The following is a 144,179-nucleotide window of genomic DNA, read 5'->3' as shown; positions in this document are numbered from 1 at the left end:
TTGTACCTACAACATTTATTGTTATACCAGGGGCGGAGAATAGGACGCTTCTCGGACAAGATTTTATTACGAAATCTGGTATTTTGCTTGACCTTCAACGTAGTTGTTGGTACTTTTCAGATTCCACAAAGGTGAAGGTACCCTTTGTGCGCTCTTACAGTCTTATGTCCACCAGTGACGCAGAGCTGATGCAGGTTAACACCACCGGCCTGGCACTGAGAGAAAACGAAGGATCTAAGCTGTCACCTGCTCAGAGGACGCAGCTCAACCAGCTGATAATATCTAAGGCTGCGCGCTTCGCCACCGAGGGACCAGCTACATCTTACGCTACTCACCACATTCGAGTAGGCGAGAGGCAGAAGCCTACCGCCTCACCACCCTACCGGATGTCGGCAGGTAAGAAGCAGCTGCTGGACGGTGAGCTCGAGAAGCTGCTGCGAGCAGACGTTATAGAGGAGTGTGAGTCGCCGTGGGCCGCGAACGTAGTGTTGGTGAAGAAGAAAGACGGTGGCGTCCGGTTATGTGTGGATTACCGCAAGCTCAATGCTGTGACGGAGCCTGACCGGTATCCACTGCCGCGCATAGAAGACGTTCTTCATGCCGCGAAGACCACCACCTACATGTCAACGCTCGACCTTCATTCTGGCTATTTCCAGGTAAGTGTCGCGGAAGAGGACCGTGACAAGACCGCGTTTGTTACGCCTTCTGGTACCTACAGGTTTAAGAGAATGCCCATGGGATTGCGCAACTCCGGTGCCACGTTCCAGAGACTGATCGACCGGTTCCGGTCGAACCTGGTTGTACCAGCGCGGACACTCGAGACCAGTGACGGCGCTGTGACATCCTCAGACCCCCGGGGTGGTGGTAGATCGGTAAGTATCCTAGGATACCTAGATGACCTGATTGTTCTGTCACCCACCTTCGAACAACACCTCGAGGATCTGGAGGCAGTCTTCGATAGGATGGATAAATTTAATCTGCGTGTTAACCGCAAGAAAAGTTGTTTTGCCTGTGATTCGGTGCGGTTCCTGGGGCACATTATTGTACCCGGTGGTTTGCAGGTAGACCCGGAGAAGACCTCAGCCATAGCTGACATGCCTGCCCCGAAGAACGAGAGGCAGCTTAAAGGTTTCTTAGCTACGTCAAGCTGGTTCCGGCGATTTGTGCCGAATTACGCCGCTGTCGCGAAGCCTTTAACTGACCTTCTCAAGAAGAATAGCTCGTGGAGGTGGCATGAGGAGCAGCAGGCTGCGTTCGAGCATATCAAGAGACTCCTGGTCACCGCGCCCATACTCCGTCAAGCCGACGAAAGTAAGCCCTTCTCACTTAATACCGACAGTAGTGGTTACTGTCTCGGAGCAGTTCTGATGCAGGGGAGGGCCCTGACGAGAGGCCTGTGGAGTACGCCAGTCGGTTGCTGGTACCAGCTGAGCGCAACTATACCACCACGGAAAGGGAGGCACTAGCTGTGGTCTGGGCGGTGACTAAATTCAGGGGCTACATCGAAGGGTCAGAGGTCATCGTTAAGTCCGATCATCAACCCTTGCGTTGGTTGATGAGTTTGAAGTCCCCCAGTGGCCGTTTGGCAAGGTGGGCATTGACCCTTCAGGCTTATAACTTACAAATCCAGTATACCCCCGGTAAGGTGAACGTGATTGCAGACGCGCTAAGCCGCCCCGCCTGCTGTGAAAAGGACCCAGGTGGATGCGAGGTATGCTTAGTGACTGTAGATATACCGCACAGGGCACCTACTGACGTTCGTGACAACCAACTCAAGGACCCCGAGCTGAAGACGATCGTAGAGGATCTGGAGGACTCCGATCCGTCTAGGGGGAGGGGCTGGTCAGAACGAGGTTATCTGATGTCTGATGGAGTATTGTATCGGTGTGCACCCGAGGATGACGACGTTGACTCCGCCTGTCTCGTGGTACCGAGTCATGAAAGAGAGGGCATCCTTGCTGACTTCTATGACGCTCCCACCGCAGGTCATTTCGGTGTTGAGAGAACCCTGCAGCGCATCAGAGCTCGCTACTTTTGGGTAGGTATGAGAACCTTCGTTGTTGACTATGTTAGACGTTGTGCTGCTTGTCAGCGTTATAAAGCAGACAACAAGAAGCCTGCAGGACTACTGCAGACGCCTGCTGCGACTCGCCGGTTCGAGGTCGTGTCAGTAGATTTGTTTGGACCTTTGCCGAAGACGGCTAAAGGTAACCGTTGGATTCTTATTATAGAGGACGTGTGTACTCACTGGGTTGAGTTATTTGCGTTGGAGACCGCCACCAGCGTAGAGTGCGCTGAGATTTTAATCGGCGAAGTCTTCTTGAGGTTTGGAGTCCCGCGTAGGATGGTCAGCGACAACGGAGTTCAGTTCGTAGCTGAGGTGATGCAACAGGCGTGTCACGTGATGGGTATCAAACAGTCTTTGACGCCGTTGTACCACCCGGAAAGCAACCCCATTGAACGCAAGAACCGGGACCTCAAACCCCAGTTAGCAATTCTGGTGGGGAAGGACCACGCCTCTTGGGACCGTCATATCGCAGCTATAAGGTTTGCGATGAATTCAGCCGTGACAGCGAGTACGGGGTTTTCACCGGCTTTTCTTACCTTCGGAAGGGAGCTGCGCGCACCATCTGACGTCGTGGCTGATATGAAAACCATCGTGGATAACGATAATTTTGTACCGAGTATTACGCCTTACCTTCGTAGGTTGTCGACAGCGCTTCTAGATGCCAGGGATGTCCATGAGCAGGCTCAGTCCATCAGGAAGAAGTATGCTGATGAAGGTAGACGTACGCCTCCAGATTATAAGGTAGGTGACCTTGTCCTCCTAAAGACGCAGAGCATGAACGACGCAGGCCGTGGACAAACCGCGAAGTTCATCCCTAGGAGAGACGGCCCGTATCGTATTCGGGAAGTGGTAAGTCCCACCACTTATGTTATCGAGGGACTTACGCGAGCTGAACACATTGGACGGTACCATGTGTCACACTTAACGCCATTCGTCGGCGACATCGTGTCTCCGGTTCGTGAGAAGCGCAAGCGTGGTCGACCCCGTAAATTCGATGCTAGTCCGAACGCGAGGGCGCTATGTCCGAACTAGAGGGGGAGTGTGTAGCGAGAATATCATCCGCCGCGTCGTTTACGTGCTATGTTATAACGAGAATATCATCCGACGCGTCGGTTACGCGCTTCGCGCGCTAACGCAAGCCGCCGCGTTCCCACCGCTCCTCACGTCGCCAGTCGGCCCTACACGCCCGTAGTGAAAGCACATACGCGCGCGACTGCGTCGCGCGGCGTCCTGCCTTGTACCTAGATTATTGTTTGAACTATATTACTGCTGTCTGTGTGTTACCTAATTGTGATTGTCACTAACTGTGTAATTATAATATAATAAACTTTTGTACATCCGTTACACAAATGATTTTTTTCTCACCAAAACATTATCAAACATATGAAAAAAGTAATGAATTAGTTAGCCAAGGTTATTAGCTACCGTTTGTCGTTTTTTTTTTGTTTCTACGACGCATACAACCTTTGATATCAAAAAAAGTAAAAAAAATATTAAAATTGCCATAATTTTTAGGGGGAGGGGATTCGACCCCTTCGACCCCCGACTTTTGTCGATAAAATTAGATGTAGAACTCAGCCTTAACGGGTTAGAAGTCTCACCCCTATCACATTGTATATTTAATTATGGTTTTATATCAATGGTTTTCGGGGTAGCCAAGATAAAAAAAAACAATTATGGTAACGAACGTGACAAGACCTGGGTGGAACAAACAAAGAAAATACATAAAATAAATTAAACATCAATTCTTTATTTTCACGATATTTGTTTGAATATGCGAGGAATGAGCCCGTAAATTCATATTTCTTGCCTGTCTTGGGTCAATTAATTCCGGAAGAAGACAATTTTTATAAAATCGAATGATTCACTCCGTATTCGATATTAGCGACCCCAAAAACCACAACAATGACACTCATGTCGAAAAATGACAATGCCAGAATCTCTATAGAGCTTTGTCCCACCAAAAAAATATAGTGTACAGACATGCCAAATGTAGCACTCTATTGCTGCTCTATTAGTGATAACTAAAAACATGATTAAAAGCCTTTAGATCTTGCGGTTTCTATATGAATCTAAGTACAAAATATTACATTTAGGTTAGGTTAATTGCAGTTATAATGGTAGAAATAATTAAATTACAATGCTATCATAGGGTGTTTAGCTATGAAAGGAAGGAATGTCATCACTCATCACCAATATCACCTTTAGTAATCCTACTTTAATTCATAATCATAACGAAACAACAATGTAAACAGAACAGACAGAGCGAATGTCAAATAATGACTTTTTGGACATAATGACACACGCACGCCAATGAGGTTTCGTTACATCTAATCACTAACGTTCAAACACGAAATCATAATTATAATATGAATTCATTATAATATATATTATAAAAAAAAATTACTAGCAGTATGTATTAAAACCAAATTCATATTAAAATTCGTACACATTACATTAATAAATCTTTTTTTTTATTGAATTACTCGTTTTGTTCCTTGTGCAAGCGTACTAAGAAACGCAGAGGGTCGCGATAAATACAGGAAATAGGCCTTGGGTTTTTAAAATTCTTTTTATTTCCTAATTTTTATCCGCAATTTATCAGAATAATAATTAACAATAAGCTCTGGAGGAAAGCTATTGTGGATAAATGACGCAGCCGAGTCTGCGAGCGCTCTCGACAGTCGTTCGAGCAGTTTGGATGCTACGATTTTACCTAAAGAGTTGAAGGAAGAAAAAACACAACAAGACTGGATAAGAGATAGAACAACAGCTCTATAAAATACAATAAAATCTCACAATTACAACAAAATATTATTTGATAAGAATAGAGAATACCATGAATTTAATGTTGGTGATATGGTGTATGTGGAAAATGGCAATAAGCTGAACAGAAAAAAATTAGATCATTTGAGAATTGGTCCTTTTCAGATTATAGAAAAAATATCCAAATCAATATATAGAATTGATACTGGGCACAAGAAAACTGAGTCAAATTTATTTCATGTCACGAAGCTTGTTCCAGTATCCGTATATTTATAGATTTTCTTTTCCACTTTTATAGATTTTCTTTTCCAAGGGGGGGAGATGTAAAGTAAAATACTATACTATTTTCTTTAATTTTTAGTTTGAATGAAACCTATTTTATTTTATTTTATGAAACTATTTTGTTTGTGGTAAATGTGACATTGGGTGTCAAGATTATTTTTCTATTAAAGAAAAGATGGATGTTATTTTAGTTAAATATTTCTTTATTTAAAATGTAACTCACAATTGTGAAGAAAGAGATATCTAAGAATAAACTTTAATTGTCGTTTCTTCATTTACAGGTTGATTTTGATTTTGTTATGCACTTGTAAATGAATCAATGTAAGTTTTAAGATGTTATTTTTGTTATAAAATGTGTAAAAATAAAATTCTTCATTTACAGAGCAACGCAAGTTTATTCTTCAAACCTATAATTAGAGAATAATCTTATAAAAGTAGATGTAAATATTTCTTTGTAGACCTTGATCCTCCAAAACCTCCAATTGTGTCTATAGAGACTATTTCAAATGGCTTCGTGGCCGGACCTAAGTGTGACATAAATCCAATTTTCCCTTGTCCTCTTGATTTATTTTTTATACAAATCTCACAATTCTTACTTATTTTTTTGATATTTTCCGTCAAATTTCTAGCTAGAATAGAGAATACCATGAATTTAATGTTGGTGATATGGTGTATGTGGAAAATGGCAATAAGCTGAACAGAAAAAAATTAGATCATTTGAGAATTGGTCCTTTTCAGATTATAGAAAAAATATCCAAATCAATATATAGAATTGATACTGGGCACAAGAAAACTGAGTCAAATTTATTTCATGTCACGAAGCTTGTTCCAGTATCCGTATATTTATAGATTTTCTTTTCCACTTTTATAGATTTTCTTTTCCAAGGGGGGGAGATGTAAAGTAAAATACTATACTATTTTCTTTAATTTTTAGTTTGAATGAAACCTATTTTATTTTATTTTATGAAACTATTTTGTTTGTGGTAAATGTGACATTGGGTGTCAAGATTATTTTTCTATTAAAGAAAAGATGGATGTTATTTTAGTTAAATATTTCTTTATTTAAAATGTAACTCACAATTGTGAAGAAAGAGATATCTAAGAATAAACTTTAATCGTCGTTTCTTCATTTACAGGTTGATTTTGATTTTGTTATGCACTTGTAAATGAATCAATGTAAGTTTTAAGATGTTATTTTTGTTATAAAATGTGTAAAAATAAAATTCTTCATTTACAGAGCAACGCAAGTTTATTCTTCAAACCTATAATTAGAGAATAATCTTATAAAACGAATTTCTCTGATAGCATTATTTTTTCCTTGTTCCTGACTTTTTTATAGTATATATTTTGTTTTTTTATCATTCTGTCTTTATTCTTTTGTATTTCTTCATTTTTATTTTGATCTATTAAAATATCCTGCAGGTTAATTACATTTACAATCCTCAGTTGTTCATCTTTGTTCTCATCTGATCCCAATACAGGGTTTCTACTAAGACAGTCTGCTTCTAAATTGTCTTTTCCCGGAGCATATTTAATATTAAAATCATATTGTGACAGGTAATACATCAAATCACCTAATTCTTCGTCGGTCCTTGATTTCAAATTCATGTTTTCCAGTGGCTTGTGGTCTGAATAAACTGTAAATGACTTACCTATCAGCCAGTATTGCCAGTATCGTACTGCTTCTTTAATTGCCAAACACTCTAAGTAAATGGCTTTTTTCTTTTTTGGGTTCCATTTAACTTCTTTGAAAAGTATGCCACTGGTTTTTCTCTTCCATCAGGTTGTATCTGTTTCAATATAGCTCCAACTCCTTCTATTGATGCATCAGTGTAAATATTTATTGGCAAGTTTGGATCGTATATTTCTAAAACTGGTTGTGAACAAAGTAAAGCCTTTATCGTATTAAATGCTTTTTCACATTCATGGGACCAAATGAATTGTTGATTTTTCCTTAACAAATTATGTAGTGGATCTAGTATAGTTGCACTATTTGGTATATATTTGTGGTAGAAGTTTATTTTTCCCAAAAATTGTCTAACATTTTTCTGAGTCTTCGGAGTTGGAAAATCCTTTATTGATATTAGATTATCCTTAATCGGTTTTACAGTATTATTTTGTATTATATGACCCAAGTATTTTACGGTGTCTGATGCGAAATTGCATTTGGTAAATTTCAATCTAAATCCTTCTAATTGTATTGCTTCTAACAGTTGTTCTAAATGGTTTACATGTTCTTCAAAATTCCGAGAAAAAACTAATATGTCATCAATATAGTTTACTGTAAAGCTTGTAAGATTGTATTTTCTTAGTATACTACTGAGTATTCTTTGAAAAATTGCTGGTGAGGTCTTCAATCCAAATGGCAAACAAGTCCATTGGAAATGTCCTTCTTGTGTTATAAATCCTGTCTTTCTTCTATCTTCAATTCGTAAAGGAATAGCCCAAAATGCAGAATTTATGTCTAAAGCTGTAAAATACATACAATTTCTAGTTTTTTCCATTAGATCTTCAATTAAAGGGAATGGTTGGGCTTGAGGTACCACTATTTTATTTAGTTCTCTGAAGTCAATACACAATCTTGACTTCTTATTTTCTTCTCTTTTAAAGGCTAATGTCACCGGTGCCGCAAATGGACTGTATGATTCTTCTATAAGTTTATTGTCTAGTAGGTTAGCTATTTGTTTTTCTATTTCTTTTTTGTCTTCTATAGTGCATTTGTAAGGCCTCTTACAGCAGTATTTATCTACTAATAAGTCTATTCTGGCTTCATACCCATTCACAGTTCCTATATCGTATTTATCCTTGGCAAAAACCGATTTATATTTTTGTATTAATTTATAAATTTTTTCCCTTTTATCTTCTTCTAAATGATTTACTTTTATTTCAAATTCCTTTTCTTTAATATGTTCATTAAAATTAATCTTATATTCCTTTACATATTCTTTACTTTCATTTTTTTTCTTGTATATCTCTTCCTCTTGTTTTATGTTTTCTTGACGTAAGTATTGTTTTTGAGTTATTTTTAACTCCTCATTTTGTATCAACTCGTATGCCTTTATCATGTCTAATCCTATTAAAAAATCATATTTGAAATTTGGTTCATCAATGACGTAAACATTTACATTTTCTTCTTTTTCGAAAATTTTTATTTTTAGATTTGTCAAACCACTGGTCTTCTTCACACCATTAATTGTAACTAAATTTTCTTCATTTGCATTATTTTTCTTGGTTTTTAATTTTAATAATTTGGAATTAATGAGAGAAACATTCGAACCTGAATCATATACTCCATATATTTCCAATTTATCATTTATTAGTAGTTTGACTCTTATTAATGGTGTTACTATTAGTTTTTTTGTTCGTTTTCATTTAACTCTGCTTCAATCACTGAATTATTCACATGCCTTATAGATTTTCTATCAAATGTATTGTCATCTTTAACCTTAAACCAGCATGCAGCTTCGGGGTGGTAACGAGTACCTTTATTAAGCTTTTCGCATGTTTTGCATGGAGTACGTTCCTCAATTTTGTTATTTATCTTTTGATTTTCGAATTTTCTATAGACCCCATTCCTATTTTTATTTACCAAATGTTCATACTTTCTCACTTCATTGAATAGGTCTACTGTATCCTTCATTGCTTCTCTATTTATCTTCTCCCGCACAAATCCAGGTAAACCTGCAGCAATTAAATCCACCAGCGTACCTGTATCTATTGATCTTCTCATGTCCAGAATAAGTTTTTCCTTTTTAATAGCATAGTCCACCAATGAACCATCCTTGTATTTAAAAAAAAGGGCATAAGTCACTTGGTTCCAGCCTTGATTCGCAAATGATTCACAGAACTTATTTTTCCATATCTGCCAGTCAGAGTTTAGTGTTAACTTTATAATCATAGAACTGTACCAATCAACACAACTTTTGTCCATGAATAGTCTTAGTATTTCAATTTTTTTCTCATCTTCCAAAATGTCAAAACGTAAACATTCTTTTTCAAAAATATCAATCCATTGGTTTGGGTTTGTATTTTTACTTGTAAATTTTTCAATCACAAACTTCTCTGCAATATATTTTAGATTCTGTTTTTTTTGATCTTGCGTGTTCTCAATCAATTTTGCAAATAATTTTTCCAATGAATCTGTATTTTTTTCTAATCCTCCAGATGTTTGCTTTTGTTCAATTTCTTCTAGATATTGCTCTCCAAATTGTAAATTACCATCTTCATCTATGTATACTTTTCTTAGTTCATCTGACATTGTCATCCAAACTTTTCTCGTTTGATGTCTTTTCTTTAAACTATTTTTCACTTTATTATACGCAGCTGTCTTTATTAACTCTTTATGAAGACTAACAGACTGTAGTTCTTCCGGTATAACAAACACTTTTTCATCTTTTGTTGTTATTGAGGTTACACAACAGACATTTGATTTCCCATCACTCGCTGGCATTAAAGCAAATTCGAAACGTAGCTGATCCATATTTTGCTTTATTTATTTAGGTATTTCAATAAACAAGATTGTCGTTTTATAAGATTATTCTCTAATTATAGGTTTGAAGAATAAACTTGCGTTGCTCTGTAAATGAAGAATTTTATTTTTACACATTTTATAACAAAAATAACATCTTAAAACTTACATTGATTCATTTACAAGTGCATAACAAAATCAAAATCAACCTGTAAATGAAGAAACGACAATTAAAGTTTATTCTTAGATATCTCTTTCTTCACAATTGTGAGTTACATTTTAAATAAAGAAATATTTAACTAAAATAACATCCATCTTTTCTTTAATAGAAAAATAATCTTGACACCCAATGTCACATTTACCACAAACAAAATAGTTTCATAAAATAAAATAAAATAGGTTTCATTCAAACTAAAAATTAAAGAAAATAGTATAGTATTTTACTTTACATCTCCCCCCCTTGGAAAAGAAAATCTATAAAAGTGGAAAAGAAAATCTATAAATATACGGATACTGGAACAAGCTTCGTGACATGAAATAAATTTGACTCAGTTTTCTTGTGCCCAGTATCAATTCTATATATTGATTTGGATATTTTTTCTATAATCTGAAAAGGACCAATTCTCAAATGATCTAATTTTTTTCTGTTCAGCTTATTGCCATTTTCCACATACACCATATCACCAACATTAAATTCATGGTATTCTCTATTCTTATCAAATAATATTTTGTTGTAATTGTGAGATTTTATTGTATTTTCTAGAGCTGTTGTTCTATCTCTTATCCAGTCTTGTTGTGTTTTTTCTTCCTTCAACTCTTTAGGTAAAATCGTAGCATCTGTACCATATAAAAGATAACTTGGTGAAAAACCAGTAACTGAGTGAATAGTTTTATTATATTTTTCTACACATTCATGAGCTATTTTTGTCCAAGCTCGTGTATTTTCCTCTTCATTAATTTTACATCGAATTTTGTTTACCAATGTTTGGTTTAACCTCTCATTAAGACCATTGGAGAATGGCGCATTTACTGCTGTGAATATCATTGGAATCTGTTTTTCCGCTAAGAATCTCTTAAATTCTTTTGAATTTATTCCAGGGTACTGATCGGTGAGAATCATTCCGATATTATCTGTTTCTGATATGTTTGTAACCAGTTTTATAAAATCATTTGCTCCTTGGGTTTTTGAAGTCAGGACAAATGCGTATCTTGTAAAATGATCTACCAGTAGATGTAAATATTTCTTTGTAGACCTTGATCCTCCAAAACCTCCAATTGTGTCTATAGAGACTATTTCAAATGGCTTCGTGGCCGGACCTAAGTGTGACATAAATCCAATTTTCCCTTGTCCTCTTGATTTATTTTTTATACAAATCTCACAATTCTTACTTATTTTTTTGATATTTTCCGTCAAATTTCTAGCTATGTATAGTGGACTAAGTGTTTTCTGCATCTGTTTGATTCCAATATGACAAAGGTTCTTATGTACTTTATTTATAAGTTCTATGCTGAATTTCTCTGATAGCATTATTTTTTCCTTGTTCCTGACTTTTTTATAGTATATATTTTGTTTTTTTATCATTCTGTCTTTATTCTTTTGTATTTCTTCATTTTTATTTTGATCTATTAAAATATCCTGCAGGTTAATTACATTTACAATCCTCAGTTGTTCATCTTTGTTCTCATCTGATCCCAATACAGGGGTTCTACTAAGACAGTCTGCTTCTAAATTGTCTTTTCCCGGAGCATATTTAATATTAAAATCATATTGTGACAGGTAATACATCAAATCACCTAATTCTTCGTCGGTCCTTGATTTCAAATTCATGTTTTCCAGTGGCTTGTGGTCTGAATAAACTGTAAATGACTTACCTATCAGCCAGTATTGCCAGTATCGTACTGCTTCTTTAATTGCCAAACACTCTAAGTAAATGGCTTTTTTCTTTTTTGGGTTCCATTTAACTTCTTTGAAAAGTATGCCACTGGTTTTTCTCTTCCATCAGGTTGTATCTGTTTCAATATAGCTCCAACTCCTTCTATTGATGCATCAGTGTAAATATTTATTGGCAAGTTTGGATCGTATATTTCTAAAACTGGTTGTGAACAAAGTAAAGCCTTTATCGTATTAAATGCTTTTTCACATTCATGGGACCAAATGAATTGTTGATTTTTCCTTAACAAATTATGTAGTGGATCTAGTATAGTTGCACTATTTGGTATATATTTGTGGTAGAAGTTTATTTTTCCCAAAAATTGTCTAACATTTTTCTGAGTCTTCGGAGTTGGAAAATCCTTTATTGATATTAGATTATCCTTAATCGGTTTTACAGTATTATTTTGTATTATATGACCCAAGTATTTTACGGTGTCTGATGCGAAATTGCATTTGGTAAATTTCAATCTAAATCCTTCTAATTGTATTGCTTCTAACAGTTGTTCTAAATGGTTTACATGTTCTTCAAAATTCCGAGAAAAAACTAATATGTCATCAATATAGTTTACTGTAAAGCTTGTAAGATTGTATTTTCTTAGTATACTACTGAGTATTCTTTGAAAAATTGCTGGTGAGGTCTTCAATCCAAATGGCAAACAAGTCCATTGGAAATGTCCTTCTTGTGTTATAAATCCTGTCTTTCTTCTATCTTCAATTCGTAAAGGAATAGCCCAAAATGCAGAATTTATGTCTAAAGCTGTAAAATACATACAATTTCTAGTTTTTTCCATTAGATCTTCAATTAAAGGGAATGGTTGGGCTTGAGGTACCACTATTTTATTTAGTTCTCTGAAGTCAATACACAATCTTGACTTCTTATTTTCTTCTCTTTTAAAGGCTAATGTCACCGGTGCCGCAAATGGACTGTATGATTCTTCTATAAGTTTATTGTCTAGTAGGTTAGCTATTTGTTTTTCTATTTCTTTTTTGTCTTCTATAGTGCATTTGTAAGGCCTCTTACAGCAGTATTTATCTACTAATAAGTCTATTCTGGCTTCATACCCATTCACAGTTCCTATATCGTATTTATCCTTGGCAAAAACCGATTTATATTTTTGTATTAATTTATAAATTTTTTCCCTTTTATCTTCTTCTAAATGATTTACTTTTATTTCAAATTCCTTTTCTTTAATATGTTCATTAAAATTAATCTTATATTCCTTTACATATTCTTTACTTTCATTTTTTTCTTGTATATCTCTTCCTCTTGTTTTATGTTTTCTTGACGTAAGTATTGTTTTTGAGTTATTTTTAACTCCTCATTTTGTATCAACTCGTATGCCTTTATCATGTCTAATCCTATTAAAAAATCATATTTGAAATTTGGTTCATCAATGACGTAAACATTTACATTTTCTTCTTTTTCGAAAATTTTTATTTTTAGATTTGTCAAACCACTGGTCTTCTTCACACCATTAATTGTAACTAAATTTTCTTCATTTGCATTATTTTTCTTGGTTTTTAATTTTAATAATTTGGAATTAATGAGAGAAACATTCGAACCTGAATCATATACTCCATATATTTCCAATTTATCATTTATTAGTAGTTTGACTCTTATTAATGGTGTTACTATTAGTTTTTTTGTTCGTTTTCATTTAACTCTGCTTCAATCACTGAATTATTCACATGCCTTATAGATTTTCTATCAAATGTATTGTCATCTTTAACCTTAAACCAGCATGCAGCTTCGGGGTGGTAACGAGTACCTTTATTAAGCTTTTCGCATGTTTTGCATGGAGTACGTTCCTCAATTTTGTTATTTATCTTTTGATTTTCGAATTTTCTATAGACCCCATTCCTATTTTTATTTACCAAATGTTCATACTTTCTCACTTCATTGAATAGGTCTACTGTATCCTTCATTGCTTCTCTATTTATCTTCTCCCGCACAAATCCAGGTAAACCTGCAGCAATTAAATCCACCAGCGTACCTGTATCTATTGATCTTCTCATGTCCAGAATAAGTTTTTCCTTTTTAATAGCATAGTCCACCAATGAACCATCCTTGTATTTAAAAAAAGGCATAAGTCACTTGGTTCCAGCCTTGATTCGCAAATGATTCACAGAACTTATTTTTCCATATCTGCCAGTCAGAGTTTAGTGTTAACTTTATAATCATAGAACTGTACCAATCAACACAACTTTTGTCCATGAATAGTCTTAGTATTTCAATTTTTTTCTCATCTTCCAAAATGTCAAAACGTAAACATTCTTTTTCAAAAATATCAATCCATTGGTTTGGGTTTGTATTTTTACTTGTAAATTTTTCAATCACAAACTTCTCTGCAATATATTTTAGATTCTGTTTTTTTTGATCTTGCGTGTTCTCAATCAATTTTGCAAATAATTTTTCCAATGAATCTGTATTTTTTTCTAATCCTCCAGATGTTTGCTTTTGTTCAATTTCTTCTAGATATTGCTCTCCAAATTGTAAATTACCATCTTCATCTATGTATACTTTTCTTAGTTCATCTGACATTGTCATCCAAACTTTTCTCGTTTGATGTCTTTTCTTTAAACTATTTTTCACTTTATTATACGCAGCTGTCTTTATTAACTCTTTATGAAGACTAACAGACTGTAGTTCTTCCGGTATAACAAACACTTTTTCATCTTTTGTTGTTATTGAGGTTACACAACAGACATTTGATTTCCCATCACTCGCTGGCATTAAAGCAAATTCGAAACGTAGCTGATCCATATTTTGCTTTATTTATTTAGGTATTTCAATAAACAAGATTGTCGTTTTATAAGATTATTCTCTAATTATAGGTTTGAAGAATAAACTTGCGTTGCTCTGTAAATGAAGAATTTTATTTTTACACATTTTATAACAAAAATAACATCTTAAAACTTACATTGATTCATTTACAAGTGCATAACAAAATCAAAATCAACCTGTAAATGAAGAAACGACAATTAAAGTTTATTCTTAGATATCTCTTTCTTCACAATTGTGAGTTACATTTTAAATAAAGAAATATTTAACTAAAATAACATCCATCTTTTCTTTAATAGAAAAATAATCTTGACACCCAATGTCACATTTACCACAAACAAAATAGTTTCATAAAATAAAATAAAATAGGTTTCATTCAAACTAAAAATTAAAGAAAATAGTAAATTGATTTTGATTTTGTTATGCACTTGTAAATGAATCAATGTAAGTTTTAAGATGTTATTTTTGTTATAAAATGTGTAAAAATAAAATTCTTCATTTACAGAGCAACGCAAGTTTATTCTTCAAACCTATAATTAGAGAATAATCTTATAAAACGACAATTAAAGTTTATTCTTAGATATCTCTTTCTTCACAATTGTGAGTTACATTTTAAATAAAGAAATATTTAACTAAAATAACATCCATCTTTTCTTTAATAGAAAAATAATCTTGACACCCAATGTCACATTTACCACAAACAAAATAGTTTCATAAAATAAAATAAAATAGGTTTCATTCAAACTAAAAATTAAAGAAAATAGTATAGTATTTTACTTTACATATATTTATGTCGGCGCCATCTTGAACTTAGATTTTCACTTTATATTCGTTATAAGCGACCCCAAAAACCATGAAAATGACACCCATGATGGAAAGTTGGCAAATCTAGTCGGCGCCATCTTGGATTTTGATTTTGACTCCATATTCGCTATAAGCGACCCCAAAAACCACGAAAATGACACCCATGATGGAAAGTTGGCAAATCTAGTCGGCGCCATCTTGGATTTTGATTTTGACTCCATATTCGCTATAAGCGACCCCAAAAACCATGAAAATGACACCCATGTTGGAAAGTTGGCAAAACTTGTCGGCGCCATCTTGGATTTTGATTTTGACTCCATATTCGCTATAAGCGACCCCAAAAACCATGAAAATGACACCCATGGTGGAAAGTTGGCAAATCTTGTCGGCGCCATCTTGGATTTTGATTTTGACTCCATATTCGCTATAAGCGACCCCAAAAACCATGAAAATGACACCCATGATGGAAAGTTGGCAAATCTTGTCGGCGCCATCTTGGATTTTGATTTTGACTCCATATTCGCTATAAGCGACCCCAAAAACCATGAAAATGACACCCATGATGGAAAGTTGGCAAATCTTGTCGGCGCCATCTTGGATTTTGATTTTGACTCCATATTCGCTATAAGCGACCCCAAAAACCATGAAAATGACACCCATGATGGAAAGTTGGCAAATCTTGTCGGCGCCATCTTGGATTTTGATTTTGACTCCATATTCGCTATAAGCGACCCCAAAAACCATGAAAATGACACCCATGATGGAAAGTTGGCAAATCTTGTCGGCGCCATCTTGGATTTTGATTTAACCTCATGTTCAAAATAATATAACGAAACATTCTATATTCAGTAAAGTGTTGCTCGTACAGAATGTGTAAAAAAAAACATACAAACAGCCGAACATAGTACCTCCTCCTTTTTGTGAAGTCGGTAAAAATATCAAGATTGGTTTGTGAAGTATAATATCAAATATTTTGTACTCGTACAGCGATCTTTTTCAAGGCCATTTTTTGTAACAGGCGACGCAGCGTCCACCCACGACAGCGCTCGAGCGCAGACTGAAATTTCATTTGACATTTTCTATCCAATAAATCTAAATAGTAAACAAATAAAATAACCCTTATTGCTACGCTTTAAAGTTGATGTCTGACAGCAAAATAGGAGAAAAAATTAAACGGGAACTTTTATTTATTTCCGAGACAATTTGAAATATTTTCGTAATTTTTTACCATAGTATAATTTTTGATTATGTCTGCTTCCCCGGGATATTTTTTTGAGATTCAGAATTATGCGTGTAGTAGCAGTAAAATGTTCCTAAACTCAACCCTTTTTTGTCAATTTTGTGTGAAGAGGTAAAGAAAAATCGTGTTTGCAATAATAAAATATAACTTTTTTTTACATTACAAATCAATATTTTGGAGATAAAGAAGTGATCTATCTATTGTAATTGTTAGTTATGTTCAGTTAAGTTTCTTTTGGTCGTAATATGTACTGAAAAATAGCTTATTTACGTCAGATTTGAGAACGCGTCCTTAACAACTGTTCAACTTCGTGATAATTTAAATTATCCAAATACTTGTTGGTTTTCGACTTTACTTCGCGTACGGTTTCATTTTTGAATTTACAGACCTTACAGATTTTGTTGAACAAATGTGGAAACAGGTAAACAGAAAATCTTTGTGCAAATGAGGTTTTAACTGCAGGTACATGGACTGTAAAGGTTCTTCTCTCCAGTGCATTTTGGTATGCATTGGAGGTTAACATCTGCTTGTATGTTGCACTTACAGAAGCGTTTATGTAAAGACGGTGAATGCTTAGCAATTTAGACTCTTTGTAAAGTTTCTCCGTGGGGTACCTGATAGGCCTACTCAACATAACCTTTATTACAGATCTCTGTGCCCTCTCCAATGAAATTAAGTGTGTCGTGGCAATACCTCCCCAAGCCTGTATGCAGTATGTTAACACATAATGTGGATTATAAGTACTGGAGTAATGTCATTTTCACAATAGTTCCTAGTCCTATTTGCGTGATTCATTTTTTGTTCGTTAGGGTATACTTTTTAGTTGGTACTGTTGCCACCTGGTGAGCATCTAATAATGAGATCCCAGGGAAATCCAAGGTACCCATCAAATTGTAAGCTCTTTATGTTTATTCTGACAATTTCATAAAACTATTCAACCATTTACGTCTGATGATCATCATTTCATGTCAAAGAGTTGATGATGGAAGGCTCCTCAATGGTTAAGACTTGAAAGAAATTTCTTTCAAAAATATGCTGACATATGGATCCAGAATAGTATTATTTGAGGCTATTATGTAGACTGCTTATAGAAGGTAAGTCTCATTAAGTTTAGATCGATGTTTAAATATGTAGATGTGGCTAATTTTCATTTCTTTGACTATTTACATAGGTATACTCAGTTAACTAAAAAGCAAAATATACAAGTTTTTCAAGCATTTCTTTAAGTTTTAATGCATGTGTATGTGATGCATGAATCTTGCAACCAAATTGTGAAGCAGATATTTTTAACTGGTTGAGTTTAGTTTGCATGCATCTACCAAGCTAGATGTAAAATTCGTTGTTCAATAGTTATTAATATTTTATTTTGTGAACCGATTTAAGTAAGTACCTATTTCAAGTCATTACAGTGGCTGGTACTTCAGTGATGTAATGTTGATGGTATGCTACGGATATAACTTAGGTATCCTATAGGTAAATTAGTGAAGAAATCAGCACATGACCATGCCCCGGCCACCAATAGCACCGGTCAGCAGCGCGTGTAGCGCCCGCCCCTTGAGATTAGCGCGTGACGTCACTCGCTCAGTATCTCCGAAGTAGATTGGCATACAGATACGAAGAAGGAGGTATTTTGTAGGTAGGTAATCAAAATCAGGCGAAGAATGGCTATCAGTAGATCCGCCATAAGAGAATATGGAGAAATAGACACAATAAGGTCTCAATTCTCCAAGAGTTCGGGTAATCACAGACCCGCCGAGGTATGCAGGGGAAGGTTGGAGGTACAGGAGCGTGTGGCAGGCGACCGATGCGATAGACGGATCAAATGAAAACTGCACTCAGTGGTCCTTACCAAAGCAGGAGGAAGGCTGCAGCGCGCGAGCTGTGGCCACGACACGTACAGCTTGCCACCACACCTCCACACCTACATAATGACGACCACGACCACTCCGCCAAGAGAAAAGAATTAAAATTTACGCATGATCAGTAGTCCAGAAACCGGAGTCAGGGAATTTGATGATTTTTGACAGATAATAAATACAATTACAATGTCGATCGAGCCCATATCTCGTGAGATTAGTTTTCCCTATTTCTAAGCCACGTGTTGTGGGTCACACGAACATTTTTGACTTCACGCCAACTAACTATTTCGTATTTTACCTTGTAACTGCTGCTATATGAGATACAATAGAAAACACATACCTAGTCTAGATCTAACTCGTACTAGTTACAATTCCTAAAAAATGTAGCAACGGGTCTAACTTTACATACAATCCTATGCTTTAATAGAGTTCCTCCTTAAAGTACAAGCAGCAGGTAGAGCAGCACGGACATAATCTTCGCCACTGGTATTCCCAAGTAATCGCGGCCAATCGCGAACTTTGAATTATCTAAGAACTTTGTATTGTTGACATTGTGGTTATAATTAAACCGCTTTTTATAAAATCACTGATAACTATCAGTGTTGATAATAAAATATCACGCCACCATATCGGGAATCCTTTTAGGCATCGCCTCGTTACACAGTTAGATATGTTAGCGGTCGCCAATGTATGCCGCCCTCAATAGGCGAACAAAAACATCCCCTTTGTCGTTCGCTCGGCTCGGGATCACACGTAATCACAGGTAATTCACTTAAACATTAGACTGCTGCTGACCCTTCCTAAACGGCTGCTTGCAGTTTCATATATCCGGATATATGAAACTGCCAACTGAATATTAATATTAACTGCCCACCCGGATTACCCGGATTCATCAATAACAGAGGTGACATAATGTATTTTGTAACAGGAAAACTATATGATCCGTGTCAGTCCGTCGCTATCGATGCGATAATATCTTTGTAATTACCAAATCTGACAACAATTATAGCTCCGTGATTTCACCGTCATATCGCCCCGTCATCGCATCGAACAACGACTTGTTTCGATACGTTGTGTTTGTTTACTTGCGCACTTGCACGCCATTGCCTGTCACACCGGGACTTGTGTACCAATTACAATATTAATATCATTTATTTGCACAGAAAGTTGGTACAATGATTTAGGTGATAACTGAAATTCAGCCCTTGTACAATCTGCCTTAAATCTTAATGTATAATAATAATGTTAAAGCAAAAATAATTATCTGTCCCTATGTCCCTATGTATTCTTAAATCTTTAAAACTACGCAACGGATTTTAATACGGTTTTTCTTCTAGATATTTCCGTGTACTGTTTCCGTTCAGAAATATATGTAGTCCAGTCAAATAAGGTTAAATTAGGTAAGAATCTCGGAATGCGAGATACCCAGCTGTAATTTTGTATATACTTGTATATTGACCCCCTAAAACTTGTCTCAAAACCTACATATGGTAGGGTGTAAGCAACCCTTAAAATTCAGGGTCAAAGGGCCCAAAAATTGTTTTTTTGCGGTTTTTTCAAAATATCTCATTTCCTATGGGTTTTTGGTAATTGTATTCAATAGCAATATTGTAGCATACAAAATTCTCTACAACTTTTGCATAAACTTTTTTTTTATACGGTAAACCGTTTCCGAGATAGAGGGCGGAGAGCGCGCGGTCACTACATCTCTTCAAAAAATTTTTTTTTCGTCTCACCTATCCGTGATGGTTGTCTATGGATAGGACATTAAAAAATACGTCATGGTTACTAAAACCATTTTTCGTCAAAATCAATCGTTTGAAAGATAGACGCTTCCAAAGTGGAAAAATGAGGTCTATAGAATGTGTCCTGCCCTCTAACTTTTAAAATAAGTGAGTAAGAAAACTAAAAAAAATATATGCTGTAGATTTTAATGGAAACTTTCAATGAAAATTGGTTTGAACGAGATATCATAATTAGTTTTTAAGAATTGATTAAAAGAATTGAGAAAGTGGAAAATTAAGTGTGTTTTTATTAAAAATGTATCAATTCTTAAAAACTAATTATGATATCTCGTTCAAACCAAATTGGTTTGAACGAGAAAGTTTTCATTAAAATCTACAGCATATATTTTTTTTAGTTTTCTTACTAACTTATTTCAAAAGTTAGGGGCAGGACACATTCGATAGACCTCATTTTTCCACTTTGGAAGCGTCTATCTTTCAAACGATTGATTTTGACGAAAAATGGTTTTAGGAACCATGACGTATTTTTTTATGTCCTATCCATAGACAACCATCACGGATAGGTTAGACGAAAAAAATTTTTTTTGAAGAGATGCAGTGACCGCGCGCTCTCCGCCCTCTATCTCGAAAACGGTTCACCGTATAAAAAAAAAGTTTATACAAAAGTTGTAGAGAATTTTGTATGCTACAATATTGCTATTGAATACAATTACCAAAAACCCATAGGAAATGAGGTATTTCGAAAAACCGCAAAACAACGATTTTTGGGCCCTTTGACCCTGAATTTTAAGGGTTGCTTACACCCTACCATATGTAGGTTTTGAGACAAGTTTTAGGGGTCAATATACAAGTATATACAAAATTACAGCTGGGTATCTCGCATTCCGAGGTGAATTCCTAAATTGACTGGACTAATGCTGGAATTTGTTTTGTTAAGATTTATTTAAAGCATCTTGTGGCACCATTGGGTCATATATATTAAGTGAGAGAGAATTCTAGCTGACCCCCAAATTTCGTCCTTGCTCAAACATTTCTGACCATTTAAACCTTCCCTGGACTTCCACAAATAATTCAAGACCAAAATTTGCCAAATCCGTCCAGCCATTATCGAGTTTTGGCGAGACTAACGGACAGTAATTAATTTTTATATAGATAAATTTTATGGTATTTGCATTGCTTCGATTAATCATTAAATTACTCATATTGAGTAATTAAATATTTCCTGTCATAAGTATTACCGATACGATATTATCGCTGGCGCTGGTGATCTATCTATAATCTATACATAATAATATACCTAATAAAACTGTAGAAGTGTTATTTCTGTACGTTGAAAATATTTAACAAAATAAATAGTGTTACTAGATTGACACAGAAATTAGTTTTCCAGACCCAGAGCAACAATTTATTGATCAAATAAAGAATTGTTGTATTATAACTGTCATGATACATATTAACTAGTTCAACCATACACATAAGAACATACATATTAACTAATTTAAGTTAAACCGGCATTTTCAGCATTGGTCCCAGACAAATACTGGTATTCCAATATTTTCGATAATTCCGAGAATTGACTCAAGTTAGCAAGTTTAATAAAGTAAGTTTCCGAAAGAAATAGTAAGTGCAGTAGATTATGGTGTGGACTAATACATAGAACACTTTTTAGTTTTTAATCCTAAAAAGTGTTCTTGCTGGCGAAGTCGCTGGCGGAAGCTAGTAATATGATCGTTATAGTACCTTGCGAACTTGCAAGCCAACTTGATCTACTTTGGTATTTTTGACTTTATTACAAAGTTAAAAGGTTCAAAATCTAAGTACTTGTTGGGTAAAGAAAGCACCTAATTAATCAATTGCCAAAACATGCTACAACAGAACTACTATCTTCTTAACAATTCATTGGAAAACTCCATTGGGTGAGATCCTGGAGCGTCGGCGTGGCGTGACGAGCCTGGCAGCGCTCGTGTAATCGCTTCGTCACGATGTTTATAACAAATTAAGTGTGTGATAGCGCATTATCGACTAATTAGATATTTATCAATGAGCCAGCTATCAGTAGGTATATCTGCAGGTATTAATGTAAGACACTACTGGAACAGTGGGCCGGGCCCACGTGCGCGTGTAATCACTACTTATCTCAGCTCCGCTTCATACAAGGATGTCGTTACAATCGTAGATCCCGGCTGTGGTCGATACCCCTACATATATGTCACGTATGTACGCAAACTTTAATTACTCTTTGTCGACTAGTCCTCAGTGAAAAGATCGTACCTAATAAAGTCAAGCTATTCAAGTAAGTTTCAATTTTTATTTATTTAAAATCACCTTAAACTATCATTACAGGGTTTACCCTAATACGACAGCTAAGACCTTAAACTAAACTTATTACAATAATTGCACCTATATACTAACAATATGAAAAAAAAAAACACATTAGTTGCCATCTAGTCGGGTATTGGCCAGGAGAGAAAAAACAATTGTTGAAGTAAATAGTTTATTAAGAAAAATCTGATATGGCTGAGTTGTCTCTCTATGTAACGTGTTGTTCCTAGTTCACCAGGAGCCGGCGTTGTCGGGGAGGGCAGGCACTCAGTACTCAGTACTCAGTACCGGTTTGACGAAGGTGCCCGCCACCAATAAGCAGCTCGAGTCGCCGAATCTCCTATCACTTAGATCGCTCGGCATTATGTTTAGAGTTCAATCCAGCATTTGACATCAAATATTCTCGCTGTGAAGCTCTCAAGGGGATCCTTGACATTTAAAATACTAAATCATTTCTACGATTGTAATCTACCGCTGACTGCTCTACATTTAGCTGGAGACGATGAACAGTCCCTGCGCTCCCAAGGCGCCGGACGTTGTAAAAGAAACATGGATCTACTTTCTAGAATTTATTGTAAAACGACAAAGTTTTGGTAGCGTGATCACAGTAATTGCTATTTACATGAGCGCACGGGCGCCGCTGCGTAACGGTTCATTAACTTTAGAAATATTATGTATGTAACGTAACATAGCGCACTTAACATTAAGATGAAACATCCGACACGTGTGCTGGTGCCCGGGGCTCAGACGCCGGCCGGCGGGTCCTCGGTGAACTCGTCGCAGCGGTCCTCCAGCTCGTACTGCAACAACGGCGCACGGTACAACAACTACTTCACATATTACTTGTAGCCAATTCCAAATTCATTAAGTCAAGCAGAAATCGCCTTCTAAAATGGAGTCATATTCTGTGCTTAGGGACTTTGCTAAATCTAAATCACTAAATCTACGGGAGAAACTCGATGAAGGAGACGGTTATTTTTTTGAGGGGGGAAAATCATCCAATGACTTCTCACGCCTTGGGCGAGAGGGAGTGTCAGACTCTTACTGACTAAAAACCACCCCGTTCCTACTCCTGCTTTTGGAGCCGGAGCCCCGGTAACCCGCTAGGTAGTCCGCAGCTCCGGATTAGGCATCAGCCCTACTGGGCCCCATCTGTGGTGGTCTGATGGCTCTTTGAGGCGCGCGCGGAACGCAACGCGCCGCACGCACGGGTCTGGTTCTGTTCGGGCGGCGAGCTACCCTTGCTCGCCGTCCGCAGGCCCGCACTTACGGTGGCCGGAGAAAGGAGAGGGTTATAGAGAGACGATTTTATAAAAAAATATTAGCACGGAACCCTCCGAATATGACTCCGGCTTTTGTAAAAGACAGCCAGTTGATGTATGACATGTAATGAAGAAGTGCGGGAATACCTCGTCCAGCTGCAGGCACTTGCCCCACTCGGCGAGCGTGATGCGGTGGTCGTCGTCCTCGTCGCAGCGGTCCAGGAAGGGCGCGATGCAGTGCTCCAGGGCCATCAGCGGCGCGCGGATCGGGAACAACTCGTGCCGGGATACGAACCTGACGAGCCACATCGTCTATTTCAAAAGCTATGCCACACAACGATTCGTTGCCGCTCTGTAGATTCGTATGCAGAAGAATGAAAAACAATAATTCTAAATTAATTATTATGTTATCGGCTTACTCACGTAGTGTTTTGACGAGGAACTCGACTAGTTTCAAGCCATGCTAGAGGCTCATATTCATGAGCAGCATTACGCGACACACGACGCGGCGATTGTCGCACTGCTACTGTAGCAGTGCGACAATCGCCGCGTACATAATAATTAATTTAGTATGTCTCACGAAAGTTACAATAAAATAACAATAATTCTACTTATTTTCAATTACTTTTCCGGTTATAGGGTAGGTGACATTAATGAACAAACTGATGGTGGCGGTGGTGTAGGACTGGAGCTATGACTGGAGACTGAGTGGTACCTGTCGTTGTCGTGCGCGTCGAGGTCGCACCACTTCCAGATGGCGGCGTTGGTCCAGCGGCGCGTGAGGTTGGACTCGGCCTCGCGCTCCATCTTCAGGTAATGAGGAGTCAGCTCGCGTCTCTCCGCCATATCGCGCATTATGTTGAACAGCCAGTCACGCATGCGCCGAGGGAAGTCCAACATCTCGTTCTCGCTACATTCCTGAGGTAATTATAGTAAAAATATAAAATAAACCATAACTTAGTTGTTCCACATTAATGAGTGTCGGTAAATAAGAGCAGGCATAATGCACTGACCGGCATCTCGCGGCACGTGCCGTAGTACTCGATCTGCACGTGGTGGTACTGCGGGCCGCGGCACAGCTCGGACCCGTCCAGGCACAGGCAGCGCTGCTGGTACACCTCGCAGTCGGACGTCCAGGTCTCGTTGTGGTTCGTGCACACCTACACAACATCGACACAACTTCACTATACAGCGCATGGGCGTACTGCGTTCAAACAGAACTAGACCTTCATTACATTACAACTGTAACTATGGTTACGACAACGACAAGTATATACCTTGCGGCGGGAGTCTGTCTCGTATGGGCACTCCTTGATGCAGTTGCAGACAGCGTCTCCGTGTTCGTCGATCTCACACACGCGGCCAGCGCTGCAGTGCACCCTCAGGCAGGGATCTGTTACCGCAACAGGTGAGAAAGTAATTACTCAGTCTCGTACAAGTACCGTAGTGGTGTACCAGTGGCTCGCGGACTGCGGACGCCGCCACCTACCGTCCAGCACGTTGACTTCATTGTCGCTGCCGACGCCCTCGCGCGAGGACGCTTCGTTCATGATCTCGTTGACACGTGACCTCTCCGCGTCCTGTAACGTGACAACTTGTGTTATTCGTTTTGCAAATGGCATTTTACTGCTAGCTCTGAATGTTGGGTTTCAACAACATTTGTCATGAATAGAAACTGAGCCAATCAGTCAGTAGCAGTAGCTTGTAACATTGGTGCGCGTGTGTTCCGCACCTGGAAGCGCCTCTCGTCCAGTCTCTCCGCCATGCCGAGCTCGAGGTGCTCCGCCTCCGAGTCCTCGCGCACCGGCACCGCTACCTCCGCGGGAGCCGGTCGCTCCGTGGTGGTGGTCCGGATCCGTCGGTGTCGTCGGCGGTGACGCTGCAACCACAACACACCTCGTTAAAATCATGCGATAGATAGTATTTGTGTAATTCGTTTCCTCTCATCACCATCTACTTCCGATAACTGGACTAAATACTCCACCACTCCATTAATGGACACATCACAAGCACACATAGGACCATATTAGAAGTTATTCACCTCCGCATCAACTGTGCACAGCACTGCGACCACGAGGGCCAGCACCAGGAGACCCCTCATTGTGCAACTTGTTCAGCTACCTGCAACAATACGAAACAAACTTTACACTCCCACTATAGAAACTAAGCGGGCAGCACCAGGACTGGCTGGACTGGCGCGGCCGTCGGGCTGGATGGGTAATGATTATTGTTACAACAAATGATCAAGTAACATACTTCACATATCTATTATGGTGGTGGTACATACATCATTTTTTACTTTATATATTAAGTATACATATATCCAGCTAGCAAACGAGTGAAATATCCATGAATTCCTTGAATGACCCAGTTTTGAGTCGTACCGTTTTATGAGACGCTGTAAAAATACAAGCTTGAACATAGTTCCAGTGAGCAGTAACATTGTGTGGCCCGGGCCGCGGCGCGTGGGCGCTGGTCGAAGCTCGCCACTCGCCATACTGCAGTCACGCTGCAGTTCGCCACAGCTCGCATGTTACACGCGTGCTATTTACGCGCATATCGAGTTTATGTCGATGTCCGGTGCACCGAACTTTTCCGTTAAACTAACGACTTTCAAGAAGCTGTCTGCTATACTATATTTTGAATAGCAGGCAGCTTCTTGAATTAACAAGATAGTTAGACTTACCGCTCATAGCTTGGCATTAATAATAATTGTTAGTGATATACATAATTATTGTATAGAGTTTAAAGCTCGTTTACGTAATAAATATAAATCACTACTTGTTGAGTCGTTACTCAGTGTGTTACTTTTGCCTATAACAGCTGGTAAAGCTTCGTTCCTCAGAAATATTCATAAAACTTTTTGTACTTGATTGAAAGATACATGTTTCAGAGCAATGTTTTGCTTTGTAATGTAAGTACAGTGAGAGCCAGGTAGGTACTTGTAGGGTTCACGGTGTCAATGGCACGCGGTATCGAGGGGCGAGCGAGGGCAACGCACCCCAGCGCAGCCTACATCGCGCTGGGAGAAGCTGTATGGACCCGGCGCGTGCGCGCGTCGCCTCGCGGTCAGCTGTGGTGTGGCGCAGTCTATGTGCCACTACTGTAGGGCTGTTATCACGTAGCAGAGGATACATGACATCATACAGCATGGCGACAACTTGTATTTCCGAGAATTTAAAGCATATTAAAATTAAATGAGCGGTAGGTAACTAATATAATATGCAACTTTTAAACAATATTCAGAGTGGATAAAGTAATAATGTATGCGTAGATTGTTTAAATGCGATAACCTCGCAATCCTTGGTCTCTAAGGTCTGGTTGTTTAAAAATATGATTCGAGCAGATAATTGTTATCTATATAGCACGATGATTTAACGGCCGCCAGGACGGCGGTGGCCAGTGGTCTGATGACCTCATCCACACATCTGCACAACTCGTACGGTTTTTATGAAGCTTCCGAGAACGCAGCGCACAGCACACACACAGCGCACTGTATACCTAGTTTTCGTTTTTACGAGGTCGAGGATTGCTCTCAGCCTCAGCTGGTCTTCCCATTAAACAGGGATATGAATACAAAGAAATGTTTTAGCGGGACTTAGCATGTTGGTAACTTGCTACTGGTAGATTATCGTTAGATGAAGAAGCCTGACTCGACTAGTTTCCAAAGTTATTACTTAGCTCTCTTATTCTAAATCAGTCTTAGAAAGAACTCATCTCTATCGATGCCTCTTTTCGTAAATTCATTTAAAAACCTTGGCTTACTTAGCTCTCGATTTACAAAAACGAAGAACGTTTTTGCTTGGCAGTCACATTTGCGGTCACTCAACTAACGTTACTCTTAAATGTATTAATTTAAGTTCATCTGCTTAGTGGGTAAGGCTAAGTGGGAGTGGTGGGAGCCCTAATGAACCTACTTGTAGGTAAGTTCCTCTTGGTCGGTAATATACATTGATAAGCATTTTCATTACGTATAAATAATATTACATCATGTGCATGTATGCATTGTTTCGCCATGTCAGCGCACGTGCACGGCTGCAGGCGATGAGGCGACGCGGAGTAACTTGATCGCGGGCTACATTTGCAGCGCAAGCACACCGCGCGGCATCATGCGTTAATGATTTCATTTGACAAATATTCCAAGACGGGCCTGACGATAAATAATAACACACCGCAATTGATATATACAATATACATAATACTCGAATAATGATTGTTCTTATGTAGGTACGAATTGATTGGAACCAATTGTTGGCACTAGCTGCCGCGGCCAAAGCTGCAGGTCGCCGCGCGTTACAATTGGCTCAATTGAGCTGCGGCTGCTGCACCCCCACGGCCGCGTCGCCATTGGTCACATCACACATGGGTAGAAATGAATAAATAGATTCAGCGGACTTGTGGCAAAAAGTTATATTAACCTGTTGTCTGCCGGTAAATGAGACACAATAGAAAACATACTGTGTCTCGCGCAGATCTGCGCTCCGATACCAGGGGATAAGACGCGGCCCACGATGGCACACCTGCCTCTCAATCGTGTATCCTGAATTCCTGACACTTCCTACAGACTGGCTAAGAGTTGTACTCCATAGCTGTTCGCGTGACAGTATGATATAATACGATACAAGTATATAAAGTACACGTAGCTTAGTAACTGGCTACTGCAGGGTGTCGCCAGGAAGCGCATCATGTGACTCATATTCATGTGATTGACTACTTGGAGATTATTTATTGCATTCCTATTTCCTACTTCATTGTTACACAACTCATATTATTGCAAAAATTATGGATATTAAAAGCCAGAGGGCTGTGAACTGTTGTGAGTGACAACTAGGTCCCTATCCGTTGATGGTAGTCAGTGGTAAAGACAGATTGTTAATTGTATGTAACAGTGGCAGCGTACAATGTTCTAGCCCGGTTAGGTTGCAGCGGCCACTCGTTGCTGGAGAGAATCTGAACGTGTAGGTGTTTCATGTCGTTTGTGTTTGACCTAAATACGCGAGCGGAGCACGTCACCGCGCCACACCGCGCCGCGCGCCGCCTTCCATGCGCCACGCATCTAGGCCGACACACAAACCATAATATTGCAAGTATGTACAGGATGTACACCTACCACCTAACACATGTGGCTATGTTTATTTAGACTTCTTATTTTTATTTATTTGTTTATTTTTTAGAAATACAACGCACGCCGCACGTTTATGGATTTGCTATGAAGCATACTTCTTAATTGTTCATACCCTATTTATTTACTCGATATTTTTAATGTTTTAACTAATGTGCAAGTAGTTGTACATAGGGTAAGCCCGTCATCTTCCTTCACAGAAGTAATAACGATGCTAGGGAGATATAGTCGAAGCCTCAGTCGAAGCCGAAGGAAGCTTCACACGCCCCAGCTACACACGCGGCGCGGCCCACTAATGGTTATTGCAGACGTAGGTCCGCAATACGTGCGCTGCTATGCCAGTGTCCTCCCTCGCCAGTAGATAGTAGATAATAATGAATAGGTAGTAGGTACGTCACGTGTCCACGCGAATGTTATCCTTGGCTATATCTTTTCCTTAATATATTTATAAATATAGCTAATATTATCTCATTTCTTCAATCTGTGTTTTCCAGTTAGTTATTAAATATCTAAGTATGTATAATTCTGAGCATTCGATAAAAAGTCCAATAATAAATGTATTTCTGTTATTGCCACTGATATGAATTCCTTAATCAATTCATAATTTTATTTTAATAATAAATAAAACATTAAAGTGGGCCATTTAAATAAAACATTACTTTAATCTACTTAAACCCAATTCTTATGTTTTGGTAAACATTTTTAATTAAAACGGGTCTGTCATCATTATTTTTGAACCCGCATTATCTGTAGCGATAGCCTTCCAACCTCGTGGCGCGGCGGACGTGTCGCATGGGGCTGCCACGCTGGCCGCGCTGGCCTGGACCAGGCGGTGTCCGTACTTCGGTAATAGTTCCAGCACCATCGCACCCAAACCGACTCAACTTGCGGCTGGACTCCACCATATACTCACTACTTCACTAGTATATAGTGAGCCGCATTACTTGCCTATATTGTGTGTCTATGTGTTCAGTTCCTACATTTGTTAGTACGGCTACTAACTCTTCTGCCGTCGAACTAATACATCGTCAGTACCCGGGAGTTGTCTACTACTCGTATGTTATAAAGTGTATCCGAGCGCATCCTCCTGTACCTAAACACGGCGGTGCGGAATTCTAGGAATCAGTTACATTTATTAGATGGCGGCTGGAAATCATGATTTATGTGCAAAGTTAATAATACCCTGCGATGACGCGTCCTCTCTGCCTGAAACTTACAGGATCCGACTGCACTAGTGCACCGTGCAGTGGTTGCATTATGCGCCGCAAATACGAATAATATTTGTAAGGAATATTGTATTTATAAGGAATATGAACTGGTATTGTATTTAAAATTGCGTATCTAGTGGTGTCATGGTGTGCCTTTCTATTCAGGGTAGCAACATCATGGCGCGAGATGGTTCGTTATTGTAAAGAGTAGTTGGACATCATGAAATAGTTATTGCTACATGTCCACGCGTGTATGTTTGTATGTAGGTCACCGCGCCTCTCGCACGGAGCCGGTATTTCGCGAGCCGCGGACGGAAGCTCAGCGCCCGCCCCGTGTCCGCTGATAGCGCGACCCTCGCTGCGATAACACTATAAAAACATCACTTTTTGTGCCAAAGCCCGGGTCATTCATTATTTTTTATATAAATTAAACTGGCTCTCTGTAAATTATTATCATCAGTACCTACTACTTAGTAAGTTATCTGACCGCGGGAATTAAGTAGGTACCTTCCGCCTGCGTCTACGCACAGAACTGGGCAATATTCATTTATGTGACCCCTAGCTTTTGCCCGCGACTTCGCCCGCATGTCCAGTCCTGTTCAGAGATTCCCGTTATAAAAACTATCCTATGTCTCACTGTATCGTAGTACCTATCTCATTTCATCCTCTCTTAACAGATTTGAGTCCCAAGGTTACGATCATATAGTTCCCGTTCTCAGTAATAAATAAAAAAAGGTAATTTAAAAAACTAAAAAACCCGACTGCGTTTCTTTATAATATTAAAATGAAAAAAACCCTAAAACAAGAAAGTCATCGTAAAATTTAAGCAGTCGCTTAACCCTCCTTCTGGCGCAGTCGGGTAAGAATACGACCCAGAAGAGTTCCCGTTGTCGTGGTGCTTCCGGGATAAAAACTGTGCTATATCCTTTATCGGGTCTCTCCAAGCCATTCTCAAATGTCTTGAAATGTACAAGGACACAGGCTACTTTTCACGTGGGAAAAGCTGCGTGTAAAAGCTAGTACCTTTGCGAGATAAACGAAAAGCTAACTACTGACTACGTATTGATTTTTTAAAACGTGACTCCGCACTGCTATGATTTTCTACTGTATCGGTGTTGATTTACAAACATTCTACTTTCACATACATATCACGCGCAGACCAGAAAAACAATGTATAAATAACACAAATAATAGTTCCGCGCATGCGGTAATCGATCGCATGACACGTTGCGCAGCGGCCGGTCGCCCAGCCACTGCGCCAACCGCGCATCAATAAGATTCCCTACTTCTTAAGAAACCTTGAAGTTTGTCTTTTCATTGCTTTTTGAGATAAACAAGCAGCTCCATCGAGACTTGGCTAGTTTTTTACAGACTGTTTTTGATGGAATTTCATTTCTTCTTTTAGAAACGTTGGGCTTATCGGCAAGCTTCCTGCATATGGACTTCCCGCTGATCTGTGCAGATGGATTGCAGACTTCCTGAGGGATCGGTCAATTCGAGTAGTCATCGATGGCTGCTCGTCTGACCAATTTGGTATCAACGCCGGAGTCCCTCAGGGGTCAGTACTTTCAGCAACGCTCTTTTTGCTGCACATCAACGACCTGCTTAAGCCCGGTATCTTTGGGTATGCAGATGACAGCACAGTTGTTGAAAGGTATGTGTCCGATGCGCGGACTAGCGGAACACAGATCCAGTCTCTAAGAGAATCCATGGTCGAACGGTTGAACTCGTCCTTGAAGGCGGTCTCCGATTGGGGTGACGCCAACTTGGTCAAGTTCAACGCTACCAAAACCCAGGCGTGTCTATTCTCTGCCAAACGGAGTCAATTTCCGCTGGCTCCTACTTTCCGAAATGTATCCGTTCCAATATCGGATCATCTAGAGCTTCTTGGCGTAACTCTATCGCCAACGCTAAACTTCGGCTCTTATATAGAGTCGAAGGCACATCTGGCTGGTAGGAAGTTGGGTATCCTCTCGAAGGTGAGACGGTACTTCACACCGAAACAACTGCTGAGCCTGTACCAAGCGCAGGTTCGGTCATGTGTGGAGTACTGTTCTCACCTTTGGGACGGCTCGGCTAAATGCCAGCTAGATGCGCTCGAACACATTGAAAGGCGTGCCAAGAAGCTCATCAACGATGATGCGCTTGTGGAGGCCCGGCTTCAAAGCCTTGAACACAGGCGCAAGGTCGCAAGCCTTTCCGTTTTTTACCGGATACATTTCGGAGAGTGTGCGGGGGAATTGCACAACTTGATTCCCCCTAGTCCTTTTCATCATCGAACCACAAGACAATCGGCGAGGCGTCACCGCTTCATGGTAGATATCCCACCAACTCGCACGAAGCGCTTCGCTTCAAGCTTCCTTGTGCGAACTGCTAGGGAGTGGAACTCCTTGCCGGAGTCTGTGTTTCCTGATGGGTATAACCTGGGTGTCTTCAAGGCCCGAGTGAATAGGTTGCTTATGGGCAGACGTGCTCCACCGTAGGCCGCATCATCACTTACCATCAGGTGAGATAGCGGTCAAACGTCGACCCATTGAATGTAAAAAAAAAAAAAAAAAATATACATTTTGAAATTTCCTTATTTATGACAGTTTTTTTTAATTTTACAGTAGTTTTTTTTTATTATTTCAGATCTTCAAATGAAGTTGAAATTTTTTATAAGGGTTGTATGCCGTTTTTTGTAATAGTTGATTGGGCTGTTGTGTTTTATAATCAGGATCACCAGATAGGTACTCCAGATCTTCGATTATCCTAGTTTTTAGAGGTCTCTGTTTGTGCGGTCATTAAACTCTACTCTGTATCAAATTTCAGCCCACTGACTTCATGGAAAGTACTTACTTGTTAAATTTTGATTGTCGTGAGTGAGTGAGCGAGTGTCATAGCTGCGAAACTTTGCTTTTGCGTAACTTCGGAACTAAATGACCTACGGACTTGAAATTGTGGATTTTATGTTTACGATAATAGCTTACTGGGTGACGAATTTCTGCGTTCTGGTCTTATCCAGAGGTTTTCAAATAGCCTGAAATTGCGGCGAAATGGTTCCTGTAAAGGATGTTACGGCAGTGTTTGCTTTGCGCTCGGCTTGGCAGCAGCACTGCCGTACCCCCAGACGCTTCGGGAGTGTAGTTACACTTACCCCCACCTACTCAGCATGCTTCACACTAGGATTTTCTTCTGTGCTGTGCGTGCGTTTACAAACATAAATGTCACCCAGATCAACAATTTGTATAGCGCACAAATAGCATGCTTGTTACATATGGGAAGTAAACCCGCGCAGCCGGTCACCCAGCCAGCCCAGCCTACGTGTATACATGTTACTTTAGCGTACCGAACCTAGGCCCTGGAGCACACCCTGGCTACCACACACAGGTTTAGTCCGTATTATGCATCGTGCATCCTGTGGCCAGTGTCCACTCGGACATTAGTCGCGTAATATTGATACGCTCATGAAATAGTTTCGTAACGAGCCGTAACGTTGTTTGTCAACAAGTATCCGTTTAATATTGTGTTATAGTGAATGAATGTGTAACACTTGTTTTATTGTGTACAGCTACGGACAACAAACAGTCGGCTGTATGTCGGTACTGTACTGACTGCAGCGTGTTTGCAACGTCCAGCTATATATCCGGCCTCGAGCTATGCTGAGGGATGGCTGAGGGCTATATCGAGGATTTCGATGAAAGATCAACACTGACAATAGAACTCCAACATAGTTCAACTTTTGTTGACATGCATAAAATGGTAGTGGGCCGGCCACGCGGTGGTGAAACCACTTGCCATTGGATTAGTCGTGTTTTGGAGGAGACACCCATCTAGGCAAACGTAGCGTAGCTGCGTGGACCACGCTACTGCCGGGTGGAGAGACAGTGGTTGGAACAAGTAGGTTAATGGCAGGGGTGTTGGAAACAGGACGCTGACGACGAAAGGGAGAAAATGTGGACCGTAATACTGTGTGCGAATAGTAAGAGATTTCAAATTCCACATTAATTGTTATTAGCTTGTAGACAATAGACAGAATGAACAACTCGAACAGCCGAAACACAATGATTTTTTTTTATTTATTGTCAAAACAATGAGTGTCTCGTATTTATTCAATTTGGTAACCGGAAATCCATGCAGCCTAGTGATACAGAAAGTTACATGTGACCACCAAATTGTTGGAAGTAAAGCTGCAGATTTAGTTTCATCGATGTAATAGTATGCCAATTATTTGTTGGTTCAAAACATAACACAAGTATTAAAACAAATAAGTACAAACCTACATCATATTTGTGTTTATCGAATGAGGCTCACGTTATACCTCGTAGGTAGCTACGTAAGCCATATACCTGTATGACAGAATGCTTACTACACACGTAGGATAATACAATTGCGTAATATAAACAATCATAATAACATGCCTAGACTCCGTTAAAGCCGGGAAGTGTTGTTTGTAGTTTGTTTAACCAGTTCTAAAACAAGAGTTTTATAAATTCTTCTTCCTAATCTGTAGTCATTTTTTGCAAATGTCCAAATTTCAGCGAAGAATCATTATCATTCGCAGCTCTTAATTATTTGCGGCAGTTACCTAACGACCCACTTACCTACTCTAATTTTGAACGAAAATAATGTAATTATCGGAATCTTAACCGTAATCTAATTTAAACTGGAAACTACGTTTTATCCTTAGGGCCAAAATTATCAACAGATCATAATTCAAAATTTCCGGATTGACTTGTTTTTGGTAGAGGATCCTAAGCAACTAATGTTAAAATCGAATCTTTACTTCACACATTACTCAACAGTTTGTGGAATGATCGGTTATTTAAATTTCGGGCGTTATGTTACTCGTGTCAGCCGATTGATTTCGATTTCTTTAGGTTATTCACAATAGAACGAGACAGAAGTAAAAAAAGCTTATTTTTGGGGTACAATTTGTAATAAAAGTGACATACACATACATATGTGAACCATGAAGCGGTAGGTAAGCCTGGATGGACATTTTTGGACATCGCATCTGTATTAGAAAATTACTTCCAACTGTAGAATGGTTTGTGTAGCTATTATATTCACGCAATTCTTGACGGCTGGGTCTTAGTAGTAACTATGTTTGTTTTTTTAATAATCCACTAAAATGAAAGCATCTAAAAACTGGGTTATATTTGATAATTAAAGCCTGCTAAACAAGAAACGGGTCAGACAACCATGAGAGAGATAAAATATATAGGTTGGTAACAAGAAGGTATTCGTCAATTGTTTGTCTAATGTTCATGGCATGTATATTGTACTTTGGCAGTTCCTATTTTTTGATTGTTTCTTATTCTTCAATGGCATTCGAGTCTCCAATATATTATGGTGTTGTCGACTATACTGCCAGTGCCACAGAAATTCTTACTTATAGACATTACAAGTGGTCATGACAAAAGCCTACAAGAAGCAGGGCCAGTCAGTACGTTCATTAGGTATACTACATAAAGCAGTTATTTATATTTGTGTGTTAAAAATATTTTTCCGGTTGCATTGTATTTATTAGGCACTAGGCATGTCTGCGTTCTTTCTAACTTCAACAGTATTGTAAATAATGTATACGATCTGTAAGAAGGAATCCTGTAGATACAACAGTTTCAGTAAAAATATGGTTTACACAGTGTCTATCTACTGTGGTTAGTTTAGCCAATTTGACTGTCCTAATTAATTAGTACGGCATTTTATTAGAAAAATACGTTGGAAACTTTTTACTCGCTTGTCAGATCTTAACTAAGCCATTGTTGGCCAAAATTATAAAAGTTCACAAAAGAGACGAAAGACAGAGCATAAAATTCTCAAAAATTTTCTTGGCTTAATTTTCTGAGATTTCCTGTACAAATCGACTAAAATAGGATAAGGCCCCATATAATGGATAATTTAGGAATTGTTGTAAGTGAGAAATGTAGGTTATTGACAAAATACCTAATAAAATTATCAAAGTTAGGTACGTATGTTATGTACATAATGTCCAAACTACTGCAGCATTCGGATACTTGTAAGTTACTTCGCTATGTAAGTTTTTGTTGTGTGCAAATTTGCGAGGAAAGTTGGGCGGGCTATAGCAACCATATTATGATACCAAAGCATAAGATGCTCCAAGAGGCATTAGACCACCATAGATGGGGCGCAGTAGGGCTCATGGCCCATACGAAGTCGTGGAAAACCTGACGGGTTGCCGAGGCTCCTGTTTGAAAAGCAGGAAAAGGAATGGGGTGGTTTTTAGTCAGTAGCAGTCTGACACTCCCTCTCACTTTACCCAAGGCGGGAGAAGTCATCGGATGTATTCCAGCCTCAAAAAAAAAAGGATACCAAAGAGTCAATATTTTACTTATTATCAAATCTGATTTGAGAAAATTTTAAGAGCAGCGTTCGATAAACCAGTTTGTGTTTTTGTAAAAAGTTAGGATTTAGGCTCGGATGTCTGGAGCGCTGTGCTCTAGACCACGGGCTGTAACTGGTTTGTGACAGCGATTTGCCAGTAAAATTGATTTATTTGTTTTAATGAGATTTTTTAAGTCCTAAGTATTTATCTTTTATAACAAGTAAAGGCAAAATTCAGAACATTTGTAGATACCTACTTAAAGGTAAATGCAGTACCTAACTACCTTAAGGGTTAGTAAAGAAATGAACATTCATGTTATTTTTTAGTAAATAGAATGTAAGTACCAAAAAAAATACATTACATGAAACCAATTAAATATTAAATTTACTCACCGGTCCTAATTGGAGTGTGAAGTCAGCGAGCGTCCTCCGCGGGGTGAGCGCGCAGCCGACTGACGCGGGCGCAGCGTGCGCCGGCGTGTGCGCATCCCGGGCCCCGCCATACTACAGGCTACACTGCAGAAGATCCACTCACTGTAACACGACACTACGAGATCGCATTACAGAAGATACAGGTAATACAATTTATAAAAATAAAATAAAAATGTATGGACAGCTGCGTGGCCGCACCATTTCCTTGCGCAAGCGTCAGGTAGCGTCACAACGGCGTGTAGCAGGACTTGTTGGCCCAGTAGCGAGTAGTCGGCTGTACGTGAGTCTACCGCGTAGGTGTGGCAGCAACCAAGTTGTTCAGTATTCCTATTGCTAATAGAATTTGGGTCATAAAGCCCGATCTTACCGAGAGGTATAAGCTGCCTCTCACCAATGCTTAAAATTTTTATTTTATCTTTCAGGTCTGTGCAACAAGGGTAATAACACAACAGACGAAAATGTGTATTTTGTATGCACTTGTCTCTGGCTAATTTGTTTAACTTTTAGGGACTTAAACGTATAAGATTATGTTATTATGTGCTAGCTTCTGGCAGCGGCTTTGTCCGTGTCCACGTGATACAGAATACATTATCTCACCCTGTGGTCTAAATATTGCTCAGATCGCAAGCCGCAGCCAAAGGTCGCAGCACAGATTTGTAATTGTTTGCATCTCCATACTCCTTGTCTGATCAAAGTAGACATCATGGTGGCGACATGGTGTACGTGTCATGTTCGTGAACGGGCGCTGTCAACTGGGACTGGTCAGCTCCAGACTGCATTAATTTTGTTGTCCTCAAGGTTATTTTCTTTTTCTATCGCTTTGACTGAATATTAGTTTTACATTGTTCTCACATTGTAACAAGAATTGTGTACCCATTGACCAAAAGCTGAAAATTTCGAGCAACCGCCATCTTAGATTTACATTTTGACAATACCACCTTGAAAACTTCCAAAATGGCTTCCAATATGAAAGCTTAAATAAAGTGTGGTATAGCCATGCTTCGGCACGAAAGGGCCGGCTCGACCGGAGTGATACCACGGCCTCACAGAAACGTGAAAACACGCTTGCGTTGTGCTTCGTTGAGTGAGTCTTCCCAATCCCCGATTCCCCAACAACCCGTAAATTCCTAAGCCCTAAAAGGCCGGGGCGGCGGCGATTGCTTACCAGGCGATACGTCTGCTCGTTTACGTGTTCAACAACCAACCCCGGCGCTGAGTCCCACACTACGTTACGTACAGATACAGACTGCGAGCGGTACAAGCTAATTTCGACCATCGACCCTACATCGTAAAGTCTACTGCGGGTAACCTAACATTCGACTAACTTTTACTTGCGTTTTGTAAGTAATCGTATCTAGGGATGAGCCACACAATTAAATAGTACCCAGCGATGTGCCCAGGATATTATAGTACCTATAATTATATGCAAAGTCTCATCATAATTGGACCGGTAGTTTTGTGTGATGCGTGAACATATAGGCAAAATGTTTTTAAGTCACACTTTTAGCTTTAATGTCTTTCTAGTAACCCAGGTTACTTTTTATTTTCAATGTACAGAATGAACACTTATACACTTTATTTCCTTCTGAGTTAGTGGCCTTCAGTAGCATAATTTCGCGATTAACTTCACTTTGTGACATAGGCATAATATACATTGAATTTGCTATAGGAGTCTGAGTTTTATGAATTTGATTCAGTGGCGTAGCGTGAGTGTCGGCCGCCCGGGGCGGAAGACAATTTTGCCGCCCCCTTATTTAGGTATTTTAATTTAATGTATACTACACATTACATACATTTATAATAGAGAACTTTTCGGCGAGAACAGTCATGAATCAGAGCACTCCCCGTGGTATAGGCGATATAATGTACAACGAAGCTACATCTCTACGCATTGCCAAAGTGTCAAGTCGGTTTTAAATTTCCTGCCACTCAACAATCCGATTCGCACGCCGCTGAACGCGGTCCAGAGGTTGAACCTGGTACTGGGGTGCCTCCGCCCACAGATGAGAATAGTATTCCATATGGGGCCGAACCTGCGCCTTATATAGAAGCAGGCGATGGGCTGGAGTTAAATACTGCCTTGATATGTTGAGCACACCAAGCTTTTTCGAGGATAATTTAGCCTTATCCTCTAGATGGCCACGGATATGGACGTCGCTCGAAATGTTGATGCCAAGTATCCCAATTCTAATACCGGGCTAAACACGCCGACCTGTGTCTTAGTAGGGTTAAACTGGAACAAATTAAGTTCACCCCAATCTGAGATTCTCCGCAAAGAAGTCTCGATTTCAGACACAAGTCTGTTTCGGTTCTCGATGACGTTTTCCCGAGAAATGTTAGCGCGGCCGGTATAATAGGCATCACCTGTACTGTCATCCGCATAACAACGAATGCTGCTGATTTGCAACATATCATTGATATGGAGGAGAAACAAGGTAGGTGATAGCACGCAGCCTTGAGGGACACCTGCGTTTACAGACAGAGAGTCGGAGCATTCCCCGTCGACAACGACCTTAATGCTTCTGTCTGCAAGGAAGCAGTAGACCCATTCACACAATTTCTCGGGAAGACCATAGGAAGAAAGCTTCGAAAGAAGCGCTTTATGCCAAACCCGGTCGAAGGCTTTCGCCACGTCCACGCTAACTACCAACGCTTCCCCCTTAGATTCGATCGCCTGTGCCCAACGGTGTGTCAGGTAAACCAGAAGATCCCCAGCCCATCGACCTTTACGAAAACCGTATTGCTGGTCACTGAGTAGCTGGTGATCCTCTAGGTACCGCAAGAGCGGGCAGTTAATAATGGATTCCATTATTTTCGAGAAGAGGGAAGTTATGGCTATCGGTCTGTAGTTGGACGGATTTATTCTATCGCCTTTTTAGGGTTTCGTAGCCAAATGGCAAAAAACGGAACCCTTATAGATTCGTCATGTCTGTCTGTCCGTCCGTCCGTCCGTCCGTCCGTATGTCACAGCCATTTATTTCCGAAACTGTTGGGCCTACATAGTTGAAACTTTGAAGGTTGATGTATTTCGGTAACCGCTATTCGAATTTTGAATAAAAATTAATCAATTTAAAAATTAAAAGGGGGCACTCCATACATGGAACTGATTCAAAAAAAATTTTTTTCAGCTAACATATCCATAATGGGTGTCTATGGATAGGTCTTTAAAAAAGACATTAAGGTTCTTAAAACCATTTTTCGTCAAAATTAACCGTTTGAAAGTTAGACGCTTCTAAAGTGGAAAAATGAGTGTGTCCCCCCCACCCCTCTAACTTTTAAAATAAGAGAAGGAGAAAACAAAAATAAATATATGCTCTAGATTTCAATAGAAACTAACAACGAAAATTGGTTTGAACCAGATATCATTATTAGTTTTTAAGAAATAAAACATTTTCAAAAACCGCAAATATAACTTTGTCGTTCTTACAAACACTATGTAAAACCAAGTTATTTTAGAACTTTTATATTATGTCATCTACTTGCTGTTACGGAATCCTTCATGGGCGAGTCCGACTCGCACTTGGCCGGTTTTTGTTTAGGGATCGGATGGACCAAGGCCGTCTTCCATGATTTCGGGACTACGCCTAAATAGTAAGCTCATTTTATTCGGTCCAAATTTGTACAGTCGACTCTATCTAAAGGTTCCCTCTCGGGGCAGGACCACTCGTTAAAGGTTCCATCCTCACTATCACTACTTTCTCCGATCTCTAGTTGCGAAAAAAATATAAAATGGTTGAAATATTTACAAAATATTTTTATTATTTATTGTTTAAAATTTGCCGCCCCCTAAAAAGTGCCGCCCGGGGCGGACCGCCCCTGCCGCCCTCACTACGCTACGCCACTGATTTGATTAAGCGATGGTGTTAGTTGATGGGCAGGTGTTATGAAATAGTTATTGAATGCAGTAGCTATATCTAGAGGATTTGTGAGTATAGTATCATTAACTTTGATACCATCAATATTATCTTTAGGCTTTGCATTTGAGATTTCTTCTTTGACTATTTATATTTTCAGTTTAATTATTTGTACATGTATAGATGGTAAACCCCCAGGCATCCATGCTTAACTATATTTGTATTACCTCGACTTCCAAGCATAGTAATGATGTAGGTTTCATTTAAAAATAAAAGATTTTCTTAGTTTGGTAAGTTGTAATGAAAAGTTGTTTATTCACTATACCAAAATGATTACCGCAAATTACCGTGTTATGATTACAAGACAGTTTTATCAGTAGGTAAGGTTTTGTAGTCGTAAATATTAATATGACTGTATTCCTCTATTGAATTTACATTTTAGTCAACTGAACATTTTTTGACGTTGCACTAGTACTACTACTTACTTACCCACTGATACGCTCCAGGTGCTTCTATGCTGCAGACTACCTCGTGAGTTACCGGCCCAGTCAGGCTCCGGTTCGGAGCAGTCTGTAGTAGTAGGGTGGTATTTAGCCAGCACGAGTCATACTCTTGCCTCACTGATTTTCTGACTTCAAACAAGGCGCTAATTAGCTGTTATGAAACTGGTGTTGTCAACACCACATAGTCTTATTGTATTTTGACCCAACGCTGTGGTCTACCAATGAATTATTTAGCTTTTAATTAATTTTCAAAAATAGCTTTTATTTCACAAGTTGCTGGCGCTAAGTGAGTGATATAACATGTACCTATATTATGCACCTCTGGCTGCTCCTTCGAGGAATCAAAGCCAGTATAATTGTATGCTTAAGCTCAAATTTGTAGGTGCATAGAAGGAAATAAAATTAATGATCCCTCATTGTAAGTTAGGGCAGGAATAGGAATCAGGAAATGATGGCAAAGGAATATTGATGAAGAAATAAAACTCGCGGCGTGTTACAAAAAGTACATCTCTATTAGAGAGGGGCAACGCTTGGTGCCGCGGGCACGCTGCGGGTACGCCGCGGCCACGCTGCCTGACCGCCGCGGCCACGCCGCCAGTACGCCGCGTGCCCGCGCCGCCAGCTGGTCGCTGCGCATGATACATTAGTTTACAACTGTACTTCACAAACTTTAGATCCCACACTGCTACTGCTGGGGAACCATTACAACCACCTACGTTGTTATGTCGGCGATGGCTACCAGACGACACCGAAGTCGATACAAGAGCCGACAGTTCCCGGCCATACACGGGAGGTAGCGGTTGTTTAGTAGTGTTGGCTCTAAATTTTGTTTACAGAATCGCTTATTTTACTTGCAAACGCTGTTATAACGACAATGAAAGTTTCCTCTGATAACAATTACGGGACGCGTAATTAAGAGACACGAGCAACGTTTCCAAGTAAACGTGTGTAGTGTAAGATAGAGCGGGCCTGCCCACTCGGGACAGACATCGCTGACGTCACGCCCGCACTGAGGGCTGAGTATTGGAGACGTTGGCGCCGGCTGCGACATGGACGCGATGTCCGTCCTACTACAGCGTAACGAGACTCTCGAATATTATATTTACAATAAATAAGTACACGAAATTTTGCACAGCACGTAGTACTACTACATGCTTCACAACTCAATACAAAAACAATGTACTTACACATATTAGTAGTACAGTTAAAAAATCGATGAAAAACTAAATAAAAAAATACAGTCACTGCCATTTTTTAGTTTTTTTAACTAATAATAATATTAGAATATAATACAGTTTGAAATCGTTATCGATACTGGCACGCAGTAGTGTGTGCTGTCAGTGCAAGCAGTAGCCGCTACCAGGGACCAGTAGCCGCTACCAGGGACCAGTAGCCGCTACCAGGGACCAGTAGCCGCTACCAGGGACCAGTAGTCGCTACCAGGGACCAGTAGCCGCTACCAGGGACCAGTAGTCGCTACCAGGGACCAGTAGTCGCTACCAGGGACCAGTAGTCGCTACCAGGGACCAGTAGTCGCTACCAGGGACCAGTAGCCGCTACCAGGGACCAGTAACCGCTACCAGGGATCAGTAGCCGCTACCAGGGACCAGTAGTCGCTACCAGGGACCAGTAGCCGCTACCAGGGACCAGTAGTCGCTACCAGGGACCAGTAGTCGCTACCAGGGACCAGTAGCCGCTACCAGGGACCAGTAGTCGCTACCAGGGACCAGTAGCCGCTACCAGGGATCAGTAGTCGCTACCAGGGACCAGTAGTCGCCACAAGGCGGCGACAGCGCGCTACTGCGACCGGCATCCGTTACATAATTGTTATTTCATAGATATCTAAGTAAATGCATAAGAACATCTGCATCAATATCGTTTTAGCGAATCGATACAATAACATACGTTTTATTTTAATACAAAATACGTTATTTATATAATCTGGAAAGGGTTTCGGAGCTAATCTAGAATTTATTATTTCGTGAAGTCAGCGACGCGGCGGCGTCTCATATTCCTAACACTATGTACAGTCGTACGGCCGCGCCCCCGTCCGCCGCGCGCTCGACTCACTACGTACGTACCTCCACGCTGCATTCATTAACTTAAATTCACATTTCAATATTGAATTAAAACGAAACACATCATAGAAGCTTAGCATATCTTACATAGGTGAAAACGAAGGATGACAGACGAGCGACCGACCGGACGTCGCACGCCGTCGGGCGACCACTGGCCACACAACGAAGCAACTTCCTACCGACTAGCTACCGCGGCCTGCCCGCTCTAGCGGCGGTAGGGCTGGCGCGGGGCGAAGGCCGCGCGGTGCGACGACAGCGGGCGCCGCCGGGCCGGCTCGCGGGCGCGCGTCTTCTTCTCCTCCACGTTCAGCTTCACGCCGCCCTCCGCGCCCTCGCCCGGGAAGTACAGCGGCTGCAACCGAACCACACGCTCTTACACCGCTCCACCTTACGGGCCCGACGTGCAGCCTCACAGTAAAAGTATAAATAGATAAGCGACAGGAGCGTACGTACCGCGGCGTTGAGGCAGTCGTGCGCGGCCTGCGAGGTCTCGTAGGTGATGAAGCCGTAGTTGGGGTGCTTGGGCGCGCCGGGCGCGGCGGGCTTGGAGTGCACGCGCAGCTCGGCGACGGGCCCGAAGCGGGCGAAGAGCGCGCGCAGCTCGTCCTCGGTGGCGCAGTGCGGCAGGTTGCCCAGGAACAGCTGCTGCGCGTCCGAGTAGCGCCGCGGCTCGCGCGCCTCGCGCACCTCGCGCGCCTCCGCCACCACCCCGCGGGGGCGCGCGCCGCAGGGGGAGCGGCCGGGGGCGCGGCGGGGGGCGCGCCGGGCGGGGAGGCGCGCGCTCCCGCTCCGCACTTCACGAGGTTAGCGTACGTCTTAGGCTCCGGGGCTGCCGCTGGGTCAAAATAAAGAAACCATTTTTTATTACACTGTATTATTGTATGTAAATGTATCATATTTATTTCGAATTTAATTTAATAACATTAATACAAATAACTGCAAATTAACAAAGAACGCATAAATACGAAGCGTGCATTATCCACACGAAAATGTTTAATCACTTACTATTTGGAAGGCAACAGTAGTAATCAGAAAAAATATTTTTGGTATGTTTCGTATCATTTTCAGATAACAATTTTTAAAATGATTATAATAGAAAAAAATAAGTTGAATTAAAGCCCTCAACACAGGTCGTACGCAGCAAATACCCCGAAATTGCTACACACGTTACAACGGTCGGTCTAACCTAACCCCAACGTCAGTCGCCTTTACGTAATGTTGCAGCAATTGCTGTATTCTACTGTAACTGGACCATATTTTTGTATAATCTACTGCATGGAGGTTGAATTATTATTTGCCTACTACTATGTACGCCACGCCTATCCCTAGGTTAAAAATCTAGTTTGAATGGAATGTGCTTAGGGAGCAGGACGTAGAGATCCTTAAGACAGTGGCGTAGCGTAGTGGGGGCGGCAGGGGCGGTCCGCCCCGGGCGGCACTTTTTAGGGGGCGGCAAATTTTAAACAATAAATAATAAAAATATTTTGTAAATATTTCAACCATTTTATATTTTTTTCGCAACTAGAGATCGGAGAAAGTAGTGATAGTGAGGATGGAACCTTTAACGAGTGGTCCTGCCCCGAGAGGGAACCTTTAGATAGAGTCGACTGTACAAATTTGGACCGAATAAAATGAGCTTACTATTTAGGCGTAGTCCCGAAATCATGGAAGACGGCCTTGGTCCATCCGATCCCTAAACAAAAACCGGCCAAGTGCGAGTCGGACTCGCCCATGAAGGATTCCGTAACAGCAAGTAGATGACATAATATAAAAGTTCTAAAATAACTTGGTTTTACATAGTGTTTGTAAGAACGACAAAGTTATATTTGCGGTTTTTGAAAATGTTTTATTTCTTAAAAACTAATAATGATATCTGGTTCAAACCAATTTTCGTTGTTAGTTTCTATTGAAATCTAGAGCATATATTTATTTTTGTTTTCTCCTTCTCTTATTTTAAAAGTTAGAGGGGAGGACACACTCATTTTTCCACTTTAGAAGCGTCTAACTTTCAAACGGTTAATTTTGACGAAAAATGGTTTTAAGAACCTTAATGTCTTTTTTAAAGACCTATCCATAGACACCCATTATGGATATGTTAACTGAAAAAAATTTTTTTTTGAATCAGTTCCATGTATCGGGTGCCCCCTTTTAATTTTTAAATTGATTAATTTTTATTCAAAATTCGAATAGCGGTTACCGAAATACATCAACCTTCAAAGTTTCAACTATGTAGGCCCAACAGTTTCGGAAATAAATGGCTGTGACATACGGACGGACGGACGGACGGACGGACAGACAGACATGACGAATCTATAAGGGTTCCGTTTTTTGCCATTTGGCTACGAAACCCTAAAAAGGCGATAGAACAAATCCGTCCAACTATAGACCGATAGCCATCTCTTCTCGAAAATAATGGAATCCATTATTAACTGCCCGCTCTTGCGGTACCTAGAGGATCACCAGCTACTCAGTGACCAGCAATACGGTTTTCGTAAAGGTCGATGGGCTGGGGATCTTCTGGTTTACCTGACACACCGTTGGGCACAGGCGATCGAATCTAAGGGGGAAGCGTTGGTAGTTAGCGTGGACGTGGCGAAAGCCTTCGACCGGGTTTGGCATAAAGCGCTTCTTTCGAAGCTTTCTTCCTATGGTCTTCCCGAGAAATTGTGTGAATGGGTCTACTGCTTCCTTGCAGACAGAAGCATTAAGGTCGTTGTCGACGGGGAATGCTCCGACTCTCTGTCTGTAAACGCAGGTGTCCCTCAAGGCTGCGTGCTATCACCTACCTTGTTTCTCCTCCATATCAATGATATGTTGCAAATCAGCAGCATTCGTTGTTATGCGGATGACAGTACAGGTGATGCCTATTATACCGGCCGCGCTAACATTTCTCGGGAAAACGTCATCGAGAACCGAAACAGACTTGTGTCTGAAATCGAGACTTCTTTGCGGAGAATCTCAGATTGGGGTGAACTTAATTTGTTCCAGTTTAACCCTACTAAGACACAGGTCGGCGTGTTTAGCCCGGTATCAGAATTGGGATACTTGGCATCAACATTTCGAGCGACGTCCATATCCGTGGCCATCTAGAGGATAAGGCTAAATTATCCTCGAAAAAGCTTGGTGTGCTCAACAGATCAAGGCAGTATTTAACTCCAGCCCATCGCCTGCTTCTATATAAGGCGCAGGTTCGGCCCCATATGGAATACTATTCTCATCTGTGGGCGGAGGCACCCCAGTACCAGGTTCAACCTCTGGACCGCGTTCAGCGGCGTGCGAATCGGATTGTTGAGTGGCAGGAAATTTAAAACCGACTTGACACTTTGGCAATGCGTAGAGATGTAGCTTCGTTGTACATTATATCGCCTATACCACGGGGAGTGCTCTGATTCATGACTGTTCTCGCCGAAAAGTTCTCTATTATAAATGTATGTAATGTGTAGTATACATTAAATTAAAATACCTAAATAAGGGGGCGGCAAAATTGTCTTCCGCCCCGGGCGGCCGACACTCACGCTACGCCACTGCCTTAAGATCGGAATGAATATAATATAACATATTATGCTGTATTGATTTTGAATTTCTATTCAAATCAGATTTACAGCAAAAAAAGCTAGTATAGGTACACAGGCGACTCGAGTACAACTTTCAAATGTAAGTAACTAGGAATAAAAATGAGTTCTTATTTAGGAAAACGCTTCATATTCATTTTTCTTAAGAGTATTATGTATTGTATTATATTTTAGACCTCTGACTGTTCATACTTTTTTACAAAGATGAGATAAAATGGAGAGAAAGTAAAAATCTATACAAACTTCACTTCTGGTCAGTTAAAAACATTCTATGTTGTTAAGTTGAAATGAACAAATAAATAGGCAGCTGTCCTTACGTGGGTGCGGCGGCGGGGTGGGCTCGCGCTCCGGCTCGGGCTCCGGGGCCGGCTCCGGCACGGCCGGCGCGGGCGGCGAGCTGGGGCCCGTGGGGGCGCGGCCGCAGGCGCCGCTGTCGCCGGCGGCGCGGCCGGCCCGGGAGCGGGGGCCGGCGCCGGCGGGGGCGCAGCGGTCGCGGCGGGAGCTGCGGCTGCGCTGCTGGCCACGGGGGGCGACGACGGTGGCTCCGGTTCCGCCTCGCTCGAAATGCTTGTCCCTGCAGAGAGCAATTAACGATTATATCAAACTCCTTATTTTCTGTTTTCATGTCATCATCAAGTCTGATATAGTCTAAGTATGTGTAGACAAAGATAAATAGGAGTACCGTGCAATGCCTGCACGAGATCGCGGTGGTGGTGCAAGGCTAGCGGATGGCCGTTGAGATGCGGCGGCGCCGGGGGCGCGGGGGGCGCGGGGAAGGCGCCCGGGAAGGCGGCAGCGGCCGGCGGCGGCGGGAAGTACGCGCCGCCAGTGCCCGTACCCGGGGACTCCTCCTCCTCCCCCTCAGATCGACCGGAGCCGGAGCCCTCTTCGTCCGAGAAAACGATATCCTACAAAAATACATTATATAATTAGCACGATTATCCTAAAAACACAACACTGCTTAAGACAACTAGATAGATATAGTCTCACACCTGATAACGGAAGATGTCGTTGTGGACGTAGTACTTTTTGGGCGATTGCGCGGCTAGTACGAAGGTCTGGGTGAAACGGCGCATGGGGGCGCCACCGTTGGACAGCTCGCCCGTTACTTGCACCACCACTCCGTTGCCCAGAGTGGCCTGCGCGTCCACCTGTTGGCATAAGGAGACGTCAGTGCTGCACTAGCGCAAACACGAGCGTGTCGAAGCCACACAGACGATACGCACCTGACTGATCTTGGCATGGCAGTCGCGGAAGTTAAGCTGTTGGATGCGGTTGTGAATCTGTTTCTGCCCAACCACCGGCAGCGTCTCACGGTTGGGCGCATCCAGCCCTCCGTGGACGAACGATGAGTAATTGTTGTAAAATCTGCAACAATAATGTTAAGGGTGTCACTCCTCTCTCTATGAAGTGTCAATCTTCATATTTACCAATAACGTGTGAAAATGGATAGTCCACCAAAAATATTTTAAATCCTACTAATTCATTCCTTTTTTTTTTTGAGGGTTGAAAATCATTCAATGACTTCTCCCGCCTTGGGTGAGGCGGGTGAGATTATTGTTATTAATGTTAACACTCGTTAAAAATACTAAACTCAAATGGTTCAAATCAACAAAGTTAACTTTAACACTGCTAAAATGAATAAAATTTTAGCTTTGCAGCTGAAAGTCGTAATTTCATTATTTTTGCTCATAATCTATTAATTCTTCTATACATATACTTGCTACTTATATACTTAATACTAATACTAGCTGGCTCGGCAATTAGTCCGGTCAAATTAGACATTCGGTGCTACATAAATTCGCAACAAGCTGAATTTCGGTACAATTGTTCAAAACACGATTATAAACAATAGCTGAAAGTTCCCCATTATTCCCGTGTGTGGAAAAAAGTTATTCAAGGTCATATGTCAAAAAAATGAGTTTTTCGCGATTTTCAGCAAAACGGTAAGTTTTATCAGAAAAATACCTCAGACTAAAAAAAAAATTATCATTAAATTATCTATAAAAAATATATCAATACTTTTTTTCTCAAGAGACACCGTTTCGGAGATATCGCAGTGTAAAAAGTTGTAACAGTTGCAATTGTCATAAAATGCACACGTTTCCACGCCACCTATGAGGTAGTGTACTTAGCGCGGTTTTTAGGGTTCCGTAGCCAAATGGCAAAAAACGGAACCCTTATAGATTCATCATATCTGTCTGTCCGTCCGTCCGTCCGTATGTCACAGCCATTTATTTCCGAAACTGTTGGGTCTACATAGTTGAAACTCTGTAGGTTGATGTATTTCGATAACCGCTATTCGAATTTTGAATAAAAATTCATAAATTTAAAAATTAAAGGAGGCACTCCATACATGGAACTGATTCAAAAAAATTTTTTTTTCAGCTAACATATCCGTGATGGGTGTCTATGGATAGGTCTTTAAAAAAGACATTAAGGCTCCTAAAACCATTTTTCGTCGAAATCAACCGTTTGAAAGTTAGACGCTTCCAAAGTGGAAAAATGAGTGTCGGGGGGACACTCATTTTTCCACTTTGAAACAATGAAGAAAAAAGTATTGATATATTTTTTATAGATAATTTAATGATCTACAATTTTAGTCTGAGGTATCTTTCTGATAAAACTCACCGTTTTGCTGGAAATCGCGAAATACTCATTTTTTTGACATTTGACCTTGAATAACTTTTTTTCCACACACGGGAATGATGGGGAACTTTCAGCTATTGTTTATAATCGTGTTTTGAACAATTGTACCGAAATTCAGCTTGTTGCGAATTTATGTAATTTCACCCTAATTTTTTGGTCTAATTTGACCGGACTAAATCTTCGTACCGACTCAAACATTTTTTCTTTTTAAACATTCCCTGGACTTCCACAAATAATTCAAGACCATTTGTCAAATCGGTCTAGCGGTTCTCGAGTTTTACCAAGACTAACGAACAGCAATCGATTTTTATATACATATAAAGAATTTAAAGCTGAAGAGTTTGTTTGTTTGAAAGCTCTAATTTCTGAAACTACTGGTTCGAATTGATAGTAGCGATCGATAGATGATAGTCGAATTAATAGTAAGTAGGTATATTTTTGTGTTGATAGTCCATTTATGTAGAAAGGCTTATATGGTATATAACATCACGCTACGATCAATAGGAGACGGATGGTAATACTTATAAATATGTATGAAAGATTTTTTTTATTAATTTATTTTGTATGTGCAGTTAATTATAATCAACTCACAACCCTAATAGACGAACTTGATTAAAAAATTAAGATAAAACCAACAACGAACACAGTGCTGTTGCAAGTATGGAACTCACGCTAGTAGAAAACAAATATTGTTACATAGTTAGTAACAATAAGGTAGAAAAAACACCACGTGGCGCTCTCGAAGCGTTTGTTGTGCGAACAGAGAGATGAGGTTTGTGTCCGCCTGGTATACGGCAACACGTTCATCTGTCTACACAGACTAGATCACGTGATATACCTGGTAAACACCAGGTGACTCACTTGTAACTTGCTTTAAAATAATATACACGACACAACACTGCGGTGTGCTTTCTGGTGTCTCGTGGTATTTTCAATTGCTACGCGAAATGCAAGGTTCTCGTTATTAAAAAAATTACTCGACTACAATACAACTTTTGTTGGTACGATAGGCATGTATTTGGAAGTCAATAAATATTAGGTTATTTGTGTTTCAGCTTCAAGTGAATGTCGATGATTAGTATAGATGCCTTGTGAATGTGTTTGAAATAGATTCCATTTCAGTAAGCCTTATAGTAGCACAGTCGCGTGCAATAATTACAATTGAATCTATTCTGGAAATGACATAGTCATGTACCAATGAGGTAGTCCGTCCAACGAAGAACAGTTAAGGCAACGTGACGTGTACTCTAACTACCCCACAGAGAGCTATATAATTCAAAGCATTAAAAAAAGGTAAGGGTAATTTTTTGTGGGAGCAAGGCGGTACAATGGTTCCAACACAAAGTACACAATTACCATCCTATCTCCAACAACTGTTACCTGCTATTAGCTTATGGGCTAAACAATTAGTAAGTATTGCAGGGTCCTTAATGATACCACAGCAAATGTATTGTAAATAGATTTTGAAATAAGAAACAAAGCAAGATAGTGATTGTGGACTGGAGATAATATCTGGTCTGGTAATTGTTGGTGATTAGACAATACTAGACACATTACTTTGTCGTTTGCTAATAGCCAAATACTAATTTACTGAATACATTGTTAAAATGAAATAACTTCATGAACAAAAAAAAATATATTTCCTAATCTTCAACTGGGAAAAAGGTCTGCTGTTATGTGCAGCACTAGTAAAGGAATTGTAAAAAATATTGTAGAACAAATGGGACTAAGTGTCCCATTTGTACATTATCTAAGAGTATTAGGATTACCTAAGAAGATGAATGGAACAGACACATAAACTATTGTATTCTTAATAATGAAATATAATAATTGTTGTTTCACAAATAGAGTTACTGTTTTAATACCCTTGTTCACAAGTACCCTTAAATAGTAATACCTCGTATACCCTTAAATAGTAATACCCTTGTTCACGATGGTATTAAAAGAGTAACTCTATTTGTTAAAAGATGAGTTAGTTGAATGGAAGGTTACCTGTGCAGATGGGCGGGCGCCTTATTTAATAGCGTGTAGTATTGTCGCACGAACTCGCGACCGACGCTCTGCGGTGACGGAGACGCCTCCATTACCATTGCTGTGTGCAACGCCAATATAGCCCTCTGCTATACCCTGCCCTGCAACACAAATATCAACAGCTCTAGTATCTGTTTCTAAACACAACTATATTCTACATCATACTCCAAATATTGTACTGCCTCATACCATTATTCAAAGCAGTATGGAGGCATCTACAACTTCAAACCACACCCAATTGCTTGTGGGATTGAACTGGATTTCACCAAATCTCGAGGAATCTCACCAGGGGTTAAGTCAAAGGCACATGGAAGATGAGATGACCTACACATCTTATTAAACCAGTTCCAGAATAATTATAGCAAAATTGACTGACAAATCACATTACTTCTGAAAAACATGCTTGTGTGACTTATATTTGATTATTAATAATATTAGATTATTAAATAACATGTGTTCATTTAAAAATACAGCAGAATTGAGAACCTTGTAAACTTGGTTGAACATTATAATGTACTTACAATTTGATGAAGATAAAGATAAGCTTATACAAGTGTGAGTACAACAAAGTGGCCTCAGGTTCATGTAAATATATTTTTTATATACTGGGTTACAGGCACATTAACCTACATCCTTAAAGGGATGATAGTTTACAATATTTTTGACCAATTTGACTTGGGAACCCCATATCCCAAACTTAACCATTCTCAAGTTTTCGGATTTTGTCTCCTTAATCGTCCGCTTTCAATTGTTCCCTTTTTTCTTTTGTGTCAGAAGTGGACCTGTACTGTGACCTGCTAGGAGTCAAGACTAATTTGTAGAAGTTTGGGATATGCTATTCTCTAGTCAAATTGGTCAGCATTGATAGAATATTGATTATTAATAATAAATAACCATTTATTTGAGGATTGATGGTTTTATTTTCTTTGGTATCTAAAAATGACACCTCCTATCAATAAGATTAAATGAACAAGACAAGACTAGTGCTGAAACTGAACCAATAATTATCATTTATACAAACTACTATTATAATTCAATAAGTGTAGTTGTTCTGTGATCTTCTGAATTTGACATGACATTTGGCATTTGAATTGCAGTTTCACTACAGACACAGTGAAGATTAGCACATAATTTAGTAAGTCATGAATCAATTTTTATGATAATATTGTGTCAGTCTCTAATCAAGGTTGGACCCAAACCATGCATCAATCTCTGTCTATATTTTAATAGTTATAGTATGCTTTTTGTGGTGAAATATAAAGCAAAATTATATTTTGAAAATTAAATCTATAAAATATTTATACTTATTTTTCAATTTGAGTTAATAATTTCTAATTATTATTTACACTTTCTACAAAATAAAACCAGTGCAAAATGGATCACAGTGGCACTGTCTGTCACATATCAAGAGACCACAAATTGACTATAATTATAACCTGGATTACTGCAAATAATATAAAATGTTTTCTAATAATGATTACTAAGTGTCTTTACTACATACATTAGAAATTGTCAAGGCACAATAACGCACCACTGAGACCTAACTGCCAAATACTCATACAAAGGACATTCTCCATTGTTTTGAATTAAAGTTATAAGCATACTAGCTTTTGTCTGCAACTTCGTCTATATGGAATAATGACTTCTGGCAGAAGTTTAAAAAATAAAGTTCACACCTCCTCCCACATAGATGATAGCAAGATAATTTGTAACCTATACACATGTTGATCTGTCCTGTTAGTCATATTTAAGCAAAATTTGAAGTTAATCCAGCAATACTTTGTTGAGTTTAGGCCGGACATACATACAGACAATCAGACAAATATTTAAAAAACTTAGATTTTTGGCTTTGATATTCAATGTAGTCGAAGTATTCTTAAAAAAATTCAATGTAGTTTTGGTTTTTATATGATTTTATTTTATTATACATATAGTAAATAGCTTAAGATAGATAATTATTTTATGTTAGTACCGACAATACTGGCAGTATTTGATGTGGTTTTCAAAGCTGTACATTGTAAACAAATACAAAATACTTTATTTGAGAACTAAAATGAACCTTACAGTTTTGCTATGTATAAGTTGTGTTAATAGACCAAACTAAAGAAATACTTGGAAGTGTTTACCAGTACCTGTTTGTATTACTACTTTCAAAGATTAATGTCTTAATCCAAAACACTATGAATAAATTAGTAACAATATTGTTTTTGGTAAATTTGGTTGTTGTTAATATATGATAAGAACTGCAGTGACTTGTCTGTAAATCAAGCAAAATACTTGCAGCATGCAACATCTAGATGAAGTTAACAAGTAACATAATATTACGCCGCGGTTATCCTAGGGAGTGCCTATGAAACGGATAAATAATGACAAAATATCAATTTTCCACTCCGAGCACGAATACGATATAAAAGTGAATCGTATTGTCAAAGCACGCATGGCGACTCGGGCTTAGCTATCAGCTTCTTTTGTTACTGTACTAGACGATAAAAACAAATTTCAGATTTTTTTAACTGAATAAATCTCAAAAATAATAACATTGACAACTACAGCTTATTTTACAACAAGTATTACGTTAGTACAATGCAAAAATCTAGGGATTTAACCTTTAAAAAGAGATACGTCCGCCGACAAACGTACCACAAAGATGCCATAGTTTTGAAATCAATAGTTAAGCAATTGTACTTACCTTAGTAATATTTAGGCATTAAAATAGCGTAGTCGGCAACAAACTATCAAGAAAACCGTGTAATTTTCACGATAAATAAGGACTGAAAACAGAAAAAGAGCCTACCTCACCGTTCGGGTGTCAATTTTGTCGAAAGTCGAAGTGTTGCTATAGCTAAAATTATTATTTTGCAACAAAATTACAAAGTTACTAACTAAACTTAGTAAGGTTTTCTTGATTTCTACTAAACAAACTTACTAATAAAATATTTATGCTTAAAAATTCTTTCCCCTTTACTGTTTTAATATACATAATTTTTCGAGTTAAAATGTGAACGAATTTAATAATAAAATTGTGATATATGTGGAAAATAAAACAAAATTCAAAAGGTATTCGAATTTAGTAAACAATTAGTTTAATCTAGATGTTTAACGTAGATTCAGCAATCATTGTGCCGATAGTCGTATCTACCAATGGCCTCATAGCCAAAAGCCTCGACCAACACCTGACTAACCTAACGTTAAATGGTTGAATCAAAAGCTTGATGCAGAAAGCGGTACTTCTGGACACGGCGTGTATTGTCCGGAAATTCTTCTTTCTTGAGCTCTGACCGCTGGTAGCTTAGATTTCTCCCGTTACTGGTGGGTTACTGCTTTTTATATTTATGTACTAAACAAGTAAAATAATTAAATAAATGATAACAGTTTAATCTAAAATACACTCTCATCAAAAATATAAAATAAATATAATATATAAGCCCTTAATACACGTCCCATTTTGGTTGTACCCGACCAAATTAAGTCAGGACAACCGCTCTATACCCGTTCCAATTTGGTCGGGCCCGACCGCCTAACTACGAGCAAAGTGCGTAGAGCGGTTGTCCTGACATGATTATTATTGATACTGGTCGGCCGTGAGTACCTTAGCAATATTTAAACGCCACGTTTTATTAACCAAATAATGTATTCAGTACTATGGTGAACGTGATTGCAATTGCAGCAGGTGATTGTAATCATAATACCTTCACTGTTGATGCTATTCATTTATTCTTTTTATTTGTCAACTGAATTATCGTAAGACAAATTACCGTAGATTTTTCTACCACAATAAATTTTGCCGTACGTAGACAGTAGATTATTAAAAAATATGGTCCAATTACCGTAGAACACGGCAATAGCCGTAAAGGGTACATTGTGTAAAGGCAACTGACGGTTGGTTGCCCGACTATCGTAACGAATATATTTAGTAATATCGAGGTACTTGCTGTGTACGATTTAGTCTGATTCAACCAAATTGGGACGTATATTAAAGGTTTTATTATCTAACGAGTATGTTAAGTGAAACTAAATGCAGAGACCAAATCTTCAGAATCTTCTTTTCAACATTATAATCTTAATTTATTTACAAGTCCGTAAACATTTTAAAATTAATGTGCTTGGTTAATTATGCAGGCAATTCGTAAAAAAATTGAGAAGTTATAGATTTAAATTCTATTGTAAACAATTTATTAGAGGTTAAGTCAATCTTACATAAATGACCCTTTTCCAGCTTACATTGATTTTTTTCAAGTATAGTACAATTATTTAAATAATCATTTATCGATTGATTGTTCTTGACGTTAGTTTGTTTGTACATTTTGATCACAAAGGATAATCTATAAATACATAAATTATTGATGGAGTTAAACTGTATGACTATAAAAACGCGGTAAAGCTAAAAGCCATGTATCCAACTTTGTAGCTTGAGGTTGGCAGTAGAAATATCGATTATTTCATAGGTTGAGGGGAAAATGTTTTGTCCTTTTCGCTCTTATGCTTATTTTCCATTGTACTTGTCACTAACGGGATGGACGCCATTGTCCTCGTTGAATTACTCCCTTCTGATTGGTCGTTCATTTTGGAGGGGATGATTTTTTGCAAAAAAAGCCGCGTCTATTCACGTGCTGCCAACCTAACGACTATTTCGCGCCGACTCATCACGCATTTCCTTTCTTTCTTCTGCATTTAGCATTCGAAGATAAAGGTCGCGTGTGGACCTTAGGTTTAAGTTTATTATTAAATAATTTAGCCTAAACATAAGTCATGGCCAATAACGACAACTTTGCACAAGATGTTACTGATAATCAACTAAATGGAAATGCCGAAAATGGTGGTGGCGATACGCAAGAACATAATAGTGCCGAAGCCCCTGGGCGTGATGATGACAGGTAAAGTTGGCTTTTTTTATACTTTAGTTACATGCCCAACAGTATTTGTATATTTGTGCATTATGTAAAATCATGTGTCAATCATTCAGACATTACGAATATCCATTTTATATTAAATTGCAATTTCGATGTGCGCTAGTCACAATGGCGGCGGTCTGCCATTATCCTTATCGGCAAAGCGCTTCCAATCTTTATCAATCGTTACGATCTCTTCAAAATTACTCATTTTCATCTTTACAGTGCGTTCTCTAGGATTTAATCTCAGACCCTGAAGTCATAGTTTTTATTTCAGAATATTTCCAGGCTATTTAAAAAATATAGATTATCTCCGAGCCGCATGAAGTAAAATGGCGTCTTATTTGCGCGTCTCTTTTGCACCCGACACCGGCTCGGTTCAGTTATTGATTTTTTGTTTGGTTCGTTGTTAGCATTATTTGTGGTTCGTGAATGCCGGTGTTGAGCGGTTTCTAAGCTAGCGGTAAAGCGTACGTAGGTAGTTGCAAGATTTTAAATCGGTAGCGCTGAATGCGTCAGTGAGGGGTCGTCGCCCTCTCGGCGCGGCGCGTTGGTCAGTTTGGGGCGCTACTAACGCTGTGTCTCTCTGCAGGTGTGAGCCTGCGCCGCCGCCGCAGCTGCCGCCGAAGGACGTCATGGTATATATCAGCTGGGCTCACACTAAAGTAAAACTGACCAAACTGACTAGTTGTATCGGCCACTTAACTTTGGGCCTGGATCACCTTTGCCAATTTCAAATCTTGCGATATTATTGTAACATCTTGTTTTTCACATTTCGTTGTCCTGATTGATAATGTAAATTTCCAGACTTTTACTTTTGTAACTTACAGGTTGTCAATTTGATTTGCTGCAGTGCTTGGAGTTTGTTTTGAAAAAATAGTAGCTGTAAAGTACTGTAAACAAGTACTGCATAGTGTTAATTGATAAATTTTAAGTCAGTTTCTAAATCGAGACCGCCTCAATTGTACATTTCTTCATGTATTAATCAAGTTACTATGTGTGTCCACAGAAAACTTTTTGTCGGAGGCCTGAGCTGGGAAACCACAGACAGTAAGTGTTTTTTTATCAATACCAGTACATGTTTTAATTAGAAACTCATTCATGATGACTTAATTCAGTTCTGCTTCTGATTAATCATTGAAGAAGCTTTTACCCACACTCCTGAGTATTTAATATTATTAAATGAATTAGTATGTTCTTGGAAATGTGATAAGTTGATAAGTTTATGTTGTTTACAGAGGAGTTACGTGACCACTTCAGTGCATATGGTGAGATTGAGAGCATCAATGTCAAGACTGATCCAAACACTGGCAGATCAAGAGGATTTGCCTTTATTGTGTTCAAGGCACCAGATTCAATAGACAAAGTGATGGCTGCTGGAGAGCACACTATTAACAACAAAAAAGTTGATCCGAAAAAAGCAAAGGCTAGACATGGAAAGATCTTTGTTGGTGGTCTTAGCAGTGAAATATCAGATGATGAGATCAAAAACTTCTTCAGTAATTTTGGAACAGTAAGTTTAATTTTTTTATGTGATAAAGATGAATTGTTACTGAAAACCTAGTGATGACAAATCCGGTTTCGGTGAGATAATTATTTCTAGACATTTATTGAAGAAAAATCCGGGCCACTGATATATCATCACAAATTTTTCAAAATTTTGTGTTTTACAATGTAATATTAATAATTGACTTTGTTTCCAGATAATTGAAGTCGAGATGCCCTTTGACAAAACCAAGAATCAGAGGAAGGGATTCTGCTTTATAACATTCGAGTCTGAACAGGTGGTCAATGAGCTGCTGAAGACTCCTAAGCAGACCATTGGTGGCAAGGAGGTTGGTACAAATTAAAGGTCAATTGATTTATTGCTGCAATGAATGTTGAATGGTTGTACAAACAAACTGTATGATTGCAGGTCGACGTCAAGCGTGCGACACCTAAGCCAGATGGTCCGGGAGGAATGGGAGGACGTGGAGGTCGTGGCGGTCGTGGATTGCGGGGCGGTCGCGGTCGTGGCGGATATGGAGGCCAGGGCGCCTGGGGCAACGGAGGTTACGGCGGCTATGGCTACGGACAAGGAGGCTATGGCGGCGGCTACGACGGATACGGCTACGGCGGCTACGGTTACGACGGCTACGGGGGCTACGGCGGTTACGATTACTCTGGATATCCCAATTACGGTAAACGCGGCAAGCAGTACTAGTATAGTGGCGAGCCCCCGCTAGCCCGCTCACCGACACATTACCTCGACTGATGTTACCTGATCCTAGGATACGATGTGAAACGTAGTAGAGTAAGGCGCTAGGTTAGCGTTGCGAGCGAGGCGCGACTCCGTCCTCGAGATATGCCTATTTACATTATAGTGAACGTTTATTTTACGAGGAGATCGACATCACGCGAAGCTTAGGTATTTAATTTAGTGTGTAGGAAAATATTTATTTTTCTATATATTTAATGTTCTATCGAGATAATGTGTAGTGAATGTTGTCGAGGCGACAGTGTATAATCTGAATATAATCGCAGCTCTGTCAAAATTTGGAAAACTAGGATTAATCATCTCATATAACTTTGCTAAAAATCATATTAAGTTGCATATTTTGTTTATATCTACGAGACGACGCTTTGCCGACTCTTGTATGTAGATCGTAGTGCAGTTGCCCATTCGGCTATCGCTCTTTATCATTGTTTCCACGGGTATAAACTATATTCTGTACATATGTATGTTACCTGCCTTATGTTTATAAGCGTTCGTTTGTAATACCACTTTTGACATATGTAGCAATGTTGCTCGAGTTTCTATACTTTTTTTTTGGTAACTTTACCTTTTCGACGCTCTCGCCACATGCTACATTTGGGAAATGGGGTAAATATGGAGAGACATTGTGAAAGTGATAAAGATATGATGAAGCTTTTGAATAAAGCACTGTTACAAAAATTCTCAATGTGTTTCCATATGTAACCCTAGTCCACTCCTTGCCCTGACTCACCACACGCTTCATTCTATACAAGTACCTAATTTTTTACTTACTAATCGCATGCACAACTATATTATGCATAACTTCTGCAATATAGTCTTCAAACTGTTGCCATGGTTTACATACTTCATTAAATAAATTAAAGAAATGATGTATTGAATACAACTAAATGGTCAATGATATAATAACACATGAGAAAATTATTGGAACTACCTATAATAATATAACCTATTAGTAGATGACGGGTTTTAAATTATCAGGGTGTAGTAATTGATGGGTGTAAGGTTTGGTTGTGCACGCGTCGCCTCACAACACGCTTGTTCCGCTGAGACAGCGTTTACTGGTGTTGCGGGCACGGGTAGATCTTAAATCGTCTCGATTTGCATATTTATGAAAGCTTTTTTGGAAACAATCGGTTGGTCATAGGTATAAACGAATTATCCTAAATAATACCGGTAGAAGGATAACGTTACCTTCTTCGATTAGTATGGTACGAGTGCCTAGCAACACAAACGTTTTCTGAGAAATATGTCCCTCTATTCCCCCGGCCCACAAGTTCGAGAGACGATTTACGAGCTACCCAACCGGCGGGACGATACCGTCCGGTCGTCCCGCTGCGGCGGGGCGTCCGGGCGGCGGCATGTACAATAACTAGCCGACGTCGAGCAGTCGCCGCGACGTCCACCGTTCCGGCCTCGAGCGCGCGCTGCGGCGCGGCGGGCGGAGCGGTGGAGGCGGACTAATGTTTTGTGTTGCGGGCAGACTACGGCGGGTACGGAGGGTACGAGGGCGGGTACGGCGCGCGCGCGGCTCCGCGCGGGAAAGGTACTGCACTCCGCCACTCACCGCTACCTCCATACTCATGCCAAGCTAATGTGGCGCTTAATGACGCGAGACGAGCCAAGCGCGAGCGTTGCTCTAACATTACTGACTGATATAGTTCCGTTAAAAAATTCCTGCGTGATCTCTTGTTCGTTTTCAATTTGGGGCGTATAGTGGCTGAGTCAGTTTTAGTTCCCAAAACTTTCGTTTTAATGTTCTTGGTAAGAGCGTGGAGGAAGCAGGATGACGAGCAAGCGTAAGTGGCGGGTGGCTGGCTGCGCTCGCTCGTTGTTTCAGTAACAAGTATGTGTAGTGTATGTCTGAGGCCGGGGGACCGCCGCTGAGACCGCGCTTGCGGCTCGCATGATATTTAACTTGCTATCTTTGGCTTGCTAAGTTTCGTTTAATATAACGATTAAAAATATATATTGTTGTTTACTGTTTCACTAATTTCGGATTTATTACTATTTTACTTTCTACATGGATTACATTTGTCCTTACTTGGTGAAACTCTCATTAGGTTATACATTCATACAGTCATATTCCTGTAGTTGTGTGTACTCCAAATAATAGTCCGTGAAGGTGCTGTCCGATCAAGGCGCCCCACGCGTCATTCATATTGTTAGATTTGTATGTATTGACTTTGATCTTAATTACAAGTTAACAAAATATCAATGTGAATTACAGTGCTCATATTGCATGGGTAAATTAACTTTTATTGTCCTAATGTGTTCCACCACAGCTTTATAAATAACATAGAACCAGTTATGTAGAGTTTAGCGTTACAAACAGGTGACGTTACAGCCGGGTACCAAGGTGGCAAGCAGCGCGGCGGCGGCGGCGGCGGAGGCCGCGCCAACCAGAGGCACCAGCCCTATTAAACTTGTACCTGCCGATAGTCATCTCAGTCCAATAGTGAGGTGAGCTATATACCATGTCGTACCTATTATTGATTTGGTTTAATGTTTGGAAACTAGTTTTACAATGGACGTAATTTTTGTTCACAGGTTAAGTCACCGGTCATGAGTGTCCCCTGCGCTTCTCGCCTCGCCGCGCTGGGGGCACTTCATTTCATTCCACATAATTAATTTAAGGAAGTAATTGATAACATTTTAAGAAGATTTTTTAAGGGTAAAATACTGTCACAGTTGCGATAAGGCCGTTCGGACGGCTCTAACGTACATTTTATTATAATATAGTATGAATTATAGATTCACTCTGAGTATTATTGCAGATTTATTAGATTCGATTATGACTTATGTCTCGAAATTTTACCTTACGTACTGAACACTAGAAATAATAGAATAATTATAATTACAGAGCTTATAAATTTGTAACAATGTCCCTGTCGTCGGCGAGTCGTCTTGTGACGTGTTGCGTGTGTATGAGTTCGCGGAGACGCGTACGAGTGTGTGTCGTGTGAACGTGTAGTAGAGTCGCCCTCATCTTTTACTGTCTGTTATTGATCTGGATCTCATCGCAGATATGTAGTTTTGTACTTTAATTTGGTAAATGATCGAGCAATCAGAATCATGTATTTTATACAAATTAGATGTTTCTTCCATTGATTAGGGATGAAATAATTTTTTTAGACATAAGTAATCGGTCATGAACAAACTGGAGATATACCAAGTTGTGTATGTCAGAATAAAACAAATGTGTAAATAAAATATTGACTTTTTGTCTGTGTTTATATGTTTCCGAGCCGTATATGGTATAGGAGCAGAAACATCAGTCACCTGTTTTCTAATCTAAGGTATTAAGGTTCTAAAACTTTGGTCCCTTTCTAATGCATACTTAGAAAGTAAAAAAATGGCATCATATTGAACATTTATTTCTCAGCTATTTTTAGTTAATCCCTGTACAGTAAGATACATTTTGTATCTTCCTTGGTTTATTTCTTCGCTTTCAGAGTAGGTACAAATCATTTGTACAGGCTTCATTAAATCACAGAAGTTGTTCAATTCTGTTTTGAAAACATGGGGTGAGATAATTATTAGCTTAGCTTTAGCTGATAAGCTTTAAGTACCTACCTATATTCTCTTGCTGACATGAAGTTTATTACTAGTCTAGGAATTGGTACTAGTAAATAGGAAAGAAATAGGCCACTACAAACGTGCGAACTATCAGTCATTTTTATCAATTCTCGCGTTCACACTTATGCCAGGTATAGTCTCATTCTTTTGACGTGACAGTTGGAACGTTAGTAATGGCCAAACTATAGTAAGTTATTGCTACTGGTATTTAACAGGACCAGTCTATACTCCGGCACTTCTGCATTAGACAAAAGAGGTTCATGGAAGCAGGTGTGCAGTACCTACCTACATACCTATCTCAAACTGTGATGGCTTCATTATGTTACAAGTCCTTGGATAAATTTTATTATGATTATGTACCTTCTGGCTAAGTACAAAACAGTTTGGTAAATTATTTAGCTACCTAGTTTTTTTTAAGTAAACTAGTTTCAAACAAAAATAAGAAGGCGCATCAACGAGTTTCTTTATCCCATAACTCGGCACACCTTGGCGGCTCTTGTGAAGTAAAGAGCGTCACTTCCACCGGCATTAAGTGTAGGACCCTACAGTTTCCAGTAAACAGTACCTACCTACCTATCTATGTACATAGATACATACTACCGTAAAATGGGGTGAATAGGGATCGAGAGGTGAATAGGGTCAGAAGAGGGGTGAATAGGTATAGGGAAATTCTTCATAGTATCTATTCACCCCTCTTCTGTCCCTATTCACCTCTCGATCCCTATTCACCCCATTTTACTGTATGTAGAAAAATTCAAAACGTTTCAGGATATTGAATTTAATTCTATTGGATACTTAATTAATCTAAAATAAAAAATTATAATATCTTGCGAAATTAAAGTTTATCATCATTGGATCAGTTCCACTTCATCAATTTATTATAGGTACTTACATATTGTATGCTCAAGTTCTACCTAGATCATTATATTTGCCTATAATATTTGAAGAGTTCCCTCGATTCCTCATGGGTCTCCTCATCAGAATTGGATTTTGAATTGGGACCAATCTAGGAGCTTATCCTTTCAAGAGCAAAAGAATGCATATCGGCCCATAAACGAAGGAATTATGCGCAAACTAACAAAAAAAAAAAATTACGGCCGGATTTTATTGAGAACATCCACTTTTTTAGAAGTCTGTTAAAAATATACGATACAACAACATAAAGTAGGTAAAAATACAAGTAACTATTAAAATGACAGATTATAATATAATTAAATTTCTCATATTATGAGAAAAATAAAGAAAATTAGAAAAACATAACCCTCCTTCTGGCGCAGTCGGGTAATAAATGTAGAATAATGTTCCGGCATTGTGTAACAAGCCTTACATTTACTATTTAGTTTGTACATTTACCACTATTTCGTAACAACTATTTCGTTATCTACACTTATTTTGAGAAATACTCAAATATAAATAACTAAATAATTACAGACTCTTCTTATTTCATAAAAGGAGACGCCATCACGTACATCATATTTCGTATAACGGAAGTAAGGCTGTACATACTGGAGAATAAGACCAATTGGTGAGGTCTCTTCGAAACAAAAATGAAACGGACAAAATATCATCATAATAAAATTTTCTATTTCAACAACAACGTCACGCCTTTTTATCCCGGAAGGGGTAGGCAGAGGTGCACATTGCGGCAATGCCGTTATACAATATATATCCACTTTATACCATTTGTGTTATAAGTCGCATGTAATAGGGGTGAGACAGCTATCGCATGTTGAGTATGCGCCACCTATCGTTTATTTACGAGTTAAGTTAAGGTTAATTATTTATTAACAGTCCGTTACTCGGCCGATAACTCGTTGGATAACACATGTCAATAAATTGTGCGCCTTCTAATTTCTAATAGCAAAAATTCTGCATTACAGTGGCACCAAATATTGCTATTACAATTTGGTAAAGCACACAATTTTTTGAGCTTTAAGGCGTCTGATAAAAGTTTTGACCCATCGAAAGCGTCTGATTTCAGAGTATTGTTGCCAGGTCTGATTTGTTATAATCGTTGATTTTTGGTCGTAGATCGGGCAAACCAAAAACAAAGAAGTTTTTATATATACTGTCTATACGAGTAGTACCTACACTGCATATTTTTAGGAAAAAAGTTAATGGATCGTGCTCTAGGAACGATACCGATTTGGTATTCGGATCCGGATCAACTGACGGTAAGTAACCACCGCTGCACATCTTTTTAAAAATAAAAATTTTAAATTGACTCTCTTGAAGATTGTTTCGGTGTAGAAATACCACCAGTAAGTTCATTCCACAATTTTGCTGTGCGAGGCAGAAAGCTTAAAGAAAACTGCACAGTAATTGTGGACTTTTAATGGGTGATGGGGATGAATTTCGCTGTCACGTGGTACGATGGCGAAAAGATGCAGCAAGGGTACCTAAACATCAAACAATTCCTCGGCGCACTCCTCAAGTTCTGAAAACGCAAAGACGGTAGATGATACACGAACACATACACGGAATTTTTTTAAGAACTAATCTTGGTACTTTACCCACCCATGTTACGAACCCTAGCCCTGATGCATGAGAAGCAGCTGCCTCTAATCTCAAACAAGCTGCGGATTTATTTTGTTATTCTGAATAAAAGAAATTAAGTGCATGATGCAGTGTAAAAAATACTTAATGAAATCGAATAGGTTGTTGTGTTGTATAATAATAAGTAAATAATAGAAAGTCTCCGTCTCACGTGTTGTTGTGGGTTTTGTCCCAAGTGTGGAAGATATCATGCTAAGTGTACCTAGTGCCTAGTACGGAGTATCGAATGAAGTGCTCGGCTGACTCAGTGTGCCACTTGATTGCTGCAATAAGTAGCCTGCACTCCTGCCACCGGCACAGTGCTCGCTGACACGCCAACATGTACAAGCTATTGTTGCTGAGCTGCCTGCTAGCCAGCTGCCTCGCTGGGCCCGAAGATGTTCCATCTTGGTGAGTTTTGCATGCGCTATACGGTTTATATTTACACGTACGTATATAATAACTTTTTACAAGTGGGACTGTCACAAGTTGCACATCGTACAATACCGCCTAACTGAAAATTTTGTCCAAATTAACTACTTTTTTTTTATTACAATAGATATAAAATCCATATTCGCATAGATTGAATTTACTCCTATCTATCCACCAATAGGTAAGCTTCTAGAGCTATGTGAAAATATCTATTATGTAGGTACTAGGTACTAAGTGAATTCATTCGTTCGTATGTTCTTCTTGTGGTGTAAAATTTCATTCTCAATAGTTAGGAGGTATTGGCACTTCATCGACGATTTATTTACCATGTCAGATGAGACGGTAACGAGTTAAATTTCCTATTTTCTACTAAGTTAAGTTAATTACACCTACGGGTGTAGGTACTCAACTTGACAATGAGACCACATAACCATAATAAGCATTGGATACTGCATGAAAACATGAATGATATGTAAATAATGCGTGGCCTATTGTCCAGGATACGCCATGTGAAGCGGCCGGGGCGGCCGGGGCGGCCGGGGCGCGGCTGCGCAGACTGGCGTGCGGGCTGGGAGGCGTGTGCGCAGGTCAACAGCACTGTGGCGCTGGCGCCGCACCCACGCGACTGCAGCCTGTTCTTCTACTGCAGCAGCATCGGCATCGGCTTCCCACTGGCGTGCCGTCACTGCCCCGCCGGCCTACACTTCAACCCGGCCCTGCTTGTCTGCGACTGGCCCAACAACGTCAACTGTACGGCCGGCCCTCCTCCGCGCCCGCGGCCCACGCCACCTCCCACTGACAGCACAACAGTACCTACTTATACCACTGGCAGATTAACTAGTTATACACCCACTTCATCTGCAACTAGCACACCCTCTGCAACTAGCACACCCTCTGCAACTAGTACACCCTCTGCAACTAGCACACCCTCTGCAACTTACACACCCACTACAAGCAGACCCTCTGCAACTTACACACCCACTACAAGCCAATGAAAATGAACCATCCGAAGAGGCCACTCTAACGTATACGCCGGATTAAATATCAATTTTTCATTGCTAAAATTATGCCAATAAGTTTTAACTATTAATGTAGGCACGGCGTGACAACTTCTTGGTTCTTGCATTGTTTCATATTATTGTCTTATACATCATTGTGTAAAATGTCTATCTACTTATTATCAAATTAAATTACAATTATTTTGACTTTATTGGATTAGTAAAATAAGAATAATGATTGTAATAAACATATATTATATTATAGTTAAATAAAAGTCAGTTTCATTAAAGTTTGTTTTTCATTTATTTCATTACATACGAGACCCACAGGGACATCTACATAGAGTATAGACTAAAGGGATTGGAGTGATCACAAACATGGTATAATACAGACGTAGTGGGACTGGAGTGGTGTGGTCCGGGCCGACAGCTCAGCACGGCTGCGCGCTCGCCGTGGCGTACAGTATGGACAGCGCGTTGCACAGTGCGCGGTAGTTCACCTGCGGGGAACAGCACATGTTACATAGCCAGGACAGGACATTACTTACATTAGGAACCAAATAATACCCACTTCGCTGAGGTACCTACTTACAATAGGTAAACAAATGTTGAAATCCCTTCATTCATAGACTACTCAATCTAAACACAAGCAAGCTCTACCTACTCTTGACTGAGCATTATGAGCTGTACATGGAATTATCATAATTGAGTATTATAACAAGAGTACAACATCACGTCTGTTATAACTTCGAAAAGACAGGTAGAGGTGATGTTATAGGACACCGACCAATCGGGTACATTTCACATAGTGCAGTGAACCCACTATAATACAGACTGTATGAAAGCCTGAAGCTACACGTGCTCCATTGGATCAGCTCGTAATCCAAGCATGGTGGGGAGAAGGTAAGACATTGAATAGTCAGACCTCGTCCCCGCAGCCGCGCCGGTAGCCGAAGCACTTGTAGAGCAGGTCCCGCTCGCGCGCCGACACCAGCGCCAGCAGGTTGCGCTGGCACAGCGCGCGCTCCACCGACACGCGCGGGATGGTGCCGCAGCGCTCCTTGTCCATGTCCTGCGCACCGCACTCACATTAGGTACTGATAGTCGGAGGATTCAGGGGACGTTTATAATTGGGAAGACACGATGCAATTTATATTAAGTACGATAGTTGAAAGGGCAAGACACTTTTTTTTCACATATCATTTGATGGAAAAAAATTAGCTGATTCCGAATATCGCGTATAATACCGACTAATACTGAAAAAATGTCGCTTCGATCAAATAGCCTGTCGATTGTATAGAAGTACTGCAGCATGCCAGACGAAGCCCAGAAGATGAAGAAGATTTTGTATATTTTATCCTCAGAGACATTAATTTTGATTGGGTTTCTAAGATGACTGACCTCAAACACTTCGAGAATGTTGGAGAGCTGGTCGGGGAACTTGGAGAGCTTCTTGAGTGCGCCAGACACAATGTTCCGCTCCTCGAAGTTGAGGAAGTTGAGCGGCGAGTCGAGCGTGGGCACGTGCGGCACGGGCTCCAGCAGGGGCGCGCGCTCCAGCCCCGGCTGCGTCAGCGCCTCGCCCACCGTGCTGCAGAACTGCTCGTACTCCACGTAGCGACGCCGCGCGGGCGCGCAGAACCTGCCCATACCCACCAACATCAAAATACTACTAACTACTACTACCTACTTTAAGTTGAAAACAATATATTGTCTAGCAACTAAAATAACATCAATGATCACTTACTAAATACAAATATGCATTTTGTACAGAAACAAAAGTAGTTAGCTTACTTATCTGTATGAAAGTGAAATAAGAATAGTAGGTAGCACGCGACGTGGTGACTTACACCTCCATGAGCGTGTCCATCTCCAGCGGAGTGAGGGAGAGGCCGGCGGACGCCAGCCCGCGGTAGAAGTCGGCGCGCGGGATCACGAGCTCGTTGCGAGGGTCGAACTGCTTGAGGAACTCTCTCGGTCGCACTCCCTCCCGTACCATCTAATGCCATGCATCAAACAGGTATAAGTAGGTAGGGTACCGACCGACATCATAAAGTAGAACAACCGACTGCAAGACTGCGGCTGTTTCGTAACAAACAATATTCGACTGCTCACCTTGCCCTTAATCTTGGCGAGTATCTGCACGATGTCGGTCTGCAGCGGGTCCACGGTGGAGGCGCGCGCGCCGCGGGGCGCCGGGCCCGGGCCCGCGATGGTGGCGCTCTCTACCGGCCGCTCCTCCATCTGCACCACACAACATGACACCATGCGGCAACAACGTAATACTGCGGTGTCGAGGGATTCTGGTACATAGTCAACGTCAACGTCAAGTCAAAATTATTTATTTCAAATAGACCGGGAAGGGGCCATCCATTAATTACGTCACACGTTAAGGGGGAGGGAGGGAGTTGACGAAGTGTGACTTTATGTGACAATGGGGCGGGAGAACTTGTAGTACGCTAATCTCCGCATGACCTTTATTGAGTACGTCTGTTGTGCCGAGTCTAGTTCCACGAACTGGGTTGGATCTAGAATATAGGCACCTCGTCAAGTAGCCGCACGTAGCTGAAGCCGCAGTCGTCGAGGTAGCGCGCCTCGAGCGCCCGCACCTGCTGCGCGGACGGCAGCACGCCCAGGCGCGCCAGCACGCGCCGCACCTGCGCGCGCGACACGTGCCCGTTGTTGTGCCTGCGACAGTGGCGCGGTGAGCCGGGGTGTGGGCGCGAGGTGCCGCGGGGCGGCGCGCTGCCAGCGCTACTCACTCGTCGTGCTCGCAGAACGCGGGGCGCAGGTCGATGGCGCGCTCGGTGCAGGCGGCGCGCACGCGCAGCAGGGCGGCCTGCGCGGCGTCCAGGTCGGCGTCGGTCTCGCCCTCGCCGCGGTCGGCGGCCGCGCCGCGCGGCGGCAGCTCCAGCACGGCCTCGCGCGCCGCCCCCGCCACCGCGCCGGGGTGCTTCTCCAGCTCCTTTATTGTGAACACTGGCCCGCAACAAGCGTGCAGTATTTTAACAATGGTGTAATGTAATGATTTATTTGTTTATTGACTAACACGGTACCTATATCTACACCAATTACAATTACTAAATAACAAATCTTGACAGACAAACCTATCCACCAGTGAAACTAGATTATATGCATTTATATTATGTAGTTTCAACACAATTGCAACTAACTGATCACAAGGGATCAGATGGGGGGATGGGAAATAGTATTATAATCATTTATACTTTTTATAAAAAAAATACCTATGCACGACTCATATATCTACTCTTCTTATGTGAAATAAACTGTGATTCCTATGTGTAGTATTAATTATACCTAATATAGGTAGATGAAGGCATGAAATGATTGAATAACATAAGCAGCAGCACCTTGGTCGCAGTCGTCCTCGAACGTCCTCCAGCAGACGTGCTGGCTGTCGTTGGGGTCGAGGTAGTGGCGCATGATGCACAGCATCTCCTGCTGCGACAGCACGCTGCCCAGCCCCATGGCGTCCAGCGCGCGCCGGAACTGCTGCGGGGCGATGCGCCCGCTGTTCAGGGGGTCGTAGTCCTGGGAATCAATATATAATACAGATAATACATAATATCAAAATAACAACGCGGTAGCGGGCCAAGTTCAAGAATAGAACTAGCGAACAGCACTTTTTGCCACGTAACATGATGTGAGGCCTGCCTGACGAGTTTACTCTTGGTTAACTTGTAACATTCTGAAACTTCTGTGTATAATGTATGGGAAGTTTATTTTAACTGCACTAAGTATTTACTTACTTACTACATTGTCGAGTAATTAGCATTTGATCATTATAAACTATCTAAAAATAAATTAGTAATAATCTTTACCCTTAAGAACTCTGAAACTCTAACGCGTCTCTGCAGCACAAACTCCTGGACCCTGAGCATGATGTCGACGAGCTGCCGCGGCGGGTGCGGCTGCGTCAGCGCCGGGTGGAAGGTCTCCTGGAAGCCGAGCGGCGCCGTGGACAGCCCCGCCTCCACCTCCGGCCGCACCAACTTCGGCAGCGTGGTGTCAATTATTGCACTGGGGTTCTGATACTCCTGAAAATTACATTAAATAGTTTCTCTTCACCAATTCGGATGGGTCAAGACTCTCAGTTGCTGTTACATCCCCTTTGATTGAAGAATCTATAATTATTTAAACTAATTCACTATAAGGATCTCAAATCCAAGCGAACATTTCCACCAAAGGACCGACCGACAGTTTTTGTTACTTGGATTGCATGAGTTTGCAAAGTGCCGTCGGATGTAAGCGACTGCTCACCGGCCCCAGTCCCTGCACGCCTTGCTTCTTGACGGCATCCACAGCTCGGAGGAACTCCACGTAGTCGATGGTGTACGAGTCCTTGATGAACTTGCGCACGAGCAGGTTGAAGTCGTCCGCCGTCACCACCACACCGATGTAGTTCAGGATCCGCGCGAAGTGGGCGAACGTTATCCTCCCGTCGTTCTTGGCGACCTGGTACAGTTGGTACAGAGGTTTAAACTTCATCTGCAGGAGAGTAATGTTACAAAGAAACTTCTGCTTATACGTGCCTCCACCTCTCTAAACCAAGCAAGTCAAGTGTACACTTTTCTTTATTTTACGTTGAAAATACATATATCGGAATACCTCGAAGTCTGTGTGTTTAGTTACAGTTTACAGTTACACAATACTATATGACCGGTGATAAGTACGCGTCACGGGTACAGCCCACTTTACTGAAGTTTCCAGAGAGCACAACAAACCAGTTCGTAGTCCTGGAAGTACGGCTTGAGTGGCAGGTCCCTGTCGGCGATGGTGGCGAGCAGGCAGCACAGCCGCCGGGTCTGCCACTGGTCCAGCGTGTGGCAGGCCGGCTCGGGCGGCGGCGGACACGCCTCCAGGATGCAGTCGGCAGATGTCTTGTCGCGACCCCCCGCGTCTGTCACACACATGTATTGACTCGCATTAGCTATGCAATCATGTTTAAAGAAACATCTTATTATAAGATATTGTAGCCCAGAATCAAATACCTACCAAATACAAAAGAGTAATCGAAGTTTGTTGCTTTTTTGGCATAACAAGTAAGATATGTTGTAACATGGTGTCAGGTCGCTTGCAACCACCTTCAAGTTTTGCTGCATTTAATTTAAAATCACCTGTTTGTCTTAAGAATATAATTAAACGAATAGACAATTCAATTACTATCGTCGTACCGGGTCCTGGAGAGATAGCAGTCGCTTCTTGTAAAATACTGACATAGAGTTGGATCGAGCGATTGCCAAAAGACTGAATTATGTAAATATCGGAAGAAAGAAAATAATAAATGATGTGGCTATGGGTACTGTGACCTCTGAGTTGTTATGTATCTGCTTAGCGTGCAGTACCCATTGGTAATTTTTTTTTTTTTTTTTTTTTAAAACGTTGCCCCACACTAGGATTTTCTCCTGTGTCGTGGGTGCGTTTACAAACATACAAGTTCACATACACATTTTTATTTACTGTTTCTGGTAATGTAGTTCAATATTGAAATGGAATGCAATATCAGGCGCAGTATGGGAGCAGCCGGCCGCGGTGCGGGGCATCTTATTGATTGCTGGTGGCTGACCCGGTTACTGAGACTAAATAAAGCCATCCGCTGCACCTCGCCGTGTGTCCCTGTATATCACATACAAATAACCCCTGCTTGCCAGCCAGAGCACAGGGAGAAATACAACAATCAAAAGAAATCAAACAAAACAATATTTTTGACTGTTTACTTGACAAGTTTCAAAAATATAATGATTGGGTTGTCGGTGGGAGAGGGACACCTACTACGTGGCTCTCAGTCTAGTATCAAAGTAGTTGGCGCACGTCTGGCTCTCTGAAAATACAAAGTATTGAGATATGGAATGGTACGCACACTATTACCAAACCAGTTCTGAAACCAAGTAATCCAATCTACAATATAAAAATAAGTCGGGTTTTCCTTCCTGGCACTATAACTCCAGAACGCACGAACCGATTTCCACGGTTTTGTATTCGTTGGAAAGCTCACGAGTTCCGTGAGGTTTATAGCAAAGAAAATTTAGGTAAAATTTCCGGAGAAAAACAGGAAAGTAGGGAACATCATTGGTGGCGAAACGAAGTTCGCCGGGTTTGCTAGTCGATTATATTATTATTAACATTAACTCAATTCAAACTAAATAGTTTAGAATGCTATTTGTTTTGATTGGTTACATTGAAGTCTCACCTTCCCCGTGTATGATCTGGCAGAGCTGGTGGTACAGCACGCGGCCATCCTGTGCGCGGAAGTAGTCCGCCAGCTGAGCGATCTCCGAGTCGGACAGGCCCACCACGGACCGCAGCGGGCCGGCCAATATCGATACAAACTTCGACTCTGTAACGATTAAGTATAATCGAATTACTGGGAGGTCTAACAGTTTCTCCAACTAAACATCATTGTTGCCTAAATATACTTAATACAGGATAAGTATATTTTAGTTTCAAAAAATAACGGCAATAAATAACGACAATGCATTGATTAAAACAGCTGCATGACGTCTCGCCTCTGTTGTCACAGTCGTCATCACTCGATGCTGGGCAATGACGTGGCGAGCTCCCACTACACAACGTCCGTTTCGTTTAATTTTCATGCCCTCCCTTGACTACTGTCACCGGGCGTACCGTACCTGATATGAGGGAGTTGCCCTCAGGGTCCAGGGGGCGGTACCAGTCCCAGAGGTTGAGGCCGACGCGGAAGGCAGCCGCGCGGATCTTGTTGCACGTCTTCCATACATCGGCCAGCCGGATTATCTGCGGGCACCACAAACACTTGTTCCTCAACGCTGTTATCATTGTATATTGTTCTATTTATGCTTATTGTTCATTAAAACCTTGCCCGGATAGGTACAATGTTGCATAACTTGTTCTTAATTACATGAACATACAACAAATACGAAAACGTGCGGCAACAGGCTCGCCCTCAACGTACGGACGGACGGACGGACTTTGCGGACGGTGTGGATTCTTAACTTTATATAGGTAGTCCGCCTCACCTACTTGTCCAGGCAATTGTTAGAACTTTGTGCTTAAAAATATCTGTCTGTCTGTTTGGGTGTATCTAGGACATTTAGTTTATCTCCGTGTGCTGGGCACCAACACGAGCGCACCTACCGTGTCATGCATGGTGATGTCGTGGTCGAGTCCCCAATGTTTATAGTACCACTGGGTCTGGGACCTCTCTCATACTACTGCATTTATATCAGAAGGTGTTGATTCGCGATAATTTTGAAACTATTTTCAAATAAACATAGAATTTTTACATCTGAAAACGGACGTCACACAAATGTCAGAGCGGGTTGACATTACTTTGTAATGATTCGATTTTGTTTTTATTGTACCAGGTAACAAAGAGGCCGAATGTATGAGTATTGTTTCCATTTGTACTTGACTTACTATTTAAAGAAATAGGCAAACTTTCTACCTGTGTATGTTATTAAGACCATACGCTCACACTTACTAACACGTAGGTAATAATTACTAACGAATGTTAAAAATAGTAAAAATCTCAATAATACTTTACCCAAGGACGTTAAAAAATGGGCTTTACCCATCTTGGGCATGGGGAGAAAACAACTTTGTTAGTCATCTTAGCGACACACCTACAACACAATGTACACAGTGTTACAAGGTGTATTGTGACGCTGCTACGGGCTACGAGAACTGCTACGTAGGTCGTAGCGGGCTACGAGCGCCTACGAACTACTACGTACATCTCGCTAGAAATAACTTTGTAAGTTTGTAACCACTTGCTCTACACATTAAGTATGAAATGTGAGTTTCATTGATCATGATTGAGATCTGTGCTTGTCAGTATATCCAGGTAAAACTATAATATGTATGTATAGTGTTACTTCGTCATCCATCAATTTGTCAATGGGAGTACGCTGGTGCTAGGCTGTTACGTTACCTCCCCTCCTTTTATGTATGGCCGAAGCTTTTCTCTGACTATAATACATTGCTGAGTACATAAGGTCGGCGCGGCACAGACGTAGGCACCCGAGTGGTAATGTACAGGGGGCGTAGTGAGCGGCGTGTAAGGTGGAGAAGGTCGGAGGTAGCGCGGCACATGCGCGCGGCGCGAGTCGGGCGACCAATGACGTCAGAGGCATCGATCGCGCGGCGCGGCGCGCCTCGGCACAGCTCCTCGGCTCCTGTCACCTCCGGAGCACGTGAACAGAGCCTGGAGGATGCGGGCAGGCGCCACATAGGGGCACGCCACGTGTATTCATGTCCGGCAACCACCCATGTGCGGGCTAAGCTTCAGGACCAGGAATAGCCCTTCACAGAAAACCTCCCTCCGATGGGGCGACAGCTGCCCGCCGCGGCCGAGCAGTAACTCCTCGGAGCAGTGAGTCAGTGTGCCAGTGTAGTGCAGGACCTGTAGTGCGTGCCGTGACACATGGGAGCCGAGTGACTGCTCGCTGACATTCTTTCACACAGTAAGTGCTGCACCTCTTCTATTTGGAGTGAATACAACCAAGCATTGGTCTGTTGTAGTATCCAGGTCTGTCCACTGCCTGCCGATCTATCATTACTAAGTTTACCCTGACTGTGATTATCTTTATTTATTAAAATATTATAAAGCTGACCAAGTCATAACTTAAGAACGATTCAATCAAATTGAGTAATTAATTTACTGTTTCTGGTAATGTAAGAACTAAGTAGTTATGGAAGAAAACAATTATAAATTTCATCGAGGATGTTGAGCAATGCAGCGCGATGCGGAGCCCGGGCGGGCAGCAGGTAGAACCTTGTACAACTAATGTTTATCTAGTGTTCCTGCTACCACGTATGTATGTTCAGTAACAGTTCTATTTTGTACGTGAAGTGTATTGTTCCAAATTTGGCTTTGTTTTGACACCCGTACATTTTATACTCCTAATATATTGCTGCAGGTGATGTGATAATTACAATAGGCTTAACAATGGCAGTATACATCACAGGTATCACATCGGCATCGCGTAGTGAGCGAGGGATGTGCAGATAACTTCGTGTCTATAGAATCAGTGCACGAAACGAATCGTTATTGATTGCAGGGTTATTATTAGACCGTGAGGTCACAGGTACCATCCGTAGTGTGCTGAATTTTCAACTGTCTTCAATTGTGGCCTTTTAACAATATCATAACGAGTGCGGGCAGGTTGGGCTAGCAGTGCCTTTATCTAGTTGGATTGATGCTGTAGCCTACATTTGAAACTCCGTCATACTAGGTACGCCAGGGACTCAAGTTGCACATACTGATATTTCACATCACACTGTAGTATAACAAACGTAAAAGTTTGTTTGTTTAGATGTTTGTCCGTCAATTACGCTGAAATTATTGAACGGATTTTGATGAAATTTGGTATACAGATAGGAAATGAGCTGACTAGGGTGATAGGGTAATTTTTATCCCACGGAAACGCGGGCGAAGCAGCTGGCAGATGCTAGTTAATTTATACAGGACAATGGACGATGCTCGTTGTTGAATATTCGTGCTAATTCAAGACAGACAAGCTCCCAACGATTACAACGTTAATACCCGTGATATTATGGTAGTTGGCAACATGAGTACTGTTACCTTACCTGCTCAAGGCAGTTTACAACTTATAATTTGAGATTATAGTCCGTTAGTCCAGGTGTCCTCATTATATTCTTGTTTACCGTAAGTTAGTAGTGTGTAAATTCACGCAGAAAGTACTATGCGTACTGGTCAGGTTTCGAATGTATACGTTATGTACATATGTATATAAACTGCGAATTATATCTACCAAAATCAATTAAAAGTAAATTAGGTTACAAGATTTGAGTTGCAGCAACCACAAGTAACTATTATAATGTAAAAATATATTCGTTGCATATTATTACACGTGCATTAGCTTCTCACTGAGGTTTCTGTCTGTAGTCAGTATTGTTGATTCCTTTGTTTTAAGGGGCAAATCATCTTATGAATTTTCCTAACAGATGACGGTACGGTGCCTGCGGTACTCAGACTGACAGTAACAATTGGCTTCTCTTACAATGTTAGAACGAAAGCATGTACTGTGTACTGCAAGTATGAGAATGTACTTAAAATATATATGTTTGTACAGGAGGAGGGAACATCATTCAAGATGATCAACATAGCGGGCGTGATCTCCATCGTGCTGTTCTACGTGCTGATCCTGGCGGTGGGCATCTGGGCGGGGCGCAAGAAGCCGGCCGGCAATGACTCGGAGGAGGAGGTCATGTTGGCTGGGCGGTCCATTGGACTCTTCGTCGGCATATTTACCATGACTGGTGAGTGGACACCACTGGAGTATACTTCTCTAATGATATCTTCTGATTCATTTTCACCTCTGATATCGGGCTTCACTGTTTCGGATTTTTTTTATTGGTATTTACCGAGCCTACAGGTAGTAGAACCACTACCGCTCTGTGAGCCAGGATACGAATACAGATTACGATGTATGAAAACAATTAATTACCGAAGTACTTGTACTTAGTTTCAATAAGATCGCAATGCACAACAAATAACACATGAGTCACCCATCGTCTACATTGTCCGCGTGATGTGGGAATTACCAAAACTAGTCCATAGTCAGGTACCTACTTGCGAGGCACTCGAGATTGTCCACGTATTGCACTATTTATAGACAATAGAATACGACTTCTTGGAACTTGGTTCGTGAGTTTTGGAAGTTTGGATATAAGAACGTCGTCATCATCATCATTATTTATATTTCGAAAAACTAGACACATTTTAATATACTTTAGTATTGCAAGCTATGTCGTGTGTTATGTCAGCGATCCTATTGTCATACATTTATACTTTGGGCTCAGTAACCACAACGTTCTCATTATTCCTGTGTCTATGTTTCTGTTCTTTGGAAACCTCACAACAATCGATGTCAACAAACGAAACATTACAGTTTGCGCCTCTCTGCCGCTATCTACACTTCATCACTTCCAATCAATCGTCATTTCGTATTGTCCGCACTTGTAATAAGTAGCCACTTGAAACAATCTGAAAATACACGTAGATTTTCTAAAACAAACTTTCTGTTAATACCGTACAGTTCTATTTCGATTGCAGCTGGCCTGTCGTATTGTTTAACGACCTGTATACGCAGAAATTACCCAATTTAATAACGGTACTATAAAATGAATTTTAAAGCAAATTGATAGGGTTGAATTTGGATTGTTATGTAAATAAAGTTGTTTTCTAATTTTATATTGCAGTGGCGTCAAACGCAAGTGTTTTGTATTTTCCGTAAATATTGAAGTTCTCGAGTGTCTCGTTGTGAACTAATTGTCGTAATCACATGCTTGTGTAGATAGGACAATATTTTGGATTTTCCTCGTGAGTGTACCTACTTATGTGGCATCACGTTGTAGTACATAATTACATACGTTGCGGTACATTTATTTTGTCAATTAAATGTGTAGTATATAGGTCCATCATCCTATATATCCCAAAATACATTCGACTGCCAATAAGGGTTAGTTTCCCCAGACAGAGTAGTGTAGTGGTGTTTCTCCAGCAGTGTGTGTGTTGCAGCCACGTGGGTGGGGGGCGGCTACATCAACGGCACGGCCGAGGCCATCTACACGTCGGGGCTGGTGTGGTGCCAGGCACCCTTCGGCTACGCGCTGTCACTCGTTTTCGGTAAGATAACCACCACCTTTGTAACTTTTATTTTTTAAGCCGTGAAAGTCATTCAGTGACTTCTACCGCCTTGGGAAGGTGACTGACTATAAACGATTAATAAGCGATCAATGATATTAGGAAAAGGACTTTGGGTAGCACTGCAATTGTGTTGGATGAGACCTTACTACATGCGTCTCTGGACGTAACTGGGACAAGTTAGCATTACATCAAATATGCAGGTTTCCTTTATTTATTGAGTGGCTCGTGGAGTGACAGGCGCGTGTGGTCCGCAGGCGGCATATTCTTCGCGAACCCGATGCGCAAGCAGGGCTACGTGACGATGCTGGACCCGCTGCAGGACTCCTTCGGCAGCCGCATGGGGGGGCTGCTGTTCCTGCCCGCGCTCTGCGGGGAGGTCTTCTGGGCAGCCGGCATCCTTGCAGCACTGGGTGAGTGTACACTAGAGTGTAGCACTGTAAGAACATTTAGTCGCGTGGAGTTGTTGTAGGTCTCTATTACATTACACACAATGTTTCTAGTTCTGTTTGTATGCTCTGTTTGTACTCTCAGAATGTAACTGTTGATATAGGTATAAGTATATTGATTCGTTTTGACAATGCAGACAAACTCGACGCTGGAAAGATTATTATAGAATAGATAAAAAACAATATGAGTACCTACTGATGCAGGGACCTACGCACTGAGTATCCTATTATGTGAAGATAATCTAGATAAATAATACGAATGGTGCAGCCATTTGTAATACTTAGTATTTTGTCACTATTCCAATAAGTAAATGCGCCGTCGAGTCGTGTGGGCGTACAAGTTACCTACTACCTATGTACCCACGCTCTCGACCCACGCTCGCCATCTTTTCACCTTTGACATTCAGTGCTTTAGTGCTCTCGTATGTACCTAGGTATACATTTGAACTTTATCGGAAAAAACTCTTTGATCCTCCCCCAGCAGCTATAGTCAAAAAGATGTATGGATCAATGTGTTGGAGTCTAAGTTTAGGTACTAGGTGAAGTTTCACAAAAATATAATCAAATTAAGAATGATATTGCTTCTCAAAACAACTGAAACTAACAATAACTTCTATTCTAAGTTAAGGAAGGTAATGTGTTTGTAAAATAAACCATTACAGAGTTTAATTATTTACCAGTAAAACTCTAGTCTAAACCAAATATTAAAGTAATGGCGCCCAACGTGGGACTTGTTGAACACCAACAAATTGCCATACACTGACTCTATGTACATTCACACAACATATCTCTTCATTATATGAGTCATATCTGTCTGGCCATAGTTAAGTTTAACCTACGTTCGTGTATGTTAGCATTCTTACATCATCGTTAAAATTTTCCACTTATGAATTCATTCATTAGATTCGTTTCACGCACACGTTATTTCAATTTACGTAACTATGTGTGTACCTACATACATACTACGTGTATGTAGTTAGTAGTTAATGATTCGACGCTTTGTCCCTACACTGGACAAACAAACAGAATTATAATACAAACAAATATGCGTGGTAACTAAGTATCATCTATACATATATATGAATAGGCAGTTTTTGATTTGCAAATATTTATTTCATAACTCTCGTGGGTGCGCGGGTTGTTAAGCTGGTTTAATTCTGTTGGTCAATTCAGTAATTCATTTACAAATTGTTTAACTAATTAAGTGCGACGTTTCCTATTGTTCACAATCTCTTTTAAAGTTTAGACATCAAGAGAGTGAAATAAGAAAATCTTGGATACGTTTTGCAGTGCATATTTTGTAGCATATAGTGACCAGATTGGCGATATATTAAAAAAGGGCCAAATTAAAAGTACGAGGATGCATGAAAAGACTTATGACTGTTGATGAAGCGAAAGAGGTGTGTAAGAGTTGTGGCAATTGGCGTTCTATTGTCTCTGCTTACCCCCATGGGAGACAGGCGTGAGATAATGTATGTATGTATGTATTTAGTAGTGGTATTCTGAAAGCGAACTACAAGATACAAGATTTAGTTACTGTAACTAGTTGTCAACCGTCGTTGCTGTTAAATTAAATAAATAAGAATGACTTAAATAGAGAACAACACCAGTGGGCCTGCCTACCCTCACAGCGAACACAATAACAAGCGTGATGTTACACATCACATCGAGTGAGTTGACACCTCGCGTCACAAACTACTTATTACCACAAGTTCATTACTTGCGACCATTAATTAGTAATTACTTTAATGGGTTACTGGTACTTGGCGGATAGAACTTCCACTGTTAATGAAAACGTTACCGTGATGAATTAGATATTGTGCAGATATTTGTAGAGTATTCTAGATTTTTATACAAGTATGTAAGTTCAGCTACCTTTTATTATCGAAGAACCTAATATCCTAATAACCCCAGAATCGCACCGGGCAGATGATACAGAAAATATCGAAAAAAGGAATTGTTTGGTAAATATCTATTTGCGTTGTAGACAATTTACATAAACTGTAGGGTCTATAACAGTGGGGCAGACATTATTGTCTCAGGTCTACACCGAGACGAGTCTGCGTCTGGATAAATGGAAGCTTTCCGTGCGTCTACCTAGCGTACCTAGGTCACATGACAAATACTTGCCACAGTACCCATTTGTAATCTACTTCAAGTTACTGCGAGCTTTCCTAGAAATATTTTAATTGCCATTTTTCTCACAGAATGTGTGTGTGAGGTTACTGGCAATTCTTTTCCATTCAGAAAATTTCAGATTGGAAAAGAATTGCCGGTAATCTCCAAAATTCCCGAATTCCCAACAATCCTCAAATTCCTAACCCTCAATAGGTCGGCAACGCAATTGTACTTCCTTTGGTAATGCGTTTGCTCGTTTACCGTCTTACCATATAGTTTATTAACTATTCATTATTTAAAAGTACATTACTTATGTTTTTTAATTAAATACTTATTTCACGCAATCACGATTTGTATAGCAGTTTAATTCCATTACTCGTTGAATTTCCGAAGATATGTAGATGTACACTAAGTATTACACGTAACACTAAGTTTTCATCAGTTTTGTTATTTTGTCACAATAGGAATGCCTCTGAATGAAATGACCCAGTCGTTATTGTGTTCCACACATGGTCAACGAAGTAAATTGTCCTGTAGCGATGTACTTACATTGTGTTTACATGGAGTTCATGTAAGCAGATAATTATCCGAACATGTTAGATAAGTATAATAATAATAATTCAGCGATACTTTATCTCCAAATTGCGCAGATAGTAGTCTCTGGCATTATTAATAATGTTGTAGTGGATACATAGACCGGCTTATGTCGGCTTATGTAGTCAAATATTCAGGACGACATAGGTACATAGCTCGGGAGTGCAAGAGAGGGAGGGAGGGAGCTACGCAAATTATTTACGTGTTTCTATAACGGAATTATTCATGTCATAATAACGATCTGAATATTGTGGACATGTTGAGGTAACATTCACATTCACATTCATATTATTTTATATTCAAGATACTACTCGTACATTATTTTATTACGATAAAACAACAAGTGTTGAATTACGTGCGATGATCGAAGTCGATCGATTTTATTTAAAACGTAAAATTAATGTAATATGATGATAAATATGATAACAATTTACATAGTAACTTAAGACAGAAGGTCCCTTAAGTAGGGACTAAATAAAACCGACTTGGTATTACATGGATCTCACAACAAAAACTGCTGAGGTGCGAGACTTGGGCTCTTTTACAGGATGTTTTTGATGGTTCTAAATTTCACCTGCCTCTGGGTACAGGAGCATCTACAAAACATGTATAATCAAGTAAGACCGGGTGGCTAGGGGGGGCTGCTCCCCATGCCCTCGCCATCTGTAACACTGTGAAGGGTTCAGGGTTGCAGCCAGATAAGGTCGCTCGTTTGTCATCCGATGTGTTTGGAGATAATATCTCTGTGCTTTATTGCTGCAAGTATCTCAGCGTCAAAATAATTTTATTATCGTTCTGCCAAAAGCACCACGATACAGTCAAATCAGCTCATTTTTTGTTATGATACTCGTCATTGTTAGGACAATTAAGCTTTGTATAAGAGAAAATTTACACAGATGAACACCCGCGCAGATGTAGGCCGGGTCGCTAGTTATACTGCTAGTTGAATTCAGTTTTACCAAATACGTCGAGGTGCCAGTAGATTTCCATCCGTGGTATAAAAAGGGTCGACAGCAATAGATGTAAGCAGTCAGTATGTGCGAACAGTTCGCGGAGGAACCCTTTATTCGTCACCGCGCCGGTGTCACGGCGGTACAAATGAGATCGGTGACGGTCGTACACATCTCTGCTGTTACTAACTAGTTACTAGCTTACCTACATATGTACACCGAGCAACATTAATCGGTATACAGCCAACATAACTATAGCTATGCAATACCTTTACATGTGTGGGTAATTTTATAGTAATGTGCTTAAAAACAAGCGTAATAGCCAAACGCTTATTACGCACACATTGGTAAATACTACAATTTTTGTGTCGGTATACGTATTTTTATAATTTAATACTTGGGTAAGGTTAATCATATTAACAGTCGATGATATCAATAAACATTTTCACTTAAACAGACGTAGTGCTCGTGGACGAGTGGTTAATGAACCGGTTTCAAGCATTGTTTACGACAATGTGGGTTCGAATCTAACCAAGAGTATTTATTTACTATGTTGTTTTTCTTTGTTTTGTTTTTGTTTTCTATAATAAAATCAAACTATAATATATACTATATAAACTAACTGTTCTGTAACTATTCTGAATAAAACAACATTATTTTTTATTGTAAATAATTTATTATTTGTTATTATGTCCAATAAGTAAAAAAACATGAAAAATTTGGATGAAAAAATATCGTGGTGCAATGATTTAATACAGACACGTTTAACATTCACAGTCTATAGCTATTTAAATTTAATTAGGACAAAAAGTGATGAAATGAATCAACATGTTAAATGGAAAGAAATTATGTTAATTTCCAACAGCTTAACAATAACATCACTTCACCGTCTCCTTTAGACTTTCGAAATTCCTAGTAATAGACAAAAAATCATATTCAGTTATTACTAAAATTTGTTTTTGTTCACATTGCTAAACAATTATGAATGTTATGTCTGTATAAATAAGGTTTACAATTACTAAGTAAAATAAATTCAACTGATACACTTATGATTCCACTAGTTAAAGTAATTCGTTTACTATAATCACACCTATTAGGCCGCACACATTTTTACACCATTATATTTTACCTTTATCCAAATGATCAAATGTTTTATTTAGTAAAATTACAACATTATTTTCTTAATTAAGATCAACCAAGCAGATTGTAATTGGTTTTGTTTCATCGATGAGCTATTATAGATTTGTAATTGTTATGTTCAGCGCTGACTTGCTGCAACGTAAAACAGCAGAACGAAGGTGATATCACAGATTGCAGCATAGGCGCGCGTTGTTACGCGTGTGGAGAAGAAAGCATTGGAAGTAATCCGAATCAACCTTGCGTTCGGGCACAATACCGTGGTGGCTTCAAGAATTCATCTCTGGATTTACTTATTTCGCGTCGTTAGCGTGATTCTATATCCCATGTTTCCAGAATATCCATATCAGCCGACCCATAACTGCATTTCTTGTTTCTCCTCTGTGGATACAAAATAAATGAGTCAATTATATAATAATCATTTGGTCTATATGATAAAAATAACTTTATATATTTAGATACTTAGGTTGTTATAAATAGACTTATAAATAACTTGAGTTAAATTAATTTATTTATAAACATAAAACTCAAATAATAGATAAGCATAAAAAGTGAAGAACAAAGAATAAAATTGAAATAGTAATTTGTATAGGTAAAGAATATCAAAATAATGTCTAACTGTTACTCACCAATATTCTTAATCGCTTTACAATATCAAATAATTTATGTGTTCTTCTTCCGCAAAACAACGATTATGTTATGTTTATATGTTTAACTTTAACTTTGTATGGATAGATATAAATTAAGTTAAACACGACTATGAGTTGTGGATAATTATTAATAAATACTCGTAGACTGACAACTAAGAATACAAACTATTTATAATGTGGGGTGTTTGAGAAAAATATTGCGGATTGTCGGTAGTTACTTCATAAACGGGCCAAATAAAATAACCTGAGAGTTCCGTGGTTGCCTCAAACATTGTAAATTTCTATTTAGATATTGAAACATTAGAAAATTTGCATTCAATAATGTTTAAAAAATGTTACAAAAAGAACGCGATGCTGGGATCGAACCGGCGTCTCGTCACTTTATCCGCAAGCGATAACCATTGCGCCATACGTGCAACTGAAGTGATATTCTAAATATCGCGTCTCATTGAATAACATAAAAAACGATGAGAAGATATATTTATATGGGTATAATTTTTGTAACTTGATCGTTCTTTATTTGATTTATTCAATGTTTGTTACGTATTGTTTTTATGTTTACCCTTGTTTTTATTTATATTTCAATATTGAATTAATGCGTATACCCTCACGAAAATGATATTTAGTATAAGTGTATGCGTGATGAAACTGTGTGCGTAATAGGCGTTTGGCTATTAGTTTGTTTTTATGCACATTACTATAAAATTACCCACACATGTAAAGGTATTGCATAGTTATAGTTATGTTGGGTGTATACTTATTACTGTTGCTCCGTGTACATGTACATAAACGCTATAATTAGGTGTTCTGGACTTACATGTTGTTATATATCTTTAGACCGTAAAGGAATATTGTTGCAAGTGTGATTGTTACAATGATTAAATTGTTATCTAAAATTCACGATTTACTCTCGCATTATTAATGGAGAAAAGCACTACTCGTTTCTAGTCACAGTACAGTACAGTAGGCTGCGCGACGTCTGCTCATGATAAAGAGGCCCTGTCTCGCGATAGTTGTTTTAAAAGTATAACAAAATGTTCTGTTTTTCAAACTTTACTATTCCTATATCAACTCATTATTTCATCGATTCCAATAAACCTAAAGTGTATACAGAGAGTAGATTCAAAGAGCGTACAAATATCATACTATAGTACACAGAACATACCCTGCGTGAAAAGGTGTTGATGTCGCGTCGGTGTCACGGTGTCGCTGGCGTCAAAGGTGACATGAAATCTTTTGTATATCGAGGCATACACACATATTGTGTAGTCAGTGAGATACTGACACCGTTTTATAACAAAGTCGGCAAGGTACTACAGCGTATCTACAAGAGATGCCCCGGAGCCGTACCTAACAGACTCTTTTCGACCTATATACCTAAATACTTAGTACCTAGCTACTCTTTGAACGCGGTCGTCAGTACAGAATGTTTTCTCGTCACATCAATTACTGTGTAGCGGCGACGTTGTGAGCGCAGCGCCCCGGAACAAGTTGCAGCCAATTAAAAGTGCAGTTTCACTTGTTGAGGCGGAGCTGAGAGAATGCGTCTTTTGATAACTAGACGAGGTAGCTTCAGGTTATTTCAGTTTGTAAGGCGGTAGTTGCAGGGAGTTCTGGGCTGAAGATAAAGGAGCTTTAGATGAAGTATAGTGTAAGAGGAAGCAGTAATAGCGTGTCGAAAAGTTTGTTAATAAGTTTGACCTAAATACTAAGTAGGGTTTTAGTCGTAAATGTATTCATTAAAGCGGTTCGTACTGCATAATGTAGAACTATACACATTACTACGCCACATGATCGAGAGATCGTAGTTGTAAGCACTACAATAGCATATTTTTTCCAAAATAAGTTTAAGACTGCCTCATTGGTCGAGTGGTCGCAAGTCCGACTGTCGGACAAGGGGTCTCGGGGTCGATTCCCGGATCGGGCAAAGTATTACTGCGCTTTTATCGGTTTTTCGTAAAGTTCTCAGTATACTGGGCACAATTCCAGACTCCGTGTGGAATTGCGCCCAGTATATGACAATAGGCTCAGCCCTATTACATGGGACTTACGGATATGTTCATTGTATATCAGTATTACGTGCCGTAATGTGCACCTCTGCCTACCCCTTCAGGGATAAAAAGGCGTGACGTTGTTGTTGTGAAGAAGTTTAAGACTAAGTAATGTTTGTTCCGAGCCAGAAAATTAATGGTCACTGGCCACCACACTCGAAGGTCGCCAGTAGAATCAATAGGAACCTGTCACAGTGTCACTACAAGACAACACACGCGCCACTTCCCGCGCCGCTCTAATTACGGACACGCTGTATACACTACACGTGTAGTGTCAACACCCTGTACGTAGTGGGGGTTGTTCACGTTGAAACAATTAGTTCATGCAATCAACTTAATGTAACGAGTTTTATATGTCACATGTTACTTGTCACTTCATAAAACGTAATAAACTTTGCTTACAAAGGTGATTGAAACTTCGTTTTCATGAGGTATTAAGTCCAACTTTCTATATAGTAAAATTGGCAGGAATCTTATTTGTAATTTGTAACTCCTGTAATGTTGCGTATGTTCTTAGTCCTTAGGTGATCGCTTACCATCAGGTGATCCGTTTTCTCGTTTACCCCTCTATGCCTAACTTTAAAAAATAATTATAAAGTACCTACTCCATCATTATCACCTACAACAATAAAAGGTTTAACATTTTAATATCCACAAATAGTCTACAATAGACAGACACGAAACAGATTAGCTAAGCTGTGCGGGTAATGAGTCGGTCGTTAGTTTAGCGGCTCAGTAATCGCAGCTCAGTCACAAAGTAATCGAGTTACAGCTTTGTGCGATCACTTAACTGTTCACTGTTACTTAGGTAACTGGATCATTGTTCACGGCTCATCTGCTGTGAGGACGGGCGCTGAGATTTACACGACTTTCAGGGAAGAATATTGTACATCCATTTTGTATATTACATTTGACATGTCGCGGGTTCGATTCCCGCACGGAACAACTCTTTGTGTGAACCACAAATTGTTGTTTCGGGTCTGGGTGTCATGTGCATGTGAACTAGTATGATTGTAAACGCACCCACGTTTTTAAGAAAAAAAATGTGTGTAACGTAAACGTAATATGTGGGTAACAATTAAGGACCCTGTCGGGCACGCAACTTAAACGACCTACTACCTATGTCCTAAAGAATTAGGGTTTATTCAACCAGCTAGCTCTCGGTGGCATCGTTTAAATGTCAATTATCGGCGGATCTAAAAACGATCTCTAAATGTCTGCCAACCGAAGCATTATGGACAACACCCTTCCAGACTAAAGCTTTAGTTCATCAGTAGTCTGATTCCGAGTGATGTTGATGATGACGAATGAGGAGTTGTAATATAATCTGGGGCTCTTACTTACTTGGTAAACATATTGACATCTCCATTTTCCGCTAATGTGTTACCACGCTAATAATAATCACGCTTCTGATTGAACAAATGGACCAATTAAGTGATAGATAACATGTATGATAACGAGTATTAACAGTTTACAGTAATTGGACAAACAAATATAATAACTGGCTGTACGTAGTTTATGAACAATAATCACGCATGAAGTTTTACTTTTATTATAGAAAGCTCAAGTTATTCATCAAAACTGACAAAACTTTTGACTTACCTATATTATGTATGTACATAGGTATACCATTATAACGAACTAAATAATAAAAAAACTACCATTCTTTGAATTTGATGTTAGTCAGCGCGATTGCCGAGCAAAGGGTTCTGGGTTTGATACTTAAATTATTTCGGTTTTCTAAATTCCTTAGCAGTGCCAAACACAGTATGAAATTGCACTCAGTTTTCTATTAAGTAAGTACATACATACATAGAACTCAGATTCATGATATAATTCAGGTAAACAGTAGGTGTTATATTAACTTAATTCACGCACATTTTCACCCTTTACAGAATAAAAGGGTTGACAATTGACATAATGTTACGTTTGATTTAAAAATAAACCCGTTGTGTAGGGGTGTCGCGTGAGCTAGGGCTGTGCCCTGGCAGGGCTGGCAGCAATGTCACGTCACGTCACGTCAGCTCGGCTCGAGCCAAATCGAGGCGGATCGATACCGCGCGGGGCACGTAGGAGCAACTGAACTGGTATTCTTAGAGGACGAGCTAAGTTGTCACACTTGTTATGTAACTGTTTATATTTTTCAAATTGATCTATTGCTTAGTTAGATGTAGTTGTGTGCTACTAAGGTTTATTAACACTTTAATGAACGCCTAAGTGTCGTTTGAATCATAGATGTATTCGGTTTATTACAAGATTTAGATTTCAGCCATGATCGTCCCACTGCAGGGCAAAGGCCTCCCCACCTTCCTTCCACTCCTCTCTGTTTAAAGCTTTTTGCGGCCATTACAAGACCGATAGAAATATAATTAAGGACATATCTACATTCAAAACCTGTGTTCAAAACTATAAATAGAAATATTACATGACATTAGTTATTATTATTTATTCACTTACTATACCGATAAAATAATAAGAAAGTAATTGTGATGTCGGTAGTAGTTTTAAAGAACATAAGCGCCACAACAATGTATATATGGGAACTAGGAGAGAAAGGTCAGGGGTGCGTGAAGTAGGTTTGTGGGGCACCGGCAGCGGCTATCTGTCATTATCCACGTATTACCGTGTCGCTTACTGGCGGGAACTGTCATTTCATGGAGGTTGGCTATTACCTTCATTGGATTAATATTGATTGTGGACTCAACATTATGTCTCAAGATTGTTATTAGGTGTTATAAGAACCAAAATAATGTCATCTATTAAATAAAAAAGGCGGGTTATCTTTCCTACGCTATAACTCCAGAACGCACGAACCGATTTCCACGGTTTTGCATTCGTTGGAAAGGTCTCGGGCACCGTGAGGTTTATAGCAAAGAAAATTCTGAAAATTTTTAAGAGAAACGCAGGAAAACAGGGAAAATCAATTGGTGGCGAAACGGAGTTCGCCGGGTTTGCTAGTTGGGTATATTTGGGACCTGATTTTGTAGATAATCCGATCCCATTCAAGACCACGTCTACCCCAACGGTCATCGGTTCTCCGACCAATGTGACCGGCCCACGAGCGAGCGAGCTGAAGTGGCTTCAGCTCGCTAATCCTTTAGGCTAAGTCTATAACTTTGGTGCCTTACCGACACCTCATTACACGCGCGGTGTGTTTATCTACTCGTTTGGTCGATATTCCTTTTACATGGAATTCAATACTTTATTACTATTAACTAGAATTTAGGTGTTGATAGGAAAACCCAACGCGATAATAAACGAGTCACTTCATAGATAAGTCATTATCGTCATTAACATCAAGTGTTACTCATCATCAAGTCATTGAATTATCTGTTGTATGAAGGTACTTCATTAGTATAGATGACTAATTTTTCTTTTAATGTCCGTCTTGTAAATTATTTTTAAATAGTAGACACGTATTTTTCTTTTTCTTAGGGAAACGAATACTTTTGAAGATTTATCGATTTGAAATATCGCGAGACGTCATTTCTAGGTACATTTTATACGTAGAAATTACGTATTTGCTCCAACTCCTAAACTTTGATTCGTTTTATCTAAATATTGTTATCTTATTTTTTCATTACCTAACTGACGAACTAATTAGATTTTTTCATACCCCGTCAGACAAAACTAAATCACACTTTACCCAACTACGATTTTTGTATGAATCGACTAAAATGATGCAAAATTTGCACGTTAATAATCTGAAGTAATGAGCTTGTCGGATCCCCTTGTGTGCGCGTCTCAGGGAGTGACGTATTATCACACACATCTTTATATATTACTTACTTATGAACCCAACCCAACCACCGTCGCGCCTCGCTTCAAATGCCAACTGATATATAAAATTATTCCACTGTAGTTGTGTAAAAAGAAATATGTTTCTCTTTGAATAAAGTTAATTAAAACACGTTATATTTATTCAAATACCAACTCGTACTCTGGGGAAATCTACAATGTGTACAATGTACAATGTAGTAAGTTATTGTGATTGAGTACTAGCTATTGTTTACTTTAGTTTTTGTTACGCGGTAATTCAAGTTTTGGAGTAACTGATTACGTATTGTTTAACTTGTAGAAATGGGTTATGAAATTTTGTTTAGATTAGTTTCAGAAAAACTATATTTACGCTATGTTAAAAAAGAGTCTGAGTTACAAGTTGTAATATCGGTTCTATTCCCAGAAAAAACATTTCGATAAATTAAATTAAAATTTAGTTACTGATGACTTAATCCTAATTGTCACTAACACACATACAAGGTATTCGTCGTCGGCTTGATAGTTTGGTACGAGTATCCCTAGATATTGGATAATGGGTCTGATAACAACACGTAGGTTTTGTGGAACACCTTACCTGGTTACCTAGATAAAACTCAGCACCGTAGCCTGGTTTGGAATAGACCAGGAGTTGCTCAAGTGTATGTTTCGTCCCAGGAGCGACGCTGGCAGTGATCATCGACATGGACCACCGCACCTCGGTGATATTCTCCGCGTGCGTGGCAGTCTTCTACACGCTGTTCGGCGGCCTCTACTCCGTCGCCTACACCGACGTCATACAGCTGTTCTGCATCTTCATTGGTAAGTCACCAGCAGCCGAGTTAACCTGGGTGTCTTCAAAGCCCGAGTGAATAGGTTGCTTATGGGCAGACGTGCTCCATCATAGGCCGCATCATCACTTACCATCAGGCGAGATAGCGGCCGTAACGTTGGCCCATTTAACATAAAAAATCAGCTTTTATTATTTCAGCTATTGTGTCTTTAGCTTTTAAAACATTATTATTGTCTAACTGACAGGTAACGCCATCTCTTGCTAAACTACACATTAAATTAATCATAATAAATAATTAAACTAATTAAAATATCATGCATATCAGTGAACAATATGTAGAATATAATATATTACACAAGTTTTTACTTGCTATAATCGTTAAAGAAATGAAACGAGAATGAAAAAATATCGATGAAGGTAAAATGAGACAATGTCGGTAACTATTTGTAGGTACTTGGTTAAGGACGCAGTAACAGCTTTCAGTTCATAATACTTCACCTAACATAACTGTTGAAAGGGTGTAAATAATGAGGTAGCTGTCTTTCTGTATTTGTTTCTACCATCACTCTCCTTGGTCAGGTCTGTGGATGTGCATACCGTTCGCGTGGGCCAACGAGCACGTGAAGCCGCTCAGCTCCATGGAGGTGGACTGGATCGGCAAGGTGGAGTCCAACTACTACTGGTTCTACATCGACTACGGACTGCTGCTCGTCTTCGGAGGGATCCCTTGGCAGGTCAGTATTCCACTTGATTCAGTTAGATGTTGTTGGTTAATTGGCTGGTTGAGTGCAACATGCTTCGTGTCCCTAGGTGTACTTCCAACGCGTGCTGAGCAGTAAGACAGCGGGGCGCGCTCAGATCCTGTCGTACGTGGCCGCCTTCGGCTGCATCATCATGGCCATCCCGCCTGTGCTCATTGGAGCCATTGCTAAGGGCACTGGTAAGCTCATTGATCAATCCTACTGTTTCTATTAGACCAGGTCACTGAATGACACAAGATACTATTGAATGCCCCTCTCAGCATGGAACGAGACAGACTACCGCGGCGAGCTGACGGCGGACGGCGAGCTGACGTCGGAGCAGACGTCCATGATCCTGCCGCTGGTGCTGCAGCACCTCACGCCGGACTTCGTGTCCTTCTTCGGGCTGGGAGCCGTCTCCGCAGCCGTCATGTCCTCGGCAGACTCCAGCGTGCTCAGCGCCAGTTCCATGTTCGCCAGGTAAGAGGAAATATTCTGTTTCATATAGTTCATGTTTCAATTAAAACTGTTGTGTCGTGTTATTTTAAATGTTGCTACAGTTTACGGATAAGAGCACAGAAGTAGGGTACCTATTCATTTATCTCGAATTGAACTGTGCGTTAGTACTTATTTATAGTTTTCCTGTTTACTGGCTCGTGTTATGTACGTTTGGAGTTTATCGCTAACGCACTGAGAATTGTTCTTATTGGTCGACTAAAAAAACAAATAATGGATGATGACATTTAAGAATATCACTAATATTATTCGATCTAATTACCTACTTTTTAATATTTCCTGATTGTGATATCAGTACGTACATTGATAGTGAGACTGCCAGGAGCTCGTACCTCTTACCGTTTACGGCCCGCACGGAATAAAGTAGCTTTTTACCACCACCGGGGACATTAGGATGGGACGTGAGGTTGGGGCCGATCGATCAACCTTTCAGACGACACGTGTTTCATTACGTACAATGTATCTTCTGGTTCTTCAACCATAGTCGACATTTTATATCGGAAAACATTGCATTTGGCCGATTACTTGTCTCAATGTTATTTCTCTTTGCCTGACTAAAACTAATATTGATATTAGTAGGATGTCCAAGATGGTGCCGATGTTGGAAATTTATAGGGTGGTCCCTTGTAATTTGAGTACCTACGTTCACATAGGTAAGTTTGAAGGGAAAGTGTGGTAGATCAGGTTCCTGAACCAGTCTCTTCTCCCCCAGGAACGTGTACAAGCTGATCTTCCGGCAGAACGCGTCGGAGATGGAGATCATCTGGGTGATGCGGGTGTCCATCCTGGTGGTGGGCGCGCTGGCCACGCTCATGGCGCTCACCATCCCATCCATATACGGACTCTGGTAAGTGAACCCCGCTCTAAGACTTACTACATATCTTGGACAGTGTGGACTATTCGACGGGAATTGGAGCCATGATAGCAGTTTGTAACATGCATCACCGAACTATGTTACAACTAGTGACATCTAGTCAATATTATGTCTACTAAACTATGCAAACTAAAAAGAAAAAGGCTAAGCTAGGTAAAACATAAATGTGTATGTATAAGGTTAAAAATAATAATTCTGTATTGAATAACTGAAAACTGAAACACTTCAGTAATTGCACTAACCGTGCAGTGAAGTAAATTTTCATAATAATAATTATTATGCAAGGCCTGCTAGTGGCACCATTGTGTGCAAATACACAGTAACTAACATTGCAGCTTGTAGCGCAGCGGCAACGTGCTATGATTATAGTATCAGGCGGTGGATTTGTACAATACATCAAACAACGTAAAGTAACATTGCTATGGGATTTTGTTCAGGGTAAAATGGTCGAGATATACCTACCACTTCTATCTACTAGGTACATTCAACCGAAAATACATCTTTATGCGTATGACAACGTGTCAACACACAAAAGTAAGTGGAATACACACACAGAGTTAGTTATTTATTAAACAGCTCATCAAAGTATTTGCCTCATTAGCAGTAACTCCCCCTCCACAAGACGTGGCCCCGAGTCCCCTAACCCGCGCCACTCGAGGAGGTCGACACTTGACATCGACTTGTCCCTCCACTTGATCCTCACTCCTCATTCCTCCTTTGTCACACACCTCCACAGCCACACATCACAGGAACCTTACAATGTTGTCACATAGAACGTGATTTACAGCACAATATTTTAGAAATCAAATTCTTTCCATTTCCGTTGTTTCATCGTTGGGATTTGAATTCATGATGTTCCGATGGCTTTATAGTGGGATATAGGCACAGCGTACATAGGCCGATACGTGTACCTACGTTAAATATTAACTACATAGTTAGTGTATACAATGTATGGAGGTCGCTAAGTAATGGCATGAAAACGTTTGGAAGAAAAACCTATTCTATCAGATGTTTGCTGTTAATCCAGCGACTCGTCCTAGTCTTGCTTGAGTTTCGTGTTTTGTGTGATGTTTGCACTTATTATTGGCTACTGAAGCTCTTCTCTTACACATTAAATAGGACGTACTAGATTTAATCTTAGTACTGCAGTACACAGGTGATAGACAAACACCTATATGGCTATGTGCCATACATTTTGGCGTGGCTGGGGCCATAAATCAATAGTGACTGCTCGCCCCGGCTGCCGCCGCCGCACCAATCATGTTACTTACTGACTGTAAATACTAACTTACTGACTGGAAAAGCAACATGTCGGTTCTGATTGAAAGTGCATATATAAGCGTATTCTCTTCATTTAGCAGTACTTGTAAAGTGTATACGTTACAAATGTTACGACCTTGAACTAAGAAATGGGAGTAATCATTTCTAAAGTATACACTGTCGACGTTATACAATATTTACGACAGCTAAATGCATGGATAGAATGTCAAGAATATCTTATTCTATCAAAGAGTCTGATTTTGGAGTATCTTACATACAATTTCAGTCTTGTAGAATCGAAATCAAGAGCTTCGGATACTTCAGCAAATATTGCTATCTAGATAAACTCTCGAACATGTAAAATTGTCAAGATATATGTAAATACATAGCGAGAAGTATATAATGGCGAAGTGGCCGTCGGTGTTACACAGACCCATTACGAGTCGGCCATTGACACACATCGGCCGACGAGCGGTGATGGCGATACCGAAAATATATGGTAATCGGTAATCGGTAATCGAGCGTTATTGAAATAATGGCGCTGATGACGACTCATTATATTGGGCACATGATGCAAGGGACCTTCGAGGATAGGGAACCTAGGGCCTGTATCTATAGTGGTTGTTTTTCTTTCTTTTATTCAAATCTAGGGTTTTGAATGACCAGCAAAGTTTGGCTAATAGTGTATACCTAATTAATAGACGAACAGGTGAAAGATTATTTTCATGCCCATCGATCGTTCTATAAATTAACATTTGTGAGGAGTAGGCTTTATCCTCTATATTTAATGTTGTGTAGTTAATTGCAGGCCTGAGTCCATAAACATTTACAATATACGTAGCTTATGACATCTGATCTCCTTCCAACCATCATCTTCAAAGTATAATATTTCTGTCGTTATACGTATTCCATATTCCCAGGTCTCTCTGAGACAAACACGGTCAAATTACAAGGTAACACAATCTAACAAGGTACACATCGGAGGACCCTTCCATTCGAGATTTGATCTAACGAGCTTAAGTAAACGTTTGAAATAGGAGGCCCGTGTACACTCCGCGAGGGATCACCTCTGGAGGCAGCAGCGAGCTGTTAATTGAAACTTAATCCCCGGCGCCGGCTTGTACGTAGTGCTAGCACATCTCTAATCTCACGTGATCGTAGGGTTGTGCCGATCCTTGTACAATTATAGACTGTAGAAATCTCTTTCTTATTACATTTAGGCAAAGTTGTCAAGTAACTAGCACACACAGGCAACCTAATATAACACATAAAACCAGAATTGGTTTTAAGCTTACATGACGAATCGGACACAAACTTAAAAGAGAAAACTCTGTTCACAAAACGAAACAGAAAAACATGAACCACCTTTGAAAATCTTGAGTTCTAAAAAGGCCATTAAAAATGTAATCAGCTTAACATCACGGCCCCGTGCGCCCGTTCACCCGGTGCCCCCTGCAGGTACAGCCGGCGGCGGCGCGCTCCCGGCACACGGTCGATTGAATCCGTCTCACACCTGCATCGAAATTGGACGCCACACCGTGCTCTACCGGGAACTGAACCCCAGTCACCCCGCGGCCCGCGGCGGGGGCGAGTGGGGGTGAATTGAAAATTTAAACTCGGCTAATATTACTGTGCCGCGGGGAAACACGGGCTTGTTTGTTTTTAAAATAGACTTATTGCGAAACCAAGCCGCGTTGTAGTACGCATTGCCTCAAACTGTAAATAAAGTAAATCTACGCATTGTATTCGAATCGAAATCGTTAATCTGATAATTATACTTTGTTTCTTGATAACATCGGAGCAATTAAAGCGGCTCTGTGCCGAATTAAATCGTTGCGTCCGCGCGACTGCTGATGATTACAATCAACTACCAAGATGAGCGGTTGCTCTATTTTCGTACAATTTTCATATTGCACAATGTGCACCGATTGATACGAGTGCACGATTTATATTGGAACAGCTATTAGTATTAGTATTAATTTATACGCTGGAGGTGTTCGAGCCATCAATTCATCATTTGATGGTATCATAAACTGTAGATGCGCAATCCGCGGGTCGTGATGTTGCCAGGGCCGACGCTCTAATTACCCTCGCAGGGACGAGGATGTGATGGAAAGGAACATGGCGCAACCATCCACTGTAATACATCTACATACAATATACATATACTGAGCTTTAAGTGAATACATGGAACGAGCCTCATTAAAGTGTCGCAGATATTAATGACCTTTCAATGATGAGCTGTTTTTGTTAGGGCACCATATTTCTTGTGAACTTAGTAATTTCTTGATATAAATCTTTAGACTCCACACACATCGCGTGGAGGCATTTATGGAAATATGGCTTCGTGGAATGTGGCCTTATTATTGGACAACTTAGAAATACTATTGTTAATTGATACTATTCTGACTATTCAATATAGGTAAATATTAGGTACATAGTGTTGAGAAGTGAGGTATTAAGCCAGGGTATTGTCCCACAGGTCGATGTGCTCGGACCTGGTGTACGTGATCCTGTTCCCGCAGCTGCTGATGGTGGTCCACTTCAAGAAGTACTGCAACACGTACGGGTCGCTCGCTGCGTACATCGTGGCGCTGCTGGTGCGCCTGTCTGGCGGCGAGAAGCTGCTGGGGCTGCCCGCCCTCATCCACTACCCTGGCTGGGACGCCGAGAACGAGGTGCAGCTGTTCCCCTTCAGGACCATGGCCATGTCACTCTCGCTGTTCACGCTGGCCTTCATCTCCTGGCTCTCAGTGTAAGTACCTTAACTATTCTTTTCTATTCATTTTCCAGGAATTGAAAAAAGTCATATGGGACCTGGTGACTGTCTCAAGAGTTGGATATCGTCTTAAATATGTCTTCGTTGATCTCAAATGGTACCACTCAAAGTATATTTTATTTAGCTAATTTACAAGTCTGTCGAAACTTTGATAAGGCTGTATTTTGTCGTACAAAGTAAACTCTCCTCAAATCAGCTAAGTGGATAAATAATTTGGGAAGTTTGACAAACACTGTCTTTTGTTTTCCATCCCAAGTGAACTGTTGTTGGCAAACGAGGTGTTTGCAGCGAGTGGGCGCGTCCTCAATGAGTGAGCGATCAAATTATGATAATGTTGTTTTATCGAGACAAGCTTGGATATGTAAAGTAGAGTAGCAGTGTGAGAGCGATCGTTCGCACAAATTGATTGATTCAATTTGTCTGGAGCTCCACTGCTGGCGAGGTTACTGACACTCGGTAATGTAACACATCGATTCTGTTATTAGATTCTATCTAATCTAGTAAGGTGTTACCAGTCAAATGTAAAATATTGGGAACTCTTTCGGATATAGTTATTTAATTTTCATGAGCGGACTTTGTACGATTTTGTTTTACGTTTAACGAGATACGTGAATGTCTGGCTCGAATGAATAAACCAATCAGAGCGCTCTCGTATCATTAAACGTAAAGCAAACTCGTACAAAGGGAGCTGATGAAATTATAATAATATAGGTAGGTACTTGACTGCGACAATAACTTACTACAAACCAGAATAAAAAGAAAAGGAAGACAAACCTAAACTAAAACATGTTTATTGTCAAGATATTGTTGTAAAGCGGTTAAAATAATAAACGAAATAATGTAATGAAATTATAATCTCCATTAACTCAAATACAACGTACAAATAATACACATACAGGTAAACGCCGATTCAAAACAGTTCAATATAATTTAGCGTTTCAATCAATTTTGTTCCATCTGTGGTTCGTAACATCTGTCTATGTAATCACAAAGTTAAACATCTGAGTGATGGCGGCTGTCCGCCTTTCATCACAAATATATTATTTGGTGGAAAACCTTTTGACTCGAGCCTTCATAATAGAAATGTTGGTCCAAATGTTTGACGCGTTTCATCAAATATTCGACAAACTTGCGGCCGGCCTCTCAGACGGAATTAATTATTTATCTGGCTGGTATTAAGGCTAGTTATAAATAAATAGGTCTTCCGATCTTGTTGGATAGTCTGTTTGTTATATAAACATCAATTTGTTAATGTTCTCTATTGAACCCTTCTTGTTTTACCTCTGGAAGTTAGCCAAGTCAATTTACTAAATGTATTCAAATATAGTCGGTAGGTTTTCTTGTTGCTCTGTGAACAACTGACTAATAAAGTATTTTGTTTATTTCTTTCGATACGACTTTACTGAAATTGTGAAAAACGGGCAAGTTCTTTATATTTCGATCGGTTTAAAATTATGAATAGGTACCTACATTACATTTGGAACTTTATACTGTTATAATTTAGGTCGAATATTACTTAGTGCTTACTTCTGCTTGCTTGAACTCGCCGTGTGTTGTCACCCGACACGCGTTACCCACGTGCGGCTGGTCGCACGACGGCCGCGACCGACACGACGGCCGCCGCATTAGGGCCACAAGGTCATCCTCTCGGAACAGAGTGCGAGGGGATGGTATAATGGGGTCGCCTGCCCGACCCTCGCGTCGCTACACCAGCGTGCTCACGCCGCACTTGACAATTTGTTTATGTTTGTAATTTATATTGAGGAGTTTTCTTCTTTAAAGACGTTGTAGAAAATAATTTCTCATGTTCCATCCATTTAAGGGGTGGTTCAATGTGTAACTGTATTAGTAGATTGTTTTAGGTGTAGGTGTCATGGCAACAATGTTTGTTGATAATGTACCGAGAATATTTATGGACTCCGCTTTTCATAATTATCCGTATGACGAGTCCTTTCCCTAATATTAGGGAGCTCATTCATGACGATAATTAACTAACTTGACCTCAAAGGCATCATGGGCTGACGTCTGTAGATCATTCTGATTGTTTGTTTGTTTGGATGTTTGTCCGTCAAAAACGCTGAAATTATAACGGATGAAATTTGGTATACAGACAGGGTATGAGCTGACTTGGATGATAGGATATCTACTATTTATTTCACGGGAACGCGGACAAAGCCGCTGGTAGAAGCTAGTATGATGTAATTTACCAGTTCTATGTGATAAAAGGTTTGCATGTTAGTTAGAAATACTGCTAGTAATGCTGTTGTCAGCGTTTATGTGAAAGCCTCACTTTGAGAGCTTGTAGAGTAGAGCTTACGTTAGCATAAGTAGGAACATTTAGGTTGAACAAATATTGTATATGTTACGTGTTACATTAAGATATTTGTACTAGGATGTAATAGAGTTTAGGAACAGTGCTAATTCGCTAGTTATATTGCTCAGTAGTAGATTAGTCCTTAAAGTGGCTGCCTAATGCTTATCATGAAGACTTTGGCTAAATTTTATTCTTAAATAGGATAGGATTTTCAAAATTAGAATACACACATCCTGCACTAAGATTAGGGTGCTTTTTTACTACGTGGCGCTGGATGCGTTTGGCTTCCATCAGTCATATTCATTGGTACATATCATGGATAAAAGAAAGTGGTACATATAGCTTAGCGCTGGTGGATATGGAGTCAGCTAATCTATGTTTTTAATATGAAAAGATGCGTGCTATGGATGGGAATAATAACTTGACATGGTTAAAATGTCACCTCCATAAAACACACTCTTATTACTTACCTACTCGAAACAGACACATAGGAACGAACAATTTACAAATATTTGCGATAAGTTTGTGACAAGTTATGTAAGTTTTCGTTAATCGACTGTCTCGTGTCTAGATGGGATACTAAACAGTTAAGTAAATACATAGAAATTGTACACTTGTTAATAAACACGTTACAATCCAGTAATAGCTAATTGCATAATTACTGTTATAAAGTATCGTATGCAATGTCTTCTCAAATATTACACCGATAATGTACACTATAATGATTATGACTATTGGTACTAAACACTAACATTATCACATCTGGTTACCTTGTTGGCCGAGTGGTTGCAAGAACGACTGCCGAACGAGGGACTGCGGTGTCAAGCAAAGAGAATAGGACATTTGCGTGCATCTCTGACTACTTCTTTTTACAAGCTTTTATTTAACATGCAAGCAATGTGTGAAGTGAAATCTTGCATTTGAATTTAGAAGCAGATATACTATACTTCATAGATACTTAAACTAATTGACCTGAAATTTTGTATAGGTACCTTTTTTTTTTTTTAGGGGGAAAATCATCCAATTACTTCTCCCGCCTTGGATGAGGCGGTAGGGAGTGTCAGACTCTTACTGACTAAAAACCACCCCGCTCCTTCTCCTGCTTTGAGCCGGAGCCCCGGTGACCTTTTACGTTGTCCGCAGCTCCGGATAAATTTTGTATACCTATACGTTTAGTTTGTATGACGATAAATCTCAAGAAAAAAGTTTGTTTTATAAAGTATTAAACTTAAATTCATGGGGAATTTCAACAGTATTATGTATGTAAATGTACATTATGTACTTACACAATAAATGTGTATGTTGTGGAGTTGTTGCCAATATTACGTAGCGGCCATCTGCCATTAGCGTTTCTAGGTTTATTGGTAACTAACTTCTAACTAATGTATGAACATTAATATTTGTGCATTTTACTTAGCTGTTATCTATACTAATATATAAAGCTGAAAGGTTTGTTTGAACCCGATAATCTCCGCAATTGCTGGTTTAATTTAAATCATTATTTTGTGTTGAAAAGTCCATTTATCGAGGAAGGCATCGAGACACGCCACTAGGCTAGACTAACAACGGAGTAGCCATTAGTTAGAAATATAAATGCTTTGTCATAAATGACTGTAGATCCACGCACATCGCACAATTTATAAATTGTAGAAAGACTTTTTATTATTTTTATATGAAGTTCTTATGTCTCAAATCTACTGATACTTATACTTACTGAGGCTTAATTATAATATTTGTTATTTCTGTTTATGATTTAATACAAAATCTGTTAAATGGTAACTCAGTGGGATAGTAAACTTATATGACAGCTATCATTAACTTATTACATTAACTTTTAGTGCTATGATATAACGCGGGGAGCAGTGATGTGAATGTTAACAGCAAACATTCAAACATTAACAAACAGACATTCAAAATGTTGAATATTTCGAGTTTCTTTCATTTTGAAGTGGAGACGAAGTGTGTTGTGTAATATGATATAAGTATTTGTTTTTTTTAGATACAAAATTACCTAGATTTTTGATATAAGAAGTTAGATTTCAATATTTTACTTTGTCATTTCCGGGGGAATGTCAAGTACCTCTATAGCAATAACGTACTATTGCTTCAAACTCATGATGTATTTGTCGATAGTTGCTAGTGACGACGTAATTTTTTTGTATGGCAAATTTTAGCTCCACAGGTGTCCGGTAGAGGCGTTGTAAAATCTACTACTATCGACAAATACTATTGCTTCAAACTCATGGTAGAGTTAAAGTATACATTATTTTTCAATGAGTACTATACTATTACATTACCGACCTAAATGGAGAGTAATGGAAAGGCTAACATAGTGTCGATGGTACTCTGAGTAGTTAGACCATAGTTAGACAGGAACTGCCAAACTCATGAACTATAACGTATGAACGAGCAATAAAACGTAGACATAATGTACTTTCAGACGAGTTAAAACCATTTGCTTCGTCTAGTGCTACTGAACTATGTAAGTAGCAACAGATTCTCTATATCATTGCTATGTGTAAATACATTAAATGTCAGCACAACTCTTTTTTTATAAACATGTAACACTTATTGTGCCCAACCCGTTTTGGAGCAAGCATAGTCACTGATTACTAATCCTCAAGAAAATAGGTCTTTCCTCTTTTGCATGGGATAGTTTACAGGTTATTATTACACAATATTATGCAGAAATGTTTGTACAAACACCGATTTAAGAAAAAAATGTCTTAGATACGGCGCTGCTATAAATATAAGACTGATTACACAGCTTTATCGGATACTGTACAGCACGGGACAGCCTATCTATAGCTATATCTATAATACCTATCGGTATCATAGTAACAGGATACTATTATAGTATAAGTAAGTAAATGATTGTCGTACTGCAACCTGATGCGAGTGTTCGTGATCAGCAGCGATGGTCGGAGATGTGTAATGGATGGAAAGTGAGTGGCTCACGACTCGTACGTTATTACTATATTGTTTGTTTACTTCAAGCGGCTTCTGTGTCTATCTAGGTGATGTAAGTGTACCTAACTACTATACTACGTGGATAAGCTTTTATATATGTATGCTTTTATTATGCAGGGTGACTTCTAATTCGACGTATCCCACTCGGAAGGTGACAATACAACTAATTTCCTACAAAATTAGCTCTGAGGTTACTGATCCGAAAGTAGCTAGTTTCTAAGATCTCAGGAATTTCGGTTTTTGACAATAAACATCAATAAAGTACAAAAATAAAATAAAATTAGCTGTATTATCACCTCCTGAGAGGAAAACGTCTAGTTACAATTCACTCTGAATATTAGTAACTTCAAATACCAAGAGTCACAGTATCCTCCCTAAATGTGATCGAGTATACACATTACGGTGCGTATTACTGCTTTTTGAATACAGGTCAATATAAAAGCAATTAATGTCAAACATAATTAAGCAATTTCAATTTCCACCATATAATTCATTAGCTATAATAGCTAGGTACGTAATTAAGGCATCAATTGAGGCACACTACGAAACTGCTCGGGTCACATAGAGGTGATCAGTAAATTACTTTATGTCTTAAACTATATAATATACTGCGAGGAATACAAGGGTATATAATAATTTCCTTAATTAAGTAAATTGGTAATTAATTTTGTGCAACTTTTTATTGTTCACTTCTGTCTTCAATAAATATTAAGTTTTTCCCGTCGAGTGTATATAATGATGTAATGCCATGTTTGCCGATGAATGGCGGGTAAATGTTTCTTATCGAACATTGCTAGACTTTCAAACAATTAGGAAGCAATCAGCGCAGTCACGGAACGTGCTACGTTTCCTATCAAATGTCAGCCGCGGCTGCAGGCTGCCGTCATAAGCAGTGACACTGTAACCTTTCGTGTGTCGTGTGTGTGAGAGTAGATGGTCAATGTGTCGTGGTCCGCAGGTTCCTGTTCAACGGCGGCTACCTGAGCCCCGAGTCCGACTACTTCAACTGTGTTGTGAACATCCCTGAAGACATCCGGCGCGTCGACGAGCCTTCGGAGGCGGGCGAGCAGATGTCGGTGCTGGGAGGAGTTCCAGGCAGGCTGTACGGGGCCGCGTCCACGCTGGTGGGGCCCGACGAGAAGTGCGGGCGCATCAACCCCGCGCTGGAGCCCGACGACGACGACCTGGACGACCCCAACGACGGGCCCACGCCCCTGTTCGGCAGCAGCAGCGCGCCCCCGCCCGTGCAGCCCTTCGGCAAGCAAACGGCTTTCTGAGACGATAAGTACCTTTATTAGTTCTCTCAGCCGCCGCCAGGAGCCGCCACCGACGAGCTCGCTCCATAGCGGGGTTATATTTTCCGAGAATTTTACTATTTCTTACTTTTCATTTAAAGTCGATAAGGTCGTTACATCGAAGTATGGAACAGAAAAAATCAGTATTTTTGCAAATAACGACTACAATGTTATGCTCAAGACGATCGAAACGAACCATATCATCCGTATCTTCCTGCAATCGAACATTCTGTACATGTATACATACACACCTAGTACATAGGTACATACATATACGAACGAGTAATGACGACGCAAGCAAACTGACATAACTATATTTAAACAATTATATATTATCGTGTAGGAATAATGCATAAAGCAATAGGTGTATGTTTAATAGTTGATGTAAAAATGAATTAAGCTGAATTATTTTGTAGTGAAATATAAAGAAATATATTACGAAATGTTGCAACTCATACATATCAAGATGTGAATTATATTCGTTGTTAGAGAGTTTATATATATATTATATAATATAATTTATATTGATGACGATTCCTTATTTAAGTCAATTAATGTAGAGAGGAGCACAGAGTTCATGTGCTTATAGAGACACGGTGTAAGTGTGTGCGTGCAGTAGAGGAGGCGACCAAACATGCGACATGCGAGTGTGTGTGTGTGCTGTGTAGTGTGCACGGTGCAGGTCGCTCCGACATGCAAGTGGATATTATAAACAAATAAATTATTTATATCAGAAGTCCGCACCAACTATATACAAATATATTTACCTAGCGTAATCTATACGAGTTAGCGGCGACATTATTTTGTAAGCTTTGTTTTCTAGTGCAAATGTTTACGTTGTATAGAGATATATGTATGAGTATATTATATATAAATGTTCAGAGCGGGCACGTGTAAGTGCACCCTGTGTATTGTACGTGTATGTAGACCAAAGTATAAAGGAATATAGTAATGAATATGGAGACAGTATCATTCTATCCACGCGATGTTATATCACCAACACAATGGGCCTAAAATCTGCTGAATTATAAGTAAAAGGAACAAAACGCCGAGTTATACATATATAGCGTTACTGTTTGTATCTCTGTGTATAATATATATAGGGACAAGTAATACGGTAATGAAAGAGCTTCTGACACTACGGCGCGGTACGGGCGTCGCCACTAGTAATATGTAATTGGTATTTTTGAAATTATACGTGTATCGGTGTTCTCAGTATTGTCGTGTCTGCCCCGGACTACCGGACGACTCATTACTCTATATGCGTGTTTATATGTCCATGTTTAAAGCTTTTTCAACTGTTTCTAAGTATTCCACTAAAGTTGTACCTTGCCATTAGATGATACTGTCAACTTTGGCAACTTTTATCCTTTTGGGTGCAAACCGTACGTGTTTACTAAGTAGAGAGTAACGCTACATGTCACTACATGTACAGGCGACGAGGTATTGTGTAGGTAAACAGTTGCCACATTTGATACATTACGAAGCTTTCAAATTGTTTTTGATAACAGAGTTTACACGTTATGGAAATGTTTACGATTCGTTGCGGATATATAAAGATATATGTATATGATGTGATACCTGCCTAACCTGTGCTAAGACTATGAACTTGAGACATATCAATCTGTATGTGACTTACGTAACTATACATATCATAGTGTTTAGTGTGGAACGTACATATCATAGAGTAAGGTAGTATAGGTCTCGTTGTTGTTCTTCGGAGACGCTTCCTGATCTGTATATACAGACATACAGACATATATACCTTGCTAATAATATATTGATGTTGTTATACAGATATATTCTATGCATTTGTTATACTTTTTGCAATCACAAATATAAGTTTAGTATACATGTTCTTTTAGATTTACTTTTTTATTCTAGATTAATTTTTGAGCCTGTTTATATAAAATCTATTTACAAGTATAATTCTGTTTCTAAGTGATGTATATTTATAATTAAGTTGTGGTTAAGTAGCGGAGGGTCAGGGAGCGACTCCCCACTGTTAGCTAGTAGATATACCTACTATTGACTTATTCCTAGTTCTTGTTGAATATTTTGAAAATGAAAAAATGTGTAAAAATATGTGTAACGTTGTGAATTCCGCTGTCGCCCCGGCGACATCAAATAAAACATATAGCATGTTGACTTTACTTTATTTTGTCTACATCCTCTGAACTCACTCAACTATTCATTCCTTCTCCTATTCCTTACTCTTAGGTATTCCTTATCTCTCCTTCCATTAATACTCTGTCAGGTTATTGGCCAAGGATTCATCTTACAACTCTAACAAGTACCTTATTTATCAGATATTGTAATAGAGGTGAAAATACCTTATAGCCAGGTTGAGAAATACAACGACATACTTTATAGTGAGTATTTATTCGAATACAGTTGTAGTTGTAGTCGTAGCATTCTAGGCGAGGTTCGAGTATTTCAAGATAAATCCAATTACCTAGTAGTTAATATTGAAAACTTCTCAGGGACGTAGTTAATGAAAACAAACATTTTTAATATTTACAAAAGTTTATTTTATACAAAAGTATAATTATTCATTCATTGGGACCTTAAAACTAAATTTTTGTACAATTTCATTACATTAATTACAAATTAAGTTAATGTTAATACTTGAAGCGTCGCTTACTCGGTAAGCAGCACCGACACGAGTACATGTTACTTCGTCCGATTGTACATCACAATTTTGAGATTACACAGAATATGTTCCGTCCTACTAACTTGTATAGTTCTTCGCGACTTCAAAGATTAGTTAGTTAGTGCCTGTCCAGGATTGTAACCTCCCACTGTCAGCAGAGAGCTTTACACATTCCATCAAATTCTCCATTTTGTAACATCTAATACATACAGGTTTGGTTCAAAGCCTACATGCTGATTACATACAAACCTAATTTGTGACGTTCGCCACGTCATCAATACTGAGTCTGTGATAACTTAACAATTGACTATAGTACGCGAGCACTAGGCGAGCAGCAGCAGCAGCCGGCCCTAGTACACGTAGCCGCCGTTGGAGTCGTAGCTCTGGCTGATGGTCGCGGGCACTCCGCCGCCGCCTGATGAGTGGCCGCCGCCGAAGCCCGACGAGCCCCCGGAGGAATATCCACCTCCAGAGGAGTATCCACCAGAGCCTCCACCCGACGGGTATCCACCACTGCCTCCAGAGGAGTATCCACCACCTCCGCCTGATGAGTAACCTCCTGAGCTACCGCCATGGCCGCCACCGCCGCCGCTAGAGTGACCACCGCCGAAACCAGATCCTCCTGATGAGTAACCACCGGAGCCGCCCGAGGAGTATCCGCCGCTTGAACCATGGCCGCCAGAGGAGTATCCACCAGATCCGCCCGAGGAGTATCCACCGCCTGAACCATGGCCGCCCGAAGAGTACCCACCAGATCCGCCACCAGAAGAGTACCCACCGCCTGAACCATGGCCGCCGCCGCCGCCGCTGCTAGGAGCACCATAACTGCTTGAAGGCGCCGCGGGTGCTCCGTACGAACTGGATGGGGCTCCATAGCTTGACGAGGGTGCACTAGAGCCGAAACTGCTGCCTCCGAAACCGCTGCTTCCAAAACCACTGCTGCCAAAACCGCTGCTGCTGAAGCCACCGCTGCTACCACCAGATGAGGGAGCTCCGTAGGAAGATGAGGGAGGAGATGCTGGGGCACCATAGGACGAGGAGGGGGGAGCACCATAAGATGAGGATGGTGCAGACGCGGGAGCACCGTAAGATGAGGATGGAGGAGATGCAGGGGCACCGTAAGAACTAGAGGGAGGTGAGGCTGGGGCACCGTAGGAGCTGGAGGGTGGAGAAGGTGCACCGTATGAGCTGGAGGGGCCGGACGAAGGCGCACCGTAGGAGCTGGAAGGAGGAGAAGGAGCACCGTATGAGCTGGATGGGCCAGACGAGGGAGCACCGTATGAACTTGAAGGAGGAGACGGGGCGCCATACGAGCTGGAAGGTGGTGAGGGTGCTCCGTAGGAGCTGGAGGGAGCGCCGTAAGAGCTGGAGGGCTTGGAAGGTTTAGGAGCGCCATAAGTCGTAGAAGGTCCAGTTGGCACTCCGTAGCTTGTCGCTGGAGGCCTTGCTGGGGCTCCGTAAGAGCTTGAGGGCTTAGATGCAGGAGGGCCGTAGGAACTTGATGGCTTAGATGGTGGGGGTCCATAGGAGCTGGAAGGCTTGGATGGAGGGGGTCCGTAGCTTTGTGACGGGGGTCCGTAGCTTGATGATGGTGGGGCTCCGTAGCTGCTCGATGGTTTCGGTGGTCCGTAGCTAGGTTTAGGAGGTCCATAACTGCTGGAAGGCTTGCTGGGAGCGCCGTATGAGGACGATGGCCTGCCACCTCCATGGCCTCCATGGCCGCCGCCTCCGTGTCCACCGCCGCCGTGTCCACCGCCCCCGTGGCCGCCACCACCTCGCGAGGGAGGCAGGTACGACGAGCTCAGGGGCGCTGCGAACAAAGGGATTGGTGCTTTTATTTCGTATTGTAAGTAATACTTCGTAGAGCCTCTGTCATGAAGACAAGTATTTATGCTACAATACGACACATCTTGGCAAAGTATTAGTTTGTTTGTGCCAACATTCTCAGTTACCATAAAATATGTAAGTTGGAATGATATAAACTGTTTACCAGCATATGACAAGATCACAGAACAAGTTTAGTGCTACGTGACATTCCTGCTTCATGACAGAGGCATGTCTGTGTTAGTCGAGTGGTCGGGCGGGGGCTTACCTTCACGCTTGTACGTCTTGCGGGGGGTGGCTGCAGCCAGCGACAGCAGCACCAGCGCTGGTACCAGCTGGAACAATGGAAGAGGAACATTAGCGACTGATAAAAGTCACCAAACATTTTGTACAATTCTGAGATATGAAGAGATAAGTCTCAATGTCCTACTGCAGTAGAATCTCAATTGTCATTTATTTTAAACCTTTCAGAATATGGCATTAACTTCTGAAGTTAAGTTACAAAAAGACAACAATTATAAAATGGCAGGAGGTGTGAACACACCAAGGAGAGTCATCAGTGGACGTGTGTCACTTTGTGCCACTAGACAATGTAGGTACCCTCATTGTAACGACGCGGTGTTGCCACACTTTCCCACCGCGCTGATCGCCCTGTTGCCACACCGCAATCTACTACTCCTCGCGAATCCGCGACAAATGACTCGACTGGCAATTGATTTAAATGGCGCGGTTTTGTTGCCAAACAGCAGCAAACCTTGAAGGTTTAATTGCTCTCACTATCTTGTTAACATAAATTAGTGTGGTGAGCGAAGTGGCCGCTTTGTTACTGTCTTTTCTAGGCTTGGGATTGAAATGTATTGCTAGGTAAGCCATTAAATTGAGTCAAACAATTTGTAGGTTTCCAGCTTTAGGCTGAACTTGATCGTTGTAGGACTGATTAATAGTTACTTAACAGTCAACGCATGCTGTGACTTTGACATACCTATACGCAAGTAACTAAAAGGAAAAGTTTCACATTTCGGAAACCTTGCATTCCCATTTGACGATTTAACCAACATTGGACATAATTGGTGCGCGTGCGTATGTAAACAATGTCCGAATTTCATTGAAAATGACTCATAATGTTGGAGTTAGTATGGCGGTCACGCATGCGCGGTCGAAATCCTCCGCCACAGATTATCTAGCAAGACGTGTGGCAGTCTGCCCACGTGCGCCGGCGCCGTAAACTTGAAGTACATCACATACCCAGCACATTACGTACGTTGTGTTTGTACTTTCACGGAGGCTGATGTTATCTGCCGACGTTTGGATGGTTCAACTTTCAATTAATTTACATATAACGTTGTAATGATACGCATGCCTTGGATCAGGAGTACATCATGTTGCTTAACTCCTAACTTCAAATTTCCACTATTTTAGAAGTACCGATTAAGGAGAATATTTTTTTGTTTTACTCCTATAATGATTTTATTTGATCATTACTGTCCATCGTGTCAATGCAATAATGTGTATTTTTTGTTTTCAGTGTCAATCGTTTTTCAGGCTTTTTGTAAGAAATGAAGTACTAACAATATGAATACCAAGTAGAGACGCATTCCTCGTGACTCGACACTCCATCACCATTCACAGATATTGCAGATTGTCGCAATCAAATTTTACCTCCGGAAGAGATTACCGATGACATATCCGCGTGTGTGATAGCAGTCGTACTCATAATGACGCGGTGACGTAACCCTGCTCATCTGCACTCACTATTGACCTCCGCGGAGAAAGCCGGGGGACGTGTACTTACTCGCTTTTTGCTAAACATGTCATTTGTGTGATGTAACGAGGTTAAGACGCCTGTATCCAGGCCGGCGACAGGATGGGAGCCCGTAGTACAGTATGGGACAACTTTTATTGTTTGAAGAAGTAAATAGAGATAAAATGTGATACTTTTTTCGCTAGTTACGGGTCCTACGTTTGCTATTGTTGTCCTACCTGGGAATCCAACTGGAAACCTCTTGTTTGGCACTCTTACGACCATTTAATTAGTATGGGTAAAGAGTTTGAAGATGTACAAGTTTGGTGATTTACCGTCAACTGGATAACAGTAGCATCTAAGTCGATGGCAATAAAGATTACCATTCTTCCCAAAGTAGTGGTTCATGGTCTCGCGGGCACCATAGCTAACAGTGTCAGGGTCTGATGTTGCAACCATGGTGATTAGTCCGGCCAGGGGGACTTTACTGCGTCGTGCGTAATGTGGAGTGGAAGGTCTATTCTTGTAATTAACATTACATTATGTGCTTCACTACTTATATATAATCGTATGTAATAATGTAATCGTAATATGTATTACTTAAATAATTTCGTGCTTATTTAAGTACCCACTTCTTATAATTTTATAGGTCAGTGGAGTCTTCACTAGCACATAGGGTTTTTGGTGTTTGGCAGACTTATGGACTGCCAAGCAAGGAGTCTCGGTTTCGATTCCCAGACAGAGCTTTATAGGTCTTCGGTGGTTAAAAGACGTGACGTTATATTATGTAGACTTGTCCCGGGGAAAATATTGGGTTTTCTCAAGGGATACCTTCATACCGAAATCATGAACACAGCAATAAATTAACGAAGACTGAGCACATGTAATTGGTTACCGATGCGTGTAACTTATCTCTACAGGTAATTAGGAGGGAATCCTCACGAGTGCGCTCTATGAGAGCTCTGCTTACACAACTGCGCTGTGGTGGATTATGCTAAACGCCGTGTTTCACAGCCCGCGAGCAAACAGGTCAGAGGAACATTAAGATGAACGAGAGTTATTCAGACGATATCTGGGGGCACGGCAGTGCCCCCGCCAAGTCGAGCAAAAAAAGCGGCACGGCCGTACCATCCTTTTCTCGAAGCAATTCGGGCCTTTTTCGACCCCCTATAATTCGGTTGTGGATAAAGCAAGAAACCTGAATCTTCAGTAACTAATCCGGCATTGTATAAACACGGAATATTTAAAATTTCAGTCAATTTGAACCAGTAGTTTAAGAATGACAACTTGTTAAAGTTTCTAAATTTTGTCACTCACTGACTCACCGATCATCAAAAGTCCAAGGCACTTCTAGCAGACTTAGAAGCTTCATATTTGGAATACATATAGAGTTTAGTGTCTTAATCATGGGAAAACTTAAATATTTTGTAATTTCGGTCCAGTTTTCCAAATACACCAACTGCATCAATAACTTTGTAATCCCATATAAATATATGGGATTACAAAGTTATTTATGCAGTTGGTGGTTGGTGGTGGTTATAAATTTAATAGGTGTAGATAGGTACCTACCATATGAGGCAAGGGAGGGGGTATAGGGTGGGTAAGGGTGTGTTTAGCCCATGAAACTGAACAACATTATTACTTGTAAAATGGTCGACGTAATGAAAAACACATGATTGGACATGTCTTGAAGTACGAAAATCTAATAAAACAATATATTACAGAAAAAAGAAAGAAAAAAAAAGAAAAGAAAAGAATTTTGTAAAAAGAAAGGCTCTACAAAAAGAAGTGAGATCCCATCAAAAACATCCTGTAAAAAACCCAAGTCTCGCAGCTCAGTCTTTCTACCGTCAAAAGTTGTGAGATCCATGTAATACCAAGTCGGTTAATCTATTTAGTGTCTACTTGAAGGACCTTCTGTCTTAAGTTATTACATAAGTTATTATCATGCCAATATTAAAAATATTTAACGTTTTAAACAAATAGATCGACTTGGACATCGCATGAAAACAAAATGAATATTACAATATTATATTAGATTCTTTAGTCTCTCGCGCCTCACGCGATTGAAACTCTCGTTCCTGTTGGTCGCTGGCCCGTCGTGCTGTGTAGTGTGATACATACTAATAATCAAATCAAGCGATGTCCAAGTCGATCTATTTGTTTAAAACGTTAAATATTTTTAATATTGGCATGATAATAACTTATGTAATAACTTAAGACAGAAGGTCCTTCAAGTAGACACTAAATAGATTAACCGACTTGGTATTACATGGATCTCACAACTTTTGACGGTAGAAAGACTGAGCTGCGAGACTTGGGTTTTTTACAGGATGTTTTTGATGGGATTAAACTTTCATTAACTCTTTTTGGACAAACAATAGAATGTAGTGTGTGTATGTTTTCTATTTGGCTAATGTATGTGTGGCATTTAGTGTGTAGGTACAGGTAATTTTTTTAATCCGGAATGAGTATACTAACTTTTTAAACATAAACACTTTTTTTAAGTAAAGAATATCATCCAATGCTTTCTCCTGCATGGGCGAGGCGAGAGGTAGTGTCAGACTCTTATTGACGTAAAACCACCCCGTTCCTATTCCTGCTTTTCGAGCCGAAGCCCCGGTAAACCCGCTAGGTAAACTTAAGCACTAAAACATTTATAGCAAAAACAAATACCTATTTGTACCTAGATACGAATACCTAAGTTTGGTTTTATCATTCTCAATCAATAGTGTTTCAGTATAATATCTACATAATATTCCTAACGATAGCAACATTTCATTTACTACATGACGTGTGTGACGTGTTTGACGTGACGTATGTGTGTGTTTCTGTGTATTTGTGTATCGTCGAGTTGACGTGACAGCGTGTCGTGTACGGGAACATGGTAATTGTAACGTAAGCAACTAAGTCGTGGCCGCGAAACTAGCGGAGATTGGTAATTCAATTACTGTAGTAAATATGTTTTTGTTGTAATTAATTTGAGAGATGGACCTTTATTTAGCTATAGATAGGTAAAGAACTGACCATTTAAAGTACTGATATTTAAAACTTGGTTGAAATTGGAATAATATCATGTAAATTGATTGTATTCAGAATTAGTACATGTAAGTATAAACCAGTGGTACGGTTTAACCACACATACAGTACAAACGTGTAAGTATTTAACTATAAGACAAATAAAGTAATTAAAACTATCAAGTTAGTTTCAATAAAAACGCCACAAACATTATCTTACAATCTACATCACCGTATAAAAAATGTCGTGTCGCCCGCAGTTTTCGTGGCCCGCTAACCACTTCGTTTAACAGCTCATAATACCTTAGAACGCTATTGTTTTAGAGCACAACTTAATCACTTAAGTGCATCAAACTTAGCAGCCAGGTGCATTCACTGCATACTCGTAACGTGTGCTATCTGCACATCTGCAGACATCATACAAAGAAAGTGACATGATGCAATAATGCAACAATACGCCTAATTATATCATACAATATACGTAAACATGGCTGAATTAATATACCACGATAATATCAGTCTGTTTTAATTTCATATTGTAGCTGTAAATAGAAATTTCTGCGAATAGATATTTAGAGTGACTACAGAGGTGCCGGTTCTTCATACATACGAGTCTGCCAAATAGTTGTAATTGGCTACAAAGATATATCCATGAGAATCGCTCCTGACATAACTTAATATGCAAAAGTAGAGTAGGCTTATTTATGTAGAATTAAGCCATCAACGATGTTATACTTGATTTCAAGTTAAAATTAACCATTAAATCATGATAATTCTAAGTATAAACTTCACTGAAGATTAAAAAACAAAATGTTCAACTATTACACTGACATTGATCCAAGCTGGGTTTGTCATACACTTCCTACCGCTATAAAGTTACGGAAATGAGTTCCACTTACATCGTTACTCCCTCACTGGAGGAGTATCGAACCTCCTGATGTTTATTAGATGTCAATCTTTGAAGTTTTGCAATCAAAGGGTAAGGTTACTATAGGAATTGAAATTATGGAAAAGATAAAAAAAGGTGTTGGGTGAAATTCTCCTATAATATATTTCAGAAATGAAAGGTTTCTTTTGCAACGTAGTAACTGCAGCTGCATAGATAGGTGCATTAGTTTGGAAACCCTAAACGTTTACATTTGCGCGTGACGAGTCTCACGGGAACCGCGCGCGGGAACCACGGCACGCGACAATGCGATGTGCAACCCGCGCGCATATTGTGCATAGAAATGGTGCGAACACCACCGACCGGCCCGATGCAGCCGGAGAGGAGAGCTTGCGACACACAGGATCTTGGGCAACCACACTCAGGTCCCTTTATGACTATCTCAGATGGGATTTTTAATTCGCAATTGTTTTAATAATATGAGTGTGATCTTTGTTGGTGTGAAATATGGGAATTATAGTCATTGAAATCTGCTGTGTCTAAATAATTTACTGAATTAAATTCACAAACATGGAGTGACTTCGTTTACATAGAGTACAATGTGCGCAGTTGCTACCTCATCGCCTCGTACCACAGTAACCCACTTCCCGCATCGAAGCCATTACAGCAAGAAGACTATGGCAACTCAATCATGTCGAAGAAAAACTCCATTACCAGGAATGTATGAGCGCCTAGTTATGCATAGAATACGAGCTCCGCGTCGCTTGTTACGTAAGCCGGCAAACTTGGAGTGTAGTCTGATTGCAGATACCAACTGTCGATAGTTATTATCTGGGGAAATCTCCGTAATAACGGAACCATTTCCGTAGTTCCGTCTGCAGCATTCAATTATAAATTATATTGTTACCTTTGAAAGATTAATCAACTTCCATTATACTGGCTGGATTATTAACAGCCACTAATGAACGGAGCGTGAGCTAATACAGCGAGATAAATTCTAATACAAACTTCCTCACGTGAATACTTAAAAAAGTAATCTATTAATCTTAAAAGTCGGTTTTAAAGTTCACACGGCGCATTGTTTACATTAATAGTTTGTTTTTCTGACCTCGGAGGAAGACGCAGCGCGCGCCATGACACTTTCGAATACAACATGGCTGCAACGTTTTTCCCGCCCATTTTCACCGCGGAGGTTACGCAATTATAATAATGAGTTGCCGTAGATAAGTTGCATGTCTGGACTAATGGCTCGTTCGTGTTTTCGTGCATTTCCACAACAATGCAGGAGGGGCTGCACCATTCAATATTTCTTCACTTCGCTTTCCGATAAAAAGGCTTATCGAAGTTGTTATGAGGAGCTGTTACTTCTGGGAGCGGATTAGAATGTTTGAGGTTAGTTTCTCACGCAAATAGGTGACGGTGTATTATAAGTGAGGGGCAGCGAACCGGCGACCTATTACTTGTTGCGCAATGCTATATTATAAGTACGCACTCGTCTGGAATTAGCTGCAAACTGTGCGAATTACCAAATACTAATGGATCACGTTATGTAGACGATTATGATCTTGAAGGTGAGAAAGTATGACTGTCTCACAGATTATATTTAGTCTTATTGTTATTATATTTGTGAATAAAGTGACGTAGCGTTATTGGATGGTCCAACATCTACGCCGTTGTTAATTTATGACTCTTTAAGTTTTTGCACATCATTGATATATTTTTTTATTATAATTATTGTGGGAAACTGTAAGCTCACAACAGTGAATTAAGATATAGATGAGCAACCTGTGCGTGTGTTATCTCAGTGGTTTTATAGTTTTATGTAACACAACAATATCTGGGTTGGCAACACCGGCGCGAACCATCGCAACTTCATTGATATTTATGAAATGGCAACATTTGCAGTAAAACGCGCGAATTTATTATTATTTTTTTACAAATAAAGCTTTATTTATGGTAATGTAAGTTGGCGATGTGTCGCCATATTGGTTCGTGTGTCAAAATAAATATTGTTATTACACTAGCTTTCCGCCCGCGGCTTCGCCCACGTGTAATTCGGTTATATATAGCGTTTTTTAATGATCTCGACAGGGCTTTTTCCACAGTCTGATAGTCATCATCCCATGTGAATGAGCTGATGATGGAAGGTACAACTCCTCAACGGTTAGGAGTTGAAAGAAAATTCTTACGAAGTTATACGTACATGTGAGGCTATTAGGTTGACCTGATAATAAAAAGTAAATCTCATTAACGTTAAGAATTTAGGTGAAAATGGATGCGGACAAATTTCGTCTCTTCACTTGTTTCCTTTTAGCTGTTTGTATGGGTAGTGTTAACACAAAATAGGGATTTAAAGGCGTGATGTTATTAATGTTATGCATGTATGTACATAATTATGTATGTTATTATGTATGTTAAAGAGACGACTGAAAGTTGTCATACAAAGTCTTTTTTTTTAAGGATGGGAAATCATCAAATGACCTCTCCCGCTCTGGGTGGAACGGAAGGGAGTGTCAAACTTTTACTGACTAAAACCCACCTCGTTCCTTCAGTTGCCCTTTGCGTTCCGGGGCCACGGTATCTCGTTAGAACTTTCCCGCAGCCCCGGCTCAGTTTATCCCGTTTCCCCCCTTGGGGGTTGACATTTCAAAAATCCCTTCTTAGTGCTCACTTATGTTACTAAAGGAACCTCTGTTCAAAATCTCAGACTCCTATACCGAGCGGTTTCGGCTGTGCGTTAATAAATCAGTCACCCAATCGCACCCCTAAATCACGATTGGAGGGTAGTTTGAAAAAACTTATATTGTCAAACATATTTACTTGCCTATGTACGTGTTCATGCCAAGTTTCAAGTTTATAAACCCAAGGAATAAGATTTTTCATAGAAACGTTTTTACCCCTTTTCCCCCCTTGGGGGTTGAATTTCCAAAAATCCTTTCTTAGTGCTCCCCTACATATCCCAAGGAACCTACATTCCAAATTTCAGCTGTCTACGACCAGTAGTTTCGACTGTGCGTTGTCTGTCAGTCAGTCAGTCAGTCACTCAGTAACGGAAGAGTTTTATATAGATAGATTATTTGGGAGTATTTGGAGTATTTGTTGCGAACGTTACTCAAGGAATTTTGATGAGGTGGTTACCAGACCAGATGCCTATATTTAGGAATCTAGGGCATTATTTTGAGAGCTAGGCTATGTGCTAGTGGTAAGTTAGGTACCTACGTAGTAAGTACGTGCACCTAAGTAAGAAGGTACGTGTCGTGGACGCACTTTTGTACAATCACATGTCCATAAGATCATTAGATAAAAACTAAAATTTAGATATTTGGGCCAAAATATGTGATAGGCATAACACTCAATCATTATCTAATATTTATGCGAATGTAGGTGAGTCCATGGCCCAGCAGCCGCCTAACTAATTCATGTCAATAATGTCCGCAGCTCGCATTCGAACCAAATTACTTTCCATTAACATAACTCACGACCGCTCAGATATTTCAATCTAGGTCGAATTACAGAAAAACTGCCAGATTATTTAATTAGGAAATTATTTGGCTGCCTCGAAAGTTGATGGCCAGCAAAGGTTTAGTTTTAATTCAAAGGTAGAATTAAGAAGTCCGATTGCAATTTTCAATTGGGGAGATTGATATTACACGACAGATAGAGTATGTATAGTTTTAAAGAGGTCTATGTTATTAGCCTATATTCGCTCCATAAATAAGACGATTAACACACTTAATCCAATCCGTGAAATATGCAAAAAGCAAGCCATTATTATTTATTATTTAACCCGCACGTAGAATAACTCCATCATAATAATCATCAAACAAATGATTCCCACAGCGAAAGTAAAAGTAATACACTAAAACGTTGCTGCAGCGTCCATCGCCGAGTAACTGAGGTGTTATCTAACATTAGTACGCATTGCAGCGGCAATGTATCGCGCTCCGGCGATAGTGTCGCGTGTTATGTAAGGCGATGGTTTATGATGGCGACCCGTGCCACTATAGTGACTATACTTTGTTGTTCTGTCAAAGCTGTGTACTACAAAGTAAACGTTTTGTATAGTTGTATGCTTTGTGCTTCGTAGCATCGTGAACTCGCTATTCTAGAGAAAATGGTTGTACAAAGTTTGGGTGACTGTTTTGTTTTTTATTTGTAACTATATAAAATGATGACAAAATGAATGAAGATATTTGAGAAAACCATTGCAAATCAACTCGAGATCAAGTTGGTAGGTAAAATAAGCGATGTCATACTTAAAGAGGTACACCATGACAATGCTTAAATGAAAGAGAGATCGAAACCTTTGTCGATCAATGTGTTACCCTGCTTGTTCTAATAATGGAAGACAAAGAAAGCCCATAATCCGTAACAATTAAAGATTTCCAATCTATCTCTAGGACAAAAAACACTATACAACAGTAAGTGAGCAGTAATCAGAGCTAGGAAAGTGAAACCGGGCGACATAATAGTAGTGTCGGCTGTTTTGTTGGTGGATGCTGAACAATGGCGGCGAGATCTTGAGGGAACTGTCACCAGCTGGCTTGTGGCGGTATACTGTATTGTTGTACTGAGGACGGAGGACGGAAGACTACACGCTGTGATAGTTTTGGTGCTTGGTCATCAGAACAGATCAGAGAGGTTTGATCTACGAGTTAGGTAAAGTAATACTTGTTAGGTTTATTTTTTTCGCGAAAATCAGCTTTTGTCTTTTCTCGCCTTGGGTGAGGCGAGAGGGATTGTCAACGAACTCTTACAGAAAACCACCCTGTCCATACTTCTGCTCTTTGAGCCGCTTCAGTGAACCCGCAGCTCCAGGTCGCAATCAATCCTACTAGGTTTTATCTGTGGTGGTCTGATAGTTCTTTGAAGCGCGCGCGTACGCACGGGTACATTTGTTACGTTCGGCTATATAGAGGCTGAAATATCTTTATAGAGGCTGAATTTGTGATCACTGTCATTGTAGCCTCGTATAGTCATATACTAATGTAATTGGGTATGACCATAACCGACGAAACAATATCTTAGTTTCCTAAATCGATAAAACAATACTTATCTTTATTCCTTTGAGAAATAATCACGATGTCAAGTTATATCATTAGAAACATGATGTTCGTAATAATTTAGATCAGATATGTCATTTAACAACTCATTCTCCGGCTCTCGTGGTCTAAGAGTCACGAGGTTTGCTACAGTTTCGTCATTCATCATCAGATGTTATCAGTTGCTTCTATTGTGGAATCTGAAGTAATCTGCGCCGTTACATCATCAGCGGTATTGGGAACTGGAGCTCAAGATTACGGGGGATGTAGTGGAAGGTGGAAGTAATCACCATGATTATTGACGATTGTAGGACCTCAAGAATTCATGGCACAATGAACAATAGTTTACTTTTGTAATAATTAAGCATTATGTAGTTGTGTAGCTTTCATTTCTAACTGTATTTTTTAAATCAGTTAATATAATCAAGCATTTTATAACAATGGCTTTATTTTAATTCTTGTAAACCAATATTGTTTTGTTTATAGCGGGCCATATATACAACCTATTCCTATATATAAATAACTTTTCCTTTCTGATTATCGACATGTGGATATTGATCACCGGAAAATATACTTAATTTACTTAAAAATAGAGTATAATTTTAGTTTGTTTTTGAACCTAGTAACATTATGACACAGTTATTATTAGTTAGTAAACACAATGTGGGTCACGGAGTATACCACGGCTGGAGTACCACCACCACCGTAGCACGCGTGTAACGAAATTGGTGCAGAATTAATGGAATTATACATTGCACCATGTTTCGTCTTGTTTGTTTGTCTCGCAGGATGTAATGCAACTATTGTTTGTTTACCAAACAACGGTCCAGTGACGCTAAGGTCAATGTTTGGTAACATGTGACTGTTTTATATGGAGAAACATGTAGGTAAAGAATGTAACTTAAATAAGTTGATTCAATTTTGTAACTTGTAAAATAAACAAAGGTAATCATTTCAGGTATCGTTATGTGGTAATTGAAAAAGATTATCATTGTTATAATGTTTAAATAATCTGGTTTTCCCACTCTAGGATTTTCTCGTATGCCATGGGTGCGTTTACAAACATACAATTTTACATGCAACACCCAGACCCGAAACAACAATTTGCGGATCACACAAAGAGTTGTTTCGTGCGGGAATCGAACCCGCTACACGTTACACGACAGCCAGTTGCCTAGCCACCGCGCCAACCGTGCAGTCATACATATACATATATGAGCTTACAGGCATAAACTACAACAATAACAGATACTTAAAAGCTCATTACTCATTACACTGAAACAAAGCCTTAACTTATGTAACAGCTATATAATTATGTACTTTAAAAAGCTGATCGGCGCCGGCGTCGCTTCTCATTGACAAGCCTGCGCGGGCGCACGCTATAAATCACAGTATTCACACGGTAATTATGCATGCGCTTGAGTTGCTGGATCGCGATCGCGGCTGTATTACACACCGTACCGTAAAAATATATTTTTATGAATGATTTTTGTTCGTAACGAGTGTGATTCTCGGGCCTAAATACAGACTTTTCGTTTTAGAATATTATTAATGAATTGTGCAAAAACTGTGCCATGTTTTAGTATTCCAGTACTACTCGTACTATTAAATAAAACCTCATTAGTTTTTACTGGTGTAATATGGTGTGACATTAAAATTATGATATTTTGCCTAGTATATCTACTGCTGTATGAAAACTTCGTATCACGTTACAGTTCGGTGTGTGGCGCGGCCCAGTAAGTGGGTAATTAGTGCTATCTAAATAGTAAGTGTCGGTAATACGGTGTTACGGCTACGTGTCGGTGGATAACGAGAGGTTAACTGTCGCAGTTATTATAACTACGAAGCTTAATGGTTCAGTTATTGTCACGTTTTTGTTAACTACTTATTGGGGAAAATTAAGGTGAATTCATTCAACTTAATTTTCCTCTTTTACACTCAACTAAATTACACTCAACTAAATGAAAACTGATTACCAAGAATACGAGCTCATCAAGATATCCCAATCTTTAAAAGCAATCGTCTTGCCTTATAACCCAGGGAAGACATATTATGTAGGAGCACATTTTTAATGTATCTCCCATATTTCACCAGTTAAAGGTTCTATATGGTGTTAATAGCCCTGTACAGTGTATGGAAATAAGGTAAACCTACTGCAGTCCATCGGGCTCATATCTAGACTCCATTCTTTAATTCATTGCTTTGCCCCGAGACAGAATTGAACTTGGGACCCTTGCTTTGATCGTCTCACTAGCACTCTCAAGTGTACATCTTCTCGGCCCTTTACGAACAATAGCATAAGTAGGTACCTACATGTTATATCATTTCGAATATTGACGCCCTCGATTATGAAAAAAACACCATTGTATATAAAGGTCACTATCGTACTACGCTCGTTATGAACCCACGACCTTACGTTTGAGGAGCTGGCCCCTTAACCCCCGGGCTATCACGACATTTGACATAACAGTTTTGCAACGACATGGTATTATTACATTTGAACAACACATGTTACATCACCACACCGTGGCACTAGACGCCGCTATAAGTGAGAAAAGTTTATAACTAGCGAACAAAAGCTGGCTATTACCATGCGTGTGCGCATATGGGATGATAGGGCTGGCGATTTGAATAAGGATTTGCATTGGAAATGAAGGGTTCATCGACCCTCTTTTGGTGTAGAGTAAAGAAAGAAATTGTAGATTCGATTTTAATAATAGTTAAGTTTGGTCTGGCATTGCGCATAAATCTATTGATATTTTTGAATTTAGTGTATTTTATGTAATCACACTACATACTAGATATGTAGGTCGCACAAAACCTTACAAATACAATAATATTTGTTTAAATAAATTAAACTTAATTAAAAACTTTACACAGCCCTAAGTTTCTCCGCGTGACGTAAACCGCGGAAGAGGTACAACCTTGACCTTATTGACACTTTCTATGCGCGCGCGCAGCCCGCTTACGTCACGTCACATCCACGGAAACACACGAACACACATGCACACATCTAATACAGTCATTACATTAAAATTTGCATTTTTATTATAACATCAACTGCATTTGTTTCTGTGTTAATTGTTTGCACATTTATTATCTCACAGAGAAATAGACAATTAACTTTTTTAGACAAACTGTTTTACATAATAGCATTAAATGACTCTAATATTTTTGAGACAAAATTCAAGGAGCGTGGTTTTAATTTGGAAGGGCTCGTAACGTAGTTAATGTAATTTACTCTAATTGTAATTACAATTAAATAAAGAAGCTCGCTTCTAGCAAAACGCGGCAAATAAAATCGCGCGTTAAAAATAAAATAAAAAGAAGGAATAAAGGAATAATGCGCGTATTGTAGCGGTGCAGGGTTGTACGGAGAAGTAAGATGAATGACTGGAAGGTGTTGCCGTGTCTCGTGCCGGTAAGTGACGTGATGCAATGTTCTGCGGTTACAGCAGGGCTGAACTATCATGTATTACACTTACGATAGATACTAAAATTGTTTTATTTATATTCAGAAGTCAATGAAACACTGTCAAGTTTAAGTAACACTGAAAGTTTTAAGAATGATTTGATGAATGTTTGACTACTTTAGATAACTTTTTTCATTTATGTATTTTGAGAACCTATTCATTGATGTAAGTTACTAGGTTTTTGTGCAAGATTCTTCACTATTCACCTCATAATACTATAAAGTGCCTCGGTACAAAGTGCAGACAGCCCTACAGTGCGGTGGCGGTGCACGCCGCAGATTGTGACGCAACCCGGAGCGCCGCAGTCAGATGACGCCTTTATGTCTATGATTCACTCGATTTGTAGCAAATACATCAATTTGACAGAACAAACTTATTTAGTTGTTTTTATGGTACAAATATTGTGAGAAATTAAGGAACTCCAGTTGTTTATTAATCATCGTTTTACTTTTTCTTTCACCTTTATATTTTTGCCTATTTATTTTCAAACCAAAAAATCTAATGTGAAGAAAAACTGAAGAATTGTATCTAATACTTATTTTAAACACTAGGTTATTGTGTGTGTTACCACTGAATGAAAACAGAAAGTAGTGTGTCAGCCCGCATACAGTGCACTGATGATACCGCGTATCACAGTGTGGTAACAGGTGAGTAAACTATTCAATGAGTCACATCAACCTGTTCCTGTGTTAGTGACCTTTTAGTTTTATTCTTAAATATAATTTTACTATAGATTCTTTATACTTTTTCAAAAGCACTATTAGGAGCTTGGGACTGTACGCTATGGTAGGTTTTTTTGAGGGGTGGGAAAATCATCCAATGACTTCTTTTGCCTTGGGCGAGGCGCGAGGGAGTGTCAGACTCTTACTGACTAAAAACCACTCCGTTCCTACTCAGTTCAACAGTTCCAAGTTTAATAGGTAACACTGATGCCAAGTCTTTGTCAAATATGTAGACAATTAATGCTAAATATGTAAACTATCGTTACGTATTAACATAATATTGATGTATTCTTGTTTGCAAATATTTATGATATGCGGAACATTGACACACTTAGTTTTAATATTGAAATATTATTCAATATTATTTTGTGTGATATAATAGTATTTGTGGCAGCATTTTTTATTGTCATTAAATAAAATGTGTTTAAAACTGTTTCTACTCAATATTAAGGTTTATTTTTTATGATAAACTGAAGGAAAAAGCTCTCAACATTGACCATTTGACTGTAAAATCCAGAAATTCTCTGAAATAACTGGAAATATCCCGGTAACTGTGACTGAGTGTGACGGTAACTGGAGTTCTACATTTAACCCATTTATCTATTAGCGTTCATTGTAAAATATTGTCGCCGCGCTGTCGCTGCGCCACCAAACTTTGGACTTGTGTTAAAACTTCGCGTTCTACGACCACACCAGCTCGCCCGCGGTGGAATTGGATCAGCTGGTGCTAACGTTTACGTTTGTCAATTGTCAACTTATTTCTTTAACTTGCAGAGTTTCGGAATAACGGGTCTTAATTTTATAGTTAAGCTTACCAAACGCAAAGAATCAATAGTAAATTACGAATTACCGACTGATAACCGAAACTACAGGACCTAGAGAGCTGTATGTTCTTTGAGGAGTATAAGGGAGCACTAATACAGGATTTCTCAAAATTCTACGCGAAAGGTAATTAAACGAGATTCACCTATTTGTTCGCTGGTAGAAACTAGTAAATCAATGAATTGATTTTCAGCTTAATGTGAGACATGTAAGGATTCGTATAATCTTAAGTAGTAACTTACCGCTAACTTAATGTGGACCATCTTGGTGGCGACGGTGACAGTCTGCAAGAGGACATAAACATAACTTAATCATACATACAACATATAAAACATATATTACAGAGAACACACACACATTAACACATATATTATGATGTATAATAAATTACGGAGCTTTAACATATGGAACTAAGTAAGTCGTGTTAATTAGAGCGCTCGGCAGCGAGCACTAAGCACAAAGGTAGCATTTACTTAACCCCAGCTTAATACGCACTTAGCTCTGTTACACGTTATATTAAGCTATTTTAATAAATTCTACTGCTGTTTTATTTTAACTTGTGGAATATATTCGTTTTATTTTATATTATGAGTTAATAATTTTGTTTAAAATTGTTTTAAAGAATTAATTTTGTTGGTTTTAGGATTAAGTTTCTATGTAGTTACTAAATGGTAGATGATGGCTTATGAGACTAAAGATCAGATAAGAGCAGCATGATGATGATAAAGGATGATAGTGGGATAGATTTTTGTTACTGCTCTGTGTGTCCTGGGTTTGATACTAGTTTTGTTGTTTTAGTTTTATTTTCATGAGAATGGAATATTCAGGGTTTGTATTTACTTACTAGACAAGTAATATTGGATTGAAGATTTGATAGATTATTTTTATAAGAACTCGAATCTTATTTTATAAGACAAACGTTATAACTTTCATATCTAATTAATATTTACACCGAATGATTGTAAGCTTTATATAAAGTTGTCCTCGAGGGAAATCTTGGACAATTTTCCTCAGCCGTTATACTCGTGATATCGGTTAAGGAAAATACTTTTTTTATTTTACGACCAAATCTCTGTTTCAAGAATTGAGAAGTCCTTCAGAATAATTATGATTTTGTATGAAAGCTTGGACAATGTTTGATTGTACTTATACGTGTTATGTTACAACAAATATTTAGTATTTTGTTTATTTATAGATATAGTAGAGGATACGATATAAAATCGACTACAAGATTATCAGTCGGCCTATCTAAATTATCAAGTAATGTTTATCCATTATTCTTAAGTTATAATTTTATATACTAAATAATAAATAAAAATATTTTGTAAAAAAATTAAAAAAGAAACGGATCGGTTAAGGTCATATCGGAAATGTTATATCGGATCATAGATCAATACTAAATCTTATCTTATTAAAATTATTGTTATTCAAAAATGTATTGGTTTATTTGTTTTTTGTATATTTATTTTTTATATGTATTGAAATTTACTAGATATGGGTAGAGATGAGTAGGTATTTATTGGTTATCGTGGAATGAAATTATTTTGTAAGTAGTGCAAATATTTCTCGGAGATTTTTCTACAAATTAGAGATTACAATTTATTACCATAATACTGAAATAATTTGTTTCAATGTAATTTGCGGTAACCCTCTGTGCGCAGGCGCAGGCTCAAGATGTCGCAACTTGTAATAGTTATAATTGTACACAAATTACTAAGTCGGCTACTGTTTTAAATATTACAGGGGAACAAAGTCACGACTTGGAATTAATTGAATATTTTGTCAAACTATTTTTATAATTTTCAGAGTAATGCAGAACGTTTGTTTTATGTTTCCAGAGTAAGAGTACAGTGAAAAATTTTATAGCGATACTTTCTAACAAATCAATTTGGATTTGGGAAAACGAAAACTGATCACATTTTATTTTATTATTTTTATAAATTACACAAAACCTTTTAACTTATAATTTAAATGAGATTTTGTTTATTTTATTGTAAGCTTTCGTCTAAACTTTTACAATTATTAAGACAACTGTTACAGCAACCTAAAGCCACACTAAACAACTTATTACTACCAACATCACACAGCACAAACTTACCAGGAGTTCACAGAATCCGAAAAGCACAAGAGAACGTCAACAGATAAAGTTCACAAACTTCGTAAATACAATCGGCAAAGTTCGGAGCAAGTCGTCCACGTGACGTGTGCACGCGACGATGCTGTGTTGCGGGCTGCGTGCGCGCATCTTCGCTTTATACGCAGCCCCCACCCCCCCTACCGGCGGCGGCGAGGATATGTAATGCCACTAAATATGCTCTAATAATTGGCCTAATGGTGGCTTCGATGATGGGAGCCATCAGCCATCGCTTCAAGGGAAGTGAAAGGTCACTCAGTTGGGTTATGCTGGATGTCCACGGTGATCTGATAGTATCCTTTCACAAGAACAGGGTTGTAGGGGAATATTACGAGTCTTCAATACTTTAGACATGTCAGTGAAAATAAGTTGTTTGGTTTTTCAACTACAAAATAAAAGAAACTGTTCCGAAAAAGAGAATGTCCTGTGACGTCATCAATCATCGATATCGATGTTGTGGTCATTTGTCATCATTTTATGGGATCAGTCATTACAGGACCAGTTATGTTTAATTTACAAGACTTTGTTTAATTTTTTTTGGTTGAACTGTAATTCAGTAATGAGGTACTGTTTTGAGGGTTAAAATAATCCGATGACTCCTCTGGCCTTGGTTGAGGCGGGAGGGAATGCTCATCTCTTATGATATTATTTGCACGTAATGAAGGTGACTGCCTCACTGTCCGAGTGGATGCAAGTGCGACTGCCAGGCAAGAGGTTACGGGTTCGATTCCTGGGTCGGGCGAAATATTGTTAGACGTTTTTCGGAAATGTGCCCGGTATATGGCAATAGGTTCACCCTCTATTACATGGGACTTACAACATGAATTGTGAAAAATGGGTGTAAGGTACATTGTACAGTGTATGTGAGGTACATTGAACTGGTACCGTACGTGCCGTAATGTGCACTTATGCCTAACCCTTCGGGGATAAAAAGAGTGATGATAAAAAAATTGCTATCACATGACTTTTAGTTGTCACTGTCAAAGTTGGTATGTTCTAACCAACATATGTATAACAGAAAGTTCAGCTCTTTCTTCCAATATGAGGTAACTGTAGAACAAAGTAGGAGCACAATGGTCCATGCGATAAGGTGACCCGTTCTCTGCTGTACCTGTCGCTGTAACTGCCGTGAATATAGCGTCCAGTTACGTGGTGTGACGTAACTGCTGGGGACTACAATGTAAAGCTCTTTGAAGATATATACTGTATACTGTATAGTTACTACGGAAATGATTTGTTATTGATGTCGATGGTGACTAGTCCTATAGTTACTGTTAAGTTTACTTTTCTTACATAATGTAAACCTTGACATATATTATTGTGTTTTAATTTTGGTTACTTCTACGAAGGAGTAGATCTGAGTGCGTATTAATTTTCGCCTTGTTTGCTCTCACGAATTAGACATGTTGTATTGCTATTTATTACATAGCAACTTTTTACACTTTACTAAACATGTTGCAAAACTAACCTAGCAGAAGATATCGGTGATTGAAGCAAATTCGTATTTACTCAGTTGTTTACGATGAAATCGATGACATGCTTAGTTATATTAATAGTTAACAGCGCGGGCGCTGTGCCTAGGCAACTGCCGATACCGTGCAACGTGTCGCGGGTTCGATTACCGAACGGAACAACTCTTAGTGTGATCCACAGATTGTTGTTCTGGATCTGGGTGTCAGATGTATGTGAGCTCGTATGTTTGTATACGCACCCATGACACAGGACAAATCCCTAATGTGGGGCAACGTTTAAAAAAAGACAAAATAAGCAATATATTATAGTGTACCTTAATATAAACTAGTATTAGGTATATTACTTTACCATATACTATATCTGCGCAAGTGTACACACATAATTATCATTATATCACGATAATAAATACATAGTTTGGGAATGTTGCTTCACAATAACGCCTAAAACAGTACATAATGTATTTTGAACATAAATTATAAATATTAGCTTATTGTTACCATGTCCTATACACCCGTGTGTTAATTATTAGTAATATTAATTAAACTAACTTCTTGTGATATTGTGCCCAATGATATACGATGTCTCAGTCGACAGTATTCTCAGCAAACAATTGACTAATTGATTTTATTTACTGACCAATTACCAGTAATATCTCTTTGTAGCGTTCAATCACCCATGGATACTATTTTTAAGAGGTAACTCGCTTCTTGTGGCTTCTTTAGTGTAGCAGGTGACCATGAGCAACCCTCGCTTACTATAAGATGATCTGAAATGAGCAGATCATTTACTGTTTCATAAAAAATCTATGTAAACAAACAAAACATCTCTCTCAAATTTCTTCTTTAAAAATTTCTTAATGGTAGCACGTAGTATGGAAACTGGAATAGTATTCAGACTCTCCTTATATCAATAAGGACTCATAACACAACTGGGTACAAGCGGTTCTTCCATTTATTATCTGGTCGAAGGTAATTCTACACTGAATTTCAACTATGTTACAGAAAATAGCAGTTGTACTGTGTTATACAATCTTCCTTGCCTTTAACTTTGCCTGTTGGTGTTAAGTACATTTGATATTCACAAAAAACAAATCGGCACTAGTACCTACCCACTATATCTAAGAGTGAGTACATGTGATGTCGTGTAGATGTTATCTCGTTGTTTGTGCTGATTTAATTATTTTCCTGCTCAGCTTCCAGCTACAAGCAGCCTCCACCAGCCTAATTACCACCAGCCTATACTTACCACTAATTAGCTCGATATATTTGCTGCAACATTTGTAATAAATATGTGAATTTACTTATTATTGTAATATAACCGATATTACATGTGGTTTCCAAGGGATTTTCCGGAGTCCTAGTAACGCGGAACTGAGATGTATTACTGCTATAATTTTAGGTGGTTTTTTGTGCGATATCGGCAGGTTGACACTCCTTTCAGATCTTCTATTTTAAAATAATGTTTGTTAGTACGATTCGAATAATCATTGAATGCAAGTGGTGGGTGGCGTGGGGGGGTGGTGTTGTCATCATATCATGTCTCATCATTTTATCATCAATCGGGAGAAGTGCATCAGTGAGTAAGTGACTGATTCACTTCCCCCGGCTGGTGATTATGATGATGACTATAACAATATGTGTGTGTTTACGTTTGTTTTTACGTTTTGGCAACTAAACAATGTTTTTTTTTGTACACACAGTATTTTGTATACGGTGGGCGAGTGAAACCGTGGTTAAATGTTAGTCAAGTTGATTGCTTTGTTATTAGATTACTAGTGACTTATGGCGGGATCACGATGTTTTCTTGCGTTGATCGTAAAATTAAATTACATTTGTCTACCAAGACATTCTAAATAAGCAAGCCTCACTCGTAAAATATTGAGTTTGGTTGGAATGAAAAACTTAAATAAAATAAACATAATTGGAATATCGCAAAAAACTAAGAAAACAGCAAAAAAGAACATGAAATATTATTTTCTAGATTATGTATTTCGAAAATTAAAACTAAAAAAAGTTGTAACGAAATTGATATTAATTCAAAGTTTAGCCATTTAATTTCTTCAAGCTTTTCGTTGTAAAAAGTTATTTAAGTTTGTGGTAATAAGTTACAGATTACTAGAGCAACCTTTGGTGACCGCGGGCGTGGGGAGCGGGGATGGGGAGACATTGTAAGTAAAATGTCCAATGAAAAAGTTGTTATTATAAACTTTTACATTACCACAAATGTAGCCCTAGGCAGTAGCTAGTAGGCTAGATAAATGAGAAACGGTAGATTCACAACTTTACAGGAGTATCTATAGAATTATAAACGGGTGTTTATATACTCTACGACTACGAGGTTACTTAGCTTTTTTTTTGCTGGGGGAAATCATCCAATGATTTTTCCCGTCTTGGGTGAGGCGAGAGGAAATGTCAGACTCTTACTGACTAAAAACCACCCCGTTCCTTCTCCTGCTTTAAGCTGGAGCCCCGGTAACCTGTTACGTTGTCCCTAGCTCCTGATACTTAGCTTGGAGGACCTCTGTGGTTGCCCTCTGCCCCATCTACAGGACATAGGACTTTAATTCAAGTATATATAAGTTTGTTTCTTTTTCAGTATTAACACGAAGACCCTGAAGTTCAGTCACATAGTTTAGTTATAGTTACAATACTGGTTTGACTAAACCTTTTCTTCACGAACCTACATAGTGAGCAAATGTAGTGTTATAAAAACAGAGTGAGTGTATAAAGTTACGAGTTCCATCGAGTCACATTATGTGTCGCTACCACTTATGTATGTCCTCTGAAGTACCTACTTTGTAGTTGTAGTAGTACTTTGTCGGCGAGAACTACATTTTCATTTACTTTAAGAGTTATGAAAGTACTCATCCAGTGTATTATTTGTCAAATACCTAGGCAGACAGTATTATTATAGTGCTTTATTACCTTTTTTATGACTGGGGGAAACCTTCAAAAGGCGCTTAGCTTTTTGGGGATAAAATAGTAGGTAGTGTGGGATTTTTACGGAGCCCCCACGGTGCGACGCCTGTTACGGCACATCCTTGGAGTGCTTTACTAGCTACTGAATTATAAGCACTAGACATTACTTAGTCTGTAATTTTGGCCTGTGTTTATGTACTTACATGGGTAGTTTAAGAGCAAGTTTCTCCCCAGGACACTCACTATGCTCAGTTTATGGTTATTTAAAAAGGGGTTAATAAACTTCGCCCCAAGGTTGACAATGTAGTGAAGTTGTGCTTAGGCTATGGTAGCTTTGTTGCTAGGCTGATGATATCTAGTATAAGTGGTCAGACTCGTTCTATAAATGGTAAGTATAACACCTTCTACTTTACGAGTTTAATAAATCAATGGACGACACGGGAGAAATTGTTTCTGTAGATTAACAAATGGTTATTCAGCTCGGGACTGCAAAAATACAAACCATATACCTGGCCTAGGCTCGTTATATACAGAACTAGCTGTAAAAAATGATGTTGATTGCAGGGATGACACGGTAACGGCACGGCAACTGACTGACGTGCGTAGCGAGTTCGATTCCCGCACGGAGTAACTTTTTGTATGATCCACAAATTGTTGCTTTGGGTCTGAGTGTCATGTGTTTGTGAACTTTTATTGTTGTAAACGCATCCACGACAGAAGAGAAAATCCCTAGTCAACACTAGGGATTTTCTCTTCTGTCGTTTGTTGCCCAACGGCAACGGCCTAATAAAAAAAGAGAACGATTACCTACTACAAACTATAGCAACAAATAAATAAATAATTCGATGATGTTACACACATACACAGTTACGCATGCGCTCACCTTTACCTCAGTACATGACATATAGCTTGCATTATTATATCTATTATCTTAAATTGAGGTTATATATATACAGTACGTATTACACATTATATGTTTACCATCATTATTGTGTGATGATGGTACCCACTGACCGGGTTTTGGGACTCCCGCCGTACAAGAAGCAATGACTCGTTCTTCAAAGTGTTTATATGGTAATCATTATCGTCATTAGATTGCGATTCAAAGCTACTATACAGTAGGTGGCAATACTGCAATACTTTGATATAACATCACGCTTTTTGGTCGATAAGATAGACACTAGTAAACTTCTTTCGAACAACTGAAATACTTTCTAGTAGATACTTTTTTTGTTTACTGACTACTTTTGTGTTAGTGACTAAAATCCACCCCGATCCTTCTCCTGCTTCGAACTGGAGCCCCGGTTACCTGTTACGATGTTTTTCAACTTGAAAATCGAAATGAGCCCTTATTAAGCAGTCATACTCGTGCACACTCATTCTATGACGTAGTTGTTATTGTATATTGGCGATATTTTCTACCTGCTCGTAGTATTTTCAGTGAAAGACTATGTAGGTATAGTTCCGGTTGTTATCAGAGCAGTGCCGAGATAAATCATTGGCCGCCATGTTAGTGTAATGCAGTCGTAAGTATTCGCGGGACGTCGCGCTTGTTGCCCACGCGCACGTCTTGTGACCGCGCGCACTCTCAACCTTTTTGATTTCTTTTTTAAAACTTGAATGTGACATTGTTTTCTCGTTGTTATGTTCATTATCGAATGTTGTTCTGTAAACAATGGCGCTGGTTAAATAGCCATTAGCCGAGATCTAGACTCGAGATCGGATGACGAGCCAAAACAGTCAACAAGATAGTACAATGTTTACCTTAATGTTGTAAAAAATAGACTGCACTGTTATGGCTGGATGTCTAAAGCATTGTTTGGTGAATAGGTATCGTTTCTGTAAATTGCCAGTTATATACAGAACTAGCTGTAACAAAATAAGCCTATTATTGTGATACAATTATGGACCAATACATTAGAATTCGGAAATTGGAGAGCAAATCCAATGTCGTGGTTAATAGTAACGTAAGTCCCATTACAAAAAAAATATTTTCACACAAAATTGCCAAAACTAGAAAGATGTAAACTCAAGGCCATGTCTAACAATGACATCATGGCAAAACTAGTTATCACGACCCATGCGATGGAGGACAGACTCCGGGAGGATGTCACCTTCGCCTACCCCATGATAATATCACCAGTCGTGACGATACGTAGGTGTCAACAGCCTCGCTACATTTTTATATATCTTATTATTACACGGATCACACATTTTGCAGTCCTTGACTGTACTTCTAGGAAAATAGAAACGTGAACGTGTGTGCTAAGTTTTGCAATTTAGTTTTATTTTATGTTATGGTCAAGGATGGGAGAAACACAAATATGTACAGAAATATGGTCCAGAGACAGTTTAGATGTTAGAACAAAAAATGTGTTTAGATAATCACAAAGTTCAAAATTGTGCTTAGTGTTTAGTTTCGATTTAGAATAACTTCCTTTTAAAATGTCATTTTTTCAACATTTTACCGTTTACTTTAAACATTACTTATGTTTAACTAAAAGTTTAAAGGCAAAACTATATTTCATCCGTGATCATGGCGCTTGCAACAGTGCCGAAATATCGGAAACTCATAGACATAAATAAACATGGTAAATATCCCGTCTTAAGTTCTAATGTTAGTGTTAGTGACCATGTTAGTTTAAAAACTTATAAAACTATATTTATTTAGGGTTTAAAATGCTGAGTTCTTATTGCACCATTTGAATAACTATTCACATACAATTAACCTAACACAGTAAGTGTGATATCGTTTAATATAATCCTAGTTCTCGTCAACTTTATAGTCTCTTTGTTTGGCGTTGTGATCACAGTGAGCTTCGTATCAATCGCCACTACTCGGCAGATAGCGGCGGAATATAATGTAACGTATTGTTGGGACTGAGGGAAATAGTCACCGCACTGCTTCTCATCATACTGTACCTTTGATTTGAAATATGTTTAAAGAGCTTGCTTAATTATTGAGATAATTTAATTAGTCGTATTATAATTTGGTGGGCTTTTTTCGGTTTTTCGAAAATAATTCAGTAGTAGCACGGAGTCTGGAAATGTGCTCAGTATATGGCAATAGGCTCACCCCCTATTACATGGGACTTATAACATAAATTGTGAGAAGTGGGTGTACATTGTACACTGGCATTACGTGCCATAATGCGCACCTCTGCCTACCCCTTCGGGGATTAAACGTCGATATATATGTATGTATGTTGTATTGTAAGATAGTTTTTCTGTATCAGCGTTTTCTTACTTCATTTTATTGAAATGACATTTAAGCGCATCGGTTGAACCATACTCATACTATGAGTAGTGTTTGACTGACGACAGAAGTTAAATTCTCAGTTAGCGCCAGTTACTGGTTAAAAAATAAGTTTGTTCATTCATATCTTGACCGCGTTGTTGGATTGTCATAACTTCATAAGTGCGGCTGTCAGCAGTCGCTCTTACTTCGGGCACTTTGGTTCCCGGATCTAATAGTAAAGTTACACAATCGGTAGTAGGAATAAGTTAAAATAGAAGTATACAACAATAGGTGTGTTATCATCATCACGCCTTTTATCCCCGAAGGGGTAGGCAGAGGTGTTCATTCTGACACGTAATGCCAGTGTGCAATATAATATACACTCACTTTTCACAATTTATGTTGTAAGTCCCATGTAATAGGTGGTAAGCCTATTGTCATATACCGGGCACATTTCCAGACTCCATGCTTCTACTGAAAAATTTTTGAAAAACCAAAAAGTGCGCAGCAGTACTTAGCCCAACCCTGGAATCAAACCCGAGACCCGGCAGTCGGCTCGGCAGTCGCAATTGTAACCACTCAGCCAACGAGGCGGCCAGATAGGTGTGTTATGGTCATGTGAAATTAAGGTCTTCATTATTTTTATGTAAGTTATTAATATAAAAACACTACGAGAGCCCATAATACATTAGATAGCATTAAAAGAGGTGTAATAGATATAAATGAGGTTGTACCACTTGTACCGCTAATAGATACATTATGCGATATCGCTTACAAATTGCGGGCTCGTTTTATAACTCGCATAGTGGGTGTAAATGTAGCCGTGTTGGATAAAATTGTTGCATTATTGTAGTGTCATTTTATTTATGATGGTGGGAATGTTTTTGTAATGCTCGCGTTTGTGATCTAATAATGAGATGGCAGTAGATGACACTGCATTTGAAATGTAATACACAAAAATAAAATATGATCGAAACTATATTTAAATTTAAATTTTGTTGTAAAGCGTAGTAAATTCTATATCAATTAATTTGTAATTTACTTTGTTTTACCGCTTCTTTGCCGTTGCTTAATTAATCAACCCTTCGCAGCATAGTATGCTAATAAATTTTACCACGTGTACAAGAAAAAAGTTCCAGTAAAAGTCTATAAATAAAGTCTCGTGCTAGCAATAATATATTGAAACAGTCGCGTGTCTGCACAGTGGCTCGTTTCGCAGTAACTACTGTTTAATCGATTTTCTGTAAAATATGTATGTTGATAAACAACGTTTCAACACTTCTCGTTGTTAGGTTAAATTACTACCAGTCACGTGCTTAATTACTATTGTTGTGTTTTGTTTTTGGGAAATAATTATGCAAAAGTCTATGTTTGTATAAAAGTAGTCAGCGTAAAATATGTAATTGGGGGAAAAATAAGGTAATAGTTTCTCCTAATAAGCGGTGAAAATGTTTATTTTGATTATGATTTCACATGTGGTTCCTTAAAGCATGTCGCGCCAGCTGTTACGCGGGCACACGTAACCTTAATCAGATTTGACCCAGCAGTTTAGTCACATAGCCCACACAAACACACTTCCCATAGTTTGCCGTGTAAACATCTCGCGGTAATGAATATTGCATCAACCACGTGCTGCGTGACGTAAGCATTTCACGCGGATTGTGGCCGCGGGTAATCAATTTTGTCCACTGTGCAGACGGTGTGTGCGGAGTTTTGTCTGGGAGTTGCGCCAGAGCACCACTGTGCACTATGACCCGATGATTGATGGACTACGGTAGCGGATTATGGTATTATTAATTGGTTCTTTGTTTTATTAATTGGAATCGTGTACGTTATTCGTTTATGTAATACAAATCATAATATTTAATACATAGAATGTTATGGGGTATCAATAACATCCTTATGATTTGATTGAACTTAGAGATTTGGTAGTATTTGAACATTATCTAATAATTTTCATTACACCAAAATGCAACGTCTATTACAATTTTTCACACAACATTAGCGTGTTATGTACAAAAACGATAAGGTTACATAACAAGAGGTACATACATACATACATACATACATACATACTCGTGCATAAAGTGTATCCTTTCTAATAAGTGAGTGCATTACTTTCAGGTGGCGTGGCCGTAATGACCGGAACCACTGCGGTGCGGTTTTTATAATATTATTATGAATGAACATTGTACGCTGTGATGTGAACTATTGTGGATGGAATTTAAGTTGTAATGGTCGTGACTTTGGGTCGCTGGTTCATTGTATCATGGAGCCTCTTCCATTATAGTAGACTAAGTGAGTAGAATTTTACTGAATGACTCAAACTTTGAACTTTCATATCTAGTGATAGATCTTTCTCCGAAGATAAATTGCCTCTAGTTAATTTACAATATTATACATTTGTTTTTTTTTTTTTAATTTAAATTGAACATCTCACGCTAGGATTTTCTCCTTTGTGTGGATGCTTTTACAAACATGCAAGTTCACATACACATCACACTCGGAGCCGGAACAACAATCTGTGGATTACACAAAGAGTTGTTTGGCGATGTGCCTGTAAGGACAATTTATTTTACTATATTGTACCTAACTAATACAATATTATAGTAAAATAAACAGATGTTCGTTTCGTTAAGAAAAGGGATAATAGTATCAAGCCCTGTATCCACTCGGGCAGGTTTTATCCAGTTTATGCTTTCTGCAAACCTTTTTACGGATTTAACTGGCCCTTGTTTGTCGGCATTATGTGAATCAGCGCCGAGGTAAACAGGTTCCACGGGGCTTTACAGGATTGTTGGAGATCCAACAATTTCTTTTATTTGTAACTTTGTTTGATAAGTATGTAATGATGTGACTAAAGTTCTTAGTTCTAAAGGACTAGTATAAATAGAAACTGTTTTTTAAAAATAGCGTATAGTTACTTACTTTTACGTCAGATATGTTATGTGTTCCGTAATTATAATAGTAGGAGAGTGTACTATTGTAGTATTGTCGCAATAACTTTTGTCTCCAACGTCAGGATCTTAACCAAGTATTGTATTGTGAATCTGATTGAAAAAGAGTAACCTATAGAGTTTCTTGCTCGTTCTTCTCCATAGGAATCTACACTTTGGAACGAGCAAATAGCTTCACTAGAGGACTGACCGACAGATAGATATTTATAATATTGTAATATTTGCTTTGACGTTCAAAAGCGCCTTCCCAGTCTATTTGAAATAAACTTTACTTACTTTGACTTTGTAGTTGAGATCCCTTGCTTTTTGACCGTCCCACTAAAGAAGCAAATTAATTTAGGTAACCTACATTACTTAGTTTTAACAAGACAAAATGCTCCACCCTTCTGCCCCGTACAGTAACCTTGGCCCTGCACTACATTTGGTTACCATCGTGTGGCTAACCAAACCACGTGAGTGCAAACACTCACCAGGTCGATGAGTGAGTGTCACTCACTCCGAGAGCCACCATGTCAAGTAGTGTATGACAGGGTAGTGAACGAGTGACGTAATACTATGTAATGAGAGGACACTCACTTGGGTGAAAGGTGTAAAGTGTTTTAGCTATTAACAGAAGATATTAATGTTGCTTAATGTGCATATCATTGTATACTTTAGGTTTTATTATGAGATCTATTACATGCTAGGTAAACAGCTCATTCAGGCTGATTTAGCGTTTCCACAAGAGATGTGTTATGCTACGTTGCTGTGGATGCGTTTGACTTCCATCAATCATATTCATTGGTACACATATCTTAGCACTGGTGGAAACGGACTTAGCCTAACTATGTTTTTTACTAAGAAAGTTGCGTGCTATGGATGCGTGCTATTGATGTGTGCTATGGATTGCATCCACAATGTCACACACACAACGCCACGCCTTTAATCCCCGAAGGGGTAGGCAGAGAGGCAAATGACGGCATGTAATGCCACTATACAATGTATACCCACTTTTTACCATTTGGATGGATGGCTTCCATACTTTCGATACATCGCATTCTAGAGCTGCGCATCTTTCTCGCTCGAAACAAAAGAAATTGTATGTGTGAGTCGGAGGTCTTGAGTTCGAGTCACTGATAGTGCAACTGTTGTCATATCTGGATTCGATATTTTGAGTACAGCTTGACATTCGTAGCAGTACGCAACAACAGCAATGTTAATATTAGATGTCTCTTTATTGTGTCATGTGTGTGAGTTACAGCGTAAATGAAAAATATTTATTTTAGATGTTAACAAATGCTATCAAGGCATGGTCAGTTGATTTGAAGATATTACTTCTTTCCCCGTCACTGATGTTACAACAGCTTGTCAATATATTTGTAAAATGATAGCCATTTAACTGAGTCTGTATACCAAATGTTACGGAGGTGTGAGGCGACCGCGTGACCTCCTTGAAGAGAGTGCTGTTTGCCATAGAATTGTTCAATTTATGAACAATTTTCAATTCACTTTCCTTGTTGGATTAAAATATTAATACTTAGGTGTAAGTACTTACTGTGTGGAATTATTACATGTGTCAAGTGTTACGAAGCCGAGGAAGACCTGAGCTAAGTTTAGAACTAGGTACTGTACTAGTATAGATATGCACAGTATAATAAATGTCATGATTAATTAACTTAAACAAGTAGGTAATAAAAATAGTTCGCCTTTTACAGTAAGACAATAAAAAACTGAAAGTAAAATTAATAAAGAACACAAAATTAAATTATAATATTAAAAAACGTATGTATTTTTTATGTTTTATCATTTACATACATATTAACATAATCAAAACATTAAAATATTGCGTATAAGCAGTAGATAGTTATTTATTAAAAAAATAAATAAAATAAAAATGATTTTTTTTTATACGACCGGTACAGTAACCCATTGCATTATATATTTAATAATACCTATTATGTAAAATCATTTTAATTTACATACAACATATCTCTGTATGCAAATATATGGCGTCACGTGGTAAATATTGATATATTGTATGTATGTATGTAACTTGAAAATAAATGGCTTCGAAATTGAAAGTTTTGCAAAATTGGAATTACAACATACGATAGTGATGAATGTTGTCATTTAGTAAACACTTAAATAGTTGCTAACATTGTATTTAAACATATATCACATTGATTCATTAAATATCATATTCATTTAGACACTGTGGGTGACCAGCTACTGAGCAACATGTCGCATAATTAAGATGTGGGGTCAAAAAATTATGATTTAAAAAAATATGTGAGTTAAACTCAACAGATCGTAATGGAATTAGGATTTTTAAGAATTACACAATAAACTAGGAATACTTATCCTCTCCTATAAGTGAGTGATATTTTTTAACGTAAATACAAGTGTGTAGGCTGCGCGAAGTCACCGCCGCGTCCTCGCACGCTGCTCATGAGGAGTTCCCTTGTGACTCGAAGCTGCTAGAGGATTTCTAAGTATATTTACGTGTGTTTTCAGTAAATTTAGTACGTCTCATGATAGTTGTTATTAAAAAAGAAACTTGTGCATTTTTTACTAGAGCGTTTTACATGCTAACTTAAAAACGCTGACAAAGCACTTATACTTTCCAGTAAAAGATCCGTCTCATCATTTACCCAGATATGTAAGTAGTCTCAAAAATCTCATACCCAAGTTCCTATCATTGGTTGTCCAGATACAATGCAATATTATTTCTAGCATTCACTAGCCGTGCCAAATTATACACTTGTGTGTGAAATATGCAAATACGCTTTCTATTAGAGCCATTACAATCTGCTGGATTGTAGCAAAATTCCGAAACATTGTAAAATTATTAAACACATTGTAAAATATTTCGGAATGACCTCTTGACCTTTTTAATTCCTAATAGCAGTTAAAAGAGTAGTACCGTCGACCGGCCATTATGGTCGTTACAGCAGCACGTTACGTAACGTAACGTCTCTAATTACTGCGCTCGCAATGAGATGCGAGCGTGTTGCGACACGTGTTGCATGGGAGCTGATGGTCAATGTGCCGGCTCTATTGTGCGTACGGCAAACATTTTAGATCGTTGTGGTAGGTGGGTGATATTAAAAGGCACGTTGAGCTTTACCTATATTCAAGAATATATTACAAATAATTTGTATACCTAATACTCGTTTTAGTTAATTCTGGGAAAGCCATGCTTCGGCACGAATGGGCCGGCTCGACCGGAGTGATACCTCGGCCTCACAGAAAACCGACGTGAAACAATGCTTACGTTGTGTTTCGTTGTGTGATTCAGGTTACCGGAGGCCCTTCCTTCCCAATTCCCGATTCTCCAATAACCTTTAAATGCCTAACCCCGAAAAGGCAACGCTCTTGTAACATCTCTGGTGTTTCGAGCGTCCATGGGCGGCGGCGATTGCTTACCATTAGGTCATCCGTCTGCTCGTTTACCGGTTTATACCATAAAAAAGGTCAGTCAGTTCACGGTCTCGGTACAGTGTTATAGAAAATACTAAATCAGGTGTAGGTACAATACGACTTTGTGATTAATACAGACTGTGCCTTGGATAGAAAAGTATCTGAGAACTCACAATGCTTTCAGCAATTTTCCTAAGAAGAAAATTAACTCATGAGTAAGAGAAAGTGTTTAAATATTGCAAGCATTGCGTTTTAAATGGAAACTAAGAGTACCTTAACAAGTAGGAAACACCTATCAATGCGGACTTACTTATACTTAAACATAAGTGCTTACACGTGCAGTAGCATATTGCATACGCATAGTGCATTCTAGTCTATACAGACTGTGTGTATGTGTACTTTTGTGTACAATAACACAGAACTAAATGTACTTCTGTGTACAATGAGACCTGTTTGGCAACAGTTTGTGTATTGCCAATGAAGATGCAATGTAGTTCTTTATGCGTAACGTCGGTACAGCTCATAAACCCCGAGAAACAAGCAGCGGGCCACGCCTCCTACATCGGTATCTATTATTATGTCAGTACGTGTAATAGTAATATTATGATGTTTGTTTGTCAATCAGGAAGTCTGTACGTATTGTGCGTTGCTTTCATAGTTTTGTATGTGCGTTTCTATATTGTGAATGGATCATGTGTGCGGATGAATGGAATGCTAAAGATTCTGGAGACAGCGGCGGCTGAATTTTTTAAATATCTTATATCTAATGAATTTTAAATGACTTTATTTTTGTATTTGCAAATGATAGCTACGCATTAAATAGGGATGCCACGTCGCTAATAATATAGAAATAAAAATATCGTAAAGATATTGAATGTTAAGGAGGCACAAATCGTTTTTAAATAGTTCAATTACAAAAATTGACAATTATTTTGGATATGGCTGTAAGGTCTGATGAAGGTAAGACATATAAGTAGCATTTGGATCAATTTGCGTACCTGCATTGAGCAAGCGTGGTGATTAATGCTCCAACCTTCTACGTGGCAGCAGTGGCCACTCATAGGCTGTTGATGTGATGATGTGAAACATGCTCTAAATTCGACCTCACATCACAAACCATACAGTGTACAACAGCTGCAGGCGCTATTACGCCACAGCCCAGGGTGCTGGTCATAAAGGTCAGTACCGACGGCCGCAGTGACGTCACGCAACGTGCGCCTCATTATATGGACACTGGGATTATGGGCCGCACAATGGGCCCGTATTATTGCCCCTATATTAAGCAAATAGGTCGTGAAGATATCGCAATACTGCCCACTAGGCACTGAGTTAGGGTTTATGATATTCGTGTGTCCTTTGGTTTAGTAGTTCGGCTTCTTGTGTTTCTTGTGCAATGATCATATTTATTTTATTTAAGGTTGATATTTCGAACTTTTATTGACATAGAATGCGCAACGTGGTGTCGTCCGTCTATGAAAACATATTCATATTCATTACAAAGGTTGTTTGAGTTTCATTTTCCAATATTACTGAGGGCTAGCGCAAACCGACTGCTGTGCAACATGTAGCGGGTTCGATTCCCGACCATAATAGTAAAAAGGTTAATTTTCAATTCATGTCTGGACTGATTGGGTAGTGGCTAGGCGATTGGCTGTTATGTAACTAGTCGTAGGTTCGATTCTATTTCTATGTAAATGAGGCCTTGGAAATAATAAAGGTGTTTAAGGTGATCTTTGTTCTGTTATTATTATACATGTGTTGAGAATATAATTAGTATGTTCAAGTGTACCACCTACACACATTAGTGAGTTTAAGGTAGTAACTAACTAGCTCCGAGGACAATAGGAACAGCTTTGATTACACCATGACATCTAATTTTTGAATCAATATCAACTGCTCTAGGACATCAGACACTACTAGATATATATCAAAGTCAAAGTTTATTTACTTGCTGACTACCTAAGTTCAAAACTCAAAACTTCAAACCTCCATACTATTAGATAGGTACCTACTCTAGCTTAGTAATGCATAATTTATGTCCTCTAAAATTAAAGTAATTCTCATAAAATTGATTCATTCTTTTTTATAATAAACTACACATTTTAGAAGAAAACCATGTCGCACGTAATTTTATGATATTTACAGTGAGTCAAGTTATTACTCGTATAAACATTCCAACCTCGGAGAAACCCAAAGTTTTAAAAAATAACCCTGAAATCAAGTTCAGAGGTAACGCCTTCTGGTTTTTCAGCAAACAACTTGTCTTATAAAGTAGTCGCTAAATGGAGAAATCAATGCGAAGGTTGGTCATTGTTTAGTGACCTTGTGTGACCTCTGTGGGCGGGACCCGTGGCGTATGACAAGACATGACTGATGGGTGTGACACACCCGCAAATTATGTTATACTACGTACAGTTAGCACTGTTATTTAGTATGCTGGTGACAAAATAAAGATTGACTTTGTACATAGATAGTAACCACTGGGTGCTACTACAGCGACTAATGTTTATAATAAACTCATACGTAGATTTTTTATATAAAATAATGTCAGTTTTTAAACTGACATGGTCACTAACCCTAATATGAAGCTCAAAGACACATATTATAAACATGGTAAATATCCTGTCTCAAGATGTAACATTAGTCAAATGATGTCTCATAATTCAATAAGGTACCTATATTTACTCTTTTAAGGTATATTTTATCTCTTGTATCTTTAAACACAACACTACCTTCCATTAAAGCTGTGGTAGATACTTTTAGAACACCTTATACGTAGTTTTTAACCAAGCCATAAATCTTATGTAACCATTGATTGATGCAGTAGCATCCAAACTGTCTATGTACTGAATTAATCTTTATATTCTTACCTGCATAGTATATAGCTGAGCCGAGTGTACGCTTTAGATAGTCATAGCTAGAGGCTAAACTTTGATTATTTAATACAATGTCTAGGAAACCAAAATGTATTTTTGAAAGTGGTTGCATTAATTTTGGTATTTTCGAAATATATGTTATAACGTCTGGCCTCTGTCTAGTCGTGTGGGTTACATCTAATTATATGCAATTAGAATGCATCGCACTTTCAATTACAAACCGAAGAGAGTTTTGAAAAAAAACCTAAATAAAAAAACCTAATTTGATTCGTATTTCTTGATGGTATCACATTTATAATTTATATTTTGTTTTTAAATTGGAATAGACGTCAACAGATGCTTATGAAGCGTACATCAGTAATAATTTTCCAAAAGAGCGGATCATTATAGTTACTTGTTTAAGCCAGAGCTTATTACAAGTGCGTTGTTGGCTTTTTGGGGGTTAGGAATTTTATGGTTGTTGGGGAATCGGAAATTGGGAAGGGGGTAATTGGGTGTCCGGTAACCTACACAACGCGAGCGTTATTTCACGTCGGTTTCTCTAATTTCCTTGAATTTTGCGTGCAAACTATCATCATTTGACAAAAACCAGCAACTCTCGACAACGGAACTATAAACATAGAAATAAAACAATTGACGCGTAGCTAAATAAATAATGCTTAGCATATTAAAGTAATGCCAGCCTCAATGCGTTCAGTAGGGTAATACGATGCGCGTGCGCACAGTGGCGCAAGAGTGACGTGAGCAGTGTTTACTTGTCACATCACTAGTGCGAATATCTATGACGGGGTGAAGGCATGGGAAAGTAACTTTAAGGTTGTTCATTTACATACTCGAGGTTTTATTTTATGGAATACGAACTACGAGCAGACGGATCACCTAATGGTAAGCAATCGCCGCCACGCTACGTGTTTCAAGTGTCCATGGGTCAGTCAAGTGTACAAAATTTTTGGGGTTAGGAATGTAAAGGAGAATTTAACTCTGTATAAAAATTCGTTTGAGGAGCCCCATTTTTTGAGAGGGATAAATCATCTAATGCGTTTTCCCGCCCTGTCTCTCAAGCCTCAACATAGTTAGTTGCTATAGCAGTGAGCCCATCTTTTGAGACCCTTACGACGATATGCTGCCAACATTTGTACGCATGCTTTACTTAAAAAATTGGAAGTTTTTTTTTGCTTACTCAAAATTGATATGGTAGCTACGGCGCGCCCCTGCCACATACCTAAAAGGTTTAGGGCGTGAGCACCATAACATAACATAATATTATTATATGTGGGGGTCACACAGGGTCACATCACACGATACATTCTTTTTTCTCACCTCTGCAATATATCACACCTCGCATTGTGAAATGATGAAGGGTTAGCTGTCACGCAGGTATGGAGGTATACCTGGCAGCCATCTTGTGACGTCATCGTTATGTCATCTTAATAGTGATTGATAGCAATTTGTTAAATAATAGTTAACTACTAACTACTTAAATAAATATAAGTTTAAAAGCTTGTTGAGTAATGTTGGATTTTATTGAGTAGTTCCTGACATGAGGTCCTCTACTACGCCTCTACAGCGCCAACAGAGCAGGCCTATAACTTACCGTCAAATGCTGTAAAAAAAGAAAAAATAATACTTAAAAAAAAGGGGATTACACATGTTATATGTCATGTTAAATAATAGACTCGTCTCTTGCCCCTACAAAATAGATCTTAAAACATAACTTCCCTAAAGTTGTTATTTCCTTAAATACATAGGTACATATTTTCTTACCTTTCCGGGAAAAAACGGCGTGATAGTAATGTATCTTAATCATCGTTTATTATAGCTACTGATGTTGGAAATTACCGTATTGAGATGTGACCCAACTGCTTATTAAAGGTACACACACATAATAAGCACGGCTCCGGCTCGGCACCGGCACGGCGTGGTTTCGAATTGTGGCTACCGCTAGCTGCCAGCGTGCTTACAGCGCACAGACTGCGAGCTGCAAGCGCGATGCGATGATGGTTCACTTGCGCTCGGCGGGTCACTCGCCTCCATCCGGTTCCCTGTCGGCGAGCAGTAAGCACGTAGCCCGCGCGCAGGCCATACACCGTCGGCT

General features: G+C 39.4%; 7 protein-coding genes, 2 long non-coding RNA genes and 1 other non-coding gene across 15 annotated transcripts; 6 read left to right on the top strand and 4 right to left on the bottom strand.

Annotated features, from left to right (window-relative positions):
• Positions 1–4,800: 4,800 nt before the first annotated feature.
• LOC126912794 (uncharacterized) lies at positions 4,801–6,167 on the top strand. Its single transcript, XR_007707442.1, has 2 exons — positions 4,801–5,397; positions 5,499–6,167. It is a non-coding gene; the product is annotated as an uncharacterized LOC126912794 (long non-coding RNA).
• Positions 6,168–22,155: 15,988 nt separating this feature from the next.
• LOC126912793 (uncharacterized) lies at positions 22,156–24,487 on the top strand. The gene is made up of 2 exons (XR_007707441.1): positions 22,156–22,240; positions 24,171–24,487. It is a non-coding gene; the product is annotated as an uncharacterized LOC126912793 (long non-coding RNA).
• Positions 22,826–36,731, bottom strand: LOC118269687 (SPARC). The gene is made up of 9 exons (XM_035584936.2): positions 36,582–36,731; positions 25,573–25,652; positions 25,264–25,410; positions 25,021–25,111; positions 24,809–24,924; positions 24,545–24,691; positions 24,247–24,449; positions 23,679–23,826; positions 22,826–23,069 (listed from the first exon to the last, which is right to left on the bottom strand). Exons 2-9 carry the CDS (start codon positions 25,630–25,632, stop codon positions 23,013–23,015), a joined length of 969 nt encoding a protein of 322 aa, XP_035440829.1. The 5' UTR covers positions 25,633–25,652; positions 36,582–36,731; the 3' UTR covers positions 22,826–23,012.
• A 4,737-nt stretch (positions 36,732–41,468) lies between these two features.
• On the bottom strand, positions 41,469–54,163 carry LOC118269656 (ras GTPase-activating protein-binding protein 2). The gene is given in 10 exon segments (XM_050707166.1): positions 41,469–43,407; positions 43,509–43,774; positions 43,777–43,890; positions 46,945–47,201; positions 47,233–47,242; positions 47,310–47,535; positions 47,620–47,778; positions 47,854–47,995; positions 51,269–51,408; positions 53,997–54,163. Coding segments are annotated over 9 exon segments (1,419 nt in total). The 5' UTR covers positions 51,367–51,408; positions 53,997–54,163; the 3' UTR covers positions 41,469–43,260.
• A 1,796-nt stretch (positions 54,164–55,959) lies between these two features.
• Positions 55,960–61,674, top strand: LOC118269745 (RNA-binding protein squid). Of its 5 annotated transcripts, none has more exons than XM_035585019.2 (8): positions 55,960–56,181; positions 57,206–57,246; positions 57,435–57,709; positions 57,900–58,031; positions 58,112–58,376; positions 59,934–59,996; positions 60,798–60,913; positions 61,001–61,674. In XM_035585019.2, exons 1-7 carry the CDS (start codon positions 56,057–56,059, stop codon positions 60,872–60,874), a joined length of 978 nt encoding a protein of 325 aa, XP_035440912.1. In that variant the 5' UTR covers positions 55,960–56,056; the 3' UTR covers positions 60,875–60,913; positions 61,001–61,674. The 5 variants fall into 5 exon arrangements, with proteins under 5 accessions (XP_035440912.1, XP_035440911.1, XP_035440914.1 ...); XM_035585018.2 differs by having other exon boundaries at positions 60,786–60,913; XM_035585021.2 differs by lacking the exon at positions 59,934–59,996.
• LOC118270158 (small nucleolar RNA snR61/Z1/Z11) lies at positions 57,293–57,364 on the top strand. Its single transcript, XR_004783187.1, has one exon. It is a non-coding gene; the product is annotated as a small nucleolar RNA snR61/Z1/Z11 (small nucleolar RNA).
• Positions 61,675–64,811: 3,137 nt separating the features above from the next.
• Positions 64,812–66,288, top strand: LOC118269748 (mucin-2). The gene is made up of 2 exons (XM_035585026.2): positions 64,812–64,975; positions 65,496–66,288. The coding sequence occupies exons 1-2, from the start codon at positions 64,905–64,907 to the stop codon at positions 65,989–65,991; spliced, it is 567 nt and encodes a 188-aa protein (XP_035440919.2). The 5' UTR covers positions 64,812–64,904; the 3' UTR covers positions 65,992–66,288.
• On the bottom strand, positions 65,897–73,321 carry LOC118269746 (uncharacterized). The gene is made up of 14 exons (XM_035585023.2): positions 73,129–73,321; positions 72,645–72,768; positions 72,206–72,352; positions 70,740–70,915; positions 70,276–70,470; positions 69,837–70,052; positions 69,366–69,546; positions 68,757–68,973; positions 68,538–68,682; positions 68,110–68,238; positions 67,845–67,993; positions 67,396–67,636; positions 66,920–67,066; positions 65,897–66,494 (listed from the first exon to the last, which is right to left on the bottom strand). The coding sequence occupies exons 1-14, from the start codon at positions 73,138–73,140 to the stop codon at positions 66,426–66,428; spliced, it is 2,148 nt and encodes a 715-aa protein (XP_035440916.1). The 5' UTR covers positions 73,141–73,321; the 3' UTR covers positions 65,897–66,425.
• Positions 73,322–74,082: 761 nt separating this feature from the next.
• On the top strand, positions 74,083–105,056 carry LOC118269747 (high-affinity choline transporter 1). The gene is made up of 11 exons (XM_035585025.2): positions 74,083–74,456; positions 76,089–76,275; positions 77,537–77,644; positions 77,920–78,075; positions 90,046–90,189; positions 90,740–90,894; positions 90,971–91,100; positions 91,182–91,380; positions 92,129–92,263; positions 96,033–96,305; positions 102,572–105,056. Exons 2-11 carry the CDS (start codon positions 76,110–76,112, stop codon positions 102,888–102,890), a joined length of 1,785 nt encoding a protein of 594 aa, XP_035440918.2. The 5' UTR covers positions 74,083–74,456; positions 76,089–76,109; the 3' UTR covers positions 102,891–105,056.
• A 359-nt stretch (positions 105,057–105,415) lies between these two features.
• Positions 105,416–125,324, bottom strand: LOC118269958 (pro-resilin). Of its 2 annotated transcripts, none has more exons than XM_050706736.1 (4): positions 125,188–125,324; positions 123,332–123,373; positions 107,654–107,720; positions 105,416–107,392 (listed from the first exon to the last, which is right to left on the bottom strand). In XM_050706736.1, the coding sequence occupies exons 2-4, from the start codon at positions 123,350–123,352 to the stop codon at positions 105,912–105,914; spliced, it is 1,569 nt and encodes a 522-aa protein (XP_050562693.1). In that variant the 5' UTR covers positions 123,353–123,373; positions 125,188–125,324; the 3' UTR covers positions 105,416–105,911. The 2 variants fall into 2 exon arrangements, with proteins under 2 accessions (XP_050562693.1, XP_035441249.2); XM_035585356.2 differs by having other exon boundaries at positions 105,416–107,371.
• Positions 125,325–144,179: the final 18,855 nt, after the last annotated feature.

The sequence above is a fragment of the Spodoptera frugiperda genome, chromosome 30 (genome assembly GCF_023101765.2).
Source record: "Spodoptera frugiperda isolate SF20-4 chromosome 30, AGI-APGP_CSIRO_Sfru_2.0, whole genome shotgun sequence".
In the NCBI taxonomy this organism is placed as follows: domain Eukaryota; kingdom Metazoa; phylum Arthropoda; class Insecta; order Lepidoptera; family Noctuidae; genus Spodoptera; species Spodoptera frugiperda.
The sequence above is the reverse complement of the archived record's forward strand: the minus strand, read 5'-3'. Positions and strand labels throughout refer to the sequence as shown.

What these genes read in the sequence shown, in the direction of transcription:
- LOC118269687 (XM_035584936.2), bottom strand. Translation starts at nt 25,632, where the DNA reads ATGAGGGGTCTCCTGGTGCTGGCCCTCGTGGTCGCAGTGCTGTGCACA. An exon ending in TGTGCACAGTTGATGCGGAG is followed by an intron (nt 25,411 to 25,572) that starts GTGAATAACTTC and finishes TTGTGGTTGCAG; the next exon opens with CGTCACCGCCGACGACACCG. An exon ending in GCACGTGCCGCGAGATGCCG is followed by an intron (nt 24,450 to 24,544) that starts GTCAGTGCATTA and finishes TAATTACCTCAG; the next exon opens with GAATGTAGCGAGAACGAGAT.
- LOC118269745 (XM_035585018.2), top strand. Translation starts at nt 56,057, where the DNA reads ATGGCCAATAACGACAACTTTGCACAAGATGTTACTGATAATCAACTA. An exon ending in CCTGGGCGTGATGATGACAG is followed by an intron (nt 56,182 to 57,205) that starts GTAAAGTTGGCT and finishes GTGTGTCCACAG; the next exon opens with AAAACTTTTTGTCGGAGGCC. An exon ending in TCTTCAGTAATTTTGGAACA is followed by an intron (nt 57,710 to 57,899) that starts GTAAGTTTAATT and finishes CTTTGTTTCCAG; the next exon opens with ATAATTGAAGTCGAGATGCC.
- LOC118269748 (XM_035585026.2), top strand. Translation starts at nt 64,905, where the DNA reads ATGTACAAGCTATTGTTGCTGAGCTGCCTGCTAGCCAGCTGCCTCGCT. An exon ending in CCCGAAGATGTTCCATCTTG is followed by an intron (nt 64,976 to 65,495) that starts GTGAGTTTTGCA and finishes CCTATTGTCCAG; the next exon opens with GATACGCCATGTGAAGCGGC.
- LOC118269746 (XM_035585023.2), bottom strand. An exon ending in GGGCAACTCCCTCATATCAG is followed by an intron (nt 72,353 to 72,644) that starts GTACGGTACGCC and finishes TAATCGTTACAG; the next exon opens with AGTCGAAGTTTGTATCGATA. An exon ending in ACGTGCGGCTACTTGACGAG is followed by an intron (nt 68,239 to 68,537) that starts GTGCCTATATTC and finishes TGTGTGGTGCAG; the next exon opens with ATGGAGGAGCGGCCGGTAGA.
- LOC118269747 (XM_035585025.2), top strand. Translation starts at nt 76,110, where the DNA reads ATGATCAACATAGCGGGCGTGATCTCCATCGTGCTGTTCTACGTGCTG. An exon ending in CGGCATATTTACCATGACTG is followed by an intron (nt 76,276 to 77,536) that starts GTGAGTGGACAC and finishes TGTGTGTTGCAG; the next exon opens with CCACGTGGGTGGGGGGCGGC. An exon ending in GCCAGTTCCATGTTCGCCAG is followed by an intron (nt 91,381 to 92,128) that starts GTAAGAGGAAAT and finishes CTTCTCCCCCAG; the next exon opens with GAACGTGTACAAGCTGATCT.
- LOC118269958 (XM_050706736.1), bottom strand. Translation starts at nt 123,352, where the DNA reads ATGGTCCACATTAAGTTAGCG. An exon ending in TGGTCCACATTAAGTTAGCG is followed by an intron (nt 107,721 to 123,331) that starts GTAAGTTACTAC and finishes CCATTGTTCCAG; the next exon opens with CTGGTACCAGCGCTGGTGCT. An exon ending in CAAGACGTACAAGCGTGAAG is followed by an intron (nt 107,393 to 107,653) that starts GTAAGCCCCCGC and finishes ACGAAATAAAAG; the next exon opens with CACCAATCCCTTTGTTCGCA.